Source organism: Heteronotia binoei, chromosome 2, assembly GCF_032191835.1.
Source record: "Heteronotia binoei isolate CCM8104 ecotype False Entrance Well chromosome 2, APGP_CSIRO_Hbin_v1, whole genome shotgun sequence".
Lineage (NCBI taxonomy): Eukaryota > Metazoa > Chordata > Lepidosauria > Squamata > Gekkonidae > Heteronotia > Heteronotia binoei.
This window is the reverse complement of record NC_083224.1, coordinates 86916718-87060896: the sequence shown is the minus strand read 5'-3', so window position 1 is coordinate 87060896 and position 144179 is coordinate 86916718. Positions and strand designations below refer to the sequence as shown.

Genomic DNA, 144179 nt, shown 5'->3' with positions numbered 1-144179 from the left:
CATCACAAAGACAACATGGCGGGGCAGGGTCCCCGAATATATACATTCGCCCGGAACAACCCACTTCCCAGTCCGGTCCAATCCTGACCAGTTAAACTTCCTGCCACAGATTTTCATAGGCAGTTAGCATCTGTTCCTTACAGTCAGGTGACCCGCGGTTTCCAGCTAGTCACCACAGCGCGTGTAGCCGCTCTATGTTGTAATTTCAGGGACCAAAATGCAAGACACAACAGTGGGGGAGGAGAAGAGAAAGGGGGGAAATGGAGACCTATGTGAGAGAAGGAGTGGAATAAGGAAGAAGAGAGAGATGGAGAAGGGGTGGCAGGAGAGGAGAATAAGCAAAGCTGGGGGAAGGGGAAAATTGTCAGAGAAGGTAAGGGAAATAAACAGAGCAAAGAAATGCTGACAGATATGGGAAGAGAAGAGAAAGAGGGAGAAATTTGTCACAGAAGGGGGAAGGAAGCAAAGAAATGGAAAGGGAAAAGATGAAGGGTTAATGGAGTGCCAAGAGTAGGGGGTGGGTGGGAAGATAGCAATAGTGGGGGGGGGAGGTGAGTGTGAAGGGTGGGTAAGTGGAGTGTGACATATTATGCAACATTTTGTTGTGCGTCCCCTCTGTCACAATACTAAAGACCAGCAAAGCAATAAGTAATAAACTAGAGCAACAACATAATATCATAATATGGGGAGCTGACAAGATAACTTTGGGAGCTGGAATGTTCTGATGTATATTCTAAGAAGAGTACAATTTGGCCAGAAAATTAAAATACAATAATGCCTATTCAGGGAATTCCAATAGAATCCATTCTTAAGCATGTGTTTTCCAATTCCATTGAAATGTTTCAAACTCAGTTCTCCCCCAAGAAGAAGGAAGACTCATATAAAGGAGACTAAATATATAAACCTGTGGCCCCACAGGGGTATCTAATCAATTTTACAGTATACGTGCAATATACTTAAGGTGTATTTATTATCAGCTAATGTGTTTATATCCTCCCTTCTGCTGAGTGTGATTCTAAAGGATAGTTGCAGTTTACCCTTCACTCTCTTTGATTTGTTTGTTACATAGGTCTTCTGCAGCCTCCTCCTAGCTTTGACATTTTACACAGCCAGCTGTACAAAGCAAAGCACCTGAATTCCGTCTGCTTTGGCACGACTAGACAAGATTTAACAATGGAAGCAAACTAATGAGGCATACCAGTGTCAAGCAAGGCCAGATATTTAATATGGCTCAAGTATAGCAAATGATATGGACATCAGAGAACTAGTACATCACTAGTATTAGTCTCTTGAATTCTCCCCTCCCCCCACCGCAACCTAGCAGTGCCCACTTTTTTGGAGGGGGGGGATAGACAATGGCTTGGGAGAAGACAATCTCTGCCCATTCAGGTCTCTTTGGACAAACTATGGACAGCAGCAAACAAGAAAAATAAATTTAGAAGATTATACTGCACCAACTTGCAGAGCACAGTCAATGATCCACACACTATACATCTATATTTAGATTATTTTTTTTTAGACCGCCCTTCCCATGAACAGGCTCAAGGCGGTGGACATTTTAAATAAATATATCCCACAGCCTATAGTGATCTGTCTATATGTGAGCCCAGCACTTCCCTAGAAGGAGCTCAGTAGCAGCTGGGAAAAAGAAAGAACCACCATCCCAGCATCACATTCCAGAGATTAGATTAAAGCTCAGCATTGATCTGTACAGCTTGGTTGGCTCCAGTGAAAACTAAAGCAGCAAGAATGATGGGACCCTCACTAATCCAGCAGCCCAGAGCTTCCAAAAATAAAGTGGGTCAAAGGGACATGAGACATTGCAGGAAAGAGCAATCACTCAGCAGCTCAGGATTCCCATCCCTACAATTCTTTCTTAAAATGTCAAAGTTGACACTGATTGATCTGGGATGTTGGAATTCAAACATAGTTACCACTAAATGGAGAAAAAAACAATAAACTTTCAGAAGAAAGTATTGAATCCATACAATTAAAATAAATCTCTCCGTGAGGGACTACTTCACAATTTTTGTTGTCCTAGCAGAAGCTGTTTGCCAAATGCACAATGTCTGTTCTCCAGGCCACAGCAGCCAGTGTTGGCAAGCAATATGCACAGAAACAGCTATGTGCAGCAAGTAGCTGAAAGATCTTTTATCTTGCATGTGAATAGTCCATTTTTGAAGAAGTAACCTGAGAAAATCTCCAATAAAAAGAAATGGAATGAAGAAGGGAAAAAAATCATACAGGCATGAGGAAGTGGTGGCAATATTTCCATAATGACCCTTACTTATAGAGAAGATATACTTATCAAACATTAGGGAGTTCAGAGGGATTTTACAATCACATATAACAAAAACAGCTCCAGACAATAAGGTATAAGGAAAAGAAGGATGGAAACTTTAGACCCAAATTCCACATGCATAGTGAAGTGCAAGAACATTGAAATAAGAACATAAGAACATAAGAGAAGCCATGTTAGATCAGGCCAATGGCCCATCCAGTCCAACATTCTGTGTCACACAGCGGCCAAATATATATATATATATACACACACACACACATACACACACTGTGGCTAATAGCCACTGATGGACTTCTGCTCCATATTTTTATCTAACCCCCTCTTGAAGGTGGCCATGCTTGTGGCCACCACCACCTCCTGTGGCAGTGAATTCCACATGTTAATCACCCTTTGGGTGAAGAAGTACTTCCTTTTATCCGTTTTAACCTGTCTGCTCAGCAATTTCATCGAATGCCCACGAGTTCTCGAATTGTGAGAAAGGGAGAAAAGTACTTCTTTCTCTACTTTCTCCATCCCATGCATTATCTTGTAAACCTCTATCATGTCACCCCTCAGTCGACGTTTCTCCAAGCTAAAGAGCCCTAAACGTTTCAACCTTTCTTCATAGGGAAGGTGTTCCAGCCCTTTAATCATTCTAGTTGCCCTTCTCTGGACTTTCTCCAATGCTATAATATCCTTTCTGAGGTGCGGCGACCAGAACTGCACACAGTACTCCAAATGAGACCGCACCATCGATTTATACAGGGGCATTATGATACTGGCTGATTTGTTTTCAATTCCCTTCCTAATAATTCCCAGCATGGCATTGGCCTTTTTTATTGCAAACGCACACTGCTTTGACATTTTCAGTGAATTATCTACCACGACCCCAAGATCTCTCTCTTGGTCAGTCTCTGCCAGTTCACACCCCATCAACTTGTATTTGTAGCTGGGATTCTTGGCCCCAATGTGCATTACTTTGCACTTGGCCACATTGAACCGCATCTGCCACGTTGACGCCCACTCACCCAGCCTCAACAGATCCCTTTGGAGTTCCTCACAATCCTCTCTGGTTCTCACCACCCTGAACAATTTAGTGTCATCCGCAAATTTGGCCACTTCACTGCTCACTCCCAACTCTAAATCATTTATGAACAAGTTAAAGAGCATGGGACCCAGATGGGGGTGACATTTGCTACCTTCCAGTCCTCAGGAACAGAGGCAGATTTCAATGAAAGATTACAGATTTTTGTTAGAAGATCCACAAGTTCAACTTTGAGTTCTTTCAGAACTCTCAGATGTATGCCATCCGGACCCGGTGACTTATTAGTTTTTAATTTGTCTATCAGTTGTAGGACCTTGGCTTAAGCCTACCAGCAGCTTCCGGTGGACACACAGACCGCCGAGGCCCAGACCTTAGTTACACACCAGGGGGCCTTCAAAGTGCAGTGGTTGCAATTTGGGGTTAGTGTGGCCCTGGGAATTTTTCAAAGCGTGATAGACTCTCTTCTCAAAGGGATTCCCAGAGTACAGTCCTTTTTCTACAATGTTTTCATTTTGGCCCTGACGTCGAAGAATTTAGCCGCTGCCTTCAAGAGGTGCTATGATGTTTCTAGACTGCGGGTCTTAAGGTGAAGCGGGAGAAGTGCTCACTCAGGGTGCCGAGGGTGGAGTTCCTAGGATTTGCAGTCGATGCCGTGGGAATCTATCCTACAGCCAACAAGACCAGGGTGATAGTCCTAGCTCCAGCCCCCACATGTAAAGCGGAGCTTCAGAGTTTCCTGGGGCTCTTGAACTTTTACCATTCCTTCTTGCCCCACAAAGCCACCCTTGCTGAACCCCTACAAAGACTCCTTGATAAAAAAAAAAAAAAAGCCCCATGGGTCTGGGGGAAAAGACAGGCCACCGCCTTCCAGACAGTCAAGGACATTTTGGTGTCTAACAAGGTACTGTACAACTATGATGAGTCTCTCCCAGTGATTTTGGCCTGCAATGCTTCCCCGTATGGAGTAGGGGCGGTCTTGGGCCACCAACTGCCAGATGGGAGGGAGGTCCTCATGGCCTATTATTCCTGCACCCTGATGCCAGCGGAGTGCAATTATGCACAAATAGATAAAGAGGTGCTGGCAATAGTGGCAAGGGTGTACAAGTTCAATGATTATCTGTACAGGTGGTGGTTCATGGTTGCCACAGACCACAAGCCACTGCTGGGCCTCTTTGCCTTGGACTGTCCGACCCTGCAGATATTGTCCTGGCACATCCTGCTTTGGAACAAGTTCCTCAGTGCATACTCCTACAACCTGGTCTACCGCCCCAGCAAAGCGATGGGCCATGCGGACACCCTCAGCCACCTTCTGCTGCCGTCTCAGGACCCCAATGCAGTGCTTGCCCACTACGTGATGCTGATAGAGGCCCTGCCTGATAGGCCTCTCCACGCCACTGAGGTCACCCATTTCATGGGCCGGGACTGTATCCTTGCACGTGTCATGGACTGGGTGGGGAAGGGTTGGTCCAAGGGCAAGACAGATGTGGAGTTTAGGGCCTTCACATCCCACTGGGATGAACAGTCAGCACACAAGGGTTGCCTCTTTTGGGTAGCCGGGTGGTGGTCCCCCCACTCTCGGAAGCAGGTGCTCGAAGCCTTGCACGAGACGCACCCAGGTATAGTGTGTATGAAGGCACTGGCACGTAGCTACATATGGTGGCCAAGGATGGATAAAGAAATAGAGGGGTGGATAGAAAGGTGCCAACCCTGCCAAGAGTCCTAGCCAGATTTGCCCAATGCCCCCACTCACCGCTGGGAATCCAACTGCACACCATGGTCCCGGCTACACTTAGACTTCGTGGGTGCATTCCAGGGTCAGATATTTTTTATCCTGGTTGAGGCTTACATGAAGTGGCTGGAGGTGATTCCCATAGCCTCAACCTCCACTTTGGCCACAGTCAGAGCCCTATGGTGAGCCTTTTGCACACATGGGATCCCTGAGACCATTGTGACAGAGAACGGTATCACTTTCACCTTCCGGGAGTTCCTGGGCAGGTACCTCATCCAGCACATACGGTCCACTCCCTTCCACCCGGCCACTAACGGCCAAGCAGAGCACATGGTCTGCATGACCAAAGAGGCCTTGGGGCACATTGTGCATGGGGATTGGGACCACCACCTGGCCACCTTCCTTTTCAGGAATTGCACTACCCCGAACCCAGTTACTGGCCAGAGCCCAGGGGAACTGTTAATGGGCAGGCTGTTGATTACCCAGCTGGACAGACTGCATCCGGACCGAGCACTGGACCTCCACAATTCTCTCGAGATCCAGGAAGCCACGAGGAGGTTCTTTCCGGGGGACCTGGTCTATGCTAAAAACTTTTCAAGTGACCTGGAATGGATACTGGGCCGAGTGCTGTGGGTCACTGGGTCCCACTCATACGAGGTCTTAATGGGGGGGGGCAAATCCTCCGTTAGCACATCGACCAGTTGTGTCACCGCACCCTGCTGGATGAGCCGAAGGAGCCTGAGGATGAAGAAATTGGAGAGAACAGAGGATCGCCATCAGCAGCCACCCTGCCAGCTCTGGTCATGCCGGCAGAGAATCCACCCAGTGACTTTAGGAATCTATCTCTGGCAGGGGAGTGGGCGGTGTCTCTACCGCCAATGCTGCTGTGTGGGTCCCTTCCTTCCTCGCCCCACAGCGAGGAACCAGTGGCACCGCTAAGGATTCCAGCAACCCCCATTCCCCTGGCTGAACCTTGGCAATCACATAGGGAACGGCGGCCACTAGCATACCTAAGATGATATGTACCTTGAACTAGGGGGGGAGGAGTGCTGTGCCTTGGATTTTAGTCCCTGAAATTACAACACAGTGTGGCTACACGCCACAAGGGGGATCTTTCTCCGGGGGAACCGGTCTTTGCCAGCTATGCGTGCTGTGGTGACCTGCAGGAAACTGTGGGTCACCTGACTGTAAGGGACACATGCTAACTGCCTATGAAGGTCTGTGGTGGGAAGTTTAACTGGTCAGGATTGGACCTGACTGGGAAGTGGGTTGGTCTGGGCGAATGTATATATTCAGGGATCTGGCCCCGCCATGTTGTCTTTGTGATGTACTAGCTAATAAAGTATGTTGACTGTTACTCGTGTCCGGACCCAGTACATTACACCCACCAAGCCAATACCCCTGTCAAAGAATACAATAAACTAAATTCAAATTGTAAAAATTGTTTCCTTGATCCTCCAGTTTTGTAATTTAATCATTTATAAATGTTGATATATGGTTGATAGTAGACTATATGCACTTTCTGATGTTACTTTATTGGCTAATCTATTTTGAGGGTCTATTTTGAAAGGTTTTCTTTTGTCATTGTATGTACTTAAATCCTCTGTACTGGGGGCTATAATTCTGCAGGATATTCTCTGGCTGTAATGTAAGGAAATCTCTAGGGAACACAGCCTTACAGTGGCAGGCTCGGAAATATTTAGTTGGCCATCAGTAAAGGTGAAATAAGACACTTGTCAGTCTGTAGCAGAGATGGGATGTGCTCTTTTTATTCTAAAGGACAGCTGGTTATCAAAACAAAACATATCCCTGGATACGTTGTCTGGTTGTGAGTCCTTTGCTCCCTCCTCCCTCTAGTTGTAACTACTGCAAGGCAAACAAACAGTAAACAAACCTACTTAGTAGCAGTGTGTAGGGCAAGTCTTCCTTTCCTCAACCCACCAACTTTCTCCTTTATCCCCAGGCACTGGGAATTTTTCCATGAGTTCTCATACCTTTGTACAGATTTGCTGTATATTATAGAGCCATACCTCAACAGTGCAGCAATGCAGAGAAGCTATAAAGAGAAAGATGTTAGTACCTTTGGTTCTTTTTGCAGACTTATTGGCACCACTTAATTGGCATCCTTGTTAAGATTCTGAGAAGGCAGACAAATGTGCTAATCTATTGTAAGCTACCACTATGTACACACTTGAAACAACCAGATGGCTTGAAAATCATAGATAACCTGTTTGCTGTCCAGAAGAGCTTCTTCAGTCCTGCAAGGATCATTATCAATAATCAGATTATTAGATGCCACAGTGGCAGCACTGGGTCTCTGTCCTTTGACCTCCTTGGTTTGTACTGTTTTATTATTTGTTCCTTTTTTCTTGGTACTTATTGATACTATGAATTGCCCTGGGCAACACAATTGGAAAGGAAAGGGGGTTCTTATTTAAATAATTAAAATTTCTCTTTTGCTTATGCAGATGCAACCTTTAGCGATTCCTGAGCAACACACTGTATCTACATAATAGCAATCAGTACTTGGTCCTTAGATGATTTTAAGTGAACCGTTTGGATCTGTGACTTTGAAGAACAAGAAATATTAGATATTTCAACTCTGGCATTTATCATCTTTGCTCCCCATCCCTGGCTTTGCCACAGAAAAAGTATAGGCTATGGTGGATGGTAAACAAAGGAAGCCCCATAAAGGGGCTTCAAAAAAGCTGTTTCAAATACTGATTTTTACCTTGCATACATAAAATGTATTTGGTATATTTTACAACCATATGGCTTCTACTGTTCGTATACGTGTAGGTATGTGTACTAGTGGATTGGCATTGGTCATACATCCAGACATGCATTTGCTGTTTTAATCTAGAAGCTATGCTCATCCCTGGTTCAAAAACACTTCCTCTGCTAAGTGTGGAAGCAAGCAGAGACCCTGCTGGATTCCAGACAGAGAATTAAGAAACCCTCAAGAGGCATAAACCCTCTTTAACTTTGAGAAAAGGTCAATGCTCAGTTATATAGCCTTAGGTGTTTTACAGGCAAATTCAGAGTTGAGTGTTAAAATCACAGGGGTTCCCAAGCATCTGGGATGTTATGGAGTGTGGCAAGGTATTGACTCTAAAAGTTTCTGTTTACATGTAAAAGTATCCTAGTAACTAGCAAATGTGGATGTAATCTTTTGAATAAAGTGAAGGATTAAATGGACACTCAGTACACCCATGTCCTTGAGGCAGGGGAAACTGGCAGGTAGTGGGCTGGGTGAGTCAGTGGAATTTGATGGTCTTGGGTTCATGCCATCATGTAATGATGTGGAGTTTTGGACTCACTGACAACAGAATAAATAGAACGTTAAGCTTCCATCTAATGCACATGAGTGTAATAACAAGCACGGTGTTATTTCATATAGGTCAGAGATCTAGGTGTAAGGACAGTGATCCATTCGCTCTGGTTAGGAAGCAGAATATTATCTACTAGAAATGCCTTAAGTGCTGGCTTTGTTCATTCAACTTCATTCTTTCTTAAAGAAAGGAAAGGAAAAGTCCCCTGTGCAAGCATCAGTCGTTTCTGACTCTGAGGTGACGTTGCTTTCACAACGTTTTCACAGCAGACTTTTTTATGGGGTAGTTTGCCATTGCCTTCCCCAGTCATCTACACTCTCCCCCCAGCAAGCTGGGTACTCATTTTACCGACCTCGGAAGGAGGGAAGGCTGAGTCAACCTCAAGCCGGCTACCTGAAAACCCAGCTACCGCTGGGGATTGAACTCAGATCGTGAGCAGACCTTAGGACTGCAGTACTGCAGCTTTAACACTCTGCGCCATGGGGCTCTTTCTTAAAGAAAAGCAACCCTCAAAATGGCATTTTTAGCTTGCTTTTATCAAAATGATATTGTTTGTTGATCGCTAGATGGAGCTATAGCTCTTTAAATAATCTGGTTCTGCAGTTTGCACCAAGGAAGGCAAGATAATGACGTGTGCATTGATCTTTTAAATAACAGTCTTGATGTAACACTGTACTATTATCCATTCCTTATATTTACTTTCCCTCTCCCCAGATAAAATGTATGCATCTAGACACTTTATACATGAAACTGAATAGTATAGTCAGTCATACATAGGAATGTTGGCACATTCAGAAGTGTTCAGGTGATTGTTCTGTAGGGCAATACTGTTTTGGCAGAGCCTGAATACATTTCAGGTTGATAGTCCAGTTAATGAGGTATCTAGTATACTAAAATGTGAAAACATTTTCCTCTTTAATAACCAGTTTGACTAAATAAACAGCTAATGCTGCAAGATTGTTCTATCTTAGTTTCCTCACAGCATATGTTAATTTTAGAACAGGAAGAGATTGTAAATGCAGGTCTAATCCTGAAAAGAAAGTAAGCCATAGCCCCTATCAGCATTAGACATAAATGGAATGCAGTATCCAGAGTTGGCAAACCTAAACATGATGTAGACATTTGAGATAAGGCAGGGACAACAAACAAAGTGCACAGGGTCAGCAGCTGTATGGATCCAGTTAAGGGGAAACAACCTTTGAAGCAATAACTATGTCAAAATAGGAGATAAGTGTGAAAGAGAACCTTTTCTAATTGTGGCTTGTAGAAGAGGATGTGAAGTGAGGGATCATGTACGACCTAGTGGACTGTATGCTGCCTGTGTCTTGAAAATACAAATGGAGAAACTTGGAACTTCATATAATTGCTCACTTCCGGAACAGCTGCCTGGACTTTCCCATTTGGATACAGTGTGCATTAAGTTGCCTTCTAAATATTTTTGGGACTTTGAGTTTGGGCTTTTGGATGTTCTGTTTATATTTAGAAATGGCACTATTTATATTTAAAAATATATTTTGTGAAGAGTTTGGTCATAATTGCTTTAATTTTGGTCATTTGTGAGGCTGGTTGTCATGGAGGTCCTTGGACCATTTTCTCCTTTTCATATTCCGTGGTTCTGTTTGGTTGCGCAATCCCCAGTTGGGGGTAGTGGAGGCCCTCCCCTACTTCTCAAGGGGGGGGCCTGTTTTTTGAGGAACAGACACCAAATTTGCAGCAAAGCATTTTTGAGGATGCTCTCCTCAAAAAACCTCCCAAGTTTCAAAAAGATTGGACCAAGAGGTCCTATTCTATGAGCCCCAAAAGACGGTGCCCCCATTCTCCATTATTTCCAATGAAGAGAAGGCATTTAAAAGAAGCATGACCCCTTTAAATGTGATGGCCACAGCTCCCTTTAAAGTTCATTCATGCTTGTCACAACCTTGCTCCTGGCTCCACCAGGCCCGTAGCTACAAGGGGGCCTGTGGGGGCACAGCCCCCTGACTTGGGGCCCCTAAACAGCCTCCAGTGCCTCAGCTGCATCCTTCTCCATTCTGCCGTCATCATACACAGTTGCTTCTGCTTGCTTAGGGGCCGAAAGAATTCTCTGACCCCTCAGCAAGCAGAAACAACAGGCCACTTTCGGAGCTCAGGACTGAAACTTAAGCTCCCTGTTGCTTCTGCTTGCTAGGGGCTGGAAGAAATCTCTGACCCCTCAGCAAGCAGAAACAACAGGGCACTTTTGGAGCCCAGGACTGAAAGTTAAGCTCTGTGTTGCTTCTGCTTACTTAGGGACTGGAAGAAATCTCTGACCCCTCAGCAAGCAGAAACAATGGGCATTTTCAGCGCCCAGGACTGAAAGTTAAGCTCCACATTGGGCTAGAGGGCACCTGCAAGAAGAGGCCATTCTGGCCCTCAAGTGGGGCGGCGGGGGTAGGGGGCGGATGGCTCCATTGCAGACAGGGCAGGGTAAGGTAGGCTGGCATACACAAATGGAGGTCCTGGCTGCAGTCCAGGGCTGGGGATCAGTGGAGAGGTGATGTTCGCTTGCAGGGGTTTTCTGGCCTGGTCTTGCTGGCCACCCACGGTGGCTCGCTCTCCGACAGGAAGAAATCAGAATTGGAGGTCTTGTAGCCCCAGAAGTCAGTTGCGACTTGGTGGCGCCTTCCAACCCCCCCCCCCCCCCTTGTCCTGCCGGGCTTGCCTACTTGGATCATGCTACAGGTAAGGGCAGGAGACCGTGCGGCACGTAACTAAACCTCTGAGTGGCTCCCCACCAGAGCGGCTGGAAGAGGGGTGTAAAGGGATCACCATGGGGTAGCTTTGGGGAGTGGGGAGGCTGTATGGCAGTGAGCTGGCAGCTTTCCTCCTCAGCGGTGGTAGGAGAGAAGGCCATGGAGGTTGGGGTCACTATGTGCCCCTTGAAAAAAAAATCAGCCCCCCCCCAATTCTTCAAATCCTGGCTATGGGGCTGGGCTCCACCCCCAAAGTCCCCAGATATTTCCTGAGTCAGACCTGACAACCCGGTTTCAGAGGCACCTGGTTGGTTGCTGCTGAAGGTGGAATGCCTGGCTGGTCTGGCTCAACCATGGTATTCCTGTAGCAGAGCAATTACTGTTGCCAGAGGCATGGGAAATGATGCCCTTTCTTGAACAAATGTCTATTAGTGAGAACCTGCACCTTTTCAACAGCCAGTGGTGGTTTTGGATGCTCATCTGTACATAAATGTTGCAGCACAAAAACATTTCATAGAATACAACTGTTGCATGGCATTGCCTGCTGTTTTTAAAAGGCCAAGCACTGATAACTCCACTATTACAGCTGCCTTCTGATCCCCCCCCCCACAATTGAATGAACCAAGAGTGTGAGTTCTGAGGTGTACAATGGCAGAAAAGCTTATAGTTGGAAAAACGTCTGCAAAAGCTGCTGTTAGGAAAGGGTTGTACCCCTTTAACAGAAGCTTAAAGTGTATGGAAATAGGCAGCTGAAACTTTCAATACTGTGCTGGTAAATAACATCCTATTAAGCCTCTGTTAAAGGGGTAGGACACTTTTTCTCGAGGTTGTTGGCAAATGTAATTGGCTTTCTGTTCAGCTCTGTTACAGGAAGGACTACCATTGCCTTCTGTATCAACTGTGAAGGTGGAATACCCTGTCTCCCTTTTGGAGGAGAGAAGCTAGACTTCTGCTATCTTCCTTGCTGCCTTGTTAATGAAGCTTATGCCAAAGGGAAAAGGCTTCTTTTGTGTGATCTTTGAGACCTCAATAGGAGGAGCTATATTCTGCCCAACAGTGTTATTCCCAGATAGACCTGACATTCTCTTACCAGCCTCTCCACTCCCTTTTGATGCTTCTATTCTTACTCTTCACCATCAGTTACTTACTTCCCTCCTGCCTCTGATGCTAAAAACTCTAGGGCAAGGACTATCATTTTTTTTGATCCTGCAGAATCTCCTCCTATCATATCTGGAGTGACTAATATATGGAGTTCTTACCTGGCTCATTGGAGCCTGTTGGACTGAGCTTGGGGACTCAGGAACAATAGGCAGCAGGATCCAAATCCCTGTTGCCCTGCTCCAATCACGAGCCCCCGACTGGTTTGAATGGTTCAATAGCATGCTAGCATGGGAACCTTGGGTGTATATATATAGTTGGCCCCATTGGCCCAGTCTTCAGTCTTTGAATGCAGCGCTATACTATGCTGTATCTAATAAAAGAGGTGAAGAGGTGTTGAAAGACCTGAGTCAGATTGAGGTGACAAAAGAGGAGGTCCTACAAATGATAGACAACTGATAGACAAAAACTAATAAGTCTCCGGGTCCGGATGGCATACATCCAAGAGTTCTGAAAGAACTCAAAGTTGAACTTGTGGATCTTCTAACAAAAATCTGTAATCTTTCATTGAAATCTGCCTCCGTTCCTGAGGACTGGAAGGTAGCAAATGTCACCCCCATCTTTAAAAAAGGTTCCAGAGAAGATCCGGGAAATTACAGGCCAGTCAGTCTGACTTCAATACCGGGAAAGTTGGTAGAAACCATTATCAAGGACAGAATGAGTAGGCACATTGATGAACACGGGTTATTGAGGAAGACTCAGCATGGGTTCTGTAAGGGAAGATCTTGCCTCACTAACCTGTTACATTTCTTTGAAGGGGTGAACAAACATGTGGACAAAGGAGACCCGATAGATGTTGTTTACCTTGACTTCCAGAAAGCTTTTGATAAAGTTCCTCATCAAAGGCTCCTTAGAAAGCTTGAGAGTCATGGAGTAAAAGGACAGGTCCTCTTGTGGATCAAAAACTGGCTGAGTAATAGGAAGCAGAGAGTGAGTATAAATGGGCAGTCTTCACAGTGGAGGACGGTAAGCAGTGGGGTGCCGCAGGGCTCGGTACTGGGTCCCATGCTCTTTAACTTGTTCATAAATGATTTGGAGTTGGGAGTGAGCAGTGAAGTGGCCAAGTTTGCGGATGACACTAAATTGTTCAGGGTGGTGAGAACCAGAGAGGATTGTGAGGAACTCCAAAGGGATCTGTTGAGGCTGGGTGAGTGGGCGTCAACGTGGCAGATGCGGTTCAATGTGGCCAAGTAATGCACATTGGGGCCAAGAATCCCAGCTACAAATACAAGTTGATGGGGTGTGAACTGGCAGAGACTGACCAAGAGAGAGATCTTGGGGTCGTGATAGATAACTCACTGAAAATGTCAAGACAGTGTGCGTTTGCAATAAAAAAGGCCAACGCCATGCAGGGAATTATTAGGAAGGGAATTGAAAACAAATCAGCCAGTATCATAATGCCCTGTATAAATCTTTGGTGCGGTCTCATTTGGAGTACTGTGTGCAGTTCTGGTCGCCGCACCTCAAAAAGGATATTATAGCATTGGAGAAAGTCCAGAGAAGGGCAACTAGAATGATTAAAGGGCTGGAACACTTTCCCTATGAAGAAAGGTTGAAATGCTTGGGACTCTTTAGCTTGGAGAAACGTCGACTGCGGGGTGACATGATAGAGGTTTACAAGATAATGCATGGTATGGAGAAAGTAGAGAAAGAAGTACTTTTCTCCCTTTCTCACAATACAAGAACTCAAGGCATTCGATGAAATTGCTGAGCAGACAGGTTAAAACGGATAAAAGGAAGTACTTCTTCACCCAAAGGGTGATTAACATGTGGAATTCACTGCCACAGGAGGTGGTGGCAGCCACAAGCATAGCCACCTTCAAGTGGGGTTTAGATAAAAATATGGAGCAGAGGTCCATCAGTGGATATTAGCCACAGTGTGTGTGTATATATAAAATTTTTTGCCACTGTGTGACACAGAATGTTGGACTGGATGGGCCATTGGCCTGATCCAACATGGCTTCTCTTATTTTCTTATGTTCACTACCACCTTGCCTCACGATATCATATACCCACTATATGATAAATTCCCACAATATTATAAATTCCATTCTCCTGTTTGTTGTGTTGTGGTGGTGGTGGGGAGAAGTTATAAATGACAGGAGGTAAGTGGCTACAGAACAGTCCTGGGTTCCCCCCTCCCAACTGTAGGCTTAACAAAGCTATTCCCATTTCAGTGGCTGCCTGCTGCATACTTTTGAATCATACTGTTTATTCCCTTAGGTAAATCTAGGACCTTAGCCACAAAGTAACAATGCTTCCAGTTTCAGAAAATGTAATAATGCATAGACCACTGGTATCTACAAGTTGTTGATGATTGAAAGTGCCATCAAATCACAGCTGACTTGTGGTGACCCATAGAGTTTTCAAGGGAAGAGATGTTCAGAGATGGTTTGCCACTGCCTACCTCTGTGTCTCACCCCTGCTATGACTTGGAGGTCTTCCATCGTAATACTAGTCAGGGCTAACCTTGCTTAGCTTCTGAGATCTGACAAAATCAGACTATCCTGGGCTATCCAGGCCAGGGCGTCTACAGGCTAGAGGGCCCAAAACAATCTTGTCCATTTTGAATACACCAGCCAGTAACATAAAGGTTGCCCTTTAAATTATTTTTATTTCATTTTTTAAAAATCAGCTTCACTCAAAACAAGGTCATGTTAAATCTTAAAAGGAGTGGCATTCCAAATGAGTTGTCTTTTAAAAAAACCCTAAAGCTAAAAATCCATTAACAATGAAAATGCAACATGTAAAAAGCATCAGAGGCAAGTTGTTTTACAAAAAGTTTCATGGTAGTAGCTATTAAAAGTCTGCATGAACTGGACAGACAGTAGCACAGCACCTAAAAGATAGTAATCTCTGAAGCTGGGTTGCATTTGGAGAAAGACAGATCTTTGTGTTTAGGTAAATTTATATGGGAAAAGACATTCCTTTCAGTACATTGGTCCCAGCATATTTAATTGTACCCAGAAATAAAATGAAAGCCAAGGAAGATCTTACAATATTGGAATCATACAATCAATATCTTGCACTCTAATTAGCAACCTAATTGCCGTATTCTAGCTCAGTTTAAGTTTTCAGGCATTCTCAAAGTTACCTCACATCAGTGCACAGAAGTAATTAAGCTTCAATGTGCATGGTTAACAATGGCCAGATAATCTCTCCCTACAACAGAACACAATTAGCACACCAGCCAAAGTTGGAGAAAGGTACTTCACGAAATGCAGGCTACTGAGTATCCATTTTAAAAGTGGGGTCCAGAAACACCCCAAAGCTACAAATCTGCTCTTATGTGGGGAGTGTGATCCCATCCAGAAAAAAACAAATAGCTCTTATATAGCACGTGGCATAGCACATATAATGTAATATTGTAATCCTTAAAAACATCCCTGTAACATAGATAACTATTACCCGCTACTGGGGAGATTGAGATCACCTGAAAGTTCATGGCAGAGGCAAGATTTGAACCAGGAAACTCCTGCAACATAGCTTATTCTTTTATTCACTGGGCTATGCAAATGACCAGAACTGACTTAATGTTACCTTCATATTCTGACGAAACACATGCATACTATATTATTGAACTTAAGGGTAGGTTTCTATAAGACAGAGTTTACAGGGTGGAGACTGAACAAAATTCCACCATGTCATAAGCAATCGGTGTGTTTTCTCCTCCTGTGTGTCATGCTCTTGCTCTTGGTCAGAACATAGCACATGTGCCCCGCCCCCCGCTGTTACTCCTAAGAGAAGTTGTCCAAGGAAGGAATTTTTAGGACCACTGCAGAAAAATATATGGCCATGTCTTCTGCAACTGGCAAAGTAGCTGTCCCCTGGACCATGTCTGTTCAGGATAATAATGCACATGGGTATGCTTGCACCAGGGTCTGATTCAGAATGGGAACAGTGCACAGGGAAGACAGGAGAACACAGAGATCACATATGACTGTTACACTGAGAGTTCTTAGTTTGGGTCTGGGGTCCCTACTCTCTCATGCCCTGTGAACGCCATCTTCTGAAAATCGACACTGAGTTTATTAGTACTCATTCATTGAGATTCCAGGAACCTGTTCAAGACATCCACATCCATGTCTCAGGCAAAAAGGAGAACATACCTGACCCCAGGTCTCCAGCCAATCTCCCTCAGTTATTTCAGGCATATGTTGAATAGCACAGAGGCCAAAACTGAGCCCTGTGAAGTATTATAAATGCTGCAGTACTAGCAGTGATCCCTAATGCACTCTCTTCTGGCCAGCAAAGTAAAAGCAGTACTACAGGAATGCATTTGCATCTCAGCCTGTCCAGGTGATTTGGAAGAATATTATGGTCAAGGATATTAAAAGTTGCTGAGAAATCCAGAGAAATCAACAGGGTTATCCCCCAGAGTGGCCAAACTGTGGCTCTTTCACATATACTGTGTGGCTCTCGAAGTCCCCACTGTCCTTTTGGTCAGCTTGGAGAAGGCATTTCTCTTTTTAAATCACTTCTCCAAGCCAAGTCACCTCTGCCTCCCTCCCCTCTATCTTTTTGCCTTCCTTCCTTCCAGCTCTCAAGCATCTGATATTCATGTCTTGTGACTTTATTCTATGTGGCTCTTACGTTAAACAGAGTTTAGCCACCCCTGATCTAAACCAAAATGAAATACAGCAGCAATTAAGTTGCCAATAGGAAAGCTGGGCCAAGTAGGCTAACTGGGAAAGGAGACAGTCCTGACTGTTGCTGGAGAGCGAGGGAGCCTCACCCCTGCCACTCCAAGTATGAAAAACAGATTGCTGCTTAGGGCATTCCTGATGACTTGGAATATTTGGCCAGTTAAATATGTTGATGCGCTTAGAGTCCAAGAGGGTGATTCTTAGCGACGCAAGAATGAAGGCTGTACACAGTAGCTGTAAAACCACTATATACATTTATTTACAACACCACTCACTCTTCTGACTGTCAATATGCTCCGCTGCACTCCAACTCCATTAACCCACAATCACCACAGTTACTCTGTACATTTATACATTGGACAGCCAATCAGCAACTTGCTGTGTCATGCTGACTCTGCTGGCTGATGCAATACTTCTGGCAGCCAGCCACCCGCTGTCATGTAGATCATCTAAGCCTCTAGATCTACTTTCAGTTCTGCAGCACATGCTATAAGCTGTCACTTTACATATAACAGCGACAAAATAATGAATACTACAATAGAAACTACTCATGTAGAGATAAAAGGAAGAAGCTCCACTAAGCAAGAAATAATTCCACACATCTCAATCTTTTTATGTGCAGAACAAATACGTCATGCTGTACAGATTGCATTGTATCATACTGCGTCATACTGAAATAAAGTCTCATAAATTCGTCTGGTAACTAAATGGAGTCCAAGAAAACTTGTTGTTTATCCCATGGGAAACATAAGAATCCTCTCTGACCATGGCTGAAAAGGGCACGTGGCTCCTCCCTCTCTGGCACTTCCTGGATGGGAGGGAAGTACCGGAGAGAGAGGAGCCATGCGCCCTTTTCAGCCGCAGTCTGTTCGAGCTGCAGCTGGCTTGGCTCAGCGTGGAGTGAGCTCCATGTCGATTTCCCACTGATCAGGTGATCAGTCCGGGGGGGAAGGGCTTTATGCAGCATGAAACTGACCTGCCTGCAGTGGGGAAAGGAGGGAGGAGGCGTGGAGGGGCGTGACGCTGCGGGCGGGGTGGCGCGATGTGGGGGGGAGGCGGGGGAGGCCAGAGGATGGGAGGTCCTGCGGCCTGGCATTGAGGGCTCCATGGCCCGGTGCCGGGTCATGACCCTGCTATTGGGAAACGCCAGACTAGATGACCCTGGAGGTCCCTTTCAGCTCTATGATTCTATGATTGTCTTGCTCCCTGCCCTTCCCAGTAAGTTTGTAGGTGGAACAACATGGGATCTGGCATGAGGAACTACAGAAAAAAGGGAACTGGCAAATGTAACTCATCTTGCACCAGTAGAAGTGCCTTTCAATTTGCATAGCAGGTTTGGAATTAATCATCTTTTATTATTTATTTATCTAGCACTGATGTGCAGGGATCTTTTGAGTGAAATAAGCAAAAGACATGAGTCCTTATCTCACAGAATTTCCAATCCAAATTGTAACAGGGGGAAAAACAGAAAAAAGGAACAAAAGGGGGAAAAAAAGAAAATCGTATGTTCACCTACAAAGACTGAAAAAAACCTTCATGCCATTAATACAACACATGCTGTAATTGGAAAGAGAATTCCAAAGTAGTTCCCAAGATTTCACTGTTGTCATTTTGTAAATATAAAATGAGAGAAGAATGCAAGGCCAAATTTTAGGTTCAAACTAGTTATGACAGAATTTCATCTCTGGAACTCCTGATGTATCTTTTGGCCCTAAAGCTAGCTGTGACGGATAGTGAGTGGTAGCAGAGAGCTGTCTAAATAGGCTGATAAGAATGGTCACGCCAACAGTAATTACAATCCAGGTCTCCAAAGTGCTTCGCCAGACAATCATTAATACAGAGAGAGAATATGCTAACTCACTGTGACTACAGGCATTGCCAGGCATTGCATCAGCCTGTCCTGTGATCATAGTCATATGACCTCATCACTCTGACAGTAGAAGATCTAGGATGCAGTAACTTTTAAGCTACTAGTTAGATTACAAGTTAATGCATACCCAATACCTTTGTTAGCTTTACATGTTTCTCTGTGCATAAACATTTTGTATACAGGTCTGTGGAACATTTTACCAATGTCATAATACCACAACTTATTGCTTCCTTTACATTATAATACCGTATCAATATATGTTTGCTCCTTCCTTTTTCACAGAGGTTCTCAACCAACTGTTTGGCAGCAGAACTGTCACTCATCACAGATATTGGCAATTTACATTGCATATTCATATCTTTCAGCATTTGAACAATCCATTCAATATTGAGTACACAGTCATTTAGCGCACTAAATTCAGCCTCACACGTGCTGCATGCAACGAGTGATTGCTTAGTAGCTTTCCACTGTATGAGTTAAGCAACACATTGTTTTCATACAGGGAACAGTACTCCCTTCTCCAGGCTGCCTGCCAAGCTTCCTTCTCCTCCTGCGGTAGTGATAACACTTCATTATAACTTTTCAGGCTCTGTTATAAACACATGGTTAACACTGTTGTTATAGCCATATCGGACAGGAGGAACTCCCTTAGTACTCCGGGAAGACACTCTTGGCACCTGGTCAGCACTTTGCTCATGCTCTGCCACCTCCTGTTTTATACTAACAGGCACCTGCTCAGTTTCTGGTTTACTCTCCAACTCAGAACTGTTCTCAGTCAATGGCAACCGCACATGAGTTTTCCCCTCAGCGCCATGAATCCTTTGCCGATTGTTATGCTCACTAAAGTTTGCTGATCTACTCAGCGTGATCTTCTTGTCTGGATCACTGAACCTGTAGGACTTCATATGAGTTTGATATCCTAGGAATACTAGTTTCTTGGACCTTGCACCTTCTTTACGTCTTAACTGCAAAGGGATATTTACCCAAGCCTTAGGTCCAAACACCTTCAGAAACTCTAAACTTGGTTCTTTATTGTACAATGCTAAATAAGGAATATTGTTTGTGGCTTTGGTCTATTGTGCAGAAATGTAGCCACCATAATTGCTTCTGCCCAATAAGCTATTGGTAGATCTGCATCAGCTAACATTGCATACATCATCTGTTGTAGTACGGCATCTGCTCTTCCTGCCACAGCATTCTCTGAGGAGGTAGCTGGGTTTGCTATTCTATGCACAACACCCTGCTTTTCCATCTATGTTTTAAACTGATTAGATGTAAACTCTCCGCCTTTATCAGATTGTACAGCTTTCAGCTGCACCCCAAGTTGTTTTTGTACCTTAGTTGCCCACAACTTAAAACAGTTAAACACATCAGATTTATACTTGAGCACATATGACCAACAAAAACGTATACAGTCATCAATAATAACTAACAAATATCTATTGGATGAGTGGCTCTTTGGGAATGGTCCCACTATGTCGGTATGGACCAACTCTAGTGGCCCTTTAGACACTCTTAGACTTTCTTTAGCTACAGGGAATGCTTTACTTTTCACCTGCTTACATATTTGGCAGTCTAGGTACGCCTTGCAGTTTTTCACAGATGCATTAGGTAACAGGGACAACGTTTTGTTTATAGTGTGGAAGCTAGAATGACCCAGTCTGCAGTGCAGCAGATGGACACATGAGTCATGTGAACATATATTAACTTGTTCTGCTTTTGCAGACACGCTTTCCATCAAACTTGGCACAGAACTCTGCTCACTCCCACCGGCAGGTGCACTGGCTCCGTTCCCAGAATGGGACGCTGCAGTCATCCTGTCCTGATAGTCGTAGAGACGAGCGCAAACATAGTCCATGGTCAGCATTTCACTATCTACAGCCTCTATTGAGGTAATTAGCTGCAGATATTCTCCCGGCAGCGACGAAAGCAAAATATAAACACGGTCATCAGCCGCAACAGCTTTTCCTCTCATCTCCAGCTCCATGAAACAGTCAGTCAGAGCCTTAATATGCTCTTTAACACAGCTTCCTGGACTCATCAGCGTATGGTACATCCTCCGCGTCAAGGCCATAATCGAACCAGCGGTTGTGCGCACGTACATACCATGCAGAGCATTCCAAGCCTCACTTGCGGTGGCTTTGCCTCTCACATAGACAAGTTGGTAATCTCCCACACAAAGAATAATGTGGGCCAGAGCCTTCTGCTCTTGAGCTGCCTCATTAGCTGTAGGATTCACAGGAGGGTTAGAAACAAACACCCACAGTCCTTCCCTCCGTAGGAAATATTCCATCCGGAGAGACCACACAGCATAATTGCTCGAGGTTAGCTTCTCCACCGGCACAGCCTGCAGTTGAGCCATATCTCCACTCTCCTCTGATAGCTGGACTCTGTCCTCCCCCTCGTCACTCACCGACAAGGATAATGAGACGTCCTTGGCACTTTCCTCCGACTTGCTCATGCACTTCTGTTGTGCACGACTCCTCTCCATACGCACCTCCACAGCCAGAACACCACCATAGCAGGGCCCATAACCCTGACGGATAGTGAGTGGTAGCAGAGAGCCGTCCAAATAGGCTGATAAGAATGGTCACGCCAACAAGAAGAGTCTTCACACCAGTTCTTTTAGAACTATCAGTGTATTTACAAATATTAACAGATAAGTGCAGTATATATACAGTAATTACAATCCAGAGCTCCAAAGTGCTTCGCCAGACAATCATTAATACAGAGAGAAAACATTCCTTGGCACTCAGCACTTTTTATAGCTCAGCCCAACAATCAGCAAATATGCTGACTCACTGTGACTACTGCATTGCCAGGCATTGCATCAGCCTGTCCTGTGATCATAGTCACATGACCTCATCACTATGGCAGTACTCTTGACAGTAATGATCTAGGATGCAGTAACTTTTAAGCTACTAGTTACTGACAAGCTGTGGGACCCAATATAGACCAGGACTGAAGTGTTTTAGATGTGTGTTTGGGGGTCACTCATAAGAACATAACATAAGAACATAAGAGAAGCCATGTTGGATCAGGCCAACGGCCCATCAAGTCCAACACTCTGTGTCACACAGTGGCAAAAAATTTTATATACACACATACACTGTGGCTAATAGCCACTGATGGACCTCTGCTCCATATTTTTATCTAAACCCTTATTGAAGGTGGCTATACTTGTGGCCGCCACCACCTCCTGTGGCAGGGAATTCCACATGTTAATCACCCTTTGGGTGAAGAAGTACTTCCTTTTATCCGTTTTAACCTGTCTGCTCAGCAATTTCATCGAATGCCCACGAGTTCTTGTATTGTGAGAAAAGGAGAAAAGTACTTCTTTCTCTACTTTCTCCATCCCATGCATTATCTTGTAAACCTCTATCATGTCACCCCGCAGTCGACGTTTCTCCAAGCTAAAGAGTCCCAAGCGTTTCAACCTTTCTTCATGGGGAAAGTGCTCCAGCCCTTTAATCATTCTAGTTGCCCTTCTCTGGACTTTCTCCAATGTTATAATATCTTTTTTGAGGTGCGGCGACCAGAACTGCACACAGTACTCCAAATGAGACCGCACCATCGATTTATACAGGGGCATTATGATACTGGCTGATTTGTTTTCAATTCCCTTCCTAATAATTCCCAGCATGGCGTTGGCCTTTTTTATTGCAAACGCACACTGTCTTGACATTTTCAGTGAGTTATCTACCACGACCCCAAGATCTCTCTCTTGGTCAGTCTCTGCTAGTTCACACCCCATCAACTTGTATTTGTAGCTGGGATTCTTGGCCCCAATGTGCATTACTTTGCACTTGGCCACATTGAACCGCATCTGCCACGTTGACGCCCACTCACCCAGCCTCAACAGATCCCTTTGGAGTTCCTCACAATCCTCTCTGGTTCTCACCACCCTGAACAATTTAGTGTCATCCGCAAACTTGGCCACTTCACTGCTCACTCCCAACTCTAAATCATTTATGAACAAGTTAAAGAGCATGGGACCCAGTACCGAGCCCTGCGGCACCCCACTGCTTACCGTCCTCCACTGCAAAGACTGCCCATTTATACTCACTCTCTGCTTCCTATTACTCAGCCAGTTTTTGATCCACAAGAGGACCTGTCCTTTTACTCCATGACTCTCAAGCTTTCTAAGGAGCCTTTGATGAGGAACTTTATCAAAAGCTGTCTGGAAGTCAAGGTAAACAACATCTATTGGGTCTCCTTTGTCCACATGTTTGTTCACCCCCTCAAAGAAATGTAACAGGTTAGTGAGACAAGATCTTCCCTTGCAGAACCCATGCTGAGTCTTCCTCAATAACCCGTGTTCATCAATGTGCCTACTCATTCTGTCCTTGATAATGGTTTCTACCAGCTTTCCCGCTAGTGAAGTCAGATTGACTGGCCTGTAATTTCCTGGGTCTCCTCTGGAACCTTTTTTAAAGATGGGGGTGACATTTGCTACCTTCCAGCCCTCAGGAACGGAGGCAGATTTCAATGAAAGATTACAGATTTTTGTTAGAAGATCCACAAGTTCAACTTGGAGTTCTTTCAGAACTCTCGGATGTATGCCATCCAGACCCGGTGACTTATTAGTTTTTAATTTGTCTATCAGTTGTAGGACCTCCTCTTTTGTCACCTCAATCTGACTCAGGTCTTTCAATACCCCTTCCAAAATTAGTGGTTCTGGGGCGGGCAAAAAGTTCTCATCTTCCACAGTGAAGACGGAGGCAAAAAATTCATTTAGCTTCTCAGCCATTTCCCTATCCTCCTTCAGTAATCCTTTTACCCCATGGTCATCCAAGGGCCCCACTGCCTCCCTGGCTGGTTTCCTACTTCTAATATATTTGAAGAAATTTTTATTGTTGGTCTTTATGTTTTTTGCAATATGCTCCTCATAGTCCCTTTTTGCCTGCCTGATCACAGTCTTGCATTTGATTTGCCACAGCCTGTGTTCCCTTTTACTAATCTCACTTGGACTGGTTTTCCACCGCTTAAAGGAGTTCTTCTTACCTTTTACAGCTTCCATTACTTCGTTTGTTAACCACGCAGGCCTTTTCTTATGCCTGTTTGTGCCTTTCCTAACTTGTGGTATGTATTTTATCTGAGCTTCTAGGATTATAGTTTTAAATAGCATCCAAGCTTCCCCAAGGGTTTTGACCGTATGTACCTTTCCTTTCAGTTTCCTCCTCATATGCCTCCTCATCTCAGTGTATTTACCCCTTTTAAAGTTAAACGTGGTTGTGGCGGTCTTTTTGGACAACTCCCTATTTATACAAACGGTGAAATCAATAACATTATGGTCACTGCTCCCAAGTGGCGCAATCACTTTTACATCTCTCACCAAGTCTTGGGCATTACTTAGGACCAATCCAGGATCGCCCCACCCCTGGTAGTTTCTGAGACCATCTGCTCCATAGCACTGTCATTGAGAGCATCAAGAAATTCAGTCACTTTCTCTCGACCAGAACACATATTGACCCAATCAATCTGCGGGTAGTTAAAATCACTTATTACGACACAGTTTTTACATTTAGCTGCTATCTTTAGGGGGGTGGTGGGGGGTGGGCTCCCTCTGGGAATCCTACCCCCCCAGGGAAAGTGCATGCGCAATACATAGCCTCTCCTCTCCCGGTGTAGTGAACGCCGCGTGGTCACTGTCTGGCTATGCCTGGCAGATGGTCACTGCAATGGCCTCTCCTGCATTACTGCATCCGTAGCAACACCTTCTCGCTGGTCCCCCCCGTTTTCACAGAGTTTGCTACGTCATGGTGCGACCGAATTGTCCGGCGGTATAACCGGATGGGCAGGCTGGGCCCACCAACCTCGCCAGCCTACGAGAAGGAAAACTCTAACATCAAACCCGGGCAGATAGAGCTCGTTAATGTAACACCTACCACCTGGAGGACTCGCTGCCGGCGTCCCGGCTTACTGGGCCATGGCAGATGACCCCCAGGTGAAAGGGTGGAGCCAGTACCGCGCACACTGCGCTTCACCTAAAAAATTCCTCTGCGCAGGCCTGAAGGGCATATCCACACACACAACCCACAACGCATCAAGTCCTGCAGCGATAGGCAAGGGGCGAAACGGCAGGTGGAAGGTGCCACTGGAAGCCGCAGTCCCGATCCTGCATGTAGGCGGTTCAGGATATTGGTCGCCTGATGCTAACCCGGAGACGAAAGCATCTTTCGGCAGCACCCTGAACGACCAAGCAGCCTTATCTAGGGACAGCACTGCTTGCTCCACACGGGGAGGGGCCTAGAAAAGGTGGCCTAAACAAAGCTCGTCTCCCCCACCCCAGTTGGCTAGCCGCGGTCAACGGGCATCCTTACTTGCGGTCGAAAAATAACAACAAAGAAAAGGCATGCACCTGCCTCACAAAGTGTGCAAAGACTAAAGCTTGCGTGTTGGAACATCAGAACCATGCTTGACACAGTAGGCAGTGGTCGCCCTGAACGACGCTCTGCTCTAGTTGCCCACGAACTTCTCAGGTTGAATATCGACATAGCAGCTCTCAGTGAGGTCCGTTTCCCTGAGGAAGGTAGTCTTCAAGAACACGGTGCTGGCTATACCCTCTACTGGTCGGGTAAGTCAAAGGCTGAGAGCCGCCTTTCTGGAGTTGGCTTCATGGTCAGGAACTCCATTGCCTCCAAACTCGAAAACCTTCCAACAGGTCACTCAGATCGCATCATGTCCATGCGCCTCCCACTTCAAAACAAGCAGCATGCAACACTCTTCAGTGTGTATGCCCCAACCCTTCAAGCAGATCCTGCAGAAAAGAACAAGTTCTATGCTGATCTACGCAACCTCGTACGGAAGACCCCTACAGAGGACAAGGTGATCATCCTTGGCGACTTCAATGCCAGAGTAGGTAAAGACTCGGAAGCCTGGAAAGGAGTACTTGGCAAACACGGCATTGGCAACTGCAATGACAACGGGCGCCTCCTGCTAGAATTCTGCATGGAGCACCAGCTCACCATCACCAACACTATCTTCCAGCAGAAGAACAGTCTGAAGACAACCTGGATGCACCCACGGTCCAAGCATTGGCACCTTATCGACTACATTCTGGTGCGCCAGAGAGACCTTCGAGATGTCTTACACACCCGAGTAATGCCCAGTGCAGAATGTCATACGGATCATCGTCTTGTACGCTGCAATCTCCGTCTTCACTTTAAACCCACACCCAGGAGAGGAGGTATCCCTCGGAGGAAGTTTCAGGTTGGCAGCCTCCAGTCAGCCGAAGTTAAAGCTGCCTTCCAGGCAAAACTCCAGTCAAGAATTGAGGACCTCAGTTGCCCCACAGACCCTTCTCCAGAAGCACTCTGGGAACACCTAAAAACTACCGTCCTGCAGATCTCTGAAGAAGTCCTCGGGTTCTCCACAAGGAAGAACAAGGACTGGTTTGATGAGAACAATCAAGAGATCCAAGAATTACTGGCAAAAAAGAGATCTGCCTACCAAGCACATCTTGCTCAGCCCTCCTGTCCTGGGAAAAAAGCAACCTTTCGCGCTGCATGTAGCAACCTCCAGCGCAAGCTTCGAGACATTCAGAACGAGTGGTGGACCAAGCTTGCAGAGAGAACCCAGCTGTGTGCAGACACTGGTGATTTAAGAGGGTTCTACGAAGCCCTGAAGGCAGTATATGGTCCATCATATCAGGCTCAGAGTCCCTTGCATAGTGCAGACGGCCAAGTGCTCCTCACAGACAAGGCATCCATACTGAACCGGTGGTCGGAGTATTTTCAGGTTCTCTTCAGTGCCAACCGCGTAGTTCAAGATTCAGCAATCCACCTCACCCCACTTCAACCGGTGAAAACAGAGTTGGATGAGATCCCCACCCTAGAAGAGACTGTTAAAGCCATCAAGCAACTGAAAAGTGGCAAGGCAGCAGGAGTTGATGGAATTCCACCAGAGATCTGGAAGCATGGGGGCACAGTACTACATAGCTCACTTCACAAAGTACTTGTCACCTGCTGGGAACAAGGCAAATTACCACAGGACTTTCGCGATGCAATCATCATCACCCTATACAAGAACAAAGGGGAAAAGTCAGACTGCTCCAACTACCGGGGGATAACCCTGCTCTCCATCGCAGGCAAAATCCTTGCCAGAATACTCCTGAACAGACTGGTGCCCACCATTGCAGAAGAACTCCTCCCAGAGAGCCAGTGCGGCTTCAGAGCTAACAGGAGCACCACCGACATGGTATTTGTTCTCAGGCAGCTCCAAGAGAAATGCAGGGAACAGAACAAGGCTCTGTATGTGACTTTTGTCGACCTTACCAAAGCTTTCGATACCGTTAGCAGGAAAGGCCTGTGGCAAATCTTGGAACGTTTAGGATGTCCCCCAAGGTTCCTCAGCATGATCATCCAGCTACACGAAGACCAGCGAGGCCAAGTCAGACACTGCAACGACCTCTCGGAGCCCTTCCCAATAGGCACAGGTGTAAAGCAAGGCTGCGTTCTCGCGCCAACTCTCTTTACGATCTTTTTTAGCATGATGCTTCAAAGAGCCGCAGTAGATCTAGATGAGGACGATGGTGTCTACATCCGCTATCGCACCGATGGCAGCCTGTTCAACCTGAGGCGACTAAAGGCACACTCCAAGACAATGGAAAAACTCATCCGAGAGCTACTGTTTGCTGACGATGCTGCACTCATCTCCCACTCGGTATCAGCTCTGCAGCATATGACGTCCTGCTTTGCAGAGGCTGCCAAGCTATTCGGCCTAGAAGTTAGTCTGAAGAAGACAGAAGTTCTCCACCAGCCTGCACCCCAGGAAGATTATCACCCTCCCTGCATCACTGTGGGTGAATCAGTTCTGAAGACAGTCCAGCAGTTCAGCTACCTGGGGTGCATCATCTCCTCAGATGCCAAGATCGACAAGGAGATTGACAACAGGCTGGCAAAGGCAAACCGTGCATTTGGCCGACTGCACAAAAGAGTGTGGAGCAACAAGCATCTGAAAAAAGGCACAAAGATCAATGTTTACAAAGCGGTTGTGATGACAACCCTCATCTATGGCTCCGAATCGTGGGTTTTATACCGTCATCACCTGCGACTCCTTGAGCGCTTTCATCAGCGCTGCCTTCGCACCATCCTCAACATCCACTGGAGTGACTTTGTGACCAACACTGAAGTCCTCAAGCGGGCAGAGGTTACCAGCATCGAGGCACTGCTGTTGAAGACGCAGCTGCGCTGGGCAGGGCATATTTCTAGGATGGAAAACCACCGCCTTCCCAAGATTGCCCTGTATGGCGAACTCTCCACCGGCCATCGAAATAGAGGGGCACCAAAGAAGAGGTACAAGGACTCCTTGAAGAAATCCCTTAGCACCTGTCACATCAACCATCACCAGTGGTCTGACCTAGCCTCAGATCGCAAAGCATGGAGGCACACCATCCACCAGGCTGTCTCTTCCTTTGAGAACACACGCATAGCTGGTCTTGAGGACAAAAGGAGATTGAGGAAGAATCGCACTGCTACAGCACCAACCCCAAATCAGACTTTTCCCTGCAGCCACTGTGGCCGGACCTGCCTGTCCCGCATTGGTCTTGTCAGCCACCAGCGAGCCTGCAGCAAACGTGGACTATTGCACCCTTCTTAAATCTTCGTTCGCGAAGCCAAGCCGAGCAGAGAGAGCTATCTTTAAGCCTTCCATCATATTATAATCGTCCTCTCTCTTTTGATTTGGTGGGCGATAACAAACTCCCATAGTTAAATTTCCTTTTGGGCCCTCTATTTCAACCCAAAGCATTTCTAAAAGTGAATCTAATTCTCTGATCTCAGTCTTACTGGACCGTATATCCTCTCTGACATACAGAGCCACCCCACCTCCAACCCTTCCCTCCCTATCCTTCCGATATAGCTTACATCCAGGAATCACTGTGTCCCACTGATTCTCCTCATTCCACCAAGTTTCTGAAATTCCCACAATGTCTATGTTTTCTCCCAACACTAAACATTCCAATTCACCAATTTTACTTCGAACACTTCTAGCATTTGCATACAAACATCTATAATTTCCCAGGCAAGCTAGGCCCGCCACCTTCCTCCTGCCGCCTTGAGACTCTGGCAGACAGTCCATATTGTTTGTCACCTTCACAGTGGACAACTCTGGTCCGTTACCCGGTAGAAAAATAGCAGCTAATCCTTCATCTCTTTGAGACGAGTCCTCCCGAACCAGAGACATTTCATCTCCTGTCGGCTTTTCCCCAAGATTTAGTTTAAAAACTGCTCTGCCACCTTTTTGATTTTAAGCGCCAGCAGCCTGGTTCCATCCGGGGACAAGTGGAGACCGTCTCTTTTGTACAGCTCCCGCTTGTTCCAGAAAGCATCCCAGTGCCTAACAAACTTAAACCCTTCCTCCTTACACCATCGTCTCATCCACACATTGAGACTTCTAATTTGTTCCTGTCTCTCCTGCCCTGCACGTGGAACAGGTAGCACTTCTGAGAAGGCTACCTTGGAGGTCCTGGCCTTAAGTCTCCCGCCTAGCAGCCTAAATTTTTCCTCCAGGACCTCACGACTGCATTTCCCCACATCGTTGGTGCCAACATGCACCACGACCACAGGCTCCTCCCCAGCACTGTCTATCAGTCTATCTACTACACGCGTAATGTCCGCTACCTTCGCACCAGGCAGGCAAGTCACCATACGGTCAGTACGCGGTTTCGCCACCCAGCTGTCTACTTGCCTAAGGATCGAATCACCAACTACCAACCCCCCCCTCTCCCCCTGCTCAGGGATGGTTCCTTGGCGCGAAAGGATACCCGCTCACCAACCGAAGAAGAGGTCCCTTCTAAGGGCGCATTCCCCTTGTCCTCAGCAAGGTGCCCTGTTCCCTCTCGACCCTCACGCTCTCTGGCAGCAACGGGGCTGCTACGTTCAGAGTGGGGCTCATCTAATACGCCCCCGAGAGTCTTCCCCAATTGCCTAACTGACCGTCTCTGCTTCTCCAGGGCAGTCACCTCGGCCTCAAGGGCACGAACTCGTTCCCTGAGGACCGGGAGCTCCTTGCATCGAGCACACACCCAAGACTTCTGTCCTTTGGGCAGATAGTCATACATGTGACACTCAGTGCAAAACACTAGAAAGCCCCCAACCCCCTGCTGGCATTCTATCTTCATTATATATATATATATATATATATATATATATAAATATACAGTCCTCTTTAAATGCTGTTTGTTTAAGTGGCTCCCCTTCTGGAGGGTCAACTTACCTTACCTCAACTTACCTTATTGGGAACTTACCTTATTTGGAGAACAAGGAAATTAGGGATCTGGGTTCCTGGTCCTTAGAGAGCCCCCAGGCGAAGAGCCACAGGCCAAGAGCCCTTTAGCTCTTGCCTTTGGCAAGGCGCAGCTTAAAATGCAAAGAGGTGGAGCAGAGGCACTCCTCAGCAATCAGCAGCAATCACTCTCAATCTCTTTCACCCTTAGGCCAGTCAACCAAACAAAGAGCAGTCAACCAAACAAAGAGCAGTTCCCCAGCTATCACACCTTAGAATTTTAGGCAGCCCCACAAACCTTAGAACGAAGTCCTTCAAAACTCAGAAATTCTCAGCAATTTCTCCAGCTGTCTCAGCTATCAGAGCTGCTCTGCTCCTCTCAGACCTCTGTGAGATGTGCTCAGCCTTTGGCAAGGCGCAGCTTAAAATGCAAAGAGGTGGAGCAGAGGCACTCCTCAGCAATCAGCAGCAATCACTCTCAATCTCTTTTACCCTTAGGCCAGTCAACCAAACAAAGAGCAGTCAACCAAACAAAGAGCAGTTCCCCAGCTATCACACCTTAGAATTTTAGGCAGCCCCACAAACCTTAGAATGAAGTCTTTCAAAACTCAGAAATTCTCAGCAATTTCTTCAGCTGTCTCAGCTATCAGAGCTATCAGAGCACTGTTCCGCAACTCTCCCAAGCACTGTTTCCCCAACTTTTTTTTAAAAAATAACCACTCTGAGTTACTTTTAACTCCAACTAGCCCTCATTCATATCAACTGTCAGTGGTCTTTTAGGACCAAAAGATAAATGGGGAATTCCCTAAATAAGAATGCACCTGCCCAGCATACCATATTACAAACCACTAAGATCCTGTTGTAAAACATTGTCCCCCACTCCATGGTGAAATGGCAAATGCTTTTGTTTCAACCAAATAACTCCTTTCCCTAATACCAACTCTCAGGATCAAACAATTCCACCAAACAATTTCCCTTTTGCAAAATTTTCTCATTTTTTCTTCTTGCCCTTTTCTGGATTGTGTCTCCGTATGCAGTAGGTGAGACAAGAAGCTAAGGTCAGCCAGGCAAGGTAAGGCAGCATCAATGCAGTTGCAGTCTTGTTAACAGGGTACCAGGAGTACAGCACCAACCTATATAGACCCACAACATCCAGCAGTGCCTGGAAGAGAGAAACAGAAAGATTTAAATAATTTATACCCCGGAAAGAATGCTCAAAGCATGATTCCACCTCCCATTTTAAGGACTGCAGCAGAAATAGAGGTGTTTATTCCAAGAGCAGCAGCCTGTGCAAGGCAAGTGGGGCAGAGCTGTTTAGAACCACCACAATACCCTCTACATACAACTTTTGTGATACAGTTTGTACTATCTATTTAATTGCATTTTTATCCCATCTTTCTCCCCAATGGAGACTCAAAGCAACTTACATTATTTTCCTCCTTTGTATCGTCATACCATGCTGAGAGTGTGCAACTGACCCAAAGTTACCCAACAAGCTTCCATGACAAAACAGGGATTTGAACTAGGGGTGTGCATTTGGTTCGGCCGAATCGAATCAACCGCCAAATCACCCCTGATTTGGCTGTATACGGAATTGCATACAGCCAATTCCAATTGGGGCCCATTATGCGGGAGCCGAGTATAGCTCCCCATATACTTCCGTATAAATATTCGGAAGTATACGGAAGTCAATGCAAAATGCGGGAAAGGGGCTTCTGCAGCCTCAGGGGAGCTGTTTGCCTCCTTTCCCGCCACTTCCATAGACTCCCTGGGATCAGGGGGGGGGGGGGGAAGAGGAGCCCAGCAGCCAATCCAAAGCATGCATTTGTAAAATGCATTGCAAATGCATGCTTTGAAGGGCTTTTGTGTAGCTGATCCTCCAGCCATCAGCAACAATGTTGTTCTTTTGTCTGTGTGTGAGCGAGATTGTGCTGTGCTGGCCCTTGGCCTCAGGCAGCTGCTGCTGCTCAACCTTACCAGACTTGCTTGGAGTAAGAGAAGACATCTAAAAAGAAAGACAGTCTTGGGGTTCTTGTTTTTATTTTACTTGGTAAAAGGACTTTTTAAGACTCAGAGTCCCTTTACTTGTCCGGATTTGGGTGGTGGGTACTAGCTTATTTGGAGTTAGGGGGTTCTGCTGGGGTGGGGGTTTTTTTTTTGCCAATTTGCCCATATCTTACTTTAGTGAGAGGACTTTTAAAAGTGCAGTGTCCTTTTACTTTTCCTGATTTGGGTGGCTTGGATTTCTTGGGGTTAGGGTGAAGGGTTTTTTGGGGGGGGCAGGGGTTGGCAAAGTTCCTGTATTGTTAAAAGTTAAGTTTTTTTACTGTTTTAAAAGGTTTCTGTGTTTGATTTGTTGCTGCTGTGTTGTGTTGCTGTTCCTTTTCTCTTCTGGTTCTGGTTCTTGGTGCGGGGTGCTGTTTGGCCTAATTTTTATTGTTTAAAAGGCCACTTTATAACAGTTGAGTTTCTTGGCTTTCTGTTGTCCCTTTTCCTGGTTCTGGTTTTTGTGGGGGGGAGGGAGCTGGCACCTGGGTGAGAGAAACAGGACCAGCAGGCTTGTTGTGCTTGGCCAGCTCTCCCCGTGTTGTTTGGGGCAGGGCTGGAGAGCTGGCACCTGGGTTTGCTGCAGCCAGGTCTGCAGAGCAGACCTTGAGCAGATTGTGTTTTGTGTAGCAGTGACGTTGGCAACTGGGTTTATATTGGTTCTTGGCCTGCAGGGTTCATAGAGTAGATAGAGGGATGTAGTGCATTTGGGTCCTATAGAGATTATCTGGTGTGAAGTTAGGTTTGGCTTTGGGTGCCCCAGAAATTGGACCCCCTGGTCCAATTTTTTTGTGGCCTTGTGGGTTTTGTGTGGGACAGTGCCCTGAAGCTGCACAGCAGTTTGGGGGGCTCTCCTCAAAACCTTCTGCTCCCGAGAGCCACTTTTCCCACGACAATTACAGTGAGGAAGTGGCTCTAATTGTTTTTTTCTCACCATTGGAAGCATTGTTCCTTTTGGGGTACCCACAGATGGGTGCAGTCTTTTTGGGCTAGGGGGGTTTCATGCTGAGGAGTCCCCTGAAGCTGCACAGCAGTTTTGGGGCCTCTCCCCTCTGGCCAGAGCCACTTTCCCCACAGCAATTATAGTGGAGGAAGTGGCTAATTGGGCTTTCCCCATCGTTGATGGCAATGGGCCTTTTGGGGAGCCCAAGGACAGGGACTCCCTGGCCCAATCTTTTTGGGACTTGGGGGTTTTGTAGGGGAGAGTCCCCTGCGGGTTCCCTGCAGTTTTAGGGGCTCTTCCTCAAACCCCCTGCCCCCCAGTAGCCTCTAATTATGCCCTATGTTGCCATTGATTTCAATGGCCCATAGGGTATAATGGTGGAATAGGGGCACCCTCTTTGGGTGCCCCTGGAATGGGACCCCCTGGCCCAATCTTTTTGGGACTTGGGGGGTTTGTAGGGGAGAGTCCCCTACAGGTCCCTTGCAAATTTGGGGGCTCTCTCTCAAACCCCCTCTCCTCCAGGTGGCTTCAAATATACCCTATGTTGCCATTGATTTCAATGGCCCATAGGGTATAATGGTGGAATAGGGGCACCCTCTTTGGGTGCCCCTGGAATGGGACCCCCTGGCCCAATCTTTTTGGGACTTGGAGGGTTTGTAGGGGAGAGTCCCCTACAGGTCCCTTGCAAATTTGGGGGCTCTCCCTCAAACCCCCTCTCCTCCAGGTGGCTTCAAATATACCCTATTTGCCATTGATTTCAATGGCTCATAGGGTATAATGGGGCCGTATATTCAGAAACAGCCGCGCATCTACCGTATATACAGCTATTCCGACTACGGAATTCAGAAATATACGGGATTCCGAATTCCACCCCCTCCCCCCGTATACTTTCGAATCCGTGTACTTCCGAATTTTTTTTTTAATTTGAACCTGGGTCTCCCAGAACCTAGTCTGACACTCTAACCATTAGGCAACCAGTGGTTCTTGGGTGATGATACTGATTGACTGGCTGCTAGGATGAGACACAAAATGTTGGTTGCTTCATTTCCTTCCTCTTGCCCACCAACGACTTTGCACAGCATTCTTGTTCAGCATAAGAACTTTTCTTTAGCTGATCTTAGAAGTAGTGATGGAATCTGGCTCAGTTCATGAAGTGAATTTAAGAGATGCCCTGCTGAATCAGACATCCTGTTTCACACAGCAGCCAGCTAACAAACAGGGCATGGAGGCCCCTGATCCTGCCTCCTAACATTAGTATGCAGAGATTTACTACTCCTGGATGCGGAAATTCCCTTTCAACATCATGACTATTAGCACGCTGCATCCATGTCAGTCATATTGTCCCCTATGGTATGGAATTCCAACCAAGAAGGAAAACTCCTGATCCATATTTAGCATTTCAAGATCTACACTAGAATCTCCCAGTACCCTTGGACTTTAATACTACTTTAAAGCCCAGAATTCAACTCAACCTAGAAAATTCTTGCTCCCAGCTTCAGAGTAAGGGTATGTAGAAAACTCATATAAATAAATAGTTCACCGCTCCTTAGACCTTGAATTATCACATACTGTATTTTTCGCACCATAAGACGCACTCCCCCCCCCCCAAAAAAAGTGGGGGGGAAAGTGTGTGCATCTTATGGAGTGAAGGTACCATATGTACCTTCCTGGGGGGGGGGGGTGATCCGCTGCCTCCGTCCCGGCGCTTCCTCGCGCCTGCCTGCCTGGCTCCAGCTCTGACGCTTACAGCAAGCGCCAGGATCGCTCCCTCCGCCCTCCGATCCCAGCGCTTGCTTTAAGCATCAGCGCTGAAGCCATGCAAACAGGCAGGGAGAAAGCACGCCGCCCCCTCCACAGCCAGCATTTGTGAAGCGCTGGGTTTGCGGAGGGGGGGTTGCTTCCTCTGTGCCTGTCTGCCTGGCTTCAGCTGCTACTTATAGCAAGGGCTGGGATCGGAGGCTTGGCTACCTCTGATCCCAGCACTTGCTATAAGCAGCAGCTGAAGCCAGGCACAGAGGAAGCACACACACCCCTTCCGCAAACCCAGCGCTTCGCAAAGTGCTGGGTTTGCGGAGGGGCAGGGTGCTTCCTCTGTGCCCGTCTGCCTGGCTTCAGCTGCTGCTTATAGCAAGGGCTGGGATCGGAGGCTTGGCTGCCTCCGATCCCAGCCCTTGCTATAAGCAGCAGCTGAAGCCTTGCACAGAGGAAGCACCCCCCCTCCGCAAATCCAGCGCTTCACGAAGCACTGGGTTTGCGGAGGGGGCGGCATGCTTTTTCCGTGCCTGCGTGCCTGGCTGGGAGACAAGCGGCGAGATCGCTCCCTCCACCCCCACCGCAAACCCACCACTTCGCAGGGAGCGATCTCGCTGCTTGTCTCCCAGCCAGGCACACAGGCGCGGGGGAAGCACGCCAGCGCCTGCGTGCCTGGCTGGGAGACAAGCAGCAAGATCGCTCCCTGCGAAGTGCTGGGTTTGTGGTGGGGGCGGAGGGAGCAATCTCGCCCTTGTCTGCCAGCCAGGCACCTGCGTCTTATGGTGCGGAGCGTCCAATGGACCAAAAAATACGGTATTTGCAGCCAACAGACTATTGAACCAAAGTCCCTCTGAATCAATACTGCCAAGTATATCCTTATAGCTCTTCTAGTGGTTACAATCTAAGACAGGACACACATGCATGGAAGAACACTGCACATACAGTCAATGCTCTGGTCGTTTTTTTGGTCATAACCAGTTGAATTTTCAGAGAGAGACAATTCTTAAAATTCAATAGCAGCTTATCCATCTGGCAAACAAAAATGACCACTGCAAGTAAGAAAAATTTCTGTGGCATAAGCGACTGGAGATTTTCTTAATGCATGTGCACCCCTTAGCATAATCATGAAGCAAATCACCAGGAGGACAATTATACCTTCTAAGGGAACTTCAACAGACTTTAAATGGTATAACTCTGCTTAGGATGGCATTGGTAGTGTATTTGTTTCTCCTGTGTGCTGTTTCCTGGCAGAAAGTTAGCTTCCAGGAATGTTCTTATGCCATGAAAATATAATCTAAGAAGAGAGAGAGCCCTTATTCAAAGCTGCAGCTGGACGTCATAAACTCAAGTAGAGCAGCCAAAATGGATTATGCAATAGTTTTAGCAATGCCTTTTGAAGAGCTAAAATTTCTGAATCCTGTATAAATATGTCACCAAATTACAATGTTTCTTCCATGTGTACTTACCACTCGTATGCTAGTGAAGTTAGGATCCTTCCACGATTCCCTAGAGAACTTTATACTGGGTACTCTGAGAGCACCTTCTCTTTCAGTTATGCAGTACTTGCAGCATAAATCTAACATACACTTTCCCCAATTCCCCTATTAATCTTTTGGTATTTTCCAGTTTAATAAGTCATACATGAATGATGAGCTCACACAGAAAAGTTGGCATTTGCTTTCTGATTAGGTCAAGGTGTGGCCTTCAAAGCTATTTATCTCAGACACCATTCTTAACTGAAAAAGTAGAAATTCAGTATAAATAGACTGCTAACTCCTATCCTTCTCAAGGCAGCTAGTCAAGCCCAAAATCTAGGAAAACAACTGCAGGGAACTGATATCATTAGCAGGCACCACCCACAAAACAGGGACAAGCAATGCAAGCCTTTTGCCACAGTTTGGCTGGATAGCTCCTAACTCTAGTCATTCCTAGAGCCTCTGGTTCAGGAATACTTTGCTTTGGAGACTTTCATATTCTGGAACCAAAGAACTTGAATATCATTACTTGGATATAGTATACACATAAATGTATGTAATTTTCTTTCTTTGTTCTGTGAAACAATTTTGGCCTCAGTATCCTTTGGCAATAAACACATGAAAACAAGGGCAGAGGATCACAAACAGCAGAGGGGAGAATGTTGAATGAAGAAGTTCTGGTCCTTAACAACTAGAATCTCTTCCTAGTTTTTAACTTTTTGGAGGAATACTCCCAGAATATTCTGGCAGCACAATCCTTAACAAAGTTATGCCCTTCTAAATCTACTGAAGTAAATGGGCTTAGAATGGTGTAATTCTGTTTATGATTGCTCTGTGGGGCACAGAAGTCTATGTGTGCATGTTATATAAATAAAAAATGAATGCTAGGATTCCTACAAATTCCTAAGCAACCTGCCTAGACATCCTCAAAAGTAATTGAAATACAGGCAAAATAAGAGTACTGTAAATTGAAAGGGACTATTACCAGTTTTAGGTTATGAGCACCAAAGAATATAGGAGTCCACATCCAGTTCAAGGCAAGCTGAGCTCCATAGAGGCCCAGTGGGACAACTGCTTTACTGCTGAAGCAATCAAGGTACCTCCACACCAGGTATGAAGTATAGCTGCAGAAAGGGAAAACAGTCAGTTTTTTGCTTTCAGATGTTATGACATTTGTCTTTATTAATTTTGGCATTTAGATCCTATGCTCTTAGCCTACAATATTTGATTTTAAGGTAGCCTACCTTAGTACCACCACAACAACCAAGATAAGCATAAAAATATAAAATCACTTCTAACAATATCAGCTGAATAATAAGAACAGGAACACAGAACACTGTAAAACCAGCAAATCCAAAGCATTAAAAGGCAGCATAAATAATACAGTTCTGAACAATGGTCAGAGCACAAATCAAAAAAATCTGCACAATCAGGCTATGTTCAGATAGAAGGAATTTTTCTGCAAACCCAGCGAAATCTTTAGGTTTGCAAAAAAAAAAATTCTGAAATACTTAAATGGCTTTTTAAAATAACAAAAACAAAACCAGAAAAGGGAGATCTATGCTTGTGCAGACTTCACAACTCAGCAGCTTAGTCAACATTACAACAGAGATTTAAAAAAAAATCCACTAAGGGGAGAAAGCAAGAAAAGAAAAGGAAACAGCAATAATGGAATGACATGGTGGCTGTGTTCCTTTTGAACTTGCTTTTCCTGCAACCACCTTCAATGGCTGTGGCTGATTTTTCTCTCCTTGGCTGATTCTACATTCATGTTTGGGTCTGATTTTTTGAGCACTGAAATCGCTTTCTAGAAATCCAGAGTATATTTTTTCATCTACACTCAAAATTTTGCTCCTGGACTTCCCCTCCACACTTGCTTGCTTTACTGCATTTCTTGTCAATTTATTTATGTTTCTGCAGGATATGCATGCCAAACTTAAAAACTGCTTGAAACCATGGAAGGTTGGAGGGGGGGGCAGGTTTAAGAGTTCCTTTGTTCTTTCTTGAGAAAGGAGTTTATTGCCCTGTTTCCCAGGAAAGATATCATCTTTGTGGTTCTGTGGAATGCGCTTGCAATTTCTCTAGCCAGGGTGAGAGTCAAAACAAACGCTTTCTTTTAAAAGATACTTTGCCTAAGCATTCTATCCTATATTATCTTCTACTTTAGCCATATGCACTACTACTTATAACTACTTATAACAGTTTTATAAATACAAATCAGATTGTCATAGCTGATCTCTAGGTATGAGAAACATCATAGGTACCAGCAGTCAATAGCAAATGATGTTCAAAAGGACATCTGCTGTTGTTAACTTAACAATGTGCCAAACAGAAGTAAACTATTTACACTTACGGCCTTAGATCCAAAGCTTTCTGGAAAACCCTCATTTAACAGTAGTCTTGGAAAGTCAGCAGCAACTCAGTGGTGAAAACGTTTTCAGAGCCAATTCAGGGCTTTAAATGTAAATAACAGTCAAAACACAGGAACTAAACAGAAGTGAAGGCTTATTGTAATGTAGTAATGTAGATGGTCACTTTCGGAAGCGCAGCATTACTGGATCTTTTGCGCAGTGTAAAATCAGCCATTGTTGTGAGGGCTATTCAGGAACTGTAGATCTGGAGCCTGGGCAATATAAGGGGGCTGATCTAGTATAAACCAACAGTAGAGCCCACACAGCCCCCCCTAAACTTTCCCCTCAGTCCACAAACAGAATCCCATGTCCCCACTGATCTAAGGGTAATGTTTTTAAATGGCTGTTTGCAAGACTAAATGTAATTATTGAGATAGGCTGGGTAACTTGTTGAATTTACCCAGTGGATCTGGGGATGGCATCCCCAGTTCTGGAGGCTCCCTTCCTCTTTGGACTCACACAGACTCCTTTTAAGGTTACTATCTCTTCCATAGAAAGGCTAAAATGCTTGTTTTGGTTGGCAAGTGCAATAGTATAAAAATGTATTTTCACAGCTGTTACAGTGTCACCCGCCCAGCCACCCAACGGTATTATAGAACTGACAAGCTATTTCCCCTGGTGATAAGAGTTACCTGATTGGGTTATCACTGGAAAACTGAGTAGTTTTGAGCATACCAGGAAAAGCAGTACTAAAAGGACAGGGCAGAAGGTTCTGAATTGAGTAGCCAAATTCCTGGGAAGAAACAGCTGTGGTATCCTTATGAGATGCAGAATCTTGTCTACAACCATATAAAATGCATAGGACATTAGGATAGTGATCCTATATTACATCAAGATAAAAAAATGGAATGTTTAGTTAATTAATGATTAATCATTAAAATGTGATCAAACAGGTTCCACAATTAATCAGGAAACTGTCAAAAATGTTATTTGTTTTTGATGTGTCACATGGGTGGCAATTTTCTAAGATGAGGCATACTTCCTTATGTTTCACAAGGGGAAGAATTGTAGATTTGGAAGAATTGTAGATTTATACCCTGCCCTTCTCTTATAATCCCTTTAATCTTCTTCCCCCACAACAGACACCCTGTGAGGTTGGTGGGGCTGAGAGAGCTCTCACAGCAGCTGCCCTTTCAAGGACAACCTCTGCCATAGCTATGGCTAACCCAAGGCCATTCCAGCAATTGCAAGTGGAGGAGTGGGAAATCAAACCTGGTTCTCCCAGGTAAGAGTCCACTACACCAAACTGGCATCACCAAAGGGATGCCTCTTTCGAGATGGTGCCACATGTGCATGTATCATTAGAATACAAAAAGATAATACTTTTTTGTAGTGGCTCTACCTTGCTCCTTGATCTCTCAGGCACACCTGAGACATTAATAGGGAACCAGGTACAGCAAACTTTGTTCATGCCCAGGGAGAAATGTTAATCTCAGTAAACATGATTATCAGTCTCTGCTTTCGAGCACGTACCATGCTCTGACCCAACAGTTTTGTACATGTCAGCTATCTACCTCAGATAATGATTCGTGATTATCTTGTATGACTCAATAAAAGGCTAGGGGAAGCCCATAGCAGGTCAGCTCATGATTGTGGCCTGAAGACAGACTGACCCTCGAATCATTCTTTGCTACATGTGGTGCCTGAACAGGGACCAAACCCTACTCACTCCATCTGGAACAGACTTTGGTGCACCTCTTTCATCCCTTCGGGGATCCCCTTCAGGGTGAGTATGGGAATTTTGCTTTCTCAGGGACAGAAAGCACACACCAGGGAATTGACCTATTTCCTTAGAAAGGCAGGGCAAGCTAGTTCTGAATCTAAAGTTCAGGGACTGGTCAAAGAAATCAGGCAGCAATGCCCTTGATACCCGGAGGACGGGTCCCTCAGGGTATCTGACTGGCAGAGAACTGGCATCGCTCTTCATGCTGATCCACGAGCTCCGGTGGAAATCTTGCCGTTGTGGTTCCACTGTTATCATGCTGTTGGTACCTATGGTCCCGACACGCTTTCCCCCTCTCAACCTAGCACTCAGCCGCCTCCTTCCTATTCTAACGTTCAGTTGCATCATCCTGCTGTCACTCCTCCTGTCCCTCTAGCAGATACAGGACAGAAGGAACAAAAACCTGTGGAAAGTGCCTTTCAAAAAAAGGTACGACAGGAACAGGACAAGGGTGCGTTGACAGGGGAGGAGCCGACTGGCTTTTTATCAGTATGCCCAGTAACGTATGCACAGAATGAGGATGGGCAACAGGTTGTTAACTATATTGTGTTGCCCTACTCTGTTTTGAGTGATGTTCAAAAGGCTATCAGAGATATGGGCATAGGGGGAACCGATGTGCAAGGTCTTTTAGAAGGACTCTCTAATGGATACACTATGATTCCTCAAGATTGGAAAAATATGAGGATGATGTTAACTCCTGTTAACTCCTGGACAGTATGTGGTATGGGACAGTGAATATTGTAATTTGGCTGATGCTCAAAGGCATGGCTCCAATGTTCCCTAACGAGCTTTGGCAAATTGATGTTACCCATATAGTTTCCCTGAAACTGGTACTGTGTCCATGTTTGCGTAGACACGTACTCTGGATATCTTTGGGCTACTTCACCACCATGGTGAAGCCACCAAACATGTCCTGGCTCACCTTATTTCTGCCTTCGCGGTAATGGGTTGTCCGCAACTGTTGAAAAACTGATAACACATCAGCATATAGTTCTTCTGAATTTGTTGATTTTTGTACACAATGGAACATTCAAATCTGGCATGGTATTCCGTACAATTCCACAGGTCAAGCTTTTGTGGAACATGCTAATCAGACATGGAAAACCACTCTTCAAAAACAATTAAAGGAGTGAAAATGAAGGTTCCTACCCAAATGTGGGCTCAGGAACGATTGAATTTGGTCTTATTAACTTTGCATGGTCCAGTTCCCCTTCTTACCTGGGGGCACGGGCATGCTGCTGTGTTTTCTCTTGCAGGTCCTTTGTGGGTTCCAGCATGTTGTGTTCGCCCGGCTAAAGATGGCATGGCATCAGGGTCTCCCAAATCTGATTCCCAATTTCAGTCTCAGCCTCAAAGGGGAGATGGTGCGATGCCCACACACCTAGACGGCTCGTGATATTACATGGGGGGATGTGAAGCATCTAACTAATCAAGCTCAAAAAACGTTGGAAGAAGCTGGGCGAGAGCCCTCCCCAGAGAACTTGGTGGCTGCTGTTTTTGCCCAGCTAACAATGAACTCCATGACTGTTCTTTGTTGTTTGTGTTTATGTATTTTGTCTCCTGTCAAGGCGATTAGTTTTGGAGATCGTCTTCAGTTTAATTAACGTTTCCCATTTTTGTTTGACACAACATTCTGATTTACATATGTTATTAGGGACCTGTCTCATTCCCATTTGCAAGGTTCCAGGAACTATAGGAAACAATACAGTTCTTGGTAAATTTTTAAATGAATCCCAGATCTCTTATGCAACTTTACCCAACTGGGGCATTCCCACCTATATGCTTCCAGCGGATGCCTTAACTCTATATACCCCATATGTAGCTAACCATGAAAATCTTACTTGTGCACAGATGGTAAATTGCTCACACCATAAGCCATTGCACAGTTGCCTGCAAACAGGTGCCCCCTTGTGGAAATGTAATATAACAATTAATGTAACCAGTAATTATGGCCATATTCCTTTACCCCCTGGGTAGTTTTTCTCTTCCGGCCGTCGGACTTTTAGTTATATTCCTGCTAATATATCTCTTTCTGTATGTTGTTTAAGTCGCCTTGCTGTAGTGTTGCCTCAAAGATCCTGGCTTACAGAACCCTCTGCCTCATGCATTTGCAGGGAAACTGTCCCCTTAGACTCTACCTGTGATTCTTCTGATATGGCATTATTATCTCAGGCTGAATATGTGGCCCTTGTTGCCTCACTTGTAGGTGTCCCTGGCCTCGCCACCCACAACTTTCATAACATAAATGCACTTGCTTGTGTAGTTGCTAAAGCATTGAACCATACCTTCACTGCTCTGACCACTCTCAACGTAGAACAGTGACAGCTTCGTCATGATATTTTAGACAATTGAGCTGCAATCGATTATTACATCAGCAAGGCTGTGAAATTGTACAGCAGATGTGCTGCTTTAATTTGTCTGACAATAGTCATGTTTTCGAAAATGAAATACAAGCCCTCAAACAACTGACACAGCAAATCAAGCAAGACGTCCTCCCTTCCTGGTGGAACAGCTTATGGTCCTGACTTCCCGTAGGAGCCTGGCGCCGAACTCTTTGCATGTATGGAATATTAGTTCTTGTCATATTGATTTTATGTTGCTGTTTAATCCAGTGTGTACCCTCCTTATTGCAACAATGTCTTGCTATTTTTTGCACTGCTCCCACAAATCCTATTTCCCGACAACAATTGCCATGTGTATATAAAGCTCTTACGCAGCTTAAAAAACAATAAAGGGTGGAATGTAGTGGCTCTACCTTGCTCCTTGATCTCTCAGGCACAACTGAGAGCTTAACAGGGAACCAGGTACAGCAAACTTTGTTCATGCCCAGGGAGAAATGTTAAATCTCAGTAAACATGACTATCGGTCTCTGCTCTTGAGCACGTCTCATGCTCTGACCAAATAGTTTTGTACATCCACCTCAGACAATGATTCATTATTATCTTGTATGACTCAATAAAAGGCTAGGGGAAGACCCTAGCTGGTCAGCTCATGATTGTGGCCTGAAGACAGACTGACCCTCGAATCGTTCTTTGCTACACTTTTTCTCAGGGTTTTTTTCTGGGAAAAGTGGGGCTGGAACTCTCAACAGGGATATGAAGGAGAAACACACGGTTTCCCTCATGAACTTCTAAACATTTTTTTGAAAATTTTGCTTCCACAAAGAGTTCTGGAACTCCTTTCCATCACGTTCCCTAGAAAAATTCCCTGCTTTTTCTTCTAGACTATTATTTGATATCTATGCAAATATAAACAGAAATTATTAATGTATTAGAACACAAAATTATTCAACCATGACTACATGCACCCCAAATCAAATCAGTATCTTGAAACATTCAAGAAAGAGGGTTTAGGATTGTAGCCTTAGATGAAAATGAGGGAGATTCCAGAAGGCCTTACCCCATGCTAGTGTACAGTGTTGTCCAAGCAACTGGGAATATTTTATTAGGCGGCCGCCATGAAGGCTTCTTCAGAGTTTCATACCATGTAGGCACTTCCTTCCGGGTAATGAGCCAGCCAAGGAATCCACCAAGATGGGGCAAGGCTGTGAAGCCAATAGCATGGGTCCACATCCTTAACCAAACAATTCAAGCAAATCTGGATCACTCTGTGCCTTTAAAACTGAAAATTGAGAAGTAAATGCTCTTAGTTATTTCCACAGTGCATCAGATGTTTGGTGTTCCATTTTACCACAAATATTAAAGAACTGGGTAACCAATAATATAATCCTAAAGCCCACTGCACCTTATCCCCTCGTCTGAAGAAGTATGCTTGCATACGAAAACTTACATTTTGAATAAAACTTTGTTGGTCTTAAAGGTGATACTAGACTCCTACTTTGTTATAATCCTAAACAGTATTACACATTTCTAAATCCATTGAAATCAACAGGTTTAGAAGGGCGTTTAGAATTCTCTTTATTATTTCACTGCAAATATTCTCAGCTATAGTCAGTGACTATGAGTTTGCTTTATTGTGTTATGGTTAAAATTGAGGCAACTCTTTTTAAAACATCAGGAGACCTTCTAAGCATGATTTCGAAGCAGCAATTTGTTCCTTTACTTTTACTGTAACCTAGAATGGAACAAAGCTTCTGTTTCTTTGGTTTTCTAGCAACCAGATTCACAAACAAGTTTAATTAGAGCTGAATTGAACTAAAACCAGTTTAATATCCCTTAAATCCAAACCTTTGTACTTAATTTTATTGTGAATTGCAACCGATAAGATTTTGCAGGATATTTACCTTTCTCCCTTGCAAGGGGTTTTTCTGGTTCTGTGACAAAGCAAGATCTGAAATAATTCAGATAATGCATTTTTACCTTATGTGATGTAAAGGTAGGACTCTGAGCACTTTAATTACATGGACTGGCCTTCCAGTAGCTTTTCTTGATTTCTGCTGCAGCAATTACCTCTGCTGTGGTCCCAAAGCAGTTCCAATAAATTAGTAATATAGAAACCATTTTGTAGCAGCAGGGAGGGAGAATCAATACAGCAATCTCTCTTGTAACCACTTCTCTTTAATCAGACTTGACTGTTCACCTTCCACAACAACCAACAATTTAAACAATAAGCAGCAATAATTATATGTGGATGTTGTTTTGTTAATCTTAAAAGAACCAAATTGCCTCTATAGCCACCATATTAAATTTATTGTTGTAATTTTCTCTTTTATGAAGCTTCTAAATAAATTGGAAGAAATCAGAGATAATTTCCCTGAAAATATGTCCGTGAATACATGTATCAGTCAGAGGCCATTTCAAATTAACAAATTATGTATATTCAACAATAAATTGTCTTTGTGTGGTAAACTAAATGTTAAAAATCATTCCTGGTACTACTACTATTTTAATGTTTTACATGGTATGCCAATTATAATCCCCTGTAGGTACTATATGAGATTCAATGAAGTGTTTCACATTTTCCTTTGGGGGCATAATGGGTGATGCAGCAGATGCATTTTCAAGACTGCAGTTAGCAACACAAGCTGATTTAAATTTTCCTAATTGCAGCTGAAAACATCTCTTTTCCTTGATCACAAAAGCTGTAAGTTTAGTATTTCATCCTTTGGGTGCAACACCAGCTTTCAGTCAATAGCTCAATTCAGTTATCATACAAAACCATCGTTTAATTATAGTTAGTTTGTGAGACCAGGATTCATCTCGCAGACAATCATTCAATCCAGGTTTGTGTCGACAAGTACTGACTTCATGTCATGGAGGGCATGGCCAAGGGACAAACCAGGATACATACCTTGTGAAATCGTGGTGAAGACTCACTGGTTAAAGAAACCAACTTGACAGCCTGGCTTGATGGATCCTAAATAACCATAATTAGTGGCATTGCCTGCATTCATACAATTACACTACCCATAGTTAGTTTAATTAAACCCTGGTTTTGTCTAAATTGGCCCTGTATTAATGCTTCTCAGGACCAGTTACTATAATAGCAGCAGGGAAGTAAGTTGTGTATCCTGGTCTGAGATCCATTTATTCATTTAGCCTCTTCAACATGAGGCCACCCACATTTGTGTTTTAGAAAGTCATCTATTTGCAAAGACATGGCCTGTGTTGGAATTAATATTTTAGGGATCTTCTAAATAATGAAGGTACACTGTATCTTTTGAGGAATTAAGAGGTAACAATTATTGGGTTCTTAAATATAGTAGGATTGTATATAGTTACAAGACTGGAACATTTGGCACAGAAGACTGCAGTTTCTGAAATTGGGTGAAAGGAAGACAAATCAAGAGTTAAGACATGGTCAGCTCAATGGAAATAGTCCCTGAGAAAAGTGAAGCCCAGTAATATCTCAGACCTAAGGATTTCTCAGAAAGCAGCTGCTTTGATTTAAAATATGATAGGATTATGGTCAGTGATGTACAGATCTGACCACAAGGTGTCAGAATGGGAAATAACAACATGGCTTTGTAATGCACATTGGGGCCAAGAATCACAGCTACAAATACAAGTTGATGGGGTGTGAACTGGCAGAGACTGACCAAGAGAGAGATCTTGGGGTCGTGGTAGATAACTCACTGAAAATGTCAAGACAGTGTGTGTTTGCAATAAAAAAGGCCAACGCCATGCTGGGAATTATTAGGAAGGGAATTGAAAACAAATCAGCCAGTATCATAATGCCCCTGTATAAATCGATGGTGCGGTCTCATTTGGAGTACTGTGTGCAGTTCTGGTCGCCGCACCTCAAAAAGGATATTATAGCATTGGAGAAAGTCCAGAGAAGGGCAACTAGAATGATTAAAGGGCTGGAGCACTTTCCCTATGAAGAAAGGTTGAAACGCTTGGGACTCTTTAGCTTGGAGAAACGTCGACTGCGGGGTGACATGATAGAGGTTTACAAGATAATGTATGGTATGGAGAAAGTAGAGAAAGAAGTACTTTTCTCCATTTCTCACAATACAAGAACTCGTGGGCATTCGATGAAATTGCTGAGCAGACAGGTTAAAACGGATAAAAGGAAGTACTTCTTCACCCAAAGGGTGATTAACATGTGGAATTCACTGCCACAGGAGGTGGTAGCGGCCACAAGCATAGCCACCTTCAAGAGGGGTTTAGATAAAAATATGGAGCAGAGGTCCATCAGTGGCTATTAGCCACAGTGTGTGTGTATATATAATTTTTTTTGCCACTGTGTGACTCAGAGTGTTGGACTGGATGGGCCATTGGCCTGATCCAACATGGCTTCTCTTATGTTCTTACGTTTTTTTATGCACACCATATCCTGTATGGTTTTTAATCCAAAACAGATGGAAGGAACAAATAAGTAAAATTTTGTTTGCATCTTCATCTAATTTGAATGGAAGTTGCCATCAGGGATTTTTTTTTCTCATCTTAAGTATTTTCTGTTTTCTCAAGAATGTTCTTACTAATTAAAAAACAAACCCATTCCCGTATCCTAAATTACGTTTTAATATTTCTAGTCTATGATGCTTTATGGCTATGAACCTCACAAGGGTGTGTGAACATTCAATGTAAACTGTCCTTTGTAGTCCATATGCACTGACAACTCCAGCCCACTCTTATGTCTTCTTCTCATCACACTCTTTGACTCTGAGGAATATACTATGTGACCAGGGCCTCCAGAGTTACAGAAAACATTTCTCCTCATCACCCCATTGCTGGCAGCAGTGTGTGCAGGATTGGCACACCAGGGAGTCATAGTATGGTCACAGGTTTTGCAGTATCTGAAGTATCTGCCTCTGAGATTCAGAGGTTTAGTGCCTCTGGATGTGGAGGTTCCCCTCAGTCACCATGGCTAATAGCCACTGATAGATTCATGGAGGATAAGTCTATCTAACTCCCTTTTAAAGCTGTATACTCCTGTGGCTATCACTACATCCTCTGGCAGTGAATCCCATATTTCAATCACTCTCTGTGTAAAGTAGTATTTCCTTTTGTCCATCATCTACTACAGGGGTCCCCAACCCCTGGTCTGTGGCCTGTTAGCAACCAGGCCACAAAGTGAGGCAGAGCAGCCCTGCCAACCCTTTCCCCAAAGAGGCAGAGCATTCTCACCACCCCTTTCACCTGTGTGGAACCTGGGCGGACTAAAGAGGCAGTGTGGCCTAGCTCCGAAGCACCACCTCTTTCATCTGCCCGGGGTCCCAGGTGGGCAGAAGGGGTATTGCAGCAGTGACTTTCATCTACCCCCTCATTTAAAGACCCCCCCATGGGGGGCAGGGACAGAGTGGAGGGGGCAGCCTGTAGTGGCAAAAAACCCAGCATACCCCCCCATGAGTTCATGGAAGAATTGTCTTCCACAAAACCAATCCCTGGTGCCAAAAAGGTTGGGAATCACTGATCTAGTGCATCAGATTCACTGGAAGCCCTCTAGTTCTAGTATTCTAGGTGAAACAGCACAGTTGATGTTTTGCCCATCATACACCTGTTTGAAAGCACAGAAACTCTTATTAAGAACAAAAGGCACTGAGTACACAATACGGGGTGGGACGATATTGCTTTAGAAATGCAGGGTGGTGTTAATTTTCTTCTCCGCAGATTGAAAGCAATTGCTTGAACTCTGCGTAAACAAATGTTCCTCTTTTCCTTCCCAAAGTAGGAATTGTTGGTTGGAGACTTTGAAGCATCTGAACATTCTGCTTTGGAACTCGAGTCGGCAGGGGGCCAAGGTACACCCACCGTGGTTTCTCTTACCTTCCGCAGGCTGAACTTTCTCCCCACTTTACAGGCAAAGCCAAAAAGCGAGCAAATGGATTTCCAGGGCCACTCTTTGTATTGCTTCCCGTTGTTTCTTAGTACCGGACCAACTTGCCAGACGTTTGACTACACACATGGAGGTCGGGGCAGCGGTGGGTCCTGTGTGCCTTGGTGATATAACTACTCACAGGCCTGTAGATACGAGGGGCCTGTGGGGGCACAGCCCTCCGACTTCTGGGTGAGGCCCTCTGACTGGAGGCCCCAACCAGTCCTCAGGGCCCTTGCCATAGCTCCGGGGGCTGCTGATGGCCCCATGAGCAATTTGGCCGGTGGGGGCAGAAGCAGTCTCAGCCTCCCCCTGGAGTTAAAGGGCCAGCAGATCAGCTGTTTCACGGGCCCTTTAACTCCAGGGGGGAGCTGGGGTTGATTTTGCTGCGCTCTACTGGCTGTTTTAGTGGCGGGGAAGGAAGGAAGGGTTGTGACCAGAATGACAGGGAAAAGAAGGGTCTTCTCTTCCCTCCCTGCTGCTCTCACGGCTGCCCTCGCTTCCTCGCCATTAAAATAGCTGTGCCGGTGGGGCAGAAGTAGCTGCCCACCTCCCTGTGCTAGTTAAAGGGTCCAACGATCAGCTTTTTCACGGGCCCTTTAACTAGCAGGAGGGCTGGGGCTGCTTCTACCTCCACACCACGCTATTTTAATGGCGAGGAAGGAAGGGAGGGTAGTGGCGAGGGGCAGGCAAGGAAGAACTTCCCTTCCCTTCTCTCCCTGCTGCTTTCCCCGTCACCACCTTCCCTTCCTTCACAGCCACTTGCCCTTTCCCCTCCTACCCAGTCTGATTGCAGCAGCTTCTCCTCTCCTCTCCCGTTCCCCTCCCTCCCAGCTAGGATCGCAGTGGCTTCTCCTGTCCCTTCCCCTTTCACCCAGCCCCATCGCAGCAGCTTCTCCTCGCCTCTTCCCCTCCCACCCAGCCCCGATCACAGCCACTTGCTTGCCCCTTCCCCTCCCTCCCAGCCTCGATCGCAGCAGCTTCTCGCCCCTTCCCCTCCCTCTCAGTCCCGATCGCCACTGCTTCTCCTCGCCCCTTCCCCTCCCACCCAGCCCCAATCACAGCCACTTCTCCTGCCCCTTCCCCTCCCAGCCCCGATCGCCACTGCTTCTCCTCGCCCCTTCCCCTCCCACCCAGCCCTAATTGTAGCCACTTCTCCTGCCCCTTCCCCTCCCTCTCAACCCGGACCGCCACTGCTTCTCCTCACCTCTTCCCCTCCCACCCAGCCTCGATCACAACCATTTGCTTGCCCCTTTCCCTCCCTCCCAGCCCCGATTGCCATTGCTTCTCCTCGCCTCTGCTGCCTGCCTCTCCCCCAGCCTGTTCCCATGAGTAGCCCCATGCCTGCTGCCTACTCGCAGGGCTACTCATGAGTAGGTGGCAGATCCGGTGACTGAGGCAGGGTGGAGCTGTGCTGCCTAGCCAGAAGGGCTAGGGCCGGCCCTGCCTGTCACTAGAGGGAAGGTCGTGTGGGGTGCTGGGGGGCATCAGTGCCCCCCAAAAAGTGTAAATGCCCCCCAACCTTTCAAATCCTGGCTACGGCCCTGATTACTAACACGATGGCCTCTCCGCTGTTTGTGTCTCAGACCTCAGAAGATAGGCAGAACTACCCTTTCAAAAGCGAATTTGATTAGCTGAGTCAGGCTCTCCCGCCCCACCCTTCCTCCCGGAGCTGTAATCTTGCTGAGGAAGAAGCTGCTCCGCGGTCCCGTACAGCAGATGATAGTACTAGTCTGCTCTGCGCCACTCGTTTGCAGTGGTGTTGCACAGTTTCACTCTGACAAATCCTAGTACTACAGCACTCCCCTCCCCACAACTGTCTCTTTTCCATACTTGGGGGCAGGGCTTTTTTTTCTGAGAGAACAGGGTGGAACGGAGTTCTGGAACCTCTCAGAAATCTTCACAAGACATGTGTTTCTCTGTCATTTCCTTCTTGAGAGTACATGCACCTCTTTTTTCAGGGGAGGAAAAAGCCTCCCCCAAGAGAGGGCAACATCATGGCATTTAACCTCCAGATGCTGCTTCTTAAAGAATAATGTACGTGAATCACAGAGAATGCTGTGACCTTGCAGGCATAGTTCAGGTCAGCCTTTATAATACCACTCCCCAACATACATATTAAACAGGTCCTTTTGTGTACCAGGCTCTAGATGCTGTTGTATCTGAAACGCTGCATTGCATTTTTAATTACTGGTGTTCTTTTCGGAAAACTGTTGTTAGCCATATGTGCTTTGGGGCATATATCTGCCAATGTTAGCATAAGTGACTTAACTAATAATGACATCACAGATCCATATTAAAAGCAAATAAAAATTAGACACCCATTTTTACTAAGGGTTGCACTGAGCATTAAAGACTCATTAACTTTGCGTATGAATAGTTATCTAATTTTTATGGGCCAGAATAGGAATGATGCAGCCAGATGGGATATAATGCTATTGCCATAGCACAGAATTAGTGTTTTGTTTTATTGTGCATGAATGGTGCTGAAGAAAATTATTTTGTGAAAGGGATTTGTTTTAAAGAGCAGATGTCCAGCTGCTGTGATTTCAACAAGCTTCCTGTGAACGCTGTCCACTTTCTTCATGCAGCTGTCAGATTGAAGTAGCAAATGAAAAATGTGTGCATTAATCCAAGAATAAGCATCAATTCCATTCCAGTGCCTGTTGCCAAAAAGCTCTTTAGCAAGCCAGCCATATCATTCAAAACCGTTACTACGTTATATGATGTTGGCATAATGGGGAAACACCAGATTTGCTGATCTGGTGGTCAATAGATATTTTTCTTATAGTTACCAAGACGACCACACAGTCATGTATGAGTATTTAAAATTTATTACCATTTTAGCAGATGCACATCTGAACCTGATTATATTGACCTGAGTTTTCAGTGTGTGTGGGGGGCTCCTTTGATGACATAACTTAAGAACATAAGAGAAGCCATGTTGGATCAGGCCAATGGCCCATCAAGTCCAACACTCTGTGTCACACAGTGGCAAAAATTTTTATATACACACATACACTGTGGCTAATAGCCACTGATGGACCTGTGCTCCATATATTTATCTAAACCCTTCTTGAAGGTGGCCATGCTTGTGGCCGCCACCACCTCCTGTGGCAGTGAATTCCACATGTTAATCACCCTTTGGGTGAAGAAGTACTTCCTTTTATCCGTTTTAACCTGTCTGCTCAGCAATTTCATCGAATGCCCACGAGTTCTCGAATTGTGAGAAAGGGAGAAAAGTACTTCTTTCTCTACTTTCTCCATCCCATGCATTATCTTGTAAACCTCTATCATGTCACCCCGCAGTCGACGTTTCTCCAAGCTAAAGAGTCCCAAGCGTTTCAACCTTTCTTCATAGGGAAAGTGCTCCAGCCCTTTAATCATTCTAGTTGCCCTTCTCTGGACTTTCTCCAATGCTATAATATCCTTTTTGAGGTGCGGCGACCAGAACTGCACACAGTACTCCAAATGAGACCGCACCATCGATTTATACAGGGGCATTATGATACTGGCTGATTTGTTTTCAATTCCCTTCCTAATAATTCCCAGCATGGCGTTGGCCTTTTTTATTGCAGACGCACACTGTCTTGACATTTTCAGTGAGTTATCTACCATGACCCCAAGATCTCTCTCTTGGTCAGTCTCTGCCAGTTCACACCCCATCAACTTGTATTTGTAGCTGGGATTCTTGGCCCCAATGTGCATTACTTTGCACTTGGCCACATTGAACCGCATCTGCCACGTTGACGCCCACTCACCCAGCCTCAACAGATCTCTTTGGAGTTCCTCACAATCCTCTCTGGTTCTCACCACCCTGAACAATTCCTATTGTTATAACTTCCTATGCAAAGTTAGCAATGAGACCAGCGCCTTTTTCTTTATCTGGGTAAGTCCCCATATTCCCCACCATGCTGGTTCAGGTTTAACAACCAGCTACACATTTAAGCAATAGTAAGCATAGACAGCTTCAAGAGGGGGTTAGATAAAAATATGGAGCAGAGGTCCATCAGTGGCTATTAGCCACAGTGTGTATATATATGTGTGTGTGTGTGTATTGACCACTGTGTGACACAGAATGTTAGACTGGATGGGCCATTGGCCTGATCCAACATGACTTCTCTTATGTTCTTAAGGGTGTTTGTGAACTTGACATCAGTCCAGTTGAGCTGGCATTTCCACACTGGCACTGGGTTCTGCTGGGCACTCTGATTGCACTGGTACTGCTGGGTACTCTATACATTTCACTGGTTCTTCTGGGTTTGCAAACCCTGTTTCTACTACAGAGATACTGTGGTTTTACTTTAATCCTTTGGAAACAATGGTGGATGGGCACCTCCTTTGGGGGGCAGTGTATTTCTTAACATCCAGTCTGATGAAACTGACAATCACTGTTTTGTGATTCTTTGACTACTGTGTGTTAGTAAAAGTTAGTACAAAGGCAGACTCCTATCTCTCAAAAATTCCTTGTAGATGTTTGGGATGGTCAAGTCTTGGGGTCAAAATGGAGAACATGAGTGCCATGATGGATTTTTTATTTGCCGTCAAGTCACAGCTGATCACTTTGTCACTTTACCATGGATAACCATGGTTCAAATACCTGCAGTTGGAACATTTCTTGGCATGCAACATAGTATACTGCTTTGCCCAAAAACTACATTTTAACATCAGTATCAAGCAGCTTGGCACAAGGATTCAGGTCCAATTTTCAGAAGTCCAATGGGCCTCCATCTGGAACACACCTGCTTCTGCAGCTTTATCACTTAATACCCAGCTCCAAACTTATAAGGTGATTTCCAGATGGAATTTAACACCTGTCCAACTCTCTCATTCCATCCCTAATATGTCTCCCCAATGCTGGAAACTCTGTGGGCTGAAAGCTACTCCCCCCACAATGATTGGTGGGTGTGCTCTGTGATCACTATTTTTTGGAAACAAATTATCAATGAATTTTTTTAAATCAAAGGATTTTTTATTCTGCTCTCACCTGAATGAATCCTTCTTAATCTTTGGGAACATTGCTCCATTCCAAGAATTACAAGAGATTTGATTTTTATTTTACTCACAGCTGCCAAAGCTATCAGATCTTCTAAATGGAAGGATGAAAACCCCACTATGGTGCATGCCTGGAACTTAAAAAAAATGGGACTGTTTTATTTTGGATAAGATCACTGCTGACCTACAAATTCAAGATAAGCTTCAATATTTATATATAATGGAGAAGTGGTCTCCTTTCCTAGAAAATTGTACTGCATATCTATCATGAAGGGATGTCTTGCTAGTTTGTTCTGTATTTAGCCTGAACCTGTGATTGTCATTGTTGTTGATGCTGTCTCTGCATTTTATTTTGTAACTCTTCAATTTGTTGTTCAGTTGCACAGTCGAGTCCGACTTTTTGCAACCTCATGGACAAAGTCACGCCAGGCCCTCCTGTCTTCCACCATCCTCCAAAGTTTGCTCAAATTTGTGTTAGTTACATCAGTAATGCTGTCCAGCCATCTCATCTTTTGCCGTTCCCTTCTTTTTTTGTCTTCTGTCCTTCCCAGCATCAGGATCTTCTCCAGTGAGTGCTCCCTTCTAATTTGGTGGCCAAAGTATTTGAGCTTGAGCTTGAGCTTCAGCATCTGACCTTCCGGGAACAGTCTAGGTTGATTTCCCTTAGGACTGACTGATTTGATATTCTTGCAGTCCAAAGGACTCTCAAGAGTCTTCTCCAGCACCACATCTCAAAAGCATCTATTCTTCTGCAGTTGGCCTTCCTTATGGTCCAACTCTCACAGCCATACAGTACTACTGGGAATACCATCGCTTTGACTATATTGACTTTTGTTGACAGGGTGATGTCTCTACTTTTTATTATACTGCCCAGGTTCGCCATAGCTGTCCTCCCAAGGAGCAAGTGTCTTTTAATTTCATGGCCACTGTCACCATCTGCAGTGATCTTGGATCCCAGAAATGTGACGTCTGTCACTACTTCCATGTCTTCCCCTTCTATTTGCCAAGTTGTGATGGGGCCGTATGCCATGATCTTAGTTTTTTTGATGTTGAGTTTCAAGCCTACTTTTGTGCTCTCCTCTTTCACCCTCAACAAGAGATACTTTAGGTTCTCCTCACTTTCTGCCATTAGAGTGGTGTTATCTGCATATCTGAGGTTGTTGATGTTTTTCCCGGCAATCTTAATTCCGGTTTGTGCTTCATCCAGGCCAGCATTCCACATGATGTACTCTGCATATAAATTAAATACACAGGGTGACAATATACATCCTTGTCAAACTCCTTTTCCTATTCTAAACCAATCAGTTGTTCCATATCCCATTTTGACAGTTGCTTCTTGACACCTTATACAGGTTTCTCAGGAGACAGATGAGGTGGTTTGGTACTCCCATCTCTTTAAGGACTTGCCACAGTTTGTTGTGATCCATACAATCAAAGACTTTAGTGTAGTCAGTGAAACAGAAATAGACGTTTTTTCTGATACTCCTGTGCTTTCTCCATAATCCAGCGAATGTTGGCAATTTGATCCTGAGTTCCTCTACATCTCCAAAACCCAGCTTGAACTTCTGGTAGTTCCCGATCTACATACTGCTGAAGCCTAGCTCGTAGGATCTTTAACATGACCTTGCTGACATGTGAAATGAGTGCAATGGTGTGATAGTTTGAGCATTCTTTGGCATTACCCTTCATTGGGATTGAAATATAAACTGACCTTTTCCAGTCCTGTGGCCACTGTTGCATTTTCCAAATTTGCTGACATAATGTGTGCATCACTTTAATAGCATCATCTTTTAGGACTTTGAATAGCTCAACTGGGATACCGTCATCTCCGCTCACTTTGTTGTTAGTAATGCTTTCTAAGGCCCATTTGAGTTCACACTCCAGGATGTCTGGCTCAAGGGCAGCGATTTCACTGTCATGGTTGTCAAGGACATTGAGATTCTTCTTGTATAATTCTTCTGTTGCCTCTTCCTGATCTCTTCTGCTTCTGTTAGGTCCCTACCGTTTTTGTCCTTTATCATGGCCATTTTTGCCCAAAACGTTTCCTTGATTTCTCCAATTTTCTTGAAGAGATCTCTTGTCCTTCCCATTCTATTATTTTTCTGCGTTGCTTTGCATTGTTCCTTCAGGAAGGCCTCTTTATCTCTCCTTGCTGTTCTCTGAAAATCTGCATTCAATTGGGTGAATCTTTCCTTTTCACCTTTGCCTTTTGCTTTCCTTCTTTCCTCAGCTATTTGTAAAGCCTCATCAGACAACCACTTTGCTTCCTTGCATTTATTTTTCTTTGGGATGGTGCTGATTGCTGCCTTCTGTACAATGTCACGAACCTCCATCCATAGTTCTTCAGGCACTCTTATCAACTCTAGTTCCTTAAACCTATTCTTCACCTCCACTGTATATTCATAAGGGATGTGATCAAAGTCAAACCTGAATGACCTGATGGCTTAAACCTCAATTTTGCAATGAATGTTCCAGCTAGGTAGGCACATTAGAAGTCTCAAAGTGTGGATGAGACAATGATGTAGGGAGGAAGAGTTTACATTTGTTAGGTGCTGGGTTACCTTTTGGAACAAGCAGGACCTGTACAAAAAGGACAGCCTCCACTTGTCCCAAGAAGGAACCAGGCACTTAAAGTCCAAAAGGTTGCAGAACAGTTTTAAATTAAATCTTGGGAGAAATGAAGTTTCTCTATTTCAGGATGACTCTTCTCTAAGAGATGAAGAGGTAGCTGTTACTGTTCTACAGGGAAATTGAGTCGGGCTGGCCACTGAGAGGTTGACAAACAACATTGACTACTTGGCAAGGACTAGAGGCCACAGGAGGAAGGTTGCAGGCTTAATGTGTCTGAGAAATTACAGATGTTTATATACAAATGCTAGAAGCGTCTGAGGTGAAATGAGGAACTGGAATGCTTGGTGTCAGAGGATAACATAGACACTGTGGACATTTCAGAAACTTAGTGAGATGAGGAAAATTAGTGAAATGCAGTGATTCCTGGATATAACTTATTATAACAGCACGCCTCGTGGTCTCACTGGATCGCTTCTATATGTGGCTCATGGCTACCCCAGCCCCTCTTCAGCCTCAGTTCTTCCTCTTTAATTTTACATTACGGCTATGGCACTCAAGGGGTGGGTGTAATATGGATTTCTCACTACTAGTCTCTTTGGGGTTTTTGTTTTGCTTTCAGATGGATATAAACTCAGTTGGTAGGTAGGGGACCACAGCAGCTTTGATAGCTTTCCCAATATACTGGCATCAGAGAATTTTAAAGTAAACCACAGAACTTTATTAACGTACACACACCGTCTTCAACTATATACATGGGCTATATTGTATCTCAAGCAGTTAACAGTTTCTTTGTAGTTCAGGCTTTATAATATCAAGTTCACTTAGGTCTCTCAGATTTCACAGATCATATAGCTTTCACTCTCCAACACTATTCTAGGTTGGCCTCTTGGGTGTAATGTGCCAAGTCCCTTAAGTCTACTGGAGTCTCTTCTCGCAGCCCTTCAGACTTCTAGACCCACATCTTTCCCTCAACCACTTCTTTAGCTCTTAAGAGAAGTGTCTCTGTGTCTGTGACCTCTCAGGTCTTTTACTGTGACTCTCCTTTATTCACACACAGCCCCTTGGCTGTCTTTATAGAGTGAACAGTGAGCTTTGCTTCTCTCGAAGACTCTACTCAGCTCCTGTCTCAGCTCCTTCTCAGACCAACTGCTCTCTTCAGCAGTCTCCCTCAGACTCTGTCAGACACTAACTGCCCTCAGCCATTAGCTGTCAATCACCTCTGAGAGTTCCGAGCACTCTGGCCCCCACCCTCAGGTCATCTGACGCAGGCTCTATGCGTCCTTAGTTTTCTTGTTAACCCCTTCATTACCGTCACACTTATATCTGAAGGATAGGGAAGGAAGGGTTTGAGATGGAGTGGCTCTGTATGTCAGAAACAGTATACAATCCAATAAAATTTAAAAACTAAGAGAAATAGATTCACCTTCAGAAACACTATGGATGGAAATAGTGTGCCCAAAAGGAAGTTTAACTCTGGGAGTTTGGTACTGCTTATCCAGATCAAAGGTTAGGGAATGATTTTAAAAATAGCAAAATAATTAAGGATAGTAGCTAGATGAAATAACTATGTCATAATAGGTGATTTTAACTCTCCATTCATTGATTGGGTCAATCTGTGTTCAAGTCAGGAGAAAGGGTTTCTAGATACTCTCAATGATTGTGCCATGGAGCAGAAGATCACAGAACCTACCAGAAGGGAGGTGATCCTGGACTTGGTCCTAAGTAATGTTCAAGACCAGGTGAGAGATATAAACTCGTTGGAAACAGTGATCATAATACTAACAAGCTTAGCATTTATGTAAATAGGGAGTTGTCTGAAAAGACCAACACAACCACATTTAACTTTAGAAGGGGTAACTTATCTCAAATGAGGGGGCTTGTGAAGAAGAAACTGAAAGTTCAGGAGGGTCAAATCCCTCCAGAAAGCTTGGAGACTTTAAAATTATAGTCCTAGAAGCTCAGATAAAATGTATACTGCAGGTTAGGAAAGGTACAAATAGGTATAAAAAAGATCTGAATGGTTAACAAATAAAATAATGGAAGCATGTAAGAGGGATTCCTTTAAGCAGTGGAAGGCTAGTCTGAATGAGGTAACTAAAAGGGAGCACAGTTTGGTGTAGAGGTTAAGTGTGCGGACTCTTATCTGAGAGAACCAGGTTTGATTCCCCACTCCTCCACTTGCAGCTGCTGGAATGGCCTTAGGTCAGCCATAGCTCCTGCAGAGTTGTCTTTGAAAGGGCAGCTTCTATGAGAGCTCTCTCAGACCAACCCACCTCACAGGATGTCTGTTGTGGGGGAGGAAGATAAAGCAGATTGTAAGCCGCTCTGAGACTCTGATTCAGAAAGAAGGGTGGGGTATAAATCTATGGTCTTCTATGGCAGTGGCAAATAACATTCAAATTAGTGATTAGACAGGCAAAAAGGGACTATGAGGAACATATTGCAAGAAACATAAAGGCCAATGATAAAAAAAATCCTTCAAATACAGTAGTGTCAGAAAACCAGCCAGGTAGACAGTGGGGTTCTTGGCTGACGGAGGGGTAAAAGGATTACTAAAGGATGATAAGGAAATGGCAGACAAGCTGAATGCATTTTTTGCCTCTGTTTTCACTGTGGTAAATGTCCATTCCAGAACTGCTGATTTCAAGAGGGGTGTTGAAAGACATGAGTTGGACTGAGGTGATGAGAGAGGAGGTCCTACAACTGATGGACAAATTATAAACTGACAAATCACCAGGTCCAGATGGCATACATCTAAGAGTTCTGAAAGATCTCAAATGTAAACTTGTGGATCTCCTGACAAAAAATATGCTATTATTAAAATCTGCCTCCATTCCTGAAGACTAGAAGATAGCTAATGTAAATCTCATCTGTAAAGGTCTCTGGCCTGTTAGAGTTCTTTGAGAAGGTGAACAAATGTGGACAAGGGTGACCCAGTAGATGTTGTTTAGCTAGACTTCCAGAAAGCTTGTGATAAAGTTCCTCATCAAAGGCTCCTAAATAAACTCAGTAGTCATGGGATAAAGGGAAAAGTCCTCTTGTGGATTAAAAACTGGTTAATAATAGACCATAGTGAGTCTAAATGGGTAGTTCTTCACAGTGGAGGGTGGTAAGCAGTACAGTACTATAGGGCTCAATACTGGGTCTGGTGCTTTTAAGCTTGTTTATTAACGATCTGGAGTTGGAAGTAAATACTGAAGTAACTAATTTTATGGTTGTCTCTAAATTGTTCAGGGTGGTGAGAACCAGGGAGGATTGTGAAGCACTCCAAAGGGATCTGTTGAGGCTGGGCAACTGGGCATCAATGTGGTATATGAGGTGTATGTAGGCTAGTGCAAAGTAATGAACATTGGAGCAAAAAAAACCCCAAAACAAAACTATAAATACAAGTTGATAGGGTTTGAACTGGCAGAGACTGACCAACAGAGAGATCTTGGAGTCATGGTAGATAGCTCATTGAAAATATTGACCCAATGTGCAATGGCAATAAAAAAAAGCAAATGCTATGCTGGGGATTATTAGGCAGGGAAAACAAATCAGCCAGTATCCGTAATGCCTCTGTATAAATCAATGGTGTGGCCTCATTTGGAATACTGTGTACAATTCTGGTTACCGCACCTCAAAAAAAGATATTATAGCATTGGAAATGGTGTAGAAAAGGGCAACTAGATTAAGGGGATGGAATACTTTCCTTTTAATAGTAAAATTGTAAGCTGCTCTTTAATAGCTAAGCTAGATCAATATCAGAAATAATTTCAAGCTGTATGGTCACCTGTGGTAAATTATCTCATCGATAAAGAAATCTTACCAAAGAACCCCTTATTACGCCAACCTGATTTTCTTTTAACTTCAGCGGAAAGAAATTGCTCTCTTTCTACCTATATACAGTAAAGCAATGTTTTAGTACTGTTATTATGATAAACTTTTACAACCTTGTTACACAATGTAAGTAAACATCTTTTGGCTAAGCTGATTGTAATGTAATGCATTTTGTGAATTGTATATTGCATATAACATTCATAAGTGATATATGTGACAGTTTTTCTTTTGTCTTTTTTCCTTTTCTCATGTTGCTGGTTATAGTCTATTGGTTACCAGTTGCTTGTTGCATTATATTTTTTTATTTATTTCAATAAAATATATTTTTTTAAAAAAGAAAAGATAAAGAGGTTAGGGCTCTTTAGTTCGGAAAAATAACAATTTAAGGATGACATGACAGAGGTTTAAAAAATTATGCATGGGATAGAGGAAATAGAGAAAGAAGTACTTTTCTTGCTTTCTCACAATATAAGAACTTGTGGACATTCAATTAAGTTAATGAACAGTAGATCTAGATTTAGAACAGATAAAAGGAAGTACTTCTTCACCCAAAGAGTAATTAACTGTGGAATTCACAGGCACAGCTACAAACACAGCTACAAGCTACAGACACAGCTTCAAACACAGGCAGTTTCACAGGAAGTGGTGGCAACTACAAGCATAGATGGCTTCAAGAGGGACTTGGATAAACCTATGGAGCAGAAGTCCACAGTGGCTATTAGCCATAAGGTATAGATGGAAGTCTCTGTCTGGGGCAGTGATGCTCCATATTCTTGGTGCTTGGGAGGGGCAACAGTTGGAGGTCTTCTAGTGTACTGGCCCCACTAGTGGACTTTCTGATGGCACCTGGTTTTTTTGGCCACTGTGTGACACAGAGTATTGGACTGGATGGGCCATTGGCCTGATCCAACATGGCTTCTCTTATGTTCTTATAAGGAGGTGTGAATGATCCTAACACTTTGGAGCCTACCTCACAACCCAAGTATCCCTTGGCTGCCTCTGATGCCCCCTTGCTCCTTGTGTATCTCTCCCCCAGGACAGCCTGTTTGAAATTCCTCATGGAGGGTAATCTGATATTTGGGTGGTTACTGAGCCCACCCCCCCCCCCCAGACTGGCTTTTGACATATGTTTTTCCGCTCTTACCTAAAGGGCCACAGGTGCAAATTTTTGTCCAAGCCTTGCTTATTATTGGTGAATGAATAAAACTTGGGGAGTTTGAATTAGGATAATAAATCCTGGTGGGTAAAAAGGCAGCTGCTACTTTTATGAGGGATATTTTTTTTGTTACCATTTAACCTTTTGCTGAACAAAGAGAGAGAGAGCACATTAGTGTTGTTGTGGCAGCAGGTGCAAGCTTGTAACATTCTCTGTGGGTCTTTTATTGATGTCTACTAAGCCTCCTGAGAGACAAAGAGATTAATAACAGACAGTGATCTCACTCAGAATCTCAGTGCAGAACTCGTTTGCCTGCTTGGCACGTGTTCAACATTGTCATTATGAAGAGATGAGTTTGGTGGTTACCAGTTGGCTCTTGCTTTCTATATCCTGACCCAGTGCTTCCTGCACAGAACTCACCTTTCAGTCTTGGCAGAAGTGTTCAGTAAAGATGTGCATGTGTGTCTTACTGCTGTTTTCTCAGCAATTCCCGTGGCCTTTACAGACAGAATTCAAGAGCTTTCCCACACCGAATCATCCATGCCACTCCTTCAGCATTATTTGGCTGCATTGATATTCCACTAGCTTGTAAAGAAAATTTTAAGGGGCAATTGGCCAACTGCTATTTTTGACATTTCAAGTTAACGTTTGTGCACCTCCCAAATTATTCTCTGATGTTTCCCAAATCTGCTTTTCCATGAAGTTTTGAGAAAGATCACAGCCACGACGGCTGATGTGGATGTGGGAGTTTTGATTTGCACTGTCTTAAAAGCAACACCAGCAATGGGGAATTACACAAGCCTGTCACCATGTGGAAAATATTTTGCTGTCTGCAAGATGAAAATCAGATAATGCAGAATTTTTGTGTAACAATAACTTTGGTCACACAAGTACCCAGTGGGGTTCAGTCCCACCCCCCACAGGAACATGAGATAGTTGTAGCCTGAATAGACTAAGCCGAACTCCCATTTCCGACTATGGTTTTCACATACTCATAAATAACTGGAAGAGGCAAATGTACATCAGAAATTGCCCTACCGGATCTTGAATGGATCCAGAGTGTAATAAAGGTAAAGAGGTTTGAAACTGATCAGGCCTGCAGTTTGTCACACGTGACTTTATAAGGATGGCACTGAGATTGTCTAGTCAAAATCCTCAGTATTATTTCCTATTCACTTGGGAGTTCCCAAGTCAGCAACCAGCACCATTTTATGACTGCGCAAGTTGAGTGCCCTCATCAGCTGTTTTCATTTCCAGTTTCTTTGATGGTCTCTGCATACCAGAAGATCCTTATTCTTAGTTTAGGAAAAGCAGGGAAGAAATCCATATTCCTGCTGTTCTCTTTCATCCTACTTTACACAGGGAAATATGCTCCTCCCAAATCTTTCCCATTTACAAAAGCATTGTCCTTACACGTTTCATGCAATCCTGGATTTCCACAATATTAACACTGTGACTGTTTGGATTTTTATAATATTTTCAGAGCTTTTGCAATGTTTTAGGAGGACAACATTTGAATTTGGTTCTGTGGTGAGGGACTATCTAGCCATTGCATGTTGAAATTGAGGCTCCACACTTGATGTGCTGAGTCACCACATTGCACAATGTTGCATAAATATTACCTGATTTTCATCTCTCGCATACCAAGTCTGGATGTCAGTTTACACTAGTCATTCCTGCAAATGCTACTTGGCTCTAGGAGCATCTAGTCACCTACCACATTGGCTGCAAAGCAGAAAATTATGCTGGCCTCCCTAAAGCTTAGGGTGTATGAAGGAAGAAGAGGTCTTCCAAATGAACAGCTCAGCTTTTCCAATAATGCTTCAATTGTATACATGACAAAGCATAACTTCCTCTCATAGCTTTTTAGAGCAAAAGAATCCCCCCCTAAAAAATCTGCTCAGTCAGAGCCAGCTTTGTTTGCATATATCTTTTATTTGGAAATATATATTACAACTGCTACTATTCAACATTTATTTATTGCCAGGTGTACCTGGCACCATACAGTTTAAGTACATAGAAGATGCCGCTCTCCAGTAAGACAACCCAGTGCATTCCCCATTGATATGTTGTGCAATGAATGCTTATGACTGCTCCTTTGCCTGTATAAAGAGGCTAGCTTCTCACATCCCCAAGGGCAGTAGCACCACTATGGCCCCCCAGTGGAGGTGCCATTTCCTTTCTTCTCTGATGGAGGTAGAACAGCAAGTGATTGGTTTTTCCTTTAATGCATAATAATTAAGGCTTGTTCTTGTACATTACAAAGACACCACTCCACTTGGTGTTTTGAGAACAGAAGGGGGGAAAAATAACTGCTAGAAGTGCATATTACATTAAATATTTTAGACAGGTAAATTTTTAAATCCACAACCAGTGTTCAACAAGAGACTCCTTTTCTCCAGCAAACTCTTTCAAGAATGACTTGTCTCAATCCCAGACATTAGTTAGCTGTTACTCATGTAAGTGGCTCAGTGGCAGAACATCTGCTTTGCATGCAGAAGGTCCTAGGTTTGATCCCCAGCATCTCCATTTAAAAGGGCTAATTAGTAGGTGATGTGAAAGACCTCTGATTTGGACCTTGAAAAAACAATGCCAGTCAAATGATACAACCTTGAGATATCAAGGATCAGGCTCATAAGGCAGTTTCATGTGTAGTTGTTCTAGTGGCACTTAGCCAAAAATTAATAATTAAAATAATTACACCCCAACCAAAATAAGTAGCTTGAGGATTGCAGCCCAGGAGTGCCCCTGGGAGATGTTTATTTCCTTCTGGGATTCACAAGAGTGACAGTTGTTCTGAAGTTAGGGAAATATGAGAATACAAAGACTCTTGTCTGGTCTGCCGCTATACTGGGGATATCTAGGTTAGGGGTGTGCTGTGCATTGATTTTTCTGAGCTGAAATTATACCTCCAATTTGTTGTTTTGTTTTGGCTTTGAGATATACAGAACAGCAAGTGTTGTGAAAGTTAGATTTTTTTTTTAGAGGGGGTGGTTATTACAGCCTGGGTAGAAAGGCAAAGACAGCCACAAAATGATTGCCACAGCTTAACTTCAGTGACACAGTGTAGATCCTTGTGCTGTGGTGGCAGCTGCTGCCAAAGCAACATTTAAAAAAATCTGCACAGCCAATCAGAAGCCTTGCTGGGCAAAAGCCCTACCTGACCCCACCCACTTCCTCTAAATACTTGGCAGGCACCAGAAAAGGTGTCAGTGGGTGCCAGGGTGCCCAGGGGCACCATGTTGGGGACCCATGGTGTACTCCAAACATTGTGACATGAAGGTTATGCATTTAGGCAATCCAAATATAACCCCCCTACAAAGCTGAGCACTGCAACATGTATCATGCAAATTAAGCAGATCTGGACAACTTATTTTGTCTAATTTATTCATAAGGGCAGGCTCATACCTACACAGGACACTGAATCTCCATCTATCTCTAGAAGTCTTATTCAGCCCCTTCTGTGGCCATCTGAGATTTCAAGCAAGCATTGCATGCAAAAATCTGTACTAAGGACTAGAATCTTGCTTTTTTTTTTTTTTTTTTAAATGAAAGCTAGGATTCTCAGGAAGCTGCCTTCTGTATCCAGTAACAGTAACTTCTTTCCACAGAATCACAGCTCACCCAATCCACTTGTACTTACTGGAGCACTGGAGACAGTAAATGCTGCTGTGGTGCCAAGTGATCAGAGAGATAAAGTATGTTAGACTTTTAAAAAAATCTTATTTAAAATACTTAACCCTCTTTTTCTCCTATAACAGGATCTAAAGGAGCACCTCAAGGATGAATATGCAGACTTGTGAGTTGCAAATAAGACTTTATCAGGACAAAACAAAGATGTTTGAGGATATACAAAGATTTAGTGGAACAATTCCAGTTCCCAACTTTTTTCTCCCATGATTACTATTAGTAATTTCCCCTGAAGAAATGCAATTTGCCTAAAATGCATTGTTTCAGAAAATCTTTGTGTGCATTTAGGATTTTTGTTTACTTTTTCCACTGTAGAACTGTCCTGTTGTTAGAAACAGACATTCTACACCTTTCTATTAAGTGGCATCCACAGTGCTGCCAGGCTTGGCAAACTGAGTGGACCACGTGGTGCTATAAGAGATCTGCCTTCCAGGCTTGCTTCTCTTATTTAGCTTTTGGGGGACAACAAAACTCTTCCCAGCCAAACACCAAAGCACTTTCTTTCCTAGTCACCCTTGAAAGCCTGCTGCAAAGTCTCCCCAAGGAACAAATGCAGTTCCCACAAGTGTTCTTTCACCTCTCTTACAGACAGTACCATGGTAGCTAACAGAATCCCAATAGTAGAGCTTTTCAGACTGTGTTTATGGAACCCAGAGTAAACAAACTTGGTTGTTCACACAGAGTGCCACAGCAAATTTTTAAATGGCACAAAGGTTTAGACAAATTTTACAAAAGTACATGTGTGTAATAGCAAAAGGCACTTTTGGGGTTTTCCTGTTTTGTGCTCCCCTCTGGACATGAGGAAGGGAAGCTTTTGCCTCCCTCTGAAGCAAACCTGAAAGTGCTGAGGTAGAAAGGCAAGCTGTGAATAGCAACAGTTAGAAAAAGCCAAAAAGGGACTATAGTCCCAAGGGCTTGGGGAGTGGGGTGGAATCATTCAGGGGAAAGTTCCCAGCACATGCCTAAAAGCAGGAAAAATGAAAGAAGCCAACAGGGAGGTTCCAATTCCCTTGGCAAGCACAAGAGGGTCTTGAGGAACGATCTCCTAATCAGCTCACAGCCTCAGGAGATGTTTGCCTTTGGACTTTTTAAAAATTCTTCCTACAGGATGCTATAAAAGTACCTGTGAAAACATTACTGTGGGTAACTGTTTTTAATGATGATAACTAGATAGTCAGAGGAGGACCTACTACAAGAAGAGACCAGAGGTACAGAACTTCACAAATACAGTAATATTCATTACACATTCAACTGTTCTGAACATCACAGCCAAGAAAGTCTTGGCCACCTTTCATGAGATGGTGATGGAAGGCACCTATCAGAACAGGTATCAGTAATCCCCAATATGGTGCATGATGACACCATGGTACCTACTGATGTATTTTCTGGTGTCCACTTGCTTCTTTCCAAAAGCAAAGGTCAGTGTTCACTTTACTTCAACTCACTGAAGTACGAGGCTTTTCAGGAGGAGACATCAACTTTGTGTCAACAGGGAGCACCCATGTCTTCATCACAGAATAATGCTTGGCTTGGAACCTCCTAACATGCTGTGGAATCTCCCAAGTGACTGGACACCACCCCCATGGCAGCTGTTTTGTTGTTCTCTACTTGGCCCACTGTTTCAACAAGATTGGTGATCCCCTGAATAGCATCTCAAGCTGAGAGATATAAACTAAGTGAGTCAGACAGTTCATTCTAATCCATGGAACTTTAGACAGAATTTCTTTGAAAGGCTTTCTTGAAATAGCTTGCTCTCACCTTGTAAAATACAAGTAACTTTGAAATTTAAGGTGCTGGAATCATACTCAAGGGGAATTTAATCAAATTTACCTCTTGAGTAAATTTCCACAGGATTGGGCTGAAATTATGGGAGTGATAGCTAAATTAAAAATTTAAACAAAACAAAAATATTCCTGAAGGCATTTAAAAGAAAATCCAGGTAAAGCATTCTTTTAAAATGCAAACTTCCAGGATGGACAGAAGAAACTTGGGTTGTTTTCAAATTTCCCATTTAAGAGCTTTTGGTAAAACAAAGGGAGCCATGAAAGAGCTGCTAAGAAGCTCTAAATATTAACATTTTTATGGCTTTGTAAAGCAAAGAAAGAATCCACTCCACATACGTGTGCCCCTGATTGCATGTGAACCCTCAGCTGCGCATCTGAAATCTTGGCTTCACTGAAGTCAATTGATGTTTTATCCAAGATTTCAACACAGCAATATCTAGAAGCAGGATCAGAAAAAATATGGAATACAGATAGTTTTTAAAAGCCAAAAACTGTTTGGAGCTAGACTCTTCACATGTCAGTGTCTCCTACAGCTCAGGATGAAGTCACCCCTCCATTCTTTGCCACATTGATGTTCACTGTGAAAAGGCACAGGATAATGATGTTGATGTACTACAGGAAACACCGGGCATCCTCCAGATCAAAATGGAACAGAAATAAGTATTGATTTGGATCCTTTCAAAACAACTGGCTCTCTCTGCTAGCTGACAGACAAGGACCAATACAGAATAATAAAAAGTGAGCATGACAAGACAGAGCCACTGGCAAGCACCAAGTACAATGCCTGGGTGAGGAATGTCCTAATAATGTGGAGAAACCCTGCCCTAAAGCCCATGTCAGATGCTGCACTCCTGACAGAATCTTTCCACCCAAAGGAACAGGTGATGTTTGACTGCCCCCTCAATAAATGTCACATATACTCATAAAAAAGGACCTGCCAATAAATCAAGGGGCAGACAGGCACATTCTCCCAATCAGCTGAATGCCACATGATTTTTTACAGCACCAGAAAAGTTCCAAGAGATGGGAAGGAGTGCTCCTAATGCAGATATGCAGAGCACACAGCCCATCATGCTTCTGATTTCCATGGGGATGGAGCTGCAAAAGGCTGTATTAGAACTGGCCCTGAGATGGTTCTGGAAAAGGATTTGTTCTTAGAGACTTTGTCGAAGAGACAGCTCATCTCTCCCCTTTCACACAACACTGCGACTCTGCCTTGAGCAACGGCTGGCTCCTGTGGCCTCCAGAAATAATAAATCCTCTTCCGTGCTTTTTAATACTACACTGTGGATTCCCTGCTTTAAATATACTGATGTCACATTGGAATTGATGTTGCCCGTCGCAATGGGGTTTTTCCTTTGGTTGTTTCTTGAATGCTTCTTACTTTGAAAGCATCACCACAGAGCAGCACATCAATAGCTGGCATGCATGTGGCCACCAGAATTTCCCCCCTCAGTCATGGCCTGAAGAAGCGACTTATCACAAATTGACCCAGCAAAATCACCGCTGCCAAAGCCATCATGTACTTCAAGTAAACATTGCTTAAGTCCATTGCTGCCACCTAGTGAGAGAGAAAAGTATTGTTACTTTCAAAAGTCTGCAGCTGTTTCTTGTAATATTTTGGAAAGAAAGGTGCCTGAGGGCCTGAAAAATGAATTTCTGTCTGTCAGATAGTGTGGGGAAAAGATTTCTTGCATCCTTCCTCAGAGACAGAAACAAATATTAAAGTAGAAAATATGATTCCATAACCAGTCACTTTCGGGGAATCCGTGATCATTGCAACTTCCAAGCACAAAGATGTGCATATCATTATATCATGTTTTCCTCACTTCTCAGGAAGAAAATGTTTAAAATGGCTCTAAAAGCCCCGAACAGATGGGCTTACTCCTGCTGAAGGAGAGCTGGGAGGGTCTGACACTTGAGGAAACTGGAGCACAGAAGAACCATGTGAAGAAGCAAAGCAAGGAGAGAAAGTCCAGCAGATTCAGAGGTGACCACCTGGTACCAAAAAGTCACAGGGAAGAGGCTGAGATGCCAGTGGGTTTATCAGAGGACAGGCTATGGGGGAACCTGGCAGAAGAACAAAGAGGCCACACAACCTTCTTATCAACAGCTAAGGGAGAAGATCCAGTGGTGGTGAGCATCCTCTCAGATCAGATTTAAGCCACTTCAATGTTAAGAGAAATGTTTTATATATATATATATATATATATATATATATATATATATATATATATATATATATATATATATATATATATATATAATATGTCAAGGACTTACCCATCCTCCTTGCTGGGCAATCCACCGGGCAATGTGGTTGTGGAGCACAAAGTCTGCTATGAAACGAGTGATTCTCCTCAGGAAGCCAGTCATCCCCTGCTGGTATACATGGATTGCCATCCTGTAGCCAAAGCCCAGCAGTGCTATCACACGGCCCCAGTTTATGCCACTATCAAACAAACTGTGGAAAAGAGGAGCTTAGTTTAAAGTTAGGGCTATCTTTAACGACAGGCAATTTGCTGTCTTCTACCGGGACACTGGTTCATATTCTGTTGGAAGCAATAAAGCATTGTTTGGACACCCAGTGGTGCAATATAGTGCTGGTGTGTTCATCTGCACACAGCCAAGGCACTTAAGCTTCAGCAAGATACAAAAAAATCAGCCAGCCAACCACCCGCCTGCACCATTTTTATGCTGTCTAGGGAGACATAAGCTTATCCTTTAATCACATTATCTTGTTATTCCTTTGTCTGATGGAGCAGCAGATACATTTCAGAGAGCTCTGAGAGAGAGCAGAGAATAAGTGCTATAAGGGTGAGGTTTGGCTTTCTAAGCAGCTGGAGAAGTTGCTGAGAATTTCTTAGTTTGTGTGACTGCTGAAAATTCTAAGTTTGTGGTTGCTGGGGAACTGCTGTCTGTTTGGTTTGAGTGGGCTGAAGGTGACTGAAGGTGATTGTTGCTGATTGATTAAGAGTGGCTGTGTTCCCCACCCTCTTTGCATTATTAAGCTGCGCCTTGCCAGAGGCGTAAGCCTTTGTTGCGAGCCGAAGGGCAAGAGCTAAAGGGCTCTTGGCCTGGGGGCTGTGTAAGGACCAGGAACCCAGATCCCTATTTTCTTTGTGTTCCCAATAAGGTAAGTTGAACCTCCAGAAGGGGAGCCACATAAACAAACAGGATTTAAAAGGGGGATGTATATTTTTTAAAAAGCTATCATGAAGGCAGAATGCCAGCAGGGGGGTGGGGGCTTTCCAGTGTTTTGCACTGAGTGTCACATGTATGACTATCTGCCCACAGGACAGAAGTCTTGAGTGTGTTCTCGATGCAAGGAGCTCCTGGTCCTCAGGGAACGAGTTCGTACCCTTGAGGCCGAGATGACTGACCTGGAGAAGCAGAGACAGTCAGTTAGGCACTCGGAGAATACTCTCGGGGACGTATTAAATGAGCCCCACTCTGAACGTGGCAGCCCTGTTATGGTCACTGGCAGCCCCGTTGCTGCCAGAGAGCATGAGGGTCGAGAGGGAACTGGGCACCATGCTGAATGCACCTTCAGAAGGGACCTCTTCTTCAGTTGGTAAGCGGGTATCCTTTCGCGCCAAGGAACCATCCCTGGGCAGGGAGAGGGGGAGGTGTCTTGGTAGTTGGTGATTCGATCCTTAGGCAAGTAGACAGCTGGGTGGCAAAACCGCGTACTGACCGTATGGTGACTTGCCTGCCTGGTGCAAAGGTAGCGGACATTACGCATGTAGTAGATAGGCTGATAGACAGTGCTGGGAAGGAGCCAGAGGTCGTGGTGCATGTTGGCACCAACGATGTGGGGAAATGCAGTCGTGAGGTCCTGGAGGAAAAATTTAGACTGCTACGCAGGAGACTAAAGGCCAGGACATCCAAGGTAGCCTTCTCAGAAGTGCTACCTGTTCCATGTGCAGGGCTGGAGAGACAGGCACAAATTAGAAGTCTCAATGTGTGGATGAGAAGACGGTGTAGGGAGGAAGGGTTTAACTTTGTTAGGCACTGGGATGCTTTCTGGAACAAGCGGGAGCTGTACAAAAGAGACGTTCTCCACTTATCTGCAGATGGAACAAGGCTGCTGCTGCTTAAAATCAAAAAGGTGGCAGAGTAGTTTTTAAACTAAATCTTGGGGGAAAGCCGACAGGAGATGAAATGTCTCTGGTTCGGGAGGACTCATCTCAAAGAGATGAAGGGTTAGCTGTTACTTTTCTACCGGGTAATGGATCAGAGTTGTCCACTGAGATGGTGACAAACAGTATGGACTGTCTGCCAAAGTCTCGAGGCAGCAGGAGGAAGGTTGCGGCCCTAGCTTGCCTGGGAAATTACAGATGTTTGTATACAAATGCTAGAAGTGTTCAAAGTAAAATTGGTGAGTTGGAATGAGGAAGTGTTTCAAAATGCGCAGTTGAAAGACATTATTCAAAGATTTTATGGGAATCTGTATAGAAAACAAAATATTGTGAAATTACAGCAAGAGGATTATATGAAAGATCTGAAAATGAACCAATTAACGAAGGAACAACAAACAAGTTTGGAGAATCCTATTTCAATGCAGGAAATAGTGGAAGCAATTAAAGCACAAAAAACTAACAAGACTTCAGGTCCGGATGGACTTCCGATTGAATTTTTTAGAACTTTTGAAGATCCATTATTGCTTCCCTTCAAGAAAGTAATTGAGAATGTTTATAATTTAGGAGAGATTCCAGATTCATGGAAAGAAAATTTCACTTATTCACAAAGAAGGTACGGATCCGTCAGAAATTAAGAATTATAGGCCAATTTCATTATTGAATAGTGACTACAAGATATTTGCTGCTATATTGGCAAACAGATTAAAGAAGGTTATCGCCGGCCTAATTCATGAAGACCAAACCGGCTTTGTTCCAGGTCGTCTGATGAGTCAGAACGTGAGGATACTACTAAACTTGATCGAGTACTATAAGGAGCATCCTGACAAAGAATTTGCTACTATCCTGGTAGATGCAGAAAAGGCGTTCGATAATGTTAATTGGAATTTTATTAAGATGTCATTGGCAGCAATTGGTTGTGGGGAAAAGTACTCTGGAATGGTTGAAGCAATTTACTCAAAACAGGCAGCGAAAGTAAATTTCAACGGTGTGATGTCTGACTTAATAGAAATAGAACAAGGTACCAGGCAGGGATGTCCGTTATCCCCTTTGTTATTCATCTTGACGCTAGAACCCTTAATTAAGAAGATTAGAGAAGATACACGTATTCAAGGAACCAGAATAAAGGATGTGGAATATAAGACGTTGGCATTTGCAGATGACTTGGTTTTTATTTTGGAACAACCTATCTCTTCGGTATCTTTTTTGAAGCAAAGGTTGTCAGAATTTGGAGAAATTTCGGGGTTTAAATTGAATGTTGCTAAGACAAAAATTCTGGCGAAAAATATGGAGAAAGATCGAATTGAAATATTAGAACAGCTCTCAGGTTTCAAGTATGAAAAGAAGATAAAATATCTTGGAATTCAGCTGACAAATGATCTTAAGACCTTATACAGAGACAACTACGAGAAAATTTTGAAAGAAATACGTAATGACCTGATTATCTGGAAGGACCTTCAGATTTCATTTTTAGGTAGAATCGCTACAATAAAAATGAACATCCTCCCACGGATTTTATTTCTTTTTCAAACAATTCCAATTATTTTGCCCAGATCTTTTTTCCAACAACTCAATTCTATGATCAAGACTTTTATTTGGCAAGCCAAGAAGCCCAGAATAAAACTGAAAGTACTTCAAGATAGTAAATTAAGAGGTGGCCTGGCTCTCCCAGACTGGAACCTGTATTATAAGGCGTCTTGCATTGCATGGTTGAGAGCCTGGTGCAAGTTGGATAATAAGAGATTAATGATTCTAGAGGGTGCCGGACGGGGAGAAGGATGGCATAACTATATGTGGTACCGAACTCCTATAAAAACGGGTCGCTTCTTCAGACATGAAATAAGAAAATCCTTGTTCAAGATCTGGGATGAAATTAAAGTGCAATATACTTATACTCCAAAGTGGCTATCTCCAATAGAGGCCTTGAATCACCCCAATCTATATGACTGGGACAATCCACAAGACTACGCATACTTATTAAATAATCAGAATGAATTGATCGAGGAAGAACTTTCTAAGTTAAATTGGTGGCTTCAGTGCCAAGTTAAATCAAGATTCCAGAAAGATAAAGAAAAAGGTTTCTCCAGTAAACTTATTGAACTAGATCTTATCTTGGACTCTAAGCATAAGATAATTTCCAAAGTATACGATTGGTTACTACAGACCAAAATGCAAGATGAAGTTGTAAAAGAAACATGGATCCGTTGGTTAAAAGACTTTGGCTATAACATAGATATCGAAGAGTGGGAAAAACTGTGGAAACGGAACTTAAAACTAATAAGACCAGCAGATCTTAAAGAAAATCTATATAAAATGGTACATAGATGGTACCTTACTCCAGATAGACTGGCAAAAATATACCCCACATACTCAAATAAATGTTGGAAGTGTCAAGGAGCTAAAGGATCGCTATTTCATATATGGTGGCAATGTAATCGAGCGAGAAAATATTGGTCTCAAGTTAATATTTGGATTCAAAAAATCTTAAAGGTACAACTTAACCATGTTCCAGAATTGTATCTGTTAGGTATCTGTAGACAAAACCTCCCTATACCAAAATTGAAGCTGGTATTATATATAGTCACTATTGCCAGGATTTTGTACGCTAAATACTGGAAGACGAACAATATTCCTAATAGAGAGGAATTTATTAACAAGTTGTTAGATACCGCCGAATCTGATTTAATGTCCACAAGATTAAGAGATGGTAATCTGCAAAAATGTCAGGAGGAATGGGAACCCGTGTATAATTGGGCAAAAAGCAGAGGTTTTGATTTGGAACTATGGGAGTTTGTTATCGGCCACCAAATCAAAAGATAAAGGATGACTATAATATGATGGAAGGCTTAAAGATCGTGGCCAAACGTAAAAACTATGTCGTAATAAATGATTTTAACTACCCACAGATTGATTGGGTCAATATGTGTTCAAGTCGAGAGAAAGAGATTGAATTTCTAGATGCTCTCAATGACTGTGCTATGGAGCAGATGTCTCAGAACCTACCAGGGGTGGGGCGATCCTGGATTTGGTCCTAAGTAATGCCCAAGACTCGGTGAGAGAAAAGTGATCGCACCACTTGGGTGCAGCGACCATAACGTTATTGATTTCACAATTTGTATAAATAGAGAGTTGCCCCAAAAGACCAGCACAACCACGTTTAACTTTAAAAGGGGTAAATTCTTTGAGATGAGGAGGCATGTGAAGAGGAAACTGAACGGAAAGGTAAATACAGTCAAAACCCTTGGGGAAGCTTGGAGGCTACTGAAAACTACAATCCTAGAAGCTCAGATAAAATATATATTACAAGTTAGGAAAGGCACAAACAGGTATAAGAAAAGGCCTGCATGGTTAACAAACAAAGTAATGGAAGCTGCAAAAGGTAAGAAGGACTCCTTTAATCTAAGTCTAAGCTAATCCAAGTCAGATTAAGAAAAGGGAACATAGGCTGTGGCAAATTAGATGCAAGACTGTGATCAGGCAGGCAAAAAGGAGGAGCATATTGCAAAAAACATAAAGACCAACAATACAAATTTCTTCAAGTATATTAGAAGCAGGAAACCAGCCAGGGAGGCAGTGGGGCCCTTGGATGACCAAGGGGTAAAAGGATTACTGAAGGAGGATAGGGAAATGGCTGAGAAGCTGAATGCATTTTTTGCCTCCGTCCTCACTGTGGAAGATGAGAAGTGTTTGCCCTCTCCAGAACCACTTATTTTGGAAGGGGTGTTGAAAGACCTGAGTCAGATTGAGGTGACAAGAGAGGTGGTCCTACAACTGATAGACGAATTAACATCTAATAAGTCACCAGGTCCAGATGGCATACATCCAAGAGTTCCGAAAGAACTCAAAGCTGACTTGTGGATCTCCTGACAAAAATATGTAATCTTTCACTGAAATCTGCCTCCATTCCTGAGGACTGGAAGGTAGCAAATGTCACCCCCATCTTTAAAAAGGGTTCCAGATCTGGGAAATTACAGGCCAGTCAGTCTGACTTCAATACTGGGAAAGTTGGTAGAAACCATTATCAGGGACATAATGAGTAGGCACATTGATGAACACGAGTTACTGAGGAAGACTCAGCATGGGTTCTGTAAGGGAAGATCTTGCCTCACTAACCTGTTACATTTCTTTGAGGGGGTGAACAAACATGTGGACAAAGGAGACCCAATAGATGTTGTTTACCTTGACTTCCAGAAAGCTTTTCATAAAGTTCCTCATCAAAGGCTCCTTAGTAAGCTCGAGAGTCATGGAGTAAAAGGACAGGTCCTCTTGTGGATCAAAAACTGGCTAATTAATAGGAAGCAGAGAGTGAGTATAAATGGGCAGTCTTCACAGTGGAGGACGGTAAGCAATGGGGTGCCGCAGGCCTCAGTACTGTGTCCCATGCTCTTTAACTTGTTCATAAATGATTTGGAGTTGGGAGTAAGCAGTGAAGTGGCCAAGTTTGCAGATGACACTAAATTATTCAGGGTGGTGAGAATCAGAGAGGATTGTGAGGAACTCCAAAGGGATCTGTTGAGGCTGGGTGAGTGGGCGTCAACGTGGCAGATGAGGTTCAATGTGGCCAAGTGCAAAGTAATGCACATTGGGGCCAAGAATCCCAGCTACAAATACAAGTTGATGGGGTGTGAACTGGCAGAGACTGACCAAGAGAAAGATCTTGGTGTCGTGGTAGATAACTCACTGAAAATGTCAAGACAGTGTGCGATTGCAATAAAAAGGCCAACGCCATGCTGGGAATTATTAGGAAGGGAATTGAAAACAAATCAGCCAGTATCATAATGCTCCTGTATAAATTGATGGTGCAGTCTCATTTGAAATATTGGGTACAGTTCTGGTCACCCCACCTCAAAAAGGATATTATAGCATTGGAAAAAGAGCAGAAAAGGGCAACTAGAATGATTAAAGGTTTGGAGCACTTTCCCTATGAAGAAAGGTTAAAACACTTGGGGCTCTTTAGCTTGGAGAAACGTCGACTGCGGGGTGCCATGATAGAGGTTTACAAGATTATGCATGGGATGGAGAAAGTAGAGAAAGAAGCACTTTTCTCCCTTTCTCACAATACAAGAACTCGTGGGCATTCAATGAAATTGCTGAGCAGTCAGGTTAAAACGGATAGAAGGAAGTACTTCTTCACCCCAACGGTGATTAACATGTGGAATTCCCTGCCACAGGAGGTGGTGGCGGCTACAAGCATAGCTAGCTTCAAGAGGGGGTTAGATAAAAATATGGAGCAGAGGTTCATCAGTGGCTATTAGCCACAGTGTGTGTGTGTGTATATATTAGCCACTGTGTGACACAGAGTGTTGGACTGGATAGGCCATTGGCCTGATCCAACATGGCTTCTCTTATGTTCTTATGCTCTTACCTGCTAGTGGAATCTGGGTACTTCCTTGTGTGTGCTATGTGCTGTCAAATCAATTCTGACTAATGGCAACCCGATGAATTAATGACCTCTAAAACATCCTACTGTTAACAGCCTTGTTCAGGTCTTGCTAACTCAGGGCCCTGTCTTCTTTGACTGTCTCAATCCATCTCATGTTGGGTCTTCCTCTTCTCCTGCCTTCAACTTTCCTAGCATTGCTGCCTTTTCCAGTGTCTCTTGTCTTCTCATGACATGAGCAAAGTATGAAAGCCTCAGTTTAGTCATTTTAGCTTCTAGGTACTTCCCTACCACTTAACTAAAATGTGCACTTCTTGGAGAGGAAGGATGTGCTTTTCTCAAGGGTTGATCTTGCTCTGGAAATTCCAATCACCAGATCAGCCTTCAAAAAGTCACATGAAAATAGAGCTATGGCTTAGTCACATTACAATTTCATCAAAATAAAAAACAGGAAAACCACACCTGCTGTACAAGTCCAAATCATATTCTCATGCACTGTTAACTATCAGTGCATGTGTATCAAACAAGCAGTGGATTCTTGCAGATCCTGCAATCCAGTTGTAACCTAGAAAGCCACTGACAGAAGTATCTCCAATTTACATTTGAATGATGCAGTAAACAATCTGACTCTGTCCTTTGCCCTACATGCTGATGAAGTGGCAAGGGGAGAGGAGGGAAGGCAGAACACAATTTAAAAGCAAGGATCACTCTCTACTTATCAGTTTGCTGGAATATTTCCGTGATTTTTCATTTTAGAAAGGCTTGTGAAAGCAGAGAATTTGTATACACACACAAATAGCTCCTCCAGTATAACACACAAGTTTTCAAATGTGGCTTTACTTTGGATATATCTTTTGGAGGTAAGCAGCAGGGTCTTTTCTGTGGTGGGGCCCTACTTCTATGAAGCTTTATGTTCAGAGGCTTGTACAGCCAAGTTTATTTAGGAATAAAATCACCCAAGTTTATTTAGGAAGGTATTTTGTTAACTGCTAATGCTGCCATTGTGATTTGTTCTTATCTACAATTCTACCTCCCCCCCCGCAAACCACCCCCCCCCAATGTATTTTATTAACTGTTTGTTAGTTGCTTTGAAATTTGGCCGATGGTCAGGATAAGCTTTTTAGAATAATCACATCAAACCCTGAAATAGGATAGCATTATAACACAGATGCATAATTGATTGCCTTACATGAACTTGGAAATTAATGCACAATAACTGGGAGATAGTATGGAATGCAGTATGGAAGACACAGTATGGGATACAGAAAGTTAAAAACGAAGAAAAAGAAAGCACTGTAGGTTAATTTACCTGGTTGCAGTATACTGACCACCTCAAGGTGGTAAAACGATGAGAACAACGCTGCTTGGCTTCCCAAGGAGGGGAGAGCAGAAAGAGAGGACAGAAGAGATGGTTAAACATTATTTACAGAGGACTGGGAGTGGACGTACATATGCACATGTGTGGGTGAATGGAAGGCAGATTTTTGTTTCAACAAGAGAAATCAGGAGAGATGCATTGCAAGCTTTGCATTAGGTAATTCACTGCCATGGACAAGCTCTGGGCTCCACTCACTGGTAGCCACCCTTTCTGTGAAATCTTCTTGGTTTGCAGAATGCGGAGCAGGAAATGGGTCAGCCTCTCATTTTGCAAAAGGCAAAAGTCAGGATTCACAAAGGACTTCAGATGGGACTGCAGGGGGTAGGGCGACCATGAATAATGGCTGGTTAACTAGCCAAGTCAAAAAGTTTGTGGACTCTTGGACAGGCTGCACACAGTTACTCCTAGAAGAACGTTTCTCAAAAGGAGCTTTCAAAGGAACCAATGCAAACACCCAAATGCGTTTTATTATTAGCCATGAAAACTAAATGGAACCTCCATGTCCAGCAATAGCAAACCTGTATAACCAGGTGTGTGTGGGGGCAGATGACAAGGGAGGACTGATATTCATGCTCTGCCAGAGGCATCTTCCTAGCTGATGTCGGGAACAGAATGGATCTAGAGTAGAGAAACTTCTGTTATGATCCAGCAGCACACTTTGTTGTTATGGTTTTTAATTTAATGCACATATTTTCTTGTCTACTGAAACTTTAATCAGAGTTGCTGCTAGATTGCTCCTGTGCAGTGAGAAATCTGGGTCAGTCCCCATATAAGTTTCAAAAATCAGGGTCAAAAACTATCCAAAACATAATGCAGGTAGGAGCAGTACGGCATAGTTAAAATAATAATAATAATAATAATAAGTTTATTTTTATATCCCGCCCTCCCCCGCCAAAGGCGGGCTCATATGAGATGGACTGTGGAACCCAGGGGTGTGTGCACGCAGGGGTATGTGTGTGTGTCAGAAAGTCTACGGAACATCTAAGAAAGGACTGTAGTAGTCTAGCAGCTTACGGCTCCAGGAAAGCAAGGAATCGGGATTCAATTAGGAGCTCTGAAACAATGGATGACATAGTTGAAGCTTCAGTGGACCGCTCACATCGTTAGCTTTCACTTGCTTTCTGATAAAGAAACCCACACAGGGCTACACTCTGGATGCTGGAAACTGAAGCAAATTTAACTGTGACATTCTTGGAAAGGGCCAGAAGAAGCTGGATGGCTGACTTACCTAGAGGCTATTCTGGTGAAGTACTCGTAAGCATTTTCCCTTGTCAGCTGCAGGGACTCCAGCATCTCACAGAATTCCTTATCATACCGCATGTTGATGTCATCACCAATAATGGCCAGGCGCCTGCCCACCTGGTTGCTGGTGCTGTCAGGAGACCACCAAAACCTGTTAGCCAGGAACCTGGATGAATGCAGAAATTGCCCTTGCCTTGGATTCAGGGAGGGAACGGGTTAAATTCTGTGGCACTCTACCTGCCCGGCTCCTGCTGGATTGCAGCGATTTCTGGATCTATTGGCACATCTGCCTCATTCTGCTCCAACTCCTGCTGGTATCGGTGGAAAGCATAGCTCTGGAACACTTCCTCTGTCTGCTGGGCCACCTGGTCTTCTGCAGAAGGGACAGAAATAGGAGGAATGTCAAAGACAATCAGGCAGCTCTCAATCAGTCATGAATGAATGCTTGACAAAGCATGAGCACTTGACAAATGTAAGCCAACTTGAACCATAGCCAGCTGGTATCCTTTCTGAAAGCTCACTGGACTGAAGTAGTAACAACTTTGACAATGAACCATTGGGCTGACCTAGAGGAAATTAAGAAATCCGAGGGTTCTAGGTGCAATTTGCTTGACTCAGAACTATGACTGGCGTCATGGTACCTTGACTACAGCATTCTCTCACTGGACACATAGTAGAGCTGGCTGATGTAGTCAACAGGATAGGCCTATCAGTGGCCACAATAACTAATAATGTAATCTGTATTTTCAAAGACAAGACAGGGTTTAAACCCTTCCCCACTCTGGGTTGCTGGGGTCTAACAATGAGGGAATAAATATTCCTAGTTCTGAGTCTATTGAAAAAAATGTCAAATGACTATTCTTGCAGGTGAGGACCTTATTTCAAGCAACAAGCAATTACTTTTAGAGACATAGAGGGACTTATAGTAGATAATTTAATTGGTTGATGAGTTAAAGGTTGTCCACTGCTAGCTGTGGTATCTAAGATTAATTATTTTAAAGTGCTTATTCTTGAATTGCTAGTTTTAAATTCTTTTGTATGCTTCTTTTAGTCCTACAGGAAGAGAAGCAGGGCAGGTTTTAAAATAAATATAGATGGCTTAGGGCCAGGAAATTCAAAGGAGCATGCCTATTAACTAAGCGTGGAAGGAAAAACCCTGCTCTCTGTGGTCATCACCATTGGAAGGACAGAGCCTTGCAGTCACGGACTCCCCTTCTCACAGCATCTCACCTAGTGCCCAGCTGATCTAGTTTAAAGATGAGGTGAATATTTTGTTTAGTCAGTTCTTTAATTAAAGCATGTATGTATTTGTATATGTGGATGTGCCCTTGATTATTTTAGCTAGCTGTTTTAATATCATATCTTTTGTTCTTTGCTGTAACCTTAGATTTTAATGGTAGTTCAAGATTGTATTGTCAGACTGTGTATGGTCGACAAAATATATTTTATGTATTACTACGGCTGTGGTACACCACCTTGGGAGCAATTTGATGTGAAGGACAACTATTGAAAGTCTGACAAACCTTACTCCTGTAAGGGAGAAAAAAACTTTTGATGTTCCAGCCCACAGTGCAGGAAGAGATGAAATAGATTATGACAAGGAAGTTTGAGGAAGAGGCTAGAGAACAAGGTAGTTAGCATAATAACCACATGAGGGCAGCACAAATCAAAATTAGGTAGACTATGAGGAATATCTGAACGCGGTACATTCAAAAGATATTAATGTAGTGGTTTGTAACTGTTAATCTACCACCACCTAATAAGTATGTAACATCATAAAGCAAATGGCCCCAATCCATTTATGTCCTTAAAAAAAGAAAGGAAATAAACACAGCACTCCAGGCAAGGCACCTGTTTTTATAGGCATGTTTATATTCTATGCCTATTATGCTCACAGATTTAATGAGTCCCTTGTGACTGATGGCTAGGGTTGTCAGGTCTGTAGTGGGAGACCTCTTTTGTTGCCTGTTGGTGCCTGAAATGCTAGCAGGAGGAAGATGAGGGGCTTTAGCTCAGTGGTAGAGCTTCTGCTCAGCATGCAGAAGGTCCCAGGGCTCAATTCCCAGCATCCCCAGATAAAAGATCCAGGCAGTTGGTGATGAGAAATATCTCTGCCTGAGACCCTGGAAAGCCACTGCCAGTCTGAGTAGACCATACTGACCATGATGGACTGATTCAGTATGGCAACTTCATATGTGAAATGGGGGGGGGGGGGGGGACCTGCACCAATGTGCTGTCACTGCCAGTAAAAACCATATAGGCATTGCAAATCCTAGAGCTTCCCATGACGGCACTTCTGGTTTTCATCAGAACTGATGTCAGCACACTAGTCCCCACTTCGTAAATGCTCTTGGGGGTTACTAGTTGCAGCCTGACTACCTTACAAGTGATGGCCTTCAGACAACTGTTTAACATTAGGTTTGACTGTTGTGTGTTTGGGGAAGAAACTGAGGATCCTATGATTTTATCCTCTGGGCAAGATGAGTAGTAGGAGATAACTCTCCTCCAGTGACTATCAGAAGCCACTATAGGTGGGGAGAAAGGCTGCCTAAAATCTTAATATTGGGTTGGATCCAGCCAGCTACACAACGGGTGAGAGGTGGGATGTCTGCCCTGTCTGCTGCTACTACGCTGTATCACTGCTGATCTGGTGATACTTACTTCTGTCCATGCTGAACAAAGAGCACAGGAAGTGAGTCCGCTTGCGGAGAGGGTGGGATATAAATGTAAATAAATAAATAAAGTAACAAAAAAGAATTCAGGAAGTAGCACTGTGTGAAGTATTCCTGCATATAAACTTGTAAGGAGGAACAAGTCAAGGGCCTACTCAAGTTCAAGTCTGCATGTGAATTTCAACTCAGTTTATTCCTCATGGAATCTGCCAGATTTTTTCTGCTGAAGTACTCAATTGCTAAGTCTTTACATCTCACCTGTAGTTTTAAGAAAAGAGTGCTCAGTGAGCTCTCAGTCACCATTTTGGAGCTTATAGGCAACTGCAACATTATGCCTAAGCCTTCAAAACTTTGATTTTTGTAAAGCAAAGCCGGTGGGGGGAGGGGAGAGCAGTGGGACCTGGAGGACAAACAGTACTGAAAAAGGGTCCTGTACCTCTCCCCAGTTGTGTCTCGAAGGGAGATTTGCTGTGCAACTAGGCCCAGCCTAGCAGCTGCCACACAACTGGGCCAGACTTTTCTAGGGAGGGGCTCCCAAGGGAAAGGAAGGGAAGGGAGGAAGGAAAAGCTGAAGACAAGACAGGGGGCAGATAAAGGTAGATTGACTGGTGGATGGGAAGGAGAGTAGGGAGCAGGAAAAGGGGATAAGCTATGGGGGCTTTCAGAGAAGAGAATGTGGAAATAACAGGTGAGGATAGAGGCAAAAATGAAATGCCCCCTCGCCCGAGTCTTTGTGGGTTCACAACTTGCAAATAAATAATCTGCAAATGCTCAAGTATTCAAGAAAGCAACAATTGCAACATCATGAGGCTGGAGACAGTGAGCTTCTGTGACTGCATGTAGATTTCTAAGTCGTACACGGACACGGGGAGGCAGCTTGCAGGTGCCATGGAAGTGGTAAACATTTCTTATTTTTTACTGAAAGAACCTATTAATTCTCTCCCCAAAGCCCATTCTTTTTCAAGTTCATCATTATCACTTTTCCTTATGGCAGGTTGGAAGCACTCAACCAACAAGCATATTCAGTTCAAATGAACATCTGGATAACTGATCAGTATGACCCAGTGTATTCTAAAGATGCTCCACTATGCACTAAGATAACCTGAGCAAACAAAAAAAATAGTTTATTGGTGGCAAATCTTAACACTCACTTGACAAATATAATGTAAAAACCTCTACTCAGACTGTATTTGAATGTAAACAAGCTTTTCTGAGAAATCAAACACCAATGATTGCCTTGCATTAAATCAAGGGGAAAAACAGAAAATGAAACAGACTGACTCATAGTTTCAATGTGGAACACATAAACGTAAGCAAAACATGAGTGTGATAGATCCAAGCAGGCAGCCGTGTTGGTCTGAAGCAACTGAACAAAGCAGGAGTCAAGTTGCACAATTGGTTGGTCTTAAAGGTGCAACTTGATTCATGAGTGAGATAGGAAAGGGGTGCAAAAATCCTAACCACGCTACATTGTAAACAGCCAGAAAAACAACAACACCCACATCATTAATTTTTTAAAAAGCATTCAATGCTATCATTATCTTCTGGAAGCCGGAGCTCCTGGGGCATCCTGTGAATGAGATTCCAGAGATTTCTCAAATCTCTGTAAGTCAAAACTCAATGAGGCCAGATCTCCTGAATATCACAGAATTCTACCAAATACTTGTATTTACAAAAAGGCCCATTCAAGCCATGACCAATTTTTCCTATTAAGAAAAGAAGATTAAGGATCTTTGGAAGGTGATCTTGGGGAACACTGATCATGGGTAGATCTTTTTCCAGAACAATTGTGCAGCCATGTTGCTGCAAGCCCTGTCTAGTGTGTAAAGCGACACTAAAGCTTGGCAATGCAAGGATGCTTTTTTGATGTAGTGGTTAAGTTACGGACTCTTATCTGAGAGAACTGAGTCTGATTCTCCACTCCTCCATCTGCAGCTGCTGGAATGGCCTTGAGGCAGCCATAGCTGTCCTTGAAACTCTCTCAGCCCCACACAGGGTATCTGTTGTGAGAGAGGAGGGTAAAGGAGATTGTGAGCCACTCTGGGACTCTGAGATTCAGAGTGAAGGGTGGGGAATAAATCCAATATCATCATCTTCATTTTCTTCTTCTTAGAAACAAGGACATAATCATGGTGTTTTACAATATGGAAGTTTTCTGCTCAAAGTTCAATAGCCACCAACTAGAGAGAGTTGACCACAGATCTACACTTCATAGCTCTAAGGTTATGCAACTCTGATGACAGATACAATTAAAACAAACAACAATAAAGGTTAATAAAATATCTACAAAGAGTTCAACAACTCCCTGCTAAGAAACATTACTCAAAAACAACAAAACGAAAAAACCTCCTACCCCACACTTTCTTTCTTTTTTTTTAAGACTGTCATTTCCTATTTTATTCCAGGGTTTGATTACACACAGAGGCTATACATTGTGTATAGCAAAGGCGTGTCTGTTATGGGCACAAACACAGCTTGCTGTTGTGCTAATGTGGTGCCCCTGCACATAAAGCACAACTGAAAGTTTCTTGATTTCAGAAACTCTGAACCAAACTCCAGTTTGCTGTGCTGTCCAAAAAATAGGCACCTTGCTGAATCAGGGGTTGTCTCCTCTCCCCTATATTGGCAGGATTCTAAACTTTAGTTTAATCCAAGTTTAGAATCCAAGTTTATAGGGGTGTGTGTGGAGAAAATGAGACAAGCTCTAGTTCATCTAGACACTTGCCTTCAGGTGTCATAGCAAATTGGAGCTTCAAGAGTGCTCTGTGCATAAGGACAGGTGCAAGAGGATGATGCAAGCAGAAACAGGTGGAATTTGAGCCTATCACATGCATACTCTTTCATAGCATCTGAGTGCAACTGGAGTATTTCTTTATTTGAATGGCTAAATCCACCTATGCTCAGGCAAGTTACAATTTAAAACCACAAAAAATGGTCAGACATAACAAGTTACTCAGGAGTGACTATAAAACTGACCATGCAATGGAGCTATACAAGTGAACGGGTATGGCAAATCAAGTAGGGACAGGATAAGTTTGCAATGACCTCTATTAAGTTCTATAGGACAAACTGAAAAAGTTGCAGTCAGCAAGATCAGGGGCAGGGGAACACAGCTCAGTGATGGAGCACATGCTTTCATGTGTGATGTGTCCCATTTAGTTCTCTGAAGAGAAGGCACAATACTGGTTGATAAAATTACAAGAGCAGTGAGAAATGGGTGTTAAACAAAACTACTGCTTCACATGCACAGAATATTCCATCTGAAGCAGCACAATCAAGGAAATACACCCCCCCCCCCAACTGCCTTTGGTCAGAAAATGGCTTGGAAGGGAAGGCAGGAGCTCTTCCTCTCCTGTGGTGGTGTTACAAGCCTTCTCCAGTTGTACTTTCTTTTTGAAAAGCCATTCCCTGCAGCTGCTGGGTGGCTGCTGAGACTAAGTTGGGTCTGGGAAATGTGGACCCAGTTCTTTAAAAACACAAATGTGTAGTTTGGCCCTCAGTAGCTTTTATCCATATAGAACACACCAGAATGGCAGCAGAGGAAGAATGTACCTGGAGGCACAAGGGTGGTGGGGGGGAACTGCAGTACAATGAAGCACAATTCCCTCATATCTTTTTTGGGGGGAGGGGCAATTCTCTGCTTTCTTATTTGAACCCCATTCTCCCCCTCAGTTTTATGTATTCCACTGAAGCAGTTTTATCTTAATCCACAAGTCTCTCTCTCAGCTGGGCCATTTTCCCTCAAGATGGCCTAGCTGGATGGTAATTGTTTATTCAATGATGTCTGTCAGTGAGTCAATCCAGTACAAAAAAAAATTATACATGCTGGAGCCCAACATATTTGAAAAATACTGGGAAAGACAGGGTTTGAAGGAGGAGATGACAGCCTTAAGGTAACTAAGCAACAAAAGTACTTTGGGCTTGGTTGAGTAGAGGGAATTACTCATGAGCAAAACAGGCAGAACCAACTCACTGGCCTTTAAACCAGACTGGCCAACACCAAAATCAAATTTTCATCTTAAATGAACTTCTCAAATTTTATTTCTCCCTTTTACCACTACTTAACAATGGGCACAATCCACCTGAAACTTTTCCTGTACAAGCACCTCATAAATTAATGGGAATAATGCAAGAGCAGAGCTTTAATAGACAGCAATGCACTACGCCTCAATTAGGCCAGAAGTTATGTGCTTTCTGGTTTTTGGGTTTTTTAAGTCAACTTTTGGAACATATAAAAGCTATTAGAAAATTGTATTTTAATAATACCTAAAAATGATGCAGGTTTTACTCCTTTGTCTTGTTCTTTAAAGGGAGCACATGGGAAGACAACACCACAATTTCAGCTGATGTGGATGAATGTCCACCAATATAGGATGGATTCCACCAGGACACCCTGGAATTACAGCAAGTATTTCTGCATTTGTTTGGTGGATGTGGTCAAATGCAGCTGTGGGAAGACAAAGTTCAGCATTAGATTGTGTACAAGCTGCCAGCTCATATGTCCATACTCAGGCTGTATTAATCACATTAACTAATCATAATATCCTGTAATTTCTTTGTAACAAAGTGCGTTATATTTTTCAATGCATCATTTTTTTACAAAGCAAACATTCACTTTATATGACAATTATAATATTCAGTGTTGTTCCACAACTGGCTCCAAATTTGTTAGAAATACTTTTAATGAGGAGGCACTTGTGATGACTATATGGAATGTGCTAGATGAAGGTGATTATCATGCAGTAGTTTAGATAAAAACTCTAGTACTTTCACATTGTTGTCTGCTCTTTTCTCCTTATGACTACACTTCATACTGACAACATCCTGGTAGTTCTTCAGCAGACATGCCCTCCATATTGTACACCAGCTTTGATAGGGTTCACTTCCTTCCAGACTTCAGGACCTTTGGACACCAAGTGTTCAGACAACAAAAAGAGTGCTAACAGTGTGTTTATGTCCTAAGGAGCAAAAGTATGTCCCCAGTGTAAAGCCTTCAAGCTTCATTTACCTAGGAGATACCATCACTGATGATACAGACAAACTGGCCATGAGAAAGGCCTTCATCATTTGGAGTGACCAAGAGGAACCCAGTTGCCTCTTAGCACAATAAGCTCCAGAGAGTTTGGCATGGATTTGTTGTCATAGGTCAGATGCTTTTGTAACAAGATTGCCTGATAAGGGGAGAGGGATATTGACATGCCTTTAGGGGTCTCAGAAACCCAACCCCATCCAAAGATATACTTGTTTTAATCTCCCTCCTTACTACAGCCCCTGTCCTACATGGCTTTTGCCCGTGTAGGCCCCATGATTCCCAGCATAACCTTGCTTGATGGTCCAAGGGCATCCTTCCTTCCTTTCTTACCAGCAGAAAAGCTATTGCTCCTTCCACACAGCAGGAAGTAGCATTCAGGGTCCATACTAGTTAACATCACCATAGGAATTATGATGGACTACATGCAAATCCTCCTGTTATTTACTGGCACATCCTGTGGTTGTTTTTATGGAAAATTCATGACAAAACTAGGATTCATGCTGCCCAAATCTGTTGATTTATCATCATACCCAAACAGAAAGACTGTAAGCCACACACAGTGAGAGACAGGAAAAGCTCCAACCAACTCACACAAAGTATTCCTTGAACAAATTGCTGCAACTTCAGGCCACTGTCTTTCAAACTTCATCAAATTTGTGAGTTTAAAATCAAATTTCCCATTTTGTGAATAATTATTTTCTGTTTGTATGAATTGGTTTTTATAACAGTGATTAAATAAAGTCCTCATTCTACTTATGCATGTAACCTTAAACATCTGCTCATGCAAACCTTTTGCACTATCACAAATGAATCAGTTTGGAGGCAAAGGGGGGCAAACTATTAAACTGATCGATTTCTGTTCGGGTCACTGTACACAAAGTAAGACCAACTATTTGAAAACAAAGATCACAACCTAGTACAGTTATGTGAACAAGCCTTATTCTCAAAAATTCCCCCATTACACAGTGTAATCCAATTAATTCTCATCTTTTCTACAATTCTAGCTTGCTAATGAAGTGCTCAGAGCCTCAGACTATTTCACATACATTTTCTCAGTAAAGCCTTTCAATAATTTGTGAAATAGAAATTATTGCCTCATATCGCAGATGTTAGGCCAGAGACAATGATGTGTCCAAAGATCTATAGTGACTGGTGAATTCATGTGTGAATCAATGTTTTTACTGAGAATTTCCCGCTATATTTCACTCCATATATATTTAGCATGCATATATGGAAGGAGCAATGGGTGGTATCCAACCAGAGTTCTTCTCATCCTCCATTGCATCCAATAGCTCACACCTGGCACAATTATTTAGGGCAGGGGTGGCCAAACTGCAGCTTGGGAGCCACACTGAAGCTGTTTCACATATATTGTTTGGTTCCAGAGGTTGAAGAGGAACTTAATGCAGGTTTATTTTCAAGTAAGTGTGCTTGCATTCAAGAAATGCAAGAATACAAAGGGGCTGTCTGATGAGGCTTTACAAATAGCTGAGGAAAGAAGGAAAGCGAAAGGCAAAAGTGAAAAGGAACGATTCACCCAACTGAATGCAGATTTCCAGAGAACAACAAGGAGAGATAAGGAGGCCTTCCTGAAGGAACAATGCAAAGCAACAGAGGAAAATAATAGAATGGGAAAAACAAGAGATCTATTCAAGAAAATTGGAGAAATCAAGGGATCGTTTCGTGCAATGATGGCCATGATAAAGGACAAAAACGGTAAGGACCTAACAGAAGCAGAAGAATTCAGGAAGAGGTGGTAAGAATACACAGAAGAATTATACAAGAAAGAGCTCAATGTCCCGGACAATCATGACAGAGAAATCGATGACGTTGAGCCAGACATCCTGGAGACTGAAGTCAAATGGGCTTTATAAAGCATTACTAACAACAAAGCGAGTGGAGATGATGGGATCCCAGCTGAGCTCTCCAAAGTCATATGAAGACCTATGAAACTGCCTTCTACTGAATCAGAGCCTTGGTCCATCAAAGTCAGTATTGTCTACTCAGACTGGCAGCAGCTCTCCAGGGTCTCAAGCTGAGGTTTTTCACGCCTTCTTGCCTGGACCCTTTTTAGTTGGAGAAGCCGGGGATTGAACCTGGGACCTTCTGCTTACCAAGCAGATGCTCTACCACTGAGTCCTAAAAGATGATGCTGTTAAAGTGATGCACACATTATGTCAACAAATTTGGAAAACACAACAGTGGCCACAGGATTGGAAAAGGTCAGTTTATATTCCAGTCTCAAAGAAGGGTAATGCCAAGGAATGTTCAAACTATCGCACCATTGCACTCAGTTCACATGCCAGCAAGGTCATGTTAAAGATCCTACAAGCTAGGCTTCAGCAGTACATAGATTGGGAACTACCAAAAGTTCAAGCTGGGTTTCAGAGAGGTAGAGGAACTTGAGATCAAATTGCCAACATTCGCTGGATTATGGAGAAAGCATGGGAGTATCAGAAAAATGTCTATTTCTGCTTCATTGACTATACTAAAGCCTTTGATTGTGTGGATCATAACAAACTGTGGTAAGTCCTTAAAGAGATGGGAGTACCAGACCACCTCACATGTCTCCTGAGAAACCTGTATAAGGGTCAAGAAGCAACTGTCAGAATGGGATATGGAACAACTGATTGGTTTAGAATAGGAAAAGGAGTTTGACAAGGATATATATTGTCACCCTGCTTATTTAATTTATATACAGAGTACATCATGCGGAATGCTGGCCTGGATGAAGCACAAGCCGGAATTAAGATTGCCGGGAAAAACATCAACAACCTCAGATATGCAGATGACACTACTCTAATGGCAGAAAGTGAGAACCTAAAGAACCTCTTGTTGAGTGTGAAAGAGGAGAGCACAAAAATAGGCTTGAAACTCAACGTCAAAAAAACTAAGATCATGGCATCTGGCCCCATCACACCTTGGCAAATAGAAGGGGAAGACATGGAAGTAGTGACATACTTCACATTTCCGGGATCCAAGATCACTGCAGATGGTGACTGTAGCCATGAAATTAAAAGACGTTTGCTCCTTGGGAGGACAGCTATGGCGAACCTGGGCAGTATAATAAAAAGTAGAGACATCACTCTGCCAACAAAAGTCCATATAGTCAAAGCGATGGTATTCCCAGTAGTAATGTATGGCTGTGAGAGCTGGACCATAAGGAAGGCCGAGCGCAGAAGAATAGATGCTTTTGAGCTATGGTGCTGGAGAAGACTCTTGAGAGTCCCTTGGACTGCAAGATCAAATCAGTCAGTTCTAAGGGAAATCAACCCAGTCTGTTCCCTTGAAGGTCAGATGCTGAAGCTGAAGCTCAAATACTTTGGTCACCAAACGAGAAGGGAGCACTCCCTGGAGAAGATCCTGATGCTAGAAAAGACAGAAGGCAAAAGAAGAAGGGAACGGCAAAAGATGAAATGGCTGGAGAGTATTACTGATGTAACAAACACGAATTTGAGCAGACTTCGGAGGATGGTGGAAGATAGGAGAGCTTGGCGTGACTTTGTCTATGGGGTCGCAAAGAGTCGGACTCGACTGTGCGGCTGAACAACAACAAAAGTGTGCTTCACACTGGGACGTCAGTCAGCCTCTAAGCACTGACCCATAGTTAGGTGACTATTTCTGGCATGTGTGAAGCGAGGAAGGAAAGGGAAATAGGCAGGCTTGCAAGCTCTTCTCTACCACAGAGGTTACCTGGAGATCTAGAGTGTGGAGAGAGTGCAAGAGCTGGGGAAGCCACTGGAAAGAGAGATGGAATTAAAGAGTGTGGTGCAGGGTTCCCCCTTAGTTTCATAGGAGACAGTTTGGTGTAGTGGTTAAGTACGCAGATTCTTATCTGAGAGAACCAGGTATGATTCCCCACTCCTCCACTTGAAGATGCTGGAATGGCCTTGGGTCAGCCATAGCTTTCGCAGAGTTGTCCTTGAAAGGGTAGCTTCTGTGAGAGCTCTCTCAACTTCACCTACCTCACAGGGTGTCTGTTGTGGGGGAAGAAGATAAGGGAGATTGTAAGCCGCTCTGTGACTCTGATTCAGAGAGAAGGGCAGGGTATAAATCTACAGTTGTCTTCGTCTTCTATTTACTAACCTTGGTGTCAAAGCAAAGAGAGATGCATAATGATGGAAACAGTGGTCAGTGATTTATATGCTACATGTGTGTTTCTATCTCCCACTGGTGCCAAAAAATCATTCCCTAACCTTTCCCTATGTTGATCTTATGGGGACTGTTATTCCCAACTTTTTTTTTAAAAAGTCTCCTTCTAGCATAGTCACGTTTTAAAGTGCATACATATGCATTTTATCTTTCTGCAAACGGAAGTCCTGCCTCACCTTTTGGAGTTCTTTGAGAAAGTGAACAAGTGTGTAGAAAACTGTGACCCAAAGGTAGACATTATATACCTAGACTTTCAAAAGGCTTTTGACAAGGAACCTCACCAGAGACTCCTGAGTAAACTTAGCAGTCATGGGATAAGAGGATGCGTTCTCTTATGGATTAAAAACTGGTTAAATGACAGGAAGCAAAGAGTAGGAATCAATGGACAGTTCTCAAAATGGAGGGAAGTAAGCAGTTGTGTCCCACAATGATTGGTACTGGGGCCAATATTATTTAATTTATTCATAAATGATCTGGGACTGGGGGTGAGTAGGGTAGTGGCCAACTTTGCTGATGACAACAAAATTATTCAGGATGGCGAAAACCAAGGCTGACTGTGAAGAATTTCAAGAGGATCTCCACAAACTGGGTGAGTGGGCAAATGAATTTCAGTGTTGGTAAGTGTAAGCTGATACACATTGGGACAAAAAAAATCCCAAATTCAAGTATAGGCTAATGAGGTCTGAACTTGCTGAGACTGAAAGGGAAAAAGATCTTGGGATCATAGTGGATAACACAATGAAAGTGTCATCCAGGTGTGCTGGAGCAGTGAAAAAGGGCAAACTCTATGTTAGGGATTCTTAGAAAAGGGATTGAGAAGAGAATGGCCAATATTGTAATGCCCCTGTAGAGAGATCTATGGTGTGACTTCATTTGTAATACTGTGTAGTTCTGGTCCCTGAAAAATGACGCTGCAGAGTTAGAGAAATGACAGAGGAGGGAAACCCAAGATGATTAGGGGGTCGGGAGTACCTTCCCTGTGAGGAAAAGCTGAAGAGTTTGGAACTTTTCAGTTTAGAAAAGAGAGGACTAATGGGGGACACGATAAAGGTTTATCAAATTATGAGATGGAGGGAGTTCATAGAGAATTTTGTCTCCGTTTCCCAAAATACTAGAACTTGAGGGCATCCGATGAAGTTGATGAGCAGTAGGTTCAGGATGGACAAAAGTAATTACTGCTTTACACACAGAGAGATTAAAATGTGGAATTCACTGCCAGAGGATGTAGTGATGGCCACAGGAACAAATAGCTGTAAAAGGGGACTAGATAGATTCATGGAGGATAAATCTATCAATGGCTACTAGCCATAGTGAGTGAGGGGAACCTCCACATTTTGAGGTACTAAGCCTCTGAATCCCAGAGCCAGGAGACAACATTAGGGGAAGGCCTCGGCCTCTATGCCTTGTTGTTGGCCATCCAAAGGAACTGGTTGGTCACTATGTAAGACAGGATGCTAGACTAGATGGACCACTGGTCTGATTCAGTAGGACCCTTCTTATGTTCTTAACATTTTTCATCAGCATTGTTAGGGATCTGAATTTTGGATTGTGCAAAATTGTGCTTGAGATTCCTGTACACTGCTACATAAACTCAGATCATGAATTCTTAATCCTCTTTGCCTGCATCCTTGTCAAATGAGAAAAGTCAGCAAGTCGTTAGATCTGATGCACTGGCAACAGACCTGAAAATATGACAAAGTTATCAAGCAAAACATAAAGTAAAGCACCTGGTAATTGTACCGTCCTGGCATCAACAGATCTATATTTGTGACTGTTTATGCAGTTCATTGTACTGTTGCTATCCAGAGGACCAAACAGTACTGGCTGCATGAGAATCAATACATTTTAGAGTTATTTTTCTCCTGTTGGTCGTAACAATTTCTCCTGTTGGTTGTAACATATCTGCTTTTACAAACAGTCACAATGATTCTGCCATGACAGATGTTACCATTTATTTGTTATTTATATATTTATTGCACTTTTATCCCACCCTCCCCAAACGGGCTCAGGGTGGCTAACAACAGTCACAATTTGATGACAATTCACATTATGACAATAAAGCATTATTAATCATGACGAGAGGTATTAACACCAGCAATAACTAAACCCTGTTGATTGTACATTTGGTATGATTCTCTTAACATGAACACTGACGATCATGGACATGCTTCTCTATGGACATGATCCAATATAATCTGTTGTATTATTTTGGGTTTGTTCACTAAAATGATACATGTGATTGTGCATCAACAATGCCCTTCTTCTGTCTACATATGGCAACGTCCCTCCCTATGTAGAAGAATAATGGGACATGACTTCAGCATTTGATTGCTGATGGTTTTAACTTTATTTTATCACATGGCATAGTTATTGTTATATATTTGATTGTTGTAAGCCACCCTAAGCTGACCTTGGGATAGGGAGGGATATAATCCCAATAAAATAAATAAATAAATTTGACATAAAAATGGCAATATTTTAAAAAGAAGCAGAGGGAACATTACAGTCTCCCAGGACACACTGTTGCTGATCTCAAAGTCACCATTCTTCTTCCATAACAAATTGCAAAAGTAGAATTAATCAAGAAATCTGAAAGTATCTTCCAAAGATCAGAGATTTTCCAGCCATTACAAAGGTCCACTAGCTCAGCAGAACTACAGAAACTGTATTATTACTGATTACTTCTACTACAAGTAGTGTTTGTACTCTTCCTTGATCACATTTTACACAACTGCATCTCACCCTATATGTTCTGCATTTTCAAGGCTTTTGACTCTGCTGTTAATAACTTTTCCCCTTCTTAATCTGGGGTATTTGTGTGCTTTCATGTTTGTGAGCAATAAGTAAGGATCTACCTCATATACCTGACAATGTGGACTGCTCACCTTACAAGTTTATGCTGATATTAAAATTTTGTTATTCTTATGCCACAAACTAGTGGTTTACTTTAGCTGCAGCACTTCCAATGGGAACCAATGTCATTGGTGGTCTACCAACTCTTTGATAACTATTTTTAAATGGGTATTTATGCAAGATCAGGATAAATAAATGGTAACCTGTCAAAGGCCTGAAATTCAAGATTTTGAATGGTTAAGTATATCCTTAGAAGATACGACAACATATGTGCAATGATGGTAAAACTCTACATGCGTTTAAAACAAAAAGGAGTTTTGTGGCACCTTGAAGACTAGTAGATTTATTGTGCCCTAAGCTTTTTCAGATGCAACAAGAATATTTGGGCCTCAAGAAAGAAGTTGTAAATGATAGGGTGAAAAGGCAAATGAAATGCAAGGGGTGCAGTATGTGGCATTTCCATGCTAAAACCAAATGTATGCAACTTAAGCACAATGACCATTCCATAACAGCAGTATAGGCATTAGCACAACCTTCCCAAGACTCAGTGGCGTAGGGAGGGGGGGGCGGGTCGCCCCAGGTCTGGGGGGCCCCCGCAATTGCCAAGGGGGGTCCCGAACAATGGCCGTGTCCCAGCTCAGTGCTCCGGCCGCTAAGCAAGCAAGCGCTGCATCTTCGAGTGCCCTTGGGAAAGCTGCCTGCTGCCGCCCCCGGCCGGTAACTAGCAAGAGCTCTCCCGCTTCCTCTTTCCGCCCTCCCAACGCAACCTTGCCAGCCAGCGCGGTGCCTCCCGGCCAGCGTTGCAGGTGAATCCCGCCCCCTCCTTGCCTGCAGGGCGGGCTGCCTTCCTCGCCCAGCGTTCAGGGTTGCGGTTTGGGGGTTTTTTGTGGGGGGGGAGGAGGAGAGGGAAGCAGTTGCCACGCCAGGTCGGCCTTCGCATCCAAAGATGCGGGGCTTTCTAGCCCGTGGTTGGTTAGGGGAGGGGAGGGGGGAAGGAGCGGCCGCTGTTGCAGGAACTCTTTCCTTTACACGTTTCTATAGACGCGTGAGGCTGCGTTCTTTTGTACTTCCAAGTTACGTCCCGGGCAAACCAAACCACTTTGTCATTGACTTGGTTGTGAAGAAGGTACAATGACAATCCCACATCACGCTAGGGTTGCCAGGTCCGACTCAGGAAATATCTGGGGACTTTGCAGGTGGAGCAAGATTGTGACAAGCAGGACTGGACTCTGAAGGGAGTTCTGGTAATCATTTTTAAAGTGACCCGCGCTTTTCTGCTGAGACTTAAGGCAGATTGCTAGATTTTGGCCGGGGGGGTGGGGTGGTGGAATTGATTAGACATCAAGAATGCCAGTTAGCAGTGCAGTAGGTTTAGATACATCTATGGCAGTTTTCTTTGTATTGAGATTTTAATTTAAAACAGAAAACCTTCAATCTTGGGAGGCCTTCAGAGCCAGAGGAATTTGTCACAGGCAGGTTTTCAACCTGAGCTGCTGTTTGGGTAGAACTAGACTTGAGGCTTTTTTCCCTCTTGGGCAACCCTGGGATTAGTTTTTGTTTTGTTATTTGATTTGACAACACAGGGATGATCAGATTCAGGCTGGAGCATTTGGGCTCACTTCGACTGTAAGCCCCGTTGAACACATTCAGATTTATGGCTGGTTAGCCCAGGTAAACTCAGTCTCATCAGATCTTGGAAGCTAAGCAGGGTCAACTGTGGTTAGTACTTGGATAGGATACTTCCTTGAAATACCCAGTCTGGAGGAGAGGGGCAGGCTTATTCAGCCACCTCCCTGAATATCTTTCAGGTCTCCAGTAGAGGTGGGTCACCAGAGGTCATCATTACTTCCAAGTGTGGACACACACACATGAAAATACAAAAATATCCCACACAAAAAAAACTGTAGGGCTGAGCATTGGGTGTACTCAAACTATATAGGAGCCCCTCCTTCCCCCAATTTGTGCCAGCATTGGCCTTTGCATGCCTTATGGGGAAAGATTATTTGAATTCACAGGTAAAGGTATGGAGGAACCAGAGCTGGATTTATGTCCAAACTAAGCCAACTTGAGTTTAAGGACTCAGATCATGAGGGGCCTCTAAATATAAACAGATTATTAAAGATTACACATGTAGTTTTTATAATGGGTCATTTTTAATCTAAACTGAAAATGAGAAAAAGGGGGGGAGGAGAATAAATTTAACCCAATCCAAACCGAAGTAAGGACAAGAAGGTTAAGAAAATATAAATGTATAGGCCCAATAATAATGTTAACTAAATTAAAAAATTAAAAATATAAACAAATGTGCAAAAATATACAGGAATTGGTCCCCACATTAGCCTAATTACCATTGATATAAAATGTCATCTATAAGTGAGAAATATTGACCCTTGCTCAGTAGTCAAACTAATAATGCTAAACATGGCTCCTGACATAACTATACCACATTCATTATCCTAAACTGACCTAGATGAAGTTATTCTGATAATTACTGTCTGACCAAATGCAAGGGTCAAAAGCCTTATTCCTTTTAAAATTTATTTGTATCTATTATTATAATAATCAGGTTTTTTTTAAAAAAAAACAATATACATAAAACAAAAAAAAATCAAACAAAAGCACTGGTGAGGTCATAGTGTACAACAAAGAGAAAAACAAAGGATACAAATATGGAAATAAACAATCTTGGATACTTAAAACTCCACAGGGTAAGAATAAAGTTAAACAGATTTATATTATAAACTCACTTATTCATTAAACATTTAATAACATAAATCATTTTTAAAGTAGAGCAGATCGTGGGAGAAGCGATTTTCTGAGAGAATATCATGTTTGGTAAGATATTCCTCTATTCGGTACCACTTACAGCCACTTAGATTGGAGGAAGGTTTCAAACTTGAGCCAAAAGGAAAGGCTGGGATATAAATATTGTAATAAATAAATACACTTGGATCAGTGGGGTGATAGGCTAGGGGCAGGACCCACCCCATTGAATTGTTCAACATTGTAATCTTCTTACTCTCCATCCCCACATTTAAATGCTAAGGGGAGGGCATCACAGGCAAGGCTTTTCTGTGGTAGTGCCTGAGTTCTTTAACTCTTTTTCCAGTAGAGTTGCCAACCTTCAGGAAGTGACATCATATCCTGTTTCTGGCGGCGTGCACAAACATAGGGGGGCCCACATAAATATTGGGCCCCAGGCCCCCAAAGCCCTAGCTACGCCCCTGCCAAGACTATAGGTATCATGTTTTAAATTTCCTATTCAGAGTTAATATAAATTCCTGTAATGAAGCAATGAAACAAAGTTTGAGTCCACTGGCACGTTTAAGACCAAAGAAGTTTAATTCTGGGTGTACACTTTCATGTGCATGCACACTTCAGAAGATACATGTATACAATGTATTTGATTAGGTGTGCATGCACATGAAAACTTATACCCAGAATTAAACTTTTTTGGTCTTAAAGGTGTCATCGGACTCAAACTTTGTAAATAAAGTACTACTGACATAGCTGCAATGACTTCCTAAACATCCTCATTTACAAGTCCAATAGTAAAATAGCTTATAAAGGCATTGGTGCTTAAAAGTTCACAGCATAATAGAGTTTTAGCCATTGTGCTGAAGTTTGAAACATGATCAGAGCAGTGTCTTTTTCCTTGCAGCAGAATTCTGAGAGGTTCTTATGCAAAATTCCAAAGGCTAATCTTCTGTACAATATTTTGTACCCATGGGAGTATTTGTGCCAAAGAGAAATTTAGGATGGAAGTTTGACTGTGCAAGGTACCAGATACTGTCAGAAAAGCCCAAATTGTAAACCCAATAGTATTATATAGTTTAGAAGCTTAACTACAAATCAGGAAGCTCCCAGTACACACTTCTGCTATAAACTAACCCAGGGGTCTTACTGTTTTCTCTCAACCTCCACCTGCAATGCATGATAAACAGCAGCCCACCAAACGGGGTAACAACAATGTAATGCATGTGAAGCACTTCACAGGGCTATCTTAAAAACACTTTCCTGAGAATATGCCCCACCAAAAAAAAAGGGGGGTGTTATTTTAAGTAGACCTGCTTAGGATTGACCCCTTGAGAGCTCAAAAGCACTAGAAAAAAAGTACTAACATTTTGTTGCAAGTGTGCTTGTTCAAGAGAAGAGATGAGTGGCACCACAACACAGGTCTAATTAGAACTTTTGGGACTCTGCCATTCTACCCACATTCCACCACCTTATGACCTTCATGCTACTAAGCTTGCAAATGAACTTCAGGCCTTTCCTGTGGCACAGTCTCCTGTACTAACCTTGACTCTCAGAGTGATATTGCATAGAAGACATGCAATTTCTGTGTGAGGAGGTAAACTTTTTCTAGGAATCTGCACTGGAATGTTGTTTTTTTTAAAGATGTTGTATTGACATCTTAAATTTGGGAGAAAAAAATCCCACAACTTTTACATCTCACAACTTTCCCATCTCCTTAGAAGATATGTGTGCATATGTGTACTTTATTAAGTACTGTCAAGGGACTACAACTTGGAGTCTAATGCCATTTGCTGTTCATGGAAGGATTAGTGTAATTATCAGTGTTACCTCCCTCTCACTGCTGATGCCCACTTCATCCCCCCAACTGTTTCAGAGTTCCACTACCTCCTACCCCAACATGATTTCAAGGGACACAGAAGGATGCACTGGAAGGAAGGAGGCAGGAATATTACCTTTTGTCTAGCACAAACACGCTTGCACTAGACATAAAATCATAAGAGTTGGAAGGGGCCATACGGGCCATCTAGTCCAACCACCTGCTATTCAGCCTACAGCATTCCTGGCAAGTGTTTGTCTAGCCACTGCTTAAAACCTGCCAGTGAGACGGAGCTCACCACCTTCCTTGCTAGATCCCTCATCTACATACTGACATTCAGAATGGTTGCTAAGAAAAACTTCAATGGAAATACTTTCACCATTCTTAGTGAAATTCTGTTTTGGTCATTTTAATTATGTTAACCTGATTGCTATGGACATGCGTGAAATTTCTTTTTCAAAAAGTTCTTACGGTGGCTGAGATAGTCACAGTATGTCATTTTCACTGAATTTACTGTGATCATTACACTGAAGATGACTTAATTAAAATAATAATTGTTAAAGATCAAGTTGTTTTTTTCTGTGTATTGCTAAAACTAAACAAACTTATGCTTGAAGAATTTAATGGGAGACCTGCCCAACCAGCCCTCCCCCCCAACCCCCCCCTTACCAATCAAAACAAAATATAAGTACAAATAAACAACATTGCTGGTAAAGTACAGAGTTTGTGGCTAGCAAAAAATAAAATAAAAAACCCCCTGTTCTGAAGAGATAAGAGGGAATGTGGCACAGCAGATGAAAGTTACATGAGTATTGTGCTATTTGGATGGAACCAGCCTAGACACAGGGTGACAGTCAAGATCTTGAGTAAGAAGTCCAAATCTCAGGCTAACCATGAACTCACTGGTAGCTAGCCAGTAAATTCATGGTCAGAATGAGATCTGAAGTGGGGCCTTCTTGCTAAAGTCACAGGCACAACACTTCACCTATAACTTAGAAAAGGTAATTATGCCAGTCTATCTTTTAGTGCTGCTGCATGGAATATAGGCTCCTTTGAGGAGTTAGGTAAAACACTGTATATATGGTAAGCAACTGTTGGACTCAATAATCCCTGCTACCTTTCAGCTTGCTAGTGGACAAGCTTCCATTCTCAACTCCTAGCATGAAAACATAAAGAACAGCCACGGCTGGAATGTATGATTATAAAGCAGTCTGCATGCTAAGCAATGGTATAAAATAATTAATAATGAATTTTAGTCTAATCAACTTGTCTCAGTACCTCCATCTGCACAACAGGAACTGCAATGAATGATTTATTGTTGTCCAAAAAAAACCCACACAAAAAAACACAGAGGGTGCTCAGCGTCTTAAAGACAGAACAGTCTTCCTTATTAATTTATCTTTAGGGCTGAAGAGGGAAAGAGCAGTGAAGGTGGAGATCTGGAGATGAAGGAGTTGGACTTGCTCATGTTCATGCAAAAGTACAAGGCGATGCATGCTGCATATTGCAGTGAATGGAGGAATTATTAAATCACAGGAATTATCCTATGGGAAGACATGTATCTGTGACTAGCAATGTTAATAGCAAATCTAAGGGTTGTAACAAGCTATGAACAGGAACAGATCTGCAAGTTAAGCTTGCCATGTGTTTAAACTTTGGCAGACATACTCCACTCCTTGTCTTCTATTAAAAAAAATTCAAACAAACAAAAACAGAAAAAATATATACAAATCCCAACACTAACAAGCATTCCATCACTAACAATGAATGTAAAAGATCCAGAAGAGTTTTTACCTGATTCAAGTTGCAGTGATGATCTCTGCCTCTCTAACCTGTCTGGTGGGTCACTGCCATTCCCTGAGGCCATGGTGGAGCAGAGCTTCAGGAGATTAGCGCTTGTCTGCAAGAGACAAGGAGACAGACAAGGGACCAGTGAGACTTTCAGTGTTTGGATCTGGATGCTAGAAAGGCTCTTCTCAAATTACAAGGCACTTCCCCTTTGAGTGATATTAACATCTTCCTCTTCCTCTAGTGGTGGCTCCACCTCTAAGTAACTTGACTCTGCTTTTCTTCCCCTCCTCTCACCCACCCGTAGCTTTATAGTGGCTCAAAAAAATCCTCAGATAACAGTCAGCCTCCCCCTTCCTTCCCCGTTACTCTCCAAAACAAGTTAGTGGATAATTTTTCTAGCAAATACAGGACTTAGCATGTTGCCAAAACTAAGTACAATGAGACTCTGCTAAAGTAGTTGTAAAAACATCTCTCTCTGTCTCTCTCTCACAATCCAGACAGCTTTGCATATGCAGCAAAAAGTCTTTATTTGGCTCCAGAGTCGCCAGATACCTTTCTAGCCTACATAATTGTAAAAATAGTTAGATAAACCAGATCCTCCAACGAGTAGCCTTCAATCTTAAATAAGTGCCCAGACTTTTTAACAGTTGATCAGGAACCAGGCTTTTAACATTCATATTGGTTTGGTTTTTGAACATTAGATTTTACCAGTCTTTTCCTTAGGAGCGCAGTACAGTGTCTCAGCAATTCCTACAAAGAATTGTGGGAATATGCCTACTGCATAAGATCTAGGCTGAGCTTTTGTTTCCCTCCTCTTGCAGGGACTTCATACTTGAGTGTGGCCTCACAGCATGTGGCCTTGAGTTAATGGCCCAGTGGCTCTATGGCCAGCCCAGGTCGTTTCTAAGTGTACTTTTGTTTTTTAAAATTCAATTGGTATTAATGTTGCCTTGGATTCACCAGATCATTTCTGGGGACTGACAGATTCTGCCTGTGGAGGGAAACTTTCTTACCTCCCCCCTAAAAATGTGCCCCCAAATGCTGCTGTTGGGGGACAAGGATTGGCATATCAGGGAAGGCAAAAGACACATTTTGCAGGTGGAATCTTTCTGTCAGCAGAAATGCTCTGAAGGATCTAGCCCATGCTATGGAAGCTGCCTTGGGTCGCTGTAGTGGAGAAAAGCAAGATAAGAGATGCACTGATATAAAATAGCTACATTATCTTCATAACAACTTTATGAGCCACATAAACTGAACGCTAGCAACTGACCCAAGGTAAGTCTGAAGTGCTAGATTTGAGTCCAGTAGCACTTTAGAGACTAACAAGTTTTTTGGGGTACACACTTTCAAGATCCAAAGTTTATATTGTGAAAATGTGAAGAAGTGTGTGTGCACACGAAAGCTTATACCTTGAATAAAACTTTGTTAGTCTTAAAGGTGCCACTGGACTTAAATTTTGTCCAGATTTTGTTAGTCTCTAGGATGCTACTAGGAGCTCCTTGACGTAGAGTTGTAAAGCTGCAGTACTGCAGTCCAAGTTCTCTGCTCATGAGCTGAGTTCGATCCTGGTGGAAGCTGAGTTCAGGTAGCCAGCTCAAGGTTCACTCAACCTTCCATCCTTCTGAGGTCAGTAAAATGAGTACCCAGCATGCTAGGGGGAAAGTGTAGATGACTGGGAAAGGCAATGGCAAACCACACCGTAAAAAAAAGTCTGTCATGAAAACATTGTGATACGACGTCATCCCAGAGTTGGAAACGACGCTACTGGGCTCAAATCCAGCTCTTCAACTGCAGATCAACACAGTTACTCTCTCAAACTAAGGTCAGTCTGATGAGCTTAATGGTAGATCGGAAATCAGCTCTCAAACGGGCCCTCCCTTGCCGTAGTATGATATACTTAATCACAAAACATTGGAGAACAAATACATGTAATAAGAAAAGGAAGCTTTTCCTAATCCAATTTCCCCCTATGTTTAGTTGAGAATATTGCCAGTTCTACTTGACAGCAATTGTGCATAAATCAAAACCAAAAGGAAAGGCAGGATATAAATGGTTTAATAAATAAATAATGTTTGCACATTTCCATACCAATAATATGATTGACCAAACACTTATGCTGTAGCTGTTTTGTGATGGATTCACGTGAACCTCGAGAGAGTACACGTGTGAATTTAAAAGGTAAAGATTACCCCCCCCCCAAGTAGGAAATAGCAAGGAATTCTCACAGTCCTTCCTGCAGTATGTGACAGGACACCCATCTACTGTGATGCAGTTGACGAATATTCCTATCCTATACAAAACAGCACTAAAAAACACTAATATGTTCAGTCCATTTTGAACCAGTCCCACATTAAAGCCACAGGATATATTTATCTTATTTAGCTATTATGTTACTTTAAGTGGCATAACTAGTCCATTAATATGCACCACTTCTGATGCTGAATTCTTCTCAAGTAAAGCAGTGGGTTTTTTTATTGTTATAACCCACTGTGACATTACATGTGGCCACAAACCACATTGGATCCCTTTGTACCTCCCTGCAGGGGTCACTCTACCATGATGCTCCTTGGCCACTACCATAGTCCATTCAACAGCACTACCATATACTGATTTCCCTTTACAGTCTCCAGTGAACCAGCACCCACATGCCTACAGATTCCATACTCTGCCCTGATACCTAAAGTCCCCCACATCTCCAGACCAGCAAAGGAATTATGCACCATTGTTCAAGGAGTCAAGCTAAAATGGTCCCAGTGAGCCTTCCCTGCTGCAGCTGCCACTTGTTTAGTCTGTACCACTCTCTGACTGTTCCCTCCCAAAGAAGAAGAGATTGGATTTATACCCCAGCCTTCACTGCCCAAAGGAGTCTCAGAGCAGCTTACAATCTCCTTTCCCTTCCTCTCCCCACAGCAGACAACCTGTGAGGTAGGTGGAGCTGAGAGAGCTCTAACAGAAAATGCTCTTGAGAGGAACAGCTCTGTGAGAACTTGTGACTGATTCAAGGTCACATCAGCAGCTACATGTGGGGGAGTGGGAAATCAAACCCAGTTCTCCCAGATTAAGAGTCCATGCACTTAACCACTACCACAAGCTGTGCCTTCAGCCTCCCATTCTCAATGATGAGAGCACTGGTACTCTGTGTCTTCTGCCTTGTAGCTCTCTGGTCCTTTGCCTCCAGGACCTGGGACTGCTGCAGCTTACCCACAGGCTGCCATTCTTGACAGGCTGCCTCCTCACCATGCCTGCCCTCAGCGCTGGCCCATATATTACTGCAGTTGCTCCCTGTAGTTTTCCTTCCTCCTCTCCCAAGTGTTCCCTGGTTGGCTTTAAAGACTCTAGGCTGGCGGGCCTGCTCCTTCCCTCCCTCCAGCATCGGGATGCCACTTCTAGTCCAACTGTACTTACTTTGGGTTGATCTTTGTAGGGCTGGGCCACTGATCACAACTGTGTTCTACCCAATGGGAACCCATAGTGGCTTACATCATTCTCTTCTCCTTCATTTTATCCTCACAACAGCCCTGAGAGGTAAGTGAGGCTGACAGTGTGTACTGGTCACCCAGAAAGCTTCTGTAGCAGAGCAAGGATTCAAATCTAGGTTTCCCAGATGCTAGCCTAGCACTCTAATACACTATAATGGTTTGAAAGGTTACACAGTTTGTAGTTAGTTTAAAAGCAAAGTGTACTGTCAATAACAATGTCTTCTATGTCCAAATTAACTGATTGCATACAACAAACCAACTAGAAATGAAATGTGCAAATTAACTGTAGGATTCACGTACAAATGATATACTTTTTGGTAAATAAAATTAATTTGCACATGCTTTTCAGCAGAAACCTGTATCTTTATTACTGCCAGTGATTAAAATTCAGTATCCAAAATGGTATTCTGGTGTGCAATCTTCTTTAAATGTAACACATGAGGGAATGGTCTAAACCCTGAAGTCATAGAATCATAGAGCTGGAAGGGACCTCCAGGAGGGTCATCTACTCCAACCCCCGGCACAATGCAGGAAACTCACAAATACCTCCCCCCCCCAAACACACCTGTTCCATGCCCCGAAGTCTTCATCACATCCCAATAACAATTAACATAAACCCTGCAGTCCTCACTGGAATTTATTGGTTTGACAACAAGACTATGATCTGTTGTTGTTATTGTTAACTATTTAGTTGTGTCCAACTCTTGCCAATTCTATGGGCCAGCTCTACCATGTTTTCCTATCTTGTACTGTTTGTTTGAGTTGTTCTGTGCTCAGGCCAGTGTTGATCTGTACATATTGATAACTTTAGCAAAGAAAATAAATTCCCAGTTTTCTCCACTCTCCACTGAAGGGTTCGCATATAAATGACATGCTTTTTGGTAAATAAAATCTTAGATCTGTCACTGTCGTCCACTTGAATCAACAAACATTTGTTTCTGTTTTGTCAGCACAGACAAGTAAGTGGAAAAGCTTCTGCTTGTCTCAGAGTCCAGATAGGGACTGGTAAAGTGGGGAGTGAACAGTGCAAGCACCATTATTATCCGCCTCATGCATATGCTAAAAGTCAAAATCTCAAACTACAAATATTCACAACTGGAAAAATAAGCAGTGCTATATCATAGTTATAAAAGAACGTGGCTGCCTCATTCTTGTTTTATCAGCCTCACAGACAAGTATCATCTGCAGATCTCTCAGGGCAGGTGAGAATTGCAGTTGAAAACCCACTTCTGTTGAATGTCTGCCTGTTAAAGGCACATATTTTCCTGGCAAGTTTTTGGGAACAAACAGTGCTGAGGGCTTGATATCTGATAAGTGTGGATGGATTTGGCCAAAGGAGACGGGACCCAAGGCCTGTCACACAATTTTAACAGCCTAAGATGTTTGAGGATCCTCTATGGCTGGCAGCAGTAAAGAAATATTTCACCAGTGGTCTATTCAAGTATCATCAGAATGTAGAGGGGGTGACCCCTTCCAATAAGGGAAGGGAACATGAGAGTGAGAGAAAACGTGTACACAGGATTGTACTTTTTTTTTAGGCATCAGACATGTGTTAGCAGACCTTACCTTATCCTCCAATGCATCTCTGTCTTCCAAAGGTAATCAACTGAGGTAAGCATTGCCCTGGCACTTCTTACCATTTAACCTAGATATGTGGATAACATGTAAGGACAGGGAAATGCTGTAAGGATTCCAAGCCATCTCCCAAAACTCCAAAATTGGGTACTAGCAGGAAGCCACAAATACTGTTTCCTCCACAAATACTGTTTCTTCCTACTTGGGGTCTCCAGCACAGTATTTAATTATGGAAAAGGGAGATGGCTACTTTCTTACATTACCTTTGATGCAGTAAGAACTTTGCTAAACTGCTGCTACTTGGTAACGTCACAAGGAAAGGAAAGGTTCTTGAAGTTTACATCTTTTATTATAAAGACCCTGTCACCTAATAAACTAAAGTAATTAATGAGGTAAAACTTTTGCTAACACTTACTGGCGCTCAGTTAAGGGTGTGTGTGGAGATACTCTATCCTGCTTCTAGCAAGTCAATGTGTATAAATTAGCAAAAGAAGCTTTTCAACAAGATAAATTCCTCACACAGAAGTTGCTTTGTTGAAGCCATCTGTGTAATTTATGTGAACAATAGTATTGGCAAGGGTCCTTAGTGTATCTCCAACAAAACAGATGTGATGAACAAGAAGCACAGTATCTTCTATAAGGATGCAACTTCCATGCAGATGATTTTGTCTTCTATAACCAAACAAACTACATGTGTTCAAAGAACACTATCAAATCCCACATGTACAATGTGTCACTATTGTGAATTTTGATATGTGAAAAAGGTTAAAAATAGCAACTCACTTGCAACTACCCCACAGTTTTTGTTCTACAGCAAGCAAGACCAGAACTATCTGCAAGTCTGGTTTGCACCTCTCTAAGGTGCCGTTCCAGAATTCTACCCCCTACAAAGATAAGCTAAAGTTAAGAAAAGATTTCTGTGGAGACATGCATCATTTCAACACAAACACAAAACAAGTAATAGATGACAAGCAGGGACCCTTCTCCTTCCATTCTCTGTCAGTGATTTTAAAGCTCAAACAGCGCCAATGGGCAACATCATGTTTTTCTGGGGCACAATTCTGCACCTCTGTTGGAGGCATTCTTATACTGAAAGGGCTCAGGGAGCTGACTAACTCCAGCCATGCTCCCAGAACTATCCACAACCATGCTGGTGCTGGGGCCTATGCCTCAATTGTGCCGATGGGCACCAGTGCCCAATAGTGGCAGAGCAGCTCTGGGGGGCTGTGCTGGAATAACTGGCTCTTACACTGGCATCAAGGTCAGTCAGCTCCCTGAGAGCATTCAGTCCCCACCCAACTCCACCTTTTTAGGACTTCACTGTTACAAATCAGTGGAGATCAGGAACTGTTAGAAAATATCTGTTTTACCTTAGTAGCCCAATTCTTGTTATCAACCTTACATAAGACTATTACTTGATATTATTCAATTAGCTCTGGTGGTTTTTCATTCTGATTCTAACTCATGTACTTTCCCTGCTGCTACAGAACCCAAATGTGCACAGCAAAAGTGCTGCAGATTTGTTTCAATTATGGAGCTGGGTGAAGTATTGCTGCACCTTAATCTTTCAGAATCAAGAAGGAAAAATGTGACGGGCTCCCTTTTAAATCTTGGTGTAGTGGTTAGGTGTGTGGACTCTTATCTGGAAGAACCGGGTTTGATTCCCCACTCCTCCACTTGCAGCTGCTGGAATGGTCTTGGGTCAGCCATAGCTCTCATAGAGGGTGTCCTTGAAAGGGCAGCTGCTGTGGGAGCTCTCTCAGCCTCACCCACCTCACAGGGTGTCTGTTGTGGGGGAAGAAGATAAAGGAGATTGTAAGCTGCTCTGAGACTCTGATTCAGAGAGAAGAGTGGGGTATAAATCTGCAGTCGTCTTCTTCTTCTAAATAAATGGTGATTGATCAAATGTCAGTTCAATACCAAACAATAGCCCCATGGTCTATGAATAATCCTGACTATTAACAATGAATAAAATTAATATCTTCAGTTCTGCTTTTCTGGTTAGTTCTAATCCTATTGCATTGTTTACTGAACGCCCCATCCTATTGATTGTATTGACTCACTGTGTAATCTGCCTTGAATCCAAGTGAGGAAAGCAGATTGTAAATAAATGAGGTAAATAAATCCATAATAAATGAGGTAAATAAATCCATCCTTCCAAGGTCGGTAAAATGAGTACCCAGCTTGCTGGGGGGAAAGTGTAAATGACTGGGGAAGGAAATGGCAAACCACCCCATAAAAAGTCTGCCGTGAAAAGTCGTGATGTGATGTCACCCCAGAGTCGGAAATGACTAGCTCTTGCACAGGGGACTACCTTTACCTTTTTAAATAAATAATATATCTCACAGGAATGCCTGTGGTGATCCACTGTAACCACAGTCTTGTGGTACCTAAAATATTAAGAAATCTATTATGGTATAGTTTTGTAACACATGCAGCAGGGGAAGATTGGTTAAAATCAAGCACTATTACAAGAATCACACACGAAAACACAATTCAATCAAACATATGAACCATAATGCCTATAGTACTTATGAAGCACTCCCCCCTGCAAGTGGCTTATATAAACTACCATTTTAATTTTTTTTTTACTTTTTAATAACTTTTAAAAATTTAAACAAAAGGAGATAATTACAGTCAGCATAAATTAGGTATGGTAAATACAGATAAAGTCCTCAGCATTATATACTATTAGCTTAAATCAGAGAAAAAAAGATAAGTAACATTAAAGTTAAATCTCTGGCATACTTTAAGCATGCAGAAGCATGGAAAGGTATACATTTATAGAGTAATTAAACGTGTTCCACAAGAATCTGACTATATACAAGGTGTGGCACCTAGCAAATGAAAGAAGTACAAGACTGAGTCTTTTCAACTCTAGGGTTAATCTCAACCAGCTGGGAAATGGTTAATCTAGTAGACATCATGACAAGCTGAAATGAAAGAGTAAATTCCCAGGCACAAGGCATATGGATGACAGTGGCACTTATCTTTACAGAGGGTGCGTGCAATGCAGTCGCTCTGCCTACTGTTTTCACTTGTAAAATTGTCCTTTGCCTCCACTATGTTTTCAGCTCCCACAGTACGCAATAATAGGTACCCAGAAATATACTTCTTGAGCTACTCTCACTTCCTTTCTCTATCTAAATACTTTGGCAACATTCTCTAAAGCTCTCTTATGAACATGGTCCATAGGGAAACTAGAACCAAATCTAGGGTTGTCAATCACCCAGCGGGCACTTGGGATTCTCCCCACCCTGTCTCTTGTGTCTGGCAATTCATATGAACATATGAAGCTGCCTTATACTGAATCAGACCCTTGGTCCATCAAAGTCAGTATTGTCTACTCAGACTGGCAGCGACTCCAGGGTCTCAAGCTGAGGTTTTTCACACCTTTTTGCCTGGACCCTTTTTTGGAGATACCGGGGATTGAACCTGGGACCTTCTGCTTACCAAGCAGATGCTCTACTACTAAGCCACTGTCCCTCTTCTAAAATTCTGAAAGAGATGTGATGTCACTCCGGTTTTTTCCTTGTCACTGACGTCACTCTGTCACTGATTTCTCTCCCCCCCTCCTCCATCTACTGCTGGTTGCCAGGCTGGGTCTGGGAACCTTAAGCAGATCCAGAATAGATTTGGAATCCCATAAACTCAATGGAACCAGAAAAACAGAGATGAATGGAAGGTTACCTATGTTAGTTTAATATTTAATACCACAGTCAGACTGGTTAAAGAGAGGCTAAAAGATAGACTTTATTATTCTTTCAGTTTATGGGTGAAGCAAGATTCTGTTCTGCATTACTAATTTTTAAAAAGTGGAACTTGTGGGTGATACTATCACATTTTTAGCCCAATTCTCCTTCAAGGAGCTTAGAGTGGCATACATAGTTCCCTCTTTCAGCTTACCCCATTTTATCATAATAATAAACCTCGTATGTTGTTTAGGGTGAAAGTGACCAGCCTAAGGTGATCCACTCAGCTTATGGCCAAGTGGGCTTTGAACCTGGATCTCCCCAGTTTTAGCCTAAGCACTACATGACACTGCCTGATAACCTAGAATACAAGAAGTAATTCTGTGTATTTGATTAAAAACAGGTCCCCAACACTGGTGATCCTGCAGGTATTTTTGGAATTTTGAAAAAGGATAGTGGGCACCACTACAGAATGAAGAGGCAAGCCCAGTCACAGAAAGCTGGGGAGGTTCCAAGTTGAGCATCATGATGACAGCTGCTTCTCAATGGATGCTCCCTGCAGACACAAAGGTGATCTCCTGGGTTCTTCTGCAGCATCTTCTGCATCAAGAGAACAATCTATCTTTGGGGGAAGAGATGCTATTTGGTTCAGTTTCTGGGGAAAAGGAGAGGGCTTGTTCCCTAGGTGGCCACGAATATAAGTTGCCATGTTCAAAGACGTAAGAAAATGTATGTCTGTAGTATACCCAAGCCAACTGCACACAGCTGTGATGCACCTGTCTAGGGAGGGAGGGGGAAGTATGAGTTCAACTGTCAGTTAGCAGAAAGTGATCAGAAGCTTCTTGATTTTTTCCCTCTGTTCCATTCAAGACTCTCTGGATTTTCTCTCCAAGACTCAAGCAATCAAGTAAGCTGATGCTGGAAAATGCACCAGTGGGCACCATGATTCCCATGGACCCCACACTGGGGACTGCTGCTCAGTGTTAAACCATAGGGAAGGATGTTCCAAGATCCATACATGTGAAGCTGCTAAGGGGTATGCACACAGTTCCAGCATTTGGGATCCATCATTCCCAGTAGCCAAATGGACATTTTTGTGATTCTGTCTGGCAAACTGTCAGATTATTGTACTGATAAAAAGATTCCAGAGAGGTAGCTCTTTTAGTGCAACTTGCAGTGAGTCTTGTGGCACTTTAAAGATGAACAAGGTTTAGCTTGTGTAGACTAGACATAGCCTGCTTCTTCACATGCATCTAGTTGGTCAGATGCTCATTATGGAGTTATTGGGCGGGGGGGGGGGGAATAAATGGCAAAGTCAAATGGCCATAAAATGCAGAAAGTACAGTGTTGACTATTATTATGTAAAACTTAAATGTAATAAATAAAGCAAGCATTCACAATAACCAGCCATTTTTCTATTTTGTACAACTAGTTAATACCTTTAATGGCTGAAGAAAAACCATCTTTACTTTCCCAGAGTATCTGCAGGGATAACTCAAATGAGCTGCCTTCAAAGCCCTCAGGCAAGTGATAGCACTAGCTCCATTTATAGCTCTCTTTGCTTGTTGGGAGTTTGTTGACACTTCACCTGTGAGGCACCAGATCATGATCCTTTTCTATAAATCTATATACTTCCTTACAGGAACCAGTAGATAATACTATCACATTTTTATATGCCTCTGACTAAATGGGCTTTAGTCAACAAAAGTTAATGCCAAACCAAAAAATATATTAGCTATTAAAGTGCAACAAGACTTCTGTTTAGATTTTCTTTAAAGAAACAACCCATGAAGCCTGCTCCAAGTAGTAAAATTTAGAAACTCATTATCTGCCACCCCCCATCCCTGGTCCCGTTATTTCAGGGTTCCAGTAATCATTTACTTTTGAGGAGGTTGTGGTGGGGACAGAGTAATATGATTCTGTCATTCACTAGCCCCTATGTTTTTGAGGATTGATTTAGCATTTCACCCCAATGCAACTAGGCAACTGAATATTTTTATTCTTTGACTAATTCAGTGATGGCATGAGCTTCACAAACTGCTAAATCTGATTTAGATACCATTGGAAAATCCACTAGTAATAGTAGCAGTAATGCACATCCCAAAGAACCAGCATTAATATTGTAATCCTATGAATGTGAACTAGGAAACAAGACTGCCAGCATGAAATATAGTAGGGGAGAAACTGAATGAATGGAAAGTTCTCACAGCACTGGTTAAAGACAAACAAAGCTACACACAGCCTGATACTGAGGATGGGCTAAACTGAAAAGCTGCTGTTGATTCATGCCTTCATTGAGAGGCTTTGGACAAGTCACCCACCTCACAGCTGCAGCTACCTAATCTATAACAACCCATTGAGATAAACTATCACTCACTAGATACATTCAGAGAGTTATTTTATTTAAGCAAAGATGGGTAAACGTGGATTCTCCTACCTTACACCACACCACAGCTGGCAATCAGAGTCAATGAATCTATAATGACCACACGTCATTTCCCAATGATAAGTTGATAACCTTCATTTAGCCCATAAAGGGTTACTGAAACTGGGGAGAAAATCCCCACTTGAATTTCACATTGGTGTTCAATCAGAGTGCTTAATGGGTTTTAAGGTGCAACCCAAAGGCTCTTCATGATCTCAAGACTGCACGTTCAAACAAGGCCGATTTCAAACCCATCAAGCCAAGTTTCTGTTGCTCCTCCGGGCAGTCCTGCGGGTGTATTAGTGACCCAGTTCCTCAGAATTGTAACCAAAAAGGCAAAAAGCCTATGTGCAGAAGACAACCTCAAAAACAAGCTTTAGCAATAACTTTGTTCGGTTCCTCAGAATAGCATACCACATTAGTTGATCGCCCTAAAGGGTTACTCAAGATTTTTATTGGGGTATATTAAGTTCAGTTTCCATACACAGGTTGCTCAGATAGCGCTGTGTGGAATAAGGAGCTGGGCCTGGGAACTAACAACCAACTGCAAATTAATTCTACATTGCACGTGGAAGTTTGCAGACCGTCATTTCTAGTGGTCATCCCAAAATAAGAATAACAGATAGGCCGAAGTTTCCTGTCCTTGCGGTTCTTTTCCCGCCACTCCCTATTGTGCAACCTAGAGATATGAGGCATCACAATTCTCTTTCAGAAAGATTTTTAAATTTCAAATTTCCCTTCCCTATGTGAAAAGCTGGAGCAGATCGGGGACAGGAAATGCCTGATGCTCCCATAAGATGTTGCATAAATCCACTGGAGAGGAGATTTCCCCTCCGTCCATCCTCCATCCGTCGGTTTCCGTTTGTGCGGACAGGCCGTTGTTTTTTTGTACTCACCCGGCTTCTGGTTGTTTGTCGCGTTCTTCCCAGCAGACAAATCGCCTGCTGCAGTTAGAAACCAGTTAACGCGACTGAAGTCAGTTGTCCTTCCGAACTACTTCTACGCCGTCCCTTTCGCTCTCTTCCTGCTTCCTTCTGAATTAGGAGTGAGCAAGCTGACGCTGGAATGCGAAAGGAACGGGTCGAGTCGGCCAGCAAACCATAGATGCTAACCTGGAGAAAGTTATGACTATTTAGCTCCCTCTAGAGGTTTTTCTCCTTAGAGTAGCTGAGAGGAAGCGAATGCCCATCCTCCAAAGCGCTCTCAAAATTTTCTACAATAGTTGGCCTCAAATATTCACCATTTGACAAAGATTTTATTACATTTATATTCCACCAACTTCTATGGCAGGGGTGTTGAACTCATTTGTTATAAGGGCCGAATCTGACATAAATTAGACCTTGTCAGGCCGAGCCATATCGGATTGGGCTGGGCCATGTGTGTACCTATTTATGACTTGGTAGCAGAGATATAAACTTTATAAAGGACACAGAAAAACACAAAGATTTTTTAAAAAAAACCCTTAAAATATTAGCACTTGTCTTAAAGGTGCTTTCTTTGCATTTCTCCCATGGGATCCAGGGAACTGGGCAAAGGAAGCTCTGGCTCTTTTCTTCCTTTCCTTGGGGAGGAGCCTCAGTCGGTAGAAGGAAGAGGGGCTTGGCTCAGTAGCTCTGTGTGATTGAGAGAGTCTGGCAAAGCAAGCTATCCCTCCCCCCTTCCTCCCCAAGGGAGGAGCCTCAGCCAATGGAGAAAACAGAGGTTTTGCTCTGTAGCACCTGTGTAATTGAGCAAGCCTGGCAAAGCAAGTTGTTATGCAGAAGGAAGAAAGAGAGAGGAAGAAGAAAGCAGATGACAGCCAGTTGCTCGGGGGCCTGATATGGCCCCCAGGCCACATATTTGACACCCCTGTTCTATGGGGTTCACAGCAGGGACATACATCATTCTTCCCCTCTTCCATTTTACCCTCCCAGTTGCAGGGTTGCCAACTCCAGGTTGAGACATTTCTGGAAATTTAGGGATGAAGCCTGGGAAGAACAGGCTTTCAGGAAGGGAAGACCTTCAGTGAGGTATGAAGTCATACTCCAACCTCCATACCAGCCATTTTCTGCAGGAGAACTGATCCCTGTAGTCTTGAAATCAATTGTAATTGTGAGAAAACTCTAGGCCCCACATTGGGGCTGGCAACCCAATCCTATTTAGAGAAGGTAAAAAATTTAAGTAGCAAGTGCAATATGGTCTTAGCTACAGAATTAAACAGTGTGCTCAGTAAAGAGTGATAGAAGGATGAATTATGGTTACATTGGAAATTCATATCTTTGCATCAGTAGTTAATACAAAGCCAGGATAAAATTATATTGCTTTATAGAGCTTGATTCTCACTAGCACTGCATCTTTTACCATTGCTTATACTATTGCAAAATGTCACCAAAAAGTTCATGTTTCATGCTAATTTTGCTGTGTGGAACACAAGATATAAACCCAGTGAAAATAAAGCTTCAATGTACATGCTTATTACATGCCTGAGTCACCATCAACATGAGTTTTATCTGGCCTATAAACATGTGTTTCACTTTTAAAGAGTAAATAACTTATTTATTGAAGAAAATTAAAAAATAAAAAGCAAACAAAGTCATTGTAAAGTCATTACAGACTTTCCAGATGACAATAAGAACAAAGTACAACATTTAGATGTCTATAAACCCCCTCTTTAAATAATATAAAACAATTACAGGTCCTTTCCTTGTGTATATCCAGACACTCAGTGAAATAGATACAAAGCCTGATGCCCAATGGGTGGTAAATGACAGATCAGGTGAAGCTTCTAACCATAAGGACCATTTATTCATTAAACTACAGGAATCAAGTCCACTTTCATGTTGCACAGCCCAATCTGAAATTTTGCCTGAAATAAAATAATCCCACACTTTAAGGTACCATTGATGCATCACTGGGATGTGTTGGTCTTTCCAATGCATTGCTATGATGCTTTTTGCTGCAGTCAAGAGTGCTGAGATGAGGTCTCTCATATCTTACAGAATTTGAAGTTTTGTGCCATAAATTTAAGAGGATCAGAGTTGGATCATTAGGGATGGAATAGCCTGTTATTGCTTGAATTTGTTCTAATACATCAAGCTGGAAGTGTGCAATCCTATCACAGGACCACCAGTTGTGGAAAATAAATATGTTTCATTGGCCTGCAAGAAGCAGTGGTGCTGGCATGGGAGCTTCTAGATGGTCTGCATATCCCATGTCATATCACTGTTCATATGTAAGTAGAGTGGCATGGGATTTAGCCAGGCTTTTTTTGTAGCAGGGACTCATTTGCATATTAGGCCACACCCCCTGATGTAGACAATCCTCCTGAGGCTTACAGTAGGTCCTGTGAAAAAGCTAACACCACACCATATCAGTAGCCTCTCACTAACCTAACCCCTCAAAGAATTCTAGAATTCTCAGAAGATTCTAAACAGTTGGAGTTTCAGTTTGAAATCCAGATTCCAGGCTGTTGAGAAATACATCCATTCAGCTGCTTGACCTGACCAAACCAGATCCACAAGATTGCCCTCCACGTGTGAAACATATGGATACTCTTACAGCCTCCTCTGTTTCCAGTAGACCCTGGGTGCTCCAGTTCTTTAGAAACCTCTTTGGGAGCAGCAGACATGTTAGACTGGAGGGACAAGGGCCCAAGGCAGATGCAAAAGAGAAGGAAAGTGTCCAAAGTGAGCTCCTGGATTCCCCTCTGCCTGATACTGAAGCAAGATTGTCTTTCAAAAACACAGAACTAGATAACACTTCTTTCACTGAGATCTGTGAGGCGGTGATGGATAGCCATGCTGAAAAGCTATCAGGACACCTGAAAGAAATCAGTCTTGGAGACACCATTTCCACAGCTGAGAAGACATTCTCCACATTGTTAGAGTCAACTGGGTTAGAGATGGGGGACTCAGATGGCTTTGCTGACTCCAAAATAAATAAATTGGCCCATCACCCAACCGAAATAGTTCCTGCCTCAGATGAGAAGAAAAGTCACAGAGGAACACTGGGAATGTGAGTGTTGTGTTAGTAATGTTGAGGCCAAATTCTGGGTTCTCAGAAGAGAGAGTTTAAACTCCCACAATTTCTTAGGATCGGTATCCAGTAGGCTGTGGAGAATCTGAGATTGTCTTCTCCAGATGCCTCAAACCTCCTGTGTTACCATGGGCAAACCACACAATCTCTCTTTATAACAGTGAAATAGGCACAGCCTAGCCTAGCCCAGACTGCACTTACAGGAGAAGACTAATTAGATATAGATTTATTTGTGTGAACACTCTAGTTATTACTGGATAAGAATGGCTGAATATCACACAAGGTATTACAGTGTGTGAATTTCTACTCATGCTGAGGTGTTACTCTGTAAAATGTGTGTGGAGGACTTACTAGGATTAAATGCCAGCCAAAATTTAGTGGCATAATTTTGGGGGATTGCCAGAATTATAGGATGCTGATACTTTAAGGTATTAGTTTTGATGTTATTTTCCATTATGTTTGTAAACTTACATAATGGCAAAACTAACTGATATGTTGCAACCTGATTGATGAGGTTCAATGTGGCCAAGTGCAAAGTAATGCACATTGGGGCCAAGAATCCCAGCTACAAATACAAGTTGATGGGGTGTGAACTGGCAGAGACTGACCAAGAGAGAGATCTTGGGGTCATGGTAGATAACTCACTGAAAATGTCAAGACAGTGTGCAATTGCAATAAAAAAGGCCAACGCCATGCTGGGAATTATTAGGAAGGGAATTGAAAACAAATCAGCCAGTATCATAATGCCCCTGTATAAATTGATGGTGCGGTCTCATTTGGAATACTGTGTGCAATTCTGGTAACCGCACCTCAAAAAGGATATTATAGCATTGGAAAAAGTGCAGAAAAGGGCAACTAAAATGATTAAAGGTTTGGAACACTTTCCCTATGAAGAAAGGTTAAAATGCTTGGGGCTCTTTAGCTTGGAGAAACGTCGACTGCAGGGTGACATGATAGAGGTTTACAAGATTATGCATGGGATGGAGAAGGTAGAGAAAGAAGTACTTTTCTCCCTTTCTCACAATACAAGAACTCATGGGCATTCGATGAAATTGCTGAGCAGTCGGGTTAGAATGGATAAAAGGAAGTACTTCTTCACCCAAAGGGTGATTAACATGTGGAATTCACTGCCACAGGAGGTGGTGGCAGCTACAAGCATAGCCAGCTTCAAGAGGGGGTTAGATAAAAATATGGAGCAGAGGTCCATCAGTGGCTATTAGCCACAGTGTGCATATATGTGTGTGTGTGTGTGTCCAGCGAGCCTGCAGCAGACGTGGACTACTGCACCCTTCTTAAATTGCGAAGTCAAGCCGAGAGAGAGTGTGTATATTGGCCACTGTGTGACACAGAGTGTTGGACTGGATGGGCCATTGGCCTGATCCAACATGGCTTCTCTTATGTTCTTAACCTATTGAATCAGACTATACTCAATCTGATTTTTTTAACAATATGGTATCCAGTCTTAGAATACTTAAATATTAAATCAGAAGTATCTGATATTGCAAATATTCTATGTCTACTGTAAGTCTATAAACCAAATTTTTAATTTATACACATTCAATTCTGTATTTGTCTGAAATACAGTTTCTGTATTTATATTCTGTATTTAAATACAATTCTGTATTTATACACATTCAATTTCTGTATACACATTCAATTCTGAATCAGGCTCAGGGCGGCTCACATAGCATAACATAATATACAAACATTACAATGATTAAAAACTACACTGTAATTAAAAACAAACTGTATAACATATTACAACTTATATATACTATTATCATACATTAAAACCATCAAATTTAGTTCCATCAGTTAGTTGTGCTACAGTCTCGATGTTACCCATCGTACAATTTTTCTGTGACGATGGTACAATAGATTCCACATTAAGAAAAAGCCAGCTGAAAGAGGGTAGTCTTGCAGGCCTTGCGGAACTCGGCAAGGCTCCGCAAGGCCTGCACCTCACACTTTTAAATTTATATTCCTGTAAACACATAGAACATCTTTATTTTTTTTATTAAGTCAAATCATATAAGCTGTAATGATTATTTAAAAACAATAACATTGTATTAAAATTATGCTTGTAAGCTGTTTCAAGAGCCATTTGGCTGAAAGTTTGTGTCAAAAATAATTTAAATAATTAATGCATCAACTGGCTTAGCAGGGGCCAATATTTTCCCTTGTTGACTGCCTATGAAATGTTTCTTGTACCTTAAGAAGACAGGCTAGAAGCAAGCCATAGGATACAAGATTCCATAGCATACTTGCGGGATAGCCTTTGGCCAGAAAAGGAAACATTCATTTTCTAAAATAAAAGCATTTTGTATATGCTGAGAAGTATTTTACTCTGAAATTTTTGTCCAGAAAATCTTCATTATCCCAAGGAAATATGACTTCTGCACACAATCAAAGGCATTTAGCTAAAAGTCCTAGATTTTTTAAAAATAAAACTTAATTTTAGGAGTTTCTGGAACCTTTTATGTGGCTACTCTGTATTGCTGAATTCAACATTGTAGAACTTCACCTTAATAAACTTTCCATATGCACCAGTATCCATAGTCTGTTGTACTGAGAGCAGAACAGTGTGGAGACTGACTCTTTCAACAAGTGATTTGTTGATAGAGTCAACCTGAAGGCAGGATTTTAAGCTTTTTAGAACAGTTATTTCTACTGCTCTTAATAAATGGAACAACAATGTGTCTGGTGAGGAAGTCCTTTCTTGTGTGGAATGCCTTGAATAATTGTGGTTTGGGTTTAGGGATGAAATCTCCCAGGCCCCGTGTGCAGATGATGAAGTTTCCATGGCTGCAAGATCTTTGGCAGTTACTGAGGACTGCAGTGCTGAAGAGGAGAGAGAGCTTCTATTGAAAGGTAAATACTGGACCTGGATGGAACAAGATGGCCCTTGTACAATTTGACCACCAGTGTATAACAGCATTTCCCAAATTCTATTCCATATGGTACCAGAAGTCCAAGTCCAAATAGGATACCAGCATTATAGTTAGAAACACCCTGAACTGAGTCAGATGGCCATTCAAGATGGGCATGCAAAATATGGCTGTAGTTCCAAACAAATCTGATAAATAAATAAATAAATAAAAATAAAAAAAACACTCACTTGGAAGGAGGGGTGCCAACTCTCAGATGGGAAATTCCTGGGGATTTGGGGGTGGAGCTTGGGGACGTTGGGGTTTAGGGAGAAGGGGACTTTGGCAGGGCATAATACCATAGAGTCCACCCCCCCCCCCCAGTGCAGTCATTTTCTCCATAGGAACTGATCTCTGTAATAACTCTGGGAAGTTTCCAGGTCCCACCTGGAGGTTAGCAATTGTACCTGGAAGTGAAAGGTGGGATGAGGTGCTTGAAAGGTGGGATGCATTTAGGATTGCTAACTGGTGGCAACCAATGGGAATCAGGGATATAGGTCTTCTTCTTGTCACATAGAGTTGCCAACTTCCTGGAGATCTCCCACTGTTACAATTGATCTCCAGATGACCAAGATCAGTTCCCCTGGAGAAAATTGCTGCTTTGTAGGGTAGACTTTATGGCATTATACCTTGCTGAGGTGCCTCACCTTCCTAGACCCTGCCTTCCCCAGATTCCACCCCCCCCCCCCAAAAAAAAATCTCCAGGTATTTCTCAACCCAGAGCTGGCAACCCTACACATCTCTCTAAGAACTACCAGAAACTCTACGGTAAAACCATAGTTTCCAGTGATACCAGTGGACTGATTTCACACCATTTCCTGGTGGTGATTTTTTTTTACACTCTTCTTCCACTAGCTGCAGGAAGCAGCAGGGGGAAACAGGAACCAAGGTAAGGGATTGCCTGCCATGGCAAGAAATGGCCAAGCCTGGATACACCTGCCCCTCCTCAGACACTGCTGTTTCAGGAGCCATGCTAGAGTGGGCAGTTAATTCCCTCTACTTACCTCTTTTAAATTCTGGTTGCGCAAAGCAGCTGCTTAATGGATTAGGCCAGTCTTGGATGTATTACCAAATAAATAGGATGGTTGTCTCTTGCACTCTTTACATTAATCTCAGGAGCACTTTTGAAGAACGGCCTAGGCACCCATGCGTAGGGGGCCTATTCATAAATTTACACAGTCTGTTTATTCCAGACATTTTTTATTTCTTTACAGGTGAATTTAGAGTGTTCTGTTGACTACAATAGAAGATACATCTTCATTTCAGATCAAGTGTCTCCAAATGGCCATAATTCCTTATATTTTATTCCTTTTGTAATGTACTCAGTGACGAGACGTGTAGAAGGCAACATACTTTATTGTAAGGTACATTACGGAACTGAGACACGCGGGCCGGGACCCGCTTTATATACATTTATCCCGGAACAGCCCCCTAGTTGGCCAGCCCAATCCTGGCCAGTCAAACTTCCCGCCACTGGTCTTGATAGGCGGAGTCTTTTCCCGCTCTGCACAGGGTGACCAAGGGACTTCCCCTGGTCACCCTTTGTTGTGGGGCCGCGTGGTGCTTTGTTTAAGCACAAGACACTACACCTTTACAAACTCTGAATTTAGCTAAGAGACCCACAGAGACTTCAGGACTCATGAATGTGGCTTTTTCTTTTAAACAGAGGATGTAAGAGTTGAACCTCCAAAAACAGAGCTGTCTCGCTGGAACAGACTCATCAACATGTACAAACAGCGCCGGAGGCTTCCTGCTACTAAAGTGGTAATTATGTGACAGGGAAAAGCTGTTGGAAAGGGTTTTTTTTTCCTCTACAGGGGGCATTTTCATATGGCAAACAGGGATACAGATGTGGTCCTACTTAAGACAATGAAGGTAACAAAGCACAAGTGGTCTCAAGAGACACATGTACTCTCTAGAGCACCATGGTGAGAAAGAGCTTCCTTTGTTTGCAGATTAAAAGATTGACACTCTCCACCCCATTAGGCAGGCTGTTCTCACCTCAAGCTTCCAAGCCTGCTGGTTGCCTCAAGAGCAGGGACTATTGCTAGCAAGGTCTGGAAGTGAGCCTGGAGCACAACTTTAGTGGCCTTCAAATCAATTGAACTAACAAAGCTTAAATAGGCTAGAGAAAAAGCAGCCCCATCTGAAGCCAGCTTCTGGAATTCATCTAGCCAGAAGTTTAAATCAGCTAAGTCAATGGTATAACTCACTGGCTGGACTCAGGATGGGCTGCTAGCACAGCACTGTGCCTTCTCTCAGCTACATACATGCAAATCCTCTGCCTCTGCTGTTCCTGCTGAGTGGAAGAAAGCTCTGGAAGGCTAGTGGTCCAGGCCTTGATCTGGCATGGCTCACATATAACAGTCCCTGGATCTGGGAGGGCACCTGGAGGTTGTGGTGGTGGCACTCCTCATAACTGGTCCCTGGAACTGATAGGTCAGGATCTGAGGGGGCCTCTACACTGCAGGGATTTCCCTGACTTCCCTGCTTTTCCTCAGATGGCATTCCTGTTTTCTCAGGCTCCCTTTCTAAAGATTCTGAGTTTATAGATCACCCAATGCAGGTCATGGCAAAGGTTATTATTCCAAAACTGGGAACATAAAATCTATCTGGCTTGTCCCTATTTGTTTGCTATTACTTACTCATTTTGCACAGGCTGGGGTCAATACAACTAGTCGGTGAGGGCACCAGAAAGAATTCTAGAACTTCTGGCTTTAGAAGACTATGGTGAATATGAAAGGGTATCTAACTCACCGGCTGGAGGATGGGCTGCTAGCACAGCACTGCCTACTCTCAGCTACATACATGCCAGAAGTCTAAATCTATTTTATTTTTATTCTCACTCTTTTAGCCTAATGTGTTTTGTCATTGCTGTCCCCAGTCATCTACAAGCTGGGTACTCATTTTACCAACCTTCTGATGGAAGGCTGAGTCAACCTTAAACTGGCTACCTGAACCAAGCTTCTGCCGGGATCGAATGCAGGTCGTGATCAGAGCTTGTTAATGTCTGATTAATTCTGATTTCAGAGGCCCCAAAATCAAGGAGATTTTGTCTATGAGCCCTGTAAACTGGTAAATTGCTCTGCCATTTATTCTGTTAACTGCAATATGGCTTTGTCATGGAAATGCTCACAGTCAGCTTTTTTTGAGCAGGAACACACAGGAATGCAGTTCCAGCTGGCTTGCAATCAGGGGTGTATGGCCTAGTATGCAAATGAGTTCCTGCTGTGCTTTTTTTTTTACACAAAAAAGCCCTGCTCACAGTAAAAGTATGCATTTAAAAAATGGTTAGGTATGTGAGACCAGATCTCTTTGAGTCTTGGGGTGCACTCAGGTTGCATCTCAGAAGAGTCAATCAGACTCCCACATAGCAGAATTATTGTGGCTTCATCCTTCTCAGTTCTTCTCCCTGTAGAGGTGAAAAAAATGGAGCCATTAGCGGACAAACATGAAGTGTCAATTAAACAGTTGACTGACTTCTAGTTGCATGTACAGGACTGTCTGGTTAATAGATATACCTTCCTTTAGGCAGTGCACTTCCTGTGCTACTGGTTGAGTGCTCAATCCCCAAACGAAACATCTCTGCTTATCTTTCACCTTAATTATTTTCATCTAACGTTCAATTCATCCAATTTGCTTTAACTGATATGTACAGCTTGTATGTTACAAGTGTAGGTAAATCATCAATGGTATATGGCCCTGCCATTGCTGTGCTAAGTTTACAGTGTGCACCACTAATCATGGTTGGTTCCACTTACCATATTGGGTGCTATTTCCCCCATCTGGATTTTCCAAATCAAGCTGGCAATCGAATATGTTACTGTAGCATTTCTGTGTCTATATTCATTCCCACACTGTTCATCTAAACATCAGCTGGATTTTAAAGCTATCTCTTATTGGAGAAAGCCAGGTCTGTAAGGATAGAGACCCGCATGCTATCCCAAGGAACAGTGTGTTCAGCCTTTGGTTTTGAACCATGGTGCCATGAAATGGTTTCTGGTGCATCACCAGCTTAAACTGTTACTCTTCACATATCATTACAATGCATATGAATGTATGAAGCTGCCTCATACTGAGTCAGTCTGTTGGTCCATTTAATTTAACATTATCTACTCAGACTGGCAGTCATGGAGGTAAGAAGGGTTTTGTCCAGTGCCTTGCTGAGATGTCAGGGAATGAACATTAGGCTTGCTGCTTACAAAGAATGATCTCTTTCAATGAGCTACAGCCCCATTCTTTTTCTCCTTATGGTAAATGAAGGGGCCAATGGCTTCCTGTTTGCTGCTTGCTTGTATTTTAAAAGGAAACACAACAGTTTCTTTATGCGCATTCTTTATACCTGACATTCTACATATGCATTCCATACGTTTGTATTTGTTTGTACCTGAGTTCAACACATATCGTAAGCTGTAGTTCACAGAGCTTGTGTGTGTTGCAGATAACGGATGTGCTGATTCAATTTGTCACACTTTAAAAACTCTTTTATCCTTCTTATTTGCTAGCACAGTGGTGCATAGAATGAACTGTAGTAGACACACACCTAGTAGAGGTGGTTACCAGGCATCTGTTTTGCTGGTGGTTCAGTACAGTTTAAATAATAATAGTAGAACTCTTATAGGCCATTGAGAAATACTTGAAGTACGGTATTAACAAATGGCAAAACAGTTCAAGGATTTCTATTTCCAGCTATGCCACTGAAATGCTTGAGCTTTCATTCTTCCCACTAATTGTAAAATGATGTTCTCATTTAGATGCCATGAATCTTAATGACAAAGCATTTTGACCTAAGAGGAGCCAGTGTGATGGAAGTGTCCAGAAGCCTTGCTCTGAGAAAATCAAAAGGGGCTGCAATGGGAACACATTCAAAGCTGAGGTCTTACATTTATCTTTTCTACAGTACAGGCACTGTAAAAAGATTACAAATCTGAGTGAGTTTAACAAGGCAATTCTCTGCAGAGTTACCATTTTTTAAACCTAGTGGTTTCAGAGTTGTTAGGTTGAAGTAACTGCAAAGGATAATCTGTCCTTGTGTCCACTTTATCTGGGAATTAGGCTTGCCAATCCCCAGGTCCCAGCGGGGGTTCTCCCGCTTTCCCAAGCTCCTTCCCACCCCCCAGTCAGCTGACCGGTGGAGGGAAAGCCCCGCCCCCACAGCCATCATGTGCCTTTTCCCCTCTGGAGGCTTCAGTCTCTACTTGAGAAAGCCTTCCTCTTTGGATGGTATGTCTGCGTATTTAAGACTGAAGGGGAGCGGGGCGGAGGGAGGAGGCAGAACAACACAGCTGTGAACGGAGCCCAGACCCTCCGTTTGTTGCACAATCCTTGCAGAGGTCGTTTGCATAGTGTGAAGGTAAACTTGAACCTTTGGTTGCCCTGTGTTACTGTGAAAAACTTGAAAGTTCAGCAACTCATGAGTAGAGGTGCCAATCCTCAGGTGGGGGCAGGGGAGCCCCGGTTTGGAGGCCCTCTGGAGCTTCAGGGTCATCAGAAACGGGGAGCGGGGAGGGAGGGAAATGTCTGCTGAAGAATTAATAATGGAGAATTAATTCTGGGGTATCTGGGGATCTGGAGGGGCAGTGGTTTGAGGTAGAGGTACCATATTTTCAGCATAGCATCTGATGAGTCTCCTCAAAATGCTCTCCAAATTTCAAAAAGTTTGGACCAGGGGGTCCAATTCTATGAGCCCCAAAAGAAGGTGCCCCTATCCTTCATTATTTCTAATTTAGGGAAGGCATTAAAAAGGTATGTGGTCCCCTTAAATGTGAACTTCCTATGGAGTTCAATTGTGCTTGTCACAACTTTGCTTATGGCTCCACCCCCAATGTCTCCTGGCTCTACCCCCAAAGTCCCCAGATATTTTTTGAATTGGACTTGGCAGCCCTACTGGGAACAGAAGTTAGCATTTTGGGGAGATGGTTAGCTGTTGGGCATTTTCAGTAGAAAGATAGAAAGATAGAATACAATGTTTAAAATACATAGCTACTGCTTACTTAGTCGATTAAATGAGGGAGCATGTTTCAGAGTGTGATTTACTTTATGCTGGTCAATTATTCCAGTGGAGTAGCATTGACAGACTGTTGCAGCAAAAAGCAAGGAGTCTTGTAGCACCTTCATTAGACTTTAAAGCACTCCCTTTTGCTTCTGTTGTCAATATTAAGCTTCTCCTTCCATCTGTCATACCCCTTTATTCTGAGGAGGATCTCCTGGGTAGCTTTTTAATGGCAGAATCACTGATTCCACCTTCATGTCAGTCTCTGACAGTGCAGTTCTGTGCAGCAGAGTTAACTTCAGTGGACTTAGACTGGAGTGACTCTTCACCATATTGCACCACAAGTTCCTCATTCTCTCTTCTGTCTGGTTCTTGCATTTTCTCTGGTAGAAAATGTATGGGGCCCCTGTGTTACATTTTTAACATTTCTAAAAAGCTGGGCATGATATCTTAGTTTGAGCAGCCTCTGTTAAAGTCTGCTTTAACTCCGGCACTGCACCACACATCACTGCTCTCTGCACCCAGCTCCATGCATTGCAACACTGCCTGCAGATGACATGGCTACCACTCCAGGAACACTGCCAGAGTATGATGCAGCTCATCCCAAGCTGTGGGAATCTTGGGTCAAACAACTCAAATACTACCTCGTGGCCCAGAAGACTGGAAACCGGGAAGAGGACCAGGAGATGAAAAAAGCCATCCTACCGAGTACCTTTAGCATCACCACCTTGAGGCTATCCGAGAGCCTGGTTGTGCCTGCCATGCTCAAATCATCCTCCTACCAGTGGATAATCATGGCACTGACCAGCCATTTCACTCCCCAGCCAACCTGCCTGGCCCAACAGCTGCAGTTCCTCAACAGGCATCAGCAGTTGAACGTGTCAGTTGCCGACTACCTCGCTTTCTTGTGCAAAATTGGGGTGAAAGTGGAGTATGCCCCCTATTTGGAAGAGGTCCTCCTTGAGAAATTCACGCACAGCCTCCATGACAGAAACACCTGCTGGAAGATTGCAGCAGAAGACAACCTGACACTGGAAATGGCCCTCAAGATAGCCACAGCAGCTGAAAAGGCGGGTAAGGACAAGGGCCACTGTTCTGAAGCCAGCGCACACCAGCTTCTGCCCCTGGTAGTATTGGACAACTCAGATGGGGACAACGCTCTCAAGCTGCAGTGAGTGACCCTGCGACACCAGCCTCCATGTGCATCGAAGCCAGCTACATCCAAGCTCTGCGCCAGCTGCAGGGAGTCTCATGGATGGAGATCGTGCAAATTTAGGGACACCATCTGCCACCAGTGTGGGAAGACGGGCCACCTGGCATGGGTCTGCCATTCCAAGTTGTCCTGCTCCATGGCCCAACGCCAAAATGGTCAACACCATGAGGCTGCCATCATAGAGGAGCAGGACTCCCTCACCTCGTCCACCAGCCAGGTATGCCAGTTATCAATGCCCTCACCGGACAAGCTAAAAACAACCGTGTTCATTGAGGGTGCTCCATGTAGGATGGAGATATACTCGCCGGCTACCTTTATGGTCATATCAGTCAAGACTCTTAAGAAGAAGAAGAAGATGAAGATATTGGATTTATATCCTGCCCTCCACTCCGAAGAGTCTCAGAGCGGCTCATAATCTCCTTTACCTTCCTCCCCCACAACAGACACCCTGTGAGATGGGTGAGGCTGGAGAGGGCTCTCATAGCAGCTGCCCTTTCAAGGACAACCTCTGCCAACTATGCCAACAACCTTTGCCAACAACTATGCCCCAAGGGGGACCCCGTTTGCACCTCTCACCAATAGTTGTTTGGGACTTCCAGAAACAGGAGGTCGCTGTTCATGGGGGCGGATTTGTCAGGGTAAAATATGGGCTGTATGAGGGAATCCTGCCACTGCTAGGCATTGCAGGAAACCTTGCGAGCTTAATGGGCCGGTCATGGTTCGGCCCCCTGGGGATCCATGTGATAGGCATCCATCAGACTCCCTCAGGCATGGACTTCCAACGGGTCTGTGTGGAGTTCCCATCCATTTTCAATGGGTCTCTGGCAATGTTCCCTCTAAGCTGCAGAATCTTGTGAGCAAAAATTCTACTTTGTGAGCTACTGCCATTAAAGTTGTGAGCTACTGGAATTAATGTTGTGAGCGACTGCATAAATTATTGTGCTCTGGGGGTGCAGTCACACGTCACATTAAAAGTGGGTGTGTAGCGCTCAAATTTGAACTGCTCAATATTGATTCAATGCAGGGTCGTTCAGACGAGCATCCAAGAATGCTACTCATTCTGTTGTTGAGCGTTCAGACATCCAATACTATCATGCTCTTTTCTTGGAGCATGCGTGATCAGATGGTGATTTCTGGGAGGGGGGGACCATTGAACATGCGCCCAACTGTTTGGAGTTGGGAAATCAAACATTGCTTCAGAGGCAGGGGAGAAGGGGGAAAGTTTCCGGAATTAACGTTGCCGATTCAAACCAAGGAACTGCCAGAAATTACTTTCCTAGAAATTGGCAATGACAATGATATCTGGAAATCCTCCACATTGAAAAAAAAGATTTTTTTTCTATTCTGAATAGTGGGATAACGTCTCCCCCCCCCTCCCCCCGGATCCTGTGTTGATTGGAGAAGCAGAAGTGTCACCTCAGATTCCCGGATGATCTGGCAAGGCGCATGTCTGCTGAGGCTTTTTTTTAAAAAAAGGTGGGAGGGGTGGTAAACATTCCAAGGGGCAGTATCGTGCATGAGCTGTCCAAACAGGAAAAAGCCGATCTTGTGCTGCTTTTTTGAAAAAGGGCCGGACTTTCTGCGCTGTCAAATTAATGCAGCACTGATCTGCAGCAAATTGGAATGACCATGGATGACGCTCGATTGCCAGATGTGGATGTGTGGACGAACATATTTAATCCATCAGCGAGACGGAGCTGTGTCGCCACTAATGGTATGTGTGACCGCACCCTGGGGCTATTTTTCCTGAGCTTAGGTGAAAATGTGTGAGCAGAAGCCTAAAAATCTGTTAGCTCACCCTAACTCACGTTAGAGGGAACACTGGTCTCTGGGAATGTACACTGCTGTCCCCTCCCCCCTCTTGTCCCTCTAGCTAAACCCAGCAGTAAGGCTCAAGGCCAGACACTTCCCCTTCACCTTAAAACCGAAAATTGGGGAGGAGATCAACTGCCTTGTGGCGCAAGGGGTCTTAGAGCTGGTGGCCAACGCATGGTGGAAGACCCCAATCATGACCCCAGTGAAGCTCAACGGCAGTGTCCACATCTGCATGGACTATGGGCAATGTGATAGGCATCCATCAGGCTCCCTCAGGCATGGACTTCCAACGGGTCTGTGCAGAGGTCCTGTCCGTTTTCAATGGGTCTCTGGCAATGTTCCCTCTAAGCTGCAGAACCTTATAAGCAAAAATTCTACCCCATACATGTGAAGGACATTGCCCGCTTATTCACCAAGGACAAGATCCTCTTCCGAGTTTTGGACTGGGTGTGGAGGGGATGGCCCACCAGTCGGGTGGACCTGGATTTTACAGCTTATGCGTCCTGACAGGATGAACTTTCTGTCCACAAGGGATGCCTGGCAGGCACGAACTAGTGCCCCCCACACAACATTGGGAGTCCACTTGCAACCCGTAGTCCCGCCTACATCTGGATTTTGCGGGGCCCTTCCAGGGACAGACTTTCTTCCTGATCATGGACTTGCATTCCAAGCGGCTGGAGGTGGTCTCTGTGTCATCAACGTCCTCCTGAGCCGCCCTCAGAGTCCTCCATTGGGTTTTCACCACTCATGGCCTACCGGACACCCTCATTTTGGACAATGGGATGGCTTTCACATCAGGTGAGTTCCAAGACTTTTGTGCCAGAAACCTGATAAGACACATCAAGTCAGCCCCTTTCCGCCCAGCGACAAATGGCCAAGCAGAGAGGATGGCACAGACAACTAAAGAATCGCTCCGCCGCATCATCCAGGGGAACTGGGAGGCCTGCCTTGCCGAATTTCTCTTGGCCCAGCATGCTATTCCCTGCACTGCCACCAGCCACAGCCCGGCAGAACTCTTAATGGGCCGGCAGTTATCCACCCTGTTGGACTGGTTGCATCTAGACCAAGCCCTGGACCTACAGGAGATGCTGGAGGCGTTCCGAGTGTCCAGTGGGTTTGATATAGGGGACTTGGTCTTTGCAAGAACTTTGGGGGCAACCCAGCCTGGATCCTGGCCAGGGTCACCAGGGTCTTAGGGTCGGTCATGTTTGAGGTGACCACAGAAGGCAGGTCCACCCTTAGGCAGCACATAGACCAGCTAAGGTCCCGTGTGGCCCTGAGTGACAAGGTCAAGGACTACAGTCTCTACAACCAACCAACAATTCTGTCTTCTCTACTGAGCTGACCAAATCAGAGGCCCTCCGGGCTGAGCTGGGGGCTACCAAGAATTCTGAACCGCTGGCTGAAACTCCAGCATCGCTGACCCCTTCGCTCGCCTCGCGGGAAGCGGCGACCGCTTCTCTGCCCACCCTGGTGCTCAGGTGGTCTATGCGGGAGCACTGCAAGCCTGCCTACCTAAGGGATTATGTTTGCTAAGACTTGTGAACTAGGGGGGAAGGGATGTTGTGTATGTGGACTAAGGCTGTATATAAGTAATTGTGTTCCTGCCTGGCTCATTGGAGCCTGCATGACTGAGCTTGGTGACTTAGGAACGATGGGCAGTAGGATCCAATTCCCTGCTGCTCTGCTCCAGTCATGGGCCCCCTGCTGGTTTGAATGATCCAATGGCGTCCTAGCACAGAAACCTTGAAGTGTATATAGTTGGCCCTGTTGGCTCAGTTAGTCAGTCTTGAATTTAGTCACTAGCATGCTGTACCTAACAAGAGCTATGATCACTACTACAGCGTCTCCTCCTTGCACTGAACCCACTATATTACAGGGTGGAGGGTTTTTTTTGTATTTTGGGGGGTGTATTTTAGGTGTGTGTGTGTGTGTATCTGCACCTAGAAGTTATATTGACCTCTGATGACTAGCCCCTACAGAGAGGTGGCTGAAAGCCTCCCACTGTCCTCTTGACTGGGTATTTCAAGGACAGCCTCCCATCCAAGTATTAACTGCAGTCAACCCTGCTTAAGCTTCTGAGATCTAACGGGCTTGCCTGGGCTATCCAGGTCATGGTACTTCGTGGGATTGTTTAAATGACTTCTGGTTCTGTTGTTGTTGAATCCGTATGAATTGTATAGTGATTGTGAGAACTCTAAAAATTGATTTCTTTAGGTTTCTCTATAATAAAATTAGAAGCTAGTGGAGTTGTGTGTGGCATACCTACCTCACTACTAACAAGTTATTTAACAACAAAAAGCACAAATATTTTTCAGTTGTGATACGCTTGTTAAAAGTGATAAAATTACTGTATTTTTCACTCCATAAGACGCACCTGACCATAAGATGCACCTAGTTTTTAGGAGGAGGAAAACAGGAAAAAAAAATATTCTGAACCCATCCTCCATGATTTCCAAATGGTGGGAAGGCATTTTAAAGGAGTGTGGTTCCTTTAAATATGTCGGCCAAAACTCTCTTGCTCCTGGCTCTATCCCCAAAGACCCCAGATATGTCTTGAGTTCGACCTGGCAACCCTAGGCCCCGATGGAGCGCAACATAAACCCACCGCAACTCTCTGGCTGCAGTCTCTGCCCCAAGGAGCTCACCCGACCCAGGCAGCACCCTCAGTCTCCTGGGAGGGGGCCGGACTGGAGGGCCGCTGCTTGGGAGCCTTCCCAGCCTTGATGCTCGGTACATGCCCCATGGCCTCCGCCGAAGAAAGGGCAGGGCCAGGCCCTGCCAGCGGCCGCCCAGCTCACACGTGCTTCGGCCCGCTCCGCTTAAAGGGCCGCCCTGATGGCGGCAGCGTGCCCAGCGCGATGCGGCTGCTGCCGCTGCTCTTCTTGCTGCTGGCGGGCGAGCGCGGGAGTGTCAGGTGGCCCGTCGTGTTGCCTCCTGCTTGCAGCAGCCGCAACCTTCGCCCCGATGCCTCAGTGGGCGCGAGAAGCGGGAGATGACACAGCCGAGTCGCCGTCTCCCCCCCCCCTGCTCTCCTCTTCCTCCGCCGCCAGTGTTTGCCCCTCTTCTCGCGCTGTCATTCTGGCTCTGGAGAAGGAGCAGGGGAGGCCGCTCGTGTATATATCCCTCAGTATTGATACTTCCTCCCTCCCTCCCTTCCGCTCGCCATTCATTTTCAACAGTCGATGAGGAGAAGGAAGAGGAGGCCGGCACGTCCGGGCAGCAACAGCCGCCACAACTCCCGGCAACGGCTGCTCAAGTGCCGGGCAACCCCCGCCACCCGCCTCAGCCACGCTTCTCCTTCACCCGCCGCCGCTGCCACTGGCCACCTCGGCCCCGCTGCCTCCCTCTCTGCCGCCACCGCCCGCAATTGTTGCCACAACAGCCCCCCGCCGCTGCCTCTTCCTCAGCGGGGCCTATGTCTTGTGGCGGCAGCAGCGCCCCGGCTCCGTTCCCTCACTGCGGCGACCCGGCCCTCAACGAGCAAGAGAAGGAGCTCAAGCGGCGCCTCAGGCGACTCTACCTGGCCGTGGACGAACAGGAAACGCCACTGCCCTGCTCCTTGAGCCCAAAGGACAAATTCAGTTACATCGGCCTCTCGCAGAACAACCTGCGTGTCTACTACAAAGGCCATGGTAAAACGCCAAAAGATGCTACTTCTGTTCGAGCTACCCATCCCATACCTGCTGCTTGTGGAATATACTACTTTGAAGTTAAAATTGTTAGCAAAGGAAGAGATGGTTATATGGGAATTGGGCTGTCTGCTCAAGGTGTGAATATGAACAGACTACCAGGTTGGGAGAAGCGGGAGATGCAGCACAGGATCTTGGCCCTGCTGGGCTTGCTGGGCAGGTCTGCTCTGATGGGCGCTCGCCCTTGGCTATGCTCCTTTTTGCAGTATTCCCTCCATAAGACGCACACACTCCCCCCCCTTTTTTTGGGGGGGGGAAGTGCGTTTTATGGAGTGAAAAATACGGTAATTTGTACATCTCCTATCGTATATAGAAATCAATGTTGATTTACTGGAGAATCTAAATTTACAATGTATTTACAAAATAGTGGTTAGCATGTTGTAATAGAATTGGAGAGACCTGAGTTGAAACCCCACTTCCCCATCAATGACCTTGGACTACTCTCACTCCTTTGGCCTAATGTACCATCCATGATTATTAAAATGAAGTAGAAAATAATGAAAGTCCAGTAGCACCTTACAGATTAACAAAATTTGTGGCAGGGGACCAGCTTTTGTGAGTCACTTCTCTGAAGCAGTGAGCAGTGACTCAGGAAAGTTCCTACCCTGCCACAAATTTTGTTAATCTTTAAGATGCTACTGGACTTTTACTCTTTTCCAGGCCTCAGTTTGCGACAGAGCTCACCGGAGCAGTGCTCAGGAAACTCTGGTGGACCATTTCCCATCTCTTTATCAAAGAGTGATATCCAAAGTTTTTATCTCATGGCAGCCCTCTTGGCAAGAACTACAGTGTATACAAGCACACACAAATCTTTCCAATGGCGGCAATACAAGCGTTCTGCCAGTTCCAGGCTCCCTCAGAGGGACGTTGAGGAATCTTCAGAAAAGAAACTTTATCGAAAGATATCGCACAGGCACTTTGTTCTACAAGCACTTTGTTGCACTAAGCACTTTAGTTGAGAATTTAGGTGCTTAGATACATGTTGCTGTAAAGGATTAAATGTATTCACCCGAGTGTAATAAATTGTATTGTGATGATCACTATCTGAAAGTTTATATTTAAATGAGTATTTTTGAACCTATTTATATTTTGTTTTCATTAATTCCATCACAGTTTTTCGCTTTGGTTTCAATCTTTCTGTGATTCTCCTGTTGTAATACAAACCGCATAAAGTGTGCACCTTTCTCCCTATCTTTTTTCTACTTCTCCCTTCCTTTCTCTCATTCTTTTTCTGTATCTCTGTCTTTCTGTCTTTTTCTTTCATTCTATCTTCCTTCATTTCATTTTCTTTCTCTTCATTTTTCCCCCTCCTTCCATTTTCTTTCTCTTTCATTCCTTCTGACACACTTTTAGTGATGCAAATGATATATACTAATGAGCTCCAGCACCTCTTTTTCTACAAAATGACCTCTGCTGTTTTCTACTGCTACAGACAAAGTAACATGACTACCCATCTCATTAAAATGAAGAACATCTATGCTGCCTTGAGCTCCTTGGAAGAGAGATGGGATAAATATGTTCCAGACAAACATCCCACTAAGCCCCACCAAATGCAGGTTAACTTCTGAATAAAGTTGCATAGGATCACATTGCTTAATGACCTTGGGTCAATCACTCTCCTAGCTTCCGCTACCTCACAGAGTGGTTGTGGGGATAAAATGGAGGATGGGAGATGTATTTCTACCACGCGTTCCTTGGACAAAGGCAGAATAAAACTATTATTGTTTTACTATAATGTTGGGCTGTTCCCCCAAAGAAAATGGCTGCTTTGAAGCTATTGTATCCTGCTAGGTCCCCTCACTTCCCCACACTTTGCCCTGCCCAGGTTCCACCACCAAAATCTCCAGGAATTTTTCAACCCAGAACTGGCAACCCTAGGTACACTACTCACCATATAACTGGACAAAGAATTGAATGTTTACCTTATCTTTTAGAGTACAAGCAAGTATTGGCAGTTGGATTTGAAAGCAAGGCTGCCAGTTGATGACTAAGCCTGGGCAGTGCAGGGTTTGGGAAGGGGATGGGCCTGAGCAAGGTATAATGCCTGTGGCACAGAGTGGTAAAGCAGCAGTACTGCAGTACTGTGGTCTGACTCTCTGCTCATGACCTGAGTTTGATCCTGGTGGAAGCTGGATTCAGGTAGCCAGCCCAAGGTTGACTCAGCCTTCCATCCTTCTGAGGTTGGTAAAATGAGTACCCAGCTTGCTGGGGGGAAAGTGTAGATGACTGGGGAAGGCAATGGTAAACCACCCCGTAAAAAGTCTGCCGTGAAAACTTTGTGAAAGCAACATCACCTCAGAGTCAGAAACAGCTGGGGCTTGCACAGGGGACCTTTCCTTTCCTTCCACTTTCCAAAGCAGCCATTTTCTCCAGGGGAACTGATCTGGGTCATCTGGAAATCAATTGTAATAGCAGAAGATCTCCAGGTGCCACATGGATGTTGGCAACCCTAGCAGGATACTTTCCCCAGCAGTTTCCCTATCTGTACTAGAAAAGTTTAACTTGTTGATTTCTGCATATCAGGAACTGTTACATTTACCAAATGCACAGCATTCCCCCCCACCCCAAAGTAGATAGAGGTTGCACAGGTAGACACATTGATCCAGAACCAAATTCAGAAACTAAAGCTTGGTAATACCTTTTATTAAGATCAACCAAGATAATGCACAATGACGTGCAAGTTTCTGAGTTCTCCAGCACTCTTCATAAGAAAATAAAAGAAGAGTGGGAAAATTTTTTAGACCAGAATCTTAACTTGCATCCTGAGTAGTCAATGCTGTGTAAATTGCATCTTGTGTATCAAATCAATTCAGGTCTGACTGGCACTTGGCGGGATGCTTTGATTTATATATACTCCTTCTTGTTGTGTTTTATTAACATCCAGCAAGTTCTGGAGGACTTGAAAGTTTGCACAGTTTCATTTAATTTAGGTTGGTCTTAATAAAGGGTATTACAAACTTTTGGTTTTGAACTCATCCTTTATGCAACAATATGGTGGGTTTCACATTAATGATCTCTTCTCATTGAGGGGATTTCTCAGATGCCAGTGCACAGCCTTTGAAGCTAAAAATAGGTTTGATACAGCAGCAGCAGCAGTGGATTTTGCACACAAACTTAGGGCCTCTCCACCCTTGTGGCCTGTTTGATACAATCTCACCACAGAGACAAGCAAACATTCATACAAAAGGACTTAATCATACCTGTGGTGTTGTGACATGTAAATAGTCTCCATGCAAGGGAACATCTATTGACAATGCTAAAAGGCATACATTACCTTTTAACATTGTGAATGCCTGACTGTTGGGTGTGCTTATACAGCTCAGTACCTTGTTAGTTATTAGAACATTTGTAACTCTTCTGGTTGCTTGTATCATGATATACCCTCAGTGGGTGGGAAAAGGACCATATAAATAGCTGAAACTTGGAGTTTTAGTATCCCAGAACTGACATGTCATATAACAGCAGAATAATTACTAGTTTATCTTTTGTGGAAATGGAAAATTAGTAATCAGCAAGAATTTCCATGTCCAACCAGAAAAATATCTTTCATCCCATACCTTTATTATGAATCTGGTTGTATATATATAGGATCTGAGAATGTTAGTGGATTGGAATGAGTTTTATGGCATAAATAATGGTTGTAACCTAACTACATACATAATATAAAACTGTATGAAACAACAGAAATGGCAAAAATACAAGAATGTAGAAACTACATTAGCAAATAATCCATGGCAGTTCACAGTATGAGTCTGAAGAAACCTCTTCCTATGTTTCATACTGCCACAGCAAACAAAGCCATTTGTGGGTAACATACTTTTTGTGATCTTCCATTAAATTAGCAGTTTTGTTCAGCTGATTCTCAGGTGCAATGGAATCTATAAAAAACAGAGATAAAATTCAGCACTTGGGAAACTATAAATAGAATATGACAAAATGTAATGATAAATAACATTTATTTCCTGAGTTTCACACATATGTGGATGCTGATTAACTAGGGTTGCCAATCCCCAGGTGGGGGCAGGGGATCCCCGGTTTGGAGGCCCTCCCCCCGCTTCAGTGTCGTCAGAAAGCGGGGAGGGGGAGAGAGGAGGGAAATGTCTGCTGGGGACTCTGTTATTCCCTATGAAGATCTATTCCCATAGAAAATCATGGAGAATTGATATGCGGGTATCTGGGGCTCTGGGGGGCCTGTTTTTTGAGGTAGAGGCACCACATTTTCAGTACAGCATCTAGTGCCTCTTCCCAAAATATCCCCCAAGTTTCAAAACAATTGGACCAGGGGGTCCAATTCTATGAGCCCCAAAAGAAGGTGCCCCTATCCTTCATTATTTCCTATGGAAGGAAGGCATTGAAAAGGTGTGCTGTCCCTTTAAATGTGATGGCCAGAACTCCCTTTGGAGTTCAATTATACTGGTCACAGCCTTTATCTTGGCTCACCCCTAATGTCTCCTGGCTCCACCCCCAAAGTCCCCAGATATTTCTTAAATTGCACTTGGTAACCCTGTGATTAACTGACAGCTCGGACTGATGTCACTGTAAGTAGATATCTGGTATTGTTTGACATTTTAAAGCTGTAAAAGCTTATGTAAGGGAGGCTTTGTAAAATTGTACATTCATGAGAACTGAGACCCTGTTTTGTGCACCAGATACAGCAGAGAAAACAAATGTTTGAATATCCTAGACTTTGTTGAATGCTGTAACTCTTAATTCCATTTTGAGCAAAACCTGGCATCTTCTTGCATTTTTCTATGGTAAGTAAAACAAGTGTATATTGATGTTTTCATTATTAATTCCACCCCTTTTTCATAAAGGTAAAACCAGATGTCCTATGTGCTGCAATCCCATCCTATTTCATGGATAGAGCATCCTTTGCATGATTGGAACCTATGCAAAATTTATTGTCAGTGTCCAGCTGAATGTGTAATATTATATTATTTGTGTTTTAATAACTGATAAGTATTTTCAAGAAAAGGTTGTTTAGAGCCCTACTTTTCCTCTTTGTGAGCGGGAAAAGTAGATCTAGGTGAGTAGCCATGGTGGTCTGAAGCAGTGGAATAGGTTATCTTTTGCTACCTGATTACTATATTTGTAGATGGGTATGATTTGCTTCTTCTGGTACTTTCATGTCTGCAACACCAGCCTGTGTCTGACTGTAATAAAACTGAATTGCAGTCCCATATAGATATTGATTTCAAATGTTAAATACTTTAAAAGTGAATGTTGCAACCTTGGACCATTTGTGGATTAGTTAAATATAGGTTCAAAAATACCATTAAAATGTTTCAGTTTTAACTTGCAAACAGGTAAAATCAACCACTGCCTGAACACATGCCTTCTCCCTTGCAGCTCCCACCTTCCTGCCTGCTTGAAGAGATCAGGAAGGCTCCCGCTGTCTTGGCTTTCCACAAACTAAGCAAAGTCTATTTATTCAAGGGGGCTTTTCTGCATGGGTAATAAGGTTGTACTGGACAAGATGGTTTTTAGAAAGCTACTTGGGTAAAGGTTTTAATACTACTGTTTGTACTGATTGTTGCTGTAAGTATTATCTGTTGCGGGGGACAGTGAAGACAACATTATGCTCTCTCGTCCTCTTCCCCCCATAGGGTCACACATGGAATCCATCAGGCCCAATGGGGTGACGGATGCAGCTTATATTAGGGCTGCCAAGCTCCTGCTGAGGGTGGGTTTTTCCCCAATTTGGGGGCCCCAACCCACCGGCACAGAGCTGGCCGACAGGGGGATCCCCACCCCCAGCAGGGGAGCGCCATCGGTGTGCGATGTATCCGACATGATGACATCACCTGGAAGTGATGCCATTGCATCAGGCATGTCACGTGGGAGGCACTCTAGCATTCACATGAAAAAGCTAGTACCATCAAGATTTTTTACCTGAATCCTAGAACATCCCCTGCACAATATGCCTGGTATGATGACATCACTTCCGGGTGACATCATCACACCATGCTTGCAAAGCGCATGCAAGAGGACTCCATCACCTAGTCAAAAGTAGGACTTGGCAACCCTAGCTTATGTAGAGCCTCTGTCTCAAGACAACCAGAGACAGGGCCTTCTCTACAATGGCCCCCACATGGTGGAACCAGCTGCCGGAAGAGGTGAGGGCCCTGCGGGATCTTACTCAGTTCCGCAGGGCCTGTAAGACAACCCTCTTCCGGTTAGCTTACGCCTGACTAGATAAAGGTAGCTTATCAGATTTCAGTGAAATATACTGTATAGTTTAATGTTAAGATTTTAAGGTTTTTAGATTTTTAAATGCTTTGACTTTTTAAATGTAATAATTCTGCACTTTGTTTTATTGTTTATCATTTGCTGTGAGCCGCCCTGAGCCATTTTATGGGAAGGGCGGGATATAAGTTATAGAATAAATAAATAAATAAATACAAGCCAGTTGGTCAATGGTGACTGGCCCTTTAAGACTCAGCCACCCACTGACAGCTGAGCCTTTGAAAGCCTGCAGTCTGACTATCAGCTGTACCCTGGGGGTGGGAAAGAAGAGTGTGGAGGCACTATCCTTTACTGGCTGGGCCACATCCCCATAATGTTTCTGGGTACAAGGTGCCCCCTGGGCATGCCCCAGTCCTGGCAACGGCCTTCAAAAGACTTGAGGGAGAAGGCCAAGGAGGACAGATTAGCACTGGCTCCCAGATCAGATGGGAGTAGTGTTAGAAAAGAGGAGGTGGGTTAGAGTGGTAACCAACCCCTGCCTCTCCTCTCTCTGAGGCCAAGGGAAGCCTCACCTGCTGAATTAAGCCCTGGTGCATGATGGCTGGGGCTGGGATTCCTATATGATCCTACTAGGAAATTATTGTATTGTTTAACACATCATGTTAATGCTTATGCATTGCTTCAGTTCTGTTTCTGGATGTCTAGTTGGTTCCAGATTTCTACAATACAAATTCTATTGCATTGTTTATTGGATGTCTCATCCTGTCAAATATATTAATTTAGTGTAATCTGCCTTAAGTCCCAGTGAGAAAGTTGGACTATCTATCTATATATAAACAAGTGTCCTGAGATATCATCAATGCCTAACCCAAACCCCTGGACCTAGAAACCCAAAATTTTGGGAGTGCATTCCTTCCATGACATCAATACCCACTAAGAAGGGATTTTTAGAAATTCGACCCCTAAGTGGCTGACAAGGGATAAAATGTGTTTTTCCAATGGGGTAAAGTTTTACCGTGTACCTGGCTGCCTGAAGCCTGCTTCCACCCTGCCACCCCCTGGATTGGTCAGGTGTGGAGCTCTGTGTTCTGAGGTGGCAATGAGTTAACGGAGGCTGCAGACAGTTGAAGCACCCCCCTTCCTCTCTGCTTGCTCAGCTATGCAGATCTGTGTTCTGAGGTGGCAATCTGTTAGGAGACTGCAGACAGTTGAACAGGTGTCCTGACTGATTCATCAGTGCCCAGCCCAACCCCCTGGACCTGTGTAATAACATTGCTACTGCTGCTGGGAAGGAGACAGGGGTGACAACTCCAGGTTGAGAAATTCCTGGAGATTTGAGGGGTGGAGCATTGAGAGGGTGGGATTTGAGGAGGAATGGAACCTCAGACAGACACAATGCCATAGACTCCACCCGCCAGACCAGCCACTTCCTCCTGGGGAGCAATTGTTGCCACTCTCCAGGTGAGGGTTGGAGATCACTCTCCAGATGGCAGAGATCAGCTCCCCTGGAGAAAATGACTGCTTTGCAGGCTGTACTCTGTGTCATTATACCCTGCTGAGGTTGCTTCCCTCCTGATTTGGTCCACACTGTGAGCTCAGACCACTCACAGGCTTTCAGCCTAACCTACCTCACAAGATTGTTGTGCAGACCAAAAGGGGAAAGTGAGCTCTAAACGAGAATAGGCATTTTTCATAACAGTTGGTAAATGGAGTTTCTAAATCTTCCAAAATCAAAACACACTTCCCACCTTAAAAAAAAATAAAAATTAAAGGTAGTTAAATGCTGTAGTGAAGCACGGTGTTCAGCCTAGTAAACAAATAAAATAATAAGCTAAAGTTTGACATGGCTTCCTCTTCTCTCCCACCCTCTTGTAGTCTCATCTCCAGTCCATTCCTGCACAGCCAGAAACTGAAGATGAGGCCACTGTGGATCTGATGATCTATGGAGTGGCCACACCCAAGCCCCAATTCATCCTATCAGATTCTTCTGGGACTGCCTATGTCTGTGGGTGCGTTTTGCGGTACTCGACACTCTTTCTGTCTCTCAGACTCTGCAGCATTTAGTAGTTGTCCCCTTGTATGAAAGAATGCAAAATGTTAATGTGTTGAAATGTCAAACTGAGAGTCAGTGATGTGCAATAGCTTGTGTGCTGACCCAGACAAACATGTGTTCACCTTGGGCCAGTCACTCTTCCTAACCTACACACAGGGTTATCGTGAGGATAAAAGGGTATGACTATTTATGCTACCTTGTGCTCCTGCAAAGGCAATATTTTAAAAAGTGATAGGATGAAGCTGAATATGAAAACATTCTAATGAGAAATTTTAGTCTATGAAAATGCTTCCAACAAATGGTGATTTGCACTATGCAATACATATATATACTGCCACAGAGATGAGTGGTGCTACAGGTGGGCAGGAACAGCGGGAGCCCACATTCCCCTGCCACCTGTGCCACTCAAGGCAGAGGTGGTGACTCTGCAAGTAGGTGGCGGAAAGCAGGATGAGAAGCAACTGCTACCATGGGAGCCAAGCATGATAGAAAAACCGTGATGGGGGAAGGAAACAGAGGGAAACCAAACAAAATCCCCCAAGGTGAAATAATACAGTGTTTCAAAATAATGCACAAGTATATGCTGTATTAATGAAGAACAATATATAAGGAAATATAAACCAATAGCATCTGAAATACTAATAATGTAATACAAAAATGACAAACATCAGAGCCAGGTAGGCAGAGGTGGCAGTACTGCAGGTGAGCGGGCTAGCCAGCAAGTGGGCAGCCTGGTGGGTGAATGAGCAAGGGGGGTGGAAGGATGGGATTCTGCCCACCATGATTCTTGTAGTTCCCCTGCTTGTTTATGATTCCTCATGCAACTGCACCCTGTTCCCTTTAATTGCAGTGGCTGAGTGCATAGCCAGTAGCTCAGAAGGAAAAGTCCTCTAAAATCAAATAAGAGTTTCTGCATACACTGCAAGCATGTACATTTTTTTAAAAAAATGTAAATTAATCCCAGAAGAGGATAATATGCTTATTATTCTTCAGGAAGCACAGAATATTAAGGACATTTGAGCATCAATCTAAAAAAAACAGGGAGGACAAGGGGAGAGAGACAATTAGCCTACTCAAGCTCCTTGGAGTTTGTAGTATCCATGGAGGTGCATGTATTCATGTTTAGCAGAGTGCCTTCCTGCTCACCTTATCCCAAAAGTCACCTCTATAGGGCAAGCATATTATAGCGCTGGACTGCTGAGATCCAGGACTAGGAGATCTGGAAGTTACTCCTTTAATCTTTTATGTTAGTCTCATATTACTGGGAGGGGGGATTCCCAGTCATTTATTCCTCCTGAACCTTCATGAACTCCCATTATGTAGAGTTTAATTGTAATACTCAGAACAGTTCACTCCTTCTATCTGGGATGGTTGTCCTCTTCTACCAAGCATGCAGCTTTGGGAGGGATGCACATGGAGCAGTGAGAGAGGTAGGGGACACCTACCTAGCCACCCAGATCAGCCAAATCAACCCTGGCAATCAATGGGGTGATAGATGTCGCAGCCAGATTGCCCTTGAATTGTAATAAAAATATGTTGGCATTTAGCTTAGGCTTAAAGTCCCAATCCCTAGCCATGGAAGTTTCTCTTATCCTTAATACACAAATAATGAATGTTGGCCATCGTATGCAGAAACTCTTATTTGATTTAGAGGACTTTAAATGTTGGCCATCGACTTGCTGCCTAGTGCACCCCCACAGCACCCCCATGCCTCCTCCCGCGCATCCGTGCACCCTCCCCCCTTTCTCACCCCGTGTTGATTTCAAAGCCAAAACCGGCTTGACATGGAGGGAGGGAGGAGGAGGCACGGGGGGGGGGGGGCGGTGGTAGTGGTGGTTGGGAAACTAGGCATTTGCTGAGGGGGGAGGCTGAATTTGCTGCCCCTGCCCTGCCGGCACCCTAGGCAACCACCTAGTTTGCCTAGTGGGGGAGCTGGCCTTGTTGGCCATAATGACCCAGTATTAAATGGAAGACATGCTGTGAATGATCAAATGCTGGTCTGACACCTCCAGACACACCTCCAGATGAAACAATAATTGAAAATCCATACTAAAAGCCTTCCTAGACCTAAAAGTTAGGAGTCTGATCTCAATGAAATGTATTGAAACTGATTCAGTGCATCATTAGAGAGCTGTTCAACATGTAAAGCCAGATGCAGGGCCAGACTTGCAAGGGAGCAAATTCTGATAATACTATGTAGGGCCACTAGGCGTCAGTGTTTAATTTAAAATAAAGTTCTTAACTAAAATGTAGTAGGATCCTGCTTAGAGCAACAGGCAGTACCAGCTATATGCTGTACTAAACCTTTATCCAAGTAGCTTTCACAACCAAAATGTTATGGAATAGTGGTGCCTAGCAAGCAAGAGAGGACTGGGAAGTAAAAATTGCCTTGGAACAAGCCAAGTGGGCCTTGCGGCTCTAAAAGCTAGGCTTGCAGTAGGGGTCACTCAGTTCAGCAGTTCTGGCAAGGGGCATAACTCATCCTTTGCTGCTTCTTTGAGACTGATAATGGTACAGAAATTGTGTGTGAGTTGGCAGTGGCTATACTGGTTACCACTGACACTGATCTGACCTAAGTGACCTTTGAGGCTCAGGCAGAATTACTTGACTTTGATTATAGTATACAAGGTTATAGTAGGTTTTTATACCCTGCTTTTCTTTGCTTTTTATACCCTTCCTCTCCCCACAAGCCCCTTGTAAGGTAGGTGGGGCTAAGAGGGTTCTGAGAGAACTGTGACTGGCCTATGGTTACCCAACAGGCTTCATGTGTAGGAGTGGGGATTCAGGGAATCCAACTTGGTTCTCCAGATTACAGTCCACTGTTCTTAACCACTACATCATGCTGGCTGTGCTTTTATTACTTTTTGAATAGCCTACCAGTGTTGTGTGAGTATTGCAACAATTTTAAGGTCTACCAATGAGGGACATTTTCACCCATATATCTATCCTATTTTTGACATATTTAAAAATGTTCATTTTCACTTTTTAGAATTAATCTTTTTAAATGGAGGGTGCATTTATGCAGCTTTTATAATGAGCAAGACAAAACAAAATGGTAGCAAAATGACAGCAACAGCAACCTGTCTGATTTTGGGGTATAAATTGTTATTCATATTAATATTAGCAGTAATAGTTATCCTTTAAGGATAAGTCTGTTAAATTTATGTGAGCTCAGTTTAAAATAAAACAATAGACAGAAGCCTTAGATTAGCAGATAGATTTTTGTTTTAGTCTGTTTTATTTATAGCTGCAAGATTTTAGAGACAGGATTGAGAATGATATGACCTTCCTACTGTAAACTTATTATGTAAAATGAGAACAGGCAAAAATTTGCATGGTTTAGGGGGGAAATTAGAGGTACTTATAATATGCCCTTTGCTCTTCTTTTCCAATCAAGGTTTCCTGGAAATGAGTCTGGGGATTTAGCTGGTCATTGTGAGACAGCACAAGGAGGATCCAATGATGCAGGAAGCACCCTGGAGCATCCTAAGGTGTTGTGGAGACTAATATAGCTGAGTAGTTGTTTGGGAAGAAACTGAGGGTGATAGTACTTCCCCACATACCTGATGGGTCACTGCAGCAAAAGCTGAATACAGGTTCCCTGGAATGGCCCACTCTCAGCCTCAGAAGCTATCAATGCGGACTGCTCATGATATAGTGATGCTACATAATTTCCTGCCAGTTATATGGGTTATCAAAGAACTTTTGGGGATTGAAGCATTCAGTATGACTGGACTGCAGGGATCCAGTATGCCCATTTAGCATTCCAGAACCTTGAATTAAAGTTGCTAGGAAATTTCTCACCATTTCCCTGCTTGATGTACTATTGTGAGAGCTCAGGAACTGCAGGTGCTTGAAGGCAGTCAGAAGCCCCTCTCCCATGCAGGGTTCCAATGACAATATTTTCCTCTCTAGATTTCCTCAGCATTCAGATCTGATGGGCACAGGCTGAGTTTGCACCCTCTGTAATATCCTTTCACATCCTATAAGGCAGTGAACCCTTAACATGGATACAAGTGATGCATGTCCCACCATATCAGGAGTCTTTTTACACAGAAGTTTTTCCATAGTTTGGGTGCTGAATTGTTGTGGGTTTTCCTCTAAGCTTCCTCACTTCCTTGTTTCAATTTTTTTGCCTTTCTGTGGTTTCCTTGTCATTTCTCCATGATTTTGAAACCATCTTTGATCTGATTTGAGAAAGCATGGAAAAACCAGCTCTCACCACTTATTACTAGGCTGGTAAGCAGCCAGCCATGGTACCACAGCTAGTGTGAAGGCCACTTGGCTTTGGTGAAGGAAACCCAGGTTTGAATCCCTGTTCATCTGCAAAGCTGTCTGGGTGGCCCTGGGCAAGTCATATATGTAAACTTCAACTATTCCACAGGACAACTGTGAGGCTAACCACTCAGAGTCATGATGAGCCTGCCAAATGTCAGTCTGAATTCTAAAGAGGAAGTGTGGGACACAAATAGAGCAGAGAAATGATAACGAAACTGCCTTGTGATGGCTGGTGTGCCTTTGTAATCTTTCTTTCCACTTTCATTAGAACATATTCTGAGAAGGCTTGGCTGGAGTTGCTTTGAGTTTGCAAACACTCTCCTTTTCTGCTTTGATCACTGGAAGATGGTCTCCTGAGAATTCTGATGTCGAATCCACCAGGACTATTGCAGGCTTTGCAGGCTCACTACTTGTCTTGAGGCTCATTCCTTTCTTTAAGAAGCATATATAGGTTTTCCCTTTTCCCCCCTGTTGCTCTGGGGCAATAAGTTTGTATTAACCCTGCAAACTGTTAGTGTGCGTTTCCAGTTAATGGATTGCTCTGTTTTTCCCCTCATTAAATGGGAATTCTACAGTCAACTTATATGCTCTCTGTCCCTTGATTTTTAAAATAAACTTCCTCTATTAAAAGGCAAGTCATAGTTTGAACCTTTGTAGACAGACACATGACAGAATTTAGAGAGGGGGGTGATGTAATGCTCCTTACTGGTAACTTAAGGCTGATGTATTGTGCCTTCTCACTGCATTAGAAAATCCTCCAAATGGGGTGTCTGTTCCAAGACCTCACACAGATTCCCCCCCCCATTTCTTCCATATCCCCTTTGTACTAAAGACATTGAGATGTCTAGTCTAGCAGAAAGAGAGCTCTAGATTCCAAATTGGTCAATGTATCTTACTTCTAGAGCTCAAATTAAAATTTTACTTTAAAAACCATTAAACCCCAAATGTTAAAATGTGGATTTTGCCCTCCACATTAGATAATATCAAAATTTGTCTCTGCCTTACTGCTCAGCAACTCCATCCTCCCCTCATGTCATCATGTC

The 144179-nt window shown here is 43.6% G+C and overlaps 3 protein-coding genes across 4 annotated transcripts; 1 reads left to right on the top strand and 2 right to left on the bottom strand.

Moving 5' to 3' along the window:
• Positions 1–30911: 30911 nt before the first annotated feature.
• On the bottom strand, positions 30912–48611 carry TSPO2 (translocator protein 2). The gene is made up of 4 exons (XM_060233283.1): positions 48505–48611; positions 43748–43955; positions 37200–37338; positions 30912–31160 (listed from the first exon to the last, which is right to left on the bottom strand). Exons 2-4 carry the CDS (start codon positions 43918–43920, stop codon positions 30990–30992), a joined length of 483 nt encoding a protein of 160 aa, XP_060089266.1. The 5' UTR covers positions 43921–43955; positions 48505–48611; the 3' UTR covers positions 30912–30989.
• A 19322-nt stretch (positions 48612–67933) lies between these two features.
• On the bottom strand, positions 67934–112041 carry BAK1 (BCL2 antagonist/killer 1). Of its 2 annotated transcripts, none has more exons than XM_060233281.1 (6): positions 111863–112041; positions 99799–99904; positions 78960–79095; positions 78709–78852; positions 68867–69047; positions 67934–68144 (listed from the first exon to the last, which is right to left on the bottom strand). In XM_060233281.1, the coding sequence occupies exons 2-6, from the start codon at positions 99869–99871 to the stop codon at positions 68040–68042; spliced, it is 639 nt and encodes a 212-aa protein (XP_060089264.1). In that variant the 5' UTR covers positions 99872–99904; positions 111863–112041; the 3' UTR covers positions 67934–68039. The 2 variants fall into 2 exon arrangements, with proteins under 2 accessions (XP_060089264.1, XP_060089265.1); XM_060233282.1 differs by having other exon boundaries at positions 111859–111881.
• A 2378-nt stretch (positions 112042–114419) lies between these two features.
• On the top strand, positions 114420–143589 carry LOC132567603 (uncharacterized). Its single transcript, XM_060233280.1, has 6 exons — positions 114420–114959; positions 117739–117851; positions 119574–119671; positions 138681–138814; positions 142256–142349; positions 143405–143589. Exons 1-6 carry the CDS (start codon positions 114490–114492, stop codon positions 143414–143416), a joined length of 921 nt encoding a protein of 306 aa, XP_060089263.1. The 5' UTR covers positions 114420–114489; the 3' UTR covers positions 143417–143589.
• Positions 143590–144179: the final 590 nt, after the last annotated feature.

Excerpts from the sequence above, each read along its gene's own strand:
- LOC132567603 (XM_060233280.1), top strand. The coding sequence starts at position 114,490 with ATGGATACTCTTACAGCCTCCTCTGTTTCCAGTAGACCCTGGGTGCTC. Across the intron at positions 119,672-138,680 it reads GGCTTCCTGCTACTAAAGTG|TCTCATCTCCAGTCCATTCC; the intron begins GTAATTATGTGA and ends ACCCTCTTGTAG. Across the intron at positions 138,815-142,255 it reads GGGACTGCCTATGTCTGTGG|GTTTCCTGGAAATGAGTCTG; the intron begins GTGCGTTTTGCG and ends TTTCCAATCAAG.
- TSPO2 (XM_060233283.1), bottom strand. The coding sequence starts at position 43,920 with ATGTGGACCCATGCTATTGGCTTCACAGCCTTGCCCCATCTTGGTGGA. Across the intron at positions 37,339-43,747 it reads ACACTGTACACTAGCATGGG|CTATACTTCATACCTGGTGT; the intron begins GTAAGGCCTTCT and ends CCCTTTCTGCAG. Across the intron at positions 31,161-37,199 it reads GTGCTCATAACCTAAAACTG|GCACTGCTGGATGTTGTGGG; the intron begins GTAATAGTCCCT and ends TCTCTCTTCCAG.
- BAK1 (XM_060233281.1), bottom strand. The coding sequence starts at position 99,871 with ATGGCCTCAGGGAATGGCAGTGACCCACCAGACAGGTTAGAGAGGCAG. Across the intron at positions 79,096-99,798 it reads ATCACTGCAACTTGAATCAG|AAGACCAGGTGGCCCAGCAG; the intron begins GTAAAAACTCTT and ends TCCCTTCTGCAG. Across the intron at positions 78,853-78,959 it reads ATCCAGCAGGAGCCGGGCAG|CACCAGCAACCAGGTGGGCA; the intron begins GTAGAGTGCCAC and ends GTCTCCTGACAG.